This window comes from Diorhabda carinulata, chromosome X, assembly GCF_026250575.1.
Source record: "Diorhabda carinulata isolate Delta chromosome X, icDioCari1.1, whole genome shotgun sequence".
Classification (NCBI taxonomy): Eukaryota; Metazoa; Arthropoda; class Insecta; order Coleoptera; family Chrysomelidae; genus Diorhabda; species Diorhabda carinulata.
In genome coordinates this window covers 12986827-13131005 of record NC_079472.1, presented here as the reverse complement: position 1 = coordinate 13131005, position 144179 = coordinate 12986827, and the positions used below count along the sequence as shown (strand labels likewise).

The following is a 144179-nucleotide window of genomic DNA, read 5'->3' as shown; positions in this document are numbered from 1 at the left end:
ACACACGAACAATATAAATAGACAGATCCGGACTAATATATAATATTATATTTGTTATACTTTGAACAAAAAGTTTTGGACGTATTCTAGAGATTAGCTGATTCGACAAACGTTGTTTTCGAAAGCGTTGTAGAAAATGTATAATTCTTGACAGATATCTAAACATTGTAAATGCTCGAAGAACTTGTTGGCCAATTCCTCTACGTCTGTTGATCATGAATCTGCGCGTTTCTCTTCGTTCTTATTGTCTCTTTTTATTTCGCTCATCTCGTGCATCTTGCGCTTATGATCCACGTAACTGCGCCTTGCTCTGGATTAACAGTCTCATAAAAAAATTGTCCAATTATTTGTCCGCCTAGAATCCCGCACCACACATCCACAGACCTGATTCTGAATCTCCTGCATCCAACGAGGATTGTTAAGCCGGTGCTGCACGATACGTCCAACGTGTGGACACCCAACGAAGATTGTTAAGCCGATACTACACGATACGTCCAACGTGCGTGCATCCAACGAGGATTGTTAAGCCGGTACTACATGATACGTCCAACGTGTGGGCACCCAACGAGGATTGTTAAGCCGGTACTACACGGTACGTCCAACGTGTGGACACCCAACGAAGATTGTTAAGCCGTTACTACGCGATACGTCTAACGTGTGTGCATCCAACGAAGATTGTTAAGCCGGTACTACACGATACGTCCAACGTGTATGCATCCAACAAGGATTGTTAAGCCGGTACTACATGATACGTCCAACGTGTGGGCACCCAACGAGGATTGTTAAGCCGGTACTACACGGTACGTCCAACGTGTGGACACCCAACGAAGATTGTTAAGCCGTTACTACGCGATACGTCTAACGTGTGTGCATCCAACGAAGACTGTTAAGCCGGTACTACACGATACGTCCAACGTGTGGGCACCCAACGAGGATTGTTAAGCCGTTACTACACGATACGTCCAACGTGCGCGCATCCAACGAGGATTTTTAAGCCGGTACTACACGATACGTCCAACGTGCGCGCATCCAACGAGGATTGTTAAGCCGGTACTACACGATACGTCCAACGTGCGCGCATCCAACGAGGATTGTTAAGCCAGTACTGCACGATACGTCCAACCTGTGTTTTTATCTCTCAAAGTTGGTTGATTGGGCGAATCAGAAAAAAGATATCGGCATGCGGTTTTTGCTGTTTTGATGCAATACAACTAATTCATATTAGTTTAAACTCGTCCATATTTATTAATAAACATCTATTTCGCGATATCTGACCTTAACCTTGATATTTTTGAACCACTCATACGAATTTTGTGGTATTAGGTGAAGTAAAGTGAAAGTCTTGTATAGGTAAATTAACGATAATGGAAAAAAATGCATGAAACCGTTTTTGAATATGTAAATATTCATTTGATGAACAATGTGGTGTCGGGAAAGTGTTAACAAACACAATTTATTCATTCTTTAATGGAAAGTTGGTGGTAAATTCTTGTTAAAAAGTTGTTGATGTTCATTTTATATTTCTCCGATCACAATTCTATTAAAATAACTTGAAAAAGTACAGTTTTTGTGAGATTATGTGATGTTTTAAAATACAAACATTTAATAAATCATCTCACATCAAATTGACAGTTTTTTTGTATAAGAGTTTGTACGTTTGCAATGGGTGATTCTCAAAAAAATTTCCAGCTTGTTTCTTTGAAAGTTAACAAATAAAAATGACTTTTATCTTTATTAGATAAAAAAAAACGCTCATATGAGAGTACGCCCCTAGTATCATTCAAAAACCAAAAACTTATTACGTAATTTCTATAGATGAGTTGGGAGAGGAGACCTTATGGCTCCGCAAGATTCCACGATTTAAGTCACCTTGATTTTTTTTGGTGAGGATATTTTAGGGAGAAAATTTATGAAACGGTCGGTTATTGGAAAATGTGAGAGCAAGAAAACTCATACCAGATCATCAAACATTCTTTCAAGTCAACATAAACTAATCCCACTCTGAAATACTACTACTATCTGCTGGAGTACCATCCTGAGGCCAACTTTATACTTCTTTCTTACTACTGATCTACCACTAAGTCCTCTTCAGTAACAACTTAGACTGATGATTTAGGAGGAAAGTCCTAGAAGTACCTGGTCTGACATAGAGATGTTTAGTATTTGTTTGGCAGCCATCAATAGTGAACGTTTTCATGTAAATATGTAAACAATTGATTATTGAATGAGGCTGTACAATCTGGGGGAAGACCAGCATCGCAGAGGTCGACCAAATGAGGTGAAAACTACAGAAATGCTGAAGAAAATCCCCTGGATGATCGTCGACTGAAAGTGCACGAGCTAGGCATTTCAAAAAGTTGAGTACATCGCATATTAACTGAAAATATGGACATGAGAAAGCTGTGCGCAAAATAGGAGCCGTGTTTTTGCTCACAATGAAACAAAAACAAAAAAAATAATACTTGATATGTTTCAATTTAGATACAATAAGACGTTGGGCTACGTTAGTTAAATCAGGAGTCGAAAAATGTTATTTGGGTATTTAGTTTTGGTGTTGAGACCTTGGTTTTGCAGAAAAAGCAAGACCAAGATAAAGATCACGTATGCAAAACCAACACAAACCTGGTCTAGATCTTCATCTAACATTTACCCATGATTAAATAGAAGTCGATGGAGATCTAAACACCTCCAATTAATATTACCAATATGTAGATTGTGTCGCCCACTCAGCTACTCGCCTTTTCGAAAATATGATTGCCCAAATCAGTCGCAGTATTTTTCGAATCATTAATATGAAAAATAAAATCTCTTATGACCCAATTTACCATGCATTAATACCATAGATTTCATTTATATTTACATAAATGTTATATCACCGAATTTACTTTTATCATAATTACAGTTTATTCATAGTAGAGGATTAATGATGTACGTGTTTTCGTTTAAAAATTATAATAATTAGATTCGTTTATTAATTATTAATTAAATGTTAGTTTCCTTTCATTTTAACGTATCGTATACGGTGGTATCGATTACTAAATTTGATCAGAAACCAACAAAATTCAATAGACGTTTCGATGAAGTTGATTTAGAATGGTAAAATCCAATACAAGGTTAGAATTTTGAATTCCCGCCGCGTACGATTCAGAACTTCAGTTTCGTTTTTATATCACGCACGCTAAGGCATCCGGTGGGCTAAAAAGATCGTCAGCTAGCATATAGATAGCGCCACTAATATCAAACTAAATGACTTTTAGTATGCGATAATCAAATGTCACGTGTATTAATTTGACAGCTGTCAGTTTGAGTTATAGCATAGCTTTGGCCTGAAAATTATTGGGACTTCGCTTCAGGATAGTCATCGACCATCTCGAAATAAGAAAGAAACTATAAAAGACGAAAAACGGCCTCAGTTGAAATGAAGACAGTGCTGTTGCATAAAGATAATACACCGTGTCACAAATCAATTAGAACCATGGTTAAAATTGAATTAATCGCTTCCGCATCCAGAGTATTACCCAGATCTGGCCCTCGGTGACTTTTTCCTGTTCTCAGATTTTGAGAGTATGCTCGCAGAATAGAAATTTTACACCGATGAAGATGTTATACATCCAGTGGTTCTGTATAAGAGATTCTAAAATAAATTACGAGGGTTGTTTTCTATCAACCTCCGATGGGCTGTAAAAAAAGACAGGTGAATATAATATTATATAAACACCTTGATGATTAAGGTATTTTACATAACTAAGAACAATCTTGAGTTAGTGAGTTATGACGGTTTATTTGAGCTCCACTTTAGTTTGGCAGCGCCACTTCTTCAGAAAGATGAAAATCACTCGGTGTTAGGTCCGAACTGTACGGTGGGTGCTCCAAAATGTCCGATAGAACTTGCCGAAGGGGTCGTTGGGCTGTAGGGACGGTCGTTCTCGTGGATCAGAACAATTCCAGAAGTCAGTTTGTTTTGAATAGCTCCCGTAAGGGTCGCGAAGGCAGATTTGTATTCTCGACCCCCTTCATCATGACAGAATGGGGGAGGAATGGCGAAACAAGGATTCAAGGCGAAGCCAACCACCAGAAGATTAGCAGGCTGCTCCCAAAGAGATGGACCGAATCATGGACATCGACATTAAGATCGAGACTGGAGAAATTGAAGAATACAGGGCAAGCACTAAAATAAGTGGAAGAAGAAGGTTCTTAGGCCTCATTTTTTGTTCAAATTTTATTTTATAATCAACATAAATCGCCGGTTCCAGAATACAGTTGACACAATCTTACCCGCGGACCTGGTTGTCTTCGCTTTGATTATAGTTGATATATTTATTTGTTATTTATATCTTCAGTTACACCAAAGATTCTTCTGTAAGCGAAACGAAAGATTGTTTATTACGGTTTGGTGTAAAAACTAAGATTTACTGCGCTTTTTATTTACAAAATATCCATCAATGAAATGGCTTGCGTCAAACACCGTAAACTAAAGGAAACAATGGATTTTATTAATAGTTTACGGTAGGTTAAGCTTTGAGTAATAATCGTATTTAAAATTATAACATTGTGTATTACGGTCTGGTAATCATAAACCAATAATTCATCCAAATCAAAGCACATTTGTTCTACATTATGAATCATTGTTTACAAAACGATACGGAAATGAAAAATTTGAAGTTTGCGAATTGGTTACTTAACCTAACATTATACTCACATTAAGATTGAACAAAAATGTGTAAAGAGAAGATGTATCATATCATCCATTCCTATAATCGATTCCTCAGACTAAATAAATCGATTTTTCAAATCTATATATTGTACTGAATCGATTCAGTAGATCGAAATTTCACCTTTGAAAATCGACATTAGATTTCTCAGTAATCGATCTTTCAGAAAATTCGAATCGATCTAAAAATCGCTTTTTTAAAAAAGAATCGCCATTTCTAATATAACTGAATTCATTAATTCTTCTTGGTTTGATTTGATTTATAACCTCAAAAAAAATGTAATACAAGTCGAATTTTAGAAAGATGAGGACAAAACAGGCTTGGTAACTCATATTTTTTCTAGGTTATGGTTTTAAGTTTTAAAATAAAAGAAACTAATAGAGGAGAGTTAAGTGAGGAACATTTAATATTAGCAATTCAAGAAGTTTTGAATGGGAAGAAAGGTTATATCTCCACCTGTCAGTAAGGCTTATAATTCCCTTCAAATGACACTTAACCAAGAGAAAATAATGTATTTATAGATGTAATCCTCCTATATGGATAGTTGGTGTGGGTAAAAACGTCTCTACGTTACGGTGCAGACAATATTCATTATCTCTCTCGTTCGAGACACTTTATTTATACTGCGCATGCTTGAGAATGCGCAGAACCGAGCTGGAACCTCGGAGGATAGAGACATCGTTGCTATTCTGTCTTCCCTAGTCGGAGCAGCTTCCACTTGAAGAACCTGACCATATAGAATGCGTTAAAAAAGAAGAATTTTGTCCATGAAATACTTTAACATCTTGTCTTACCTAACCATCACTTCAAGTTAAAATTTGAGGTTTTTTATTAATATTTATGAAGATAGAACCGAAAATATGTTGTATAAAAACTATGCATGAAGCATGAAACCTGTCTGAGTGCTATGCAATTCATCTCTTCTGATTTTAAAAAATTTGTTATACCGTATTATTTATCTATGGCCACGCACTCACAGAGAATGTTGGTTGTTTCTTTTAGATTTATGACTCTATGCTCCACCGATGATACTGCAGCAGTTGTATAAACCAATTCGAACCTTATGACTTACTGCTTGAAGGTGTTGTTTCTGACTCAAGGTCTAGTTCGACTTCTTATGATGAGTTTTGGAACATACTAATTTATACTCAGACTTTCATCTCTGAAAAATTACATTTGCACATCCGTAGACTTCATATTTTGCGTTGATTGGCGATTGGCAGTCTCCCGTTTCTCTCGTTATTGCTTCATCCCCGATTTCACAGGTGCTTGATGGATGGAATATCTTGGAATGTTGGAGAAAGTACCTTTTCAGAAAATTAAAATTTTAAGGTTATGCAAAATCATCGAAGTGAAACTATCAGTTGTCAAAATCATCGAAGTGAAACTGTCAATTGTCAACATTGAAGTGGCTAGAGTCACTCCAGAGCGTTCCGAAGTACGGAACTGTCAGTTTCACTACATGGAACACTCAAAACGCAACTTTCGGTATGTAAATGAATACACAATGAACAACTTTCAGATGGCGTCGTCTAAAATAGTTTTTTTTTATCGTTTTATAAAAGGAGGGTTGATATATCAGTTTCGGGGCTAAGTCTTTTTTCTACTAACTCTAAAGTTTCTTTAAGACTCAGAGATGTGATTCCATGTGAAGCTAGCACGAAAAAAAAACGATAAGTCTTCTAATAAATACTGTTATTCTTTTTTATAGTAATATCGGGTATAATTCGTTTTTATTTGGAGATTTATACGATTTTAAAAATTCAAAAAGAAGAACATCCTCGACATTATAAATAAATTATACGTCGATATTTATGTTAAATTCTTAACAACATTTTTGCTTTTTATTGAAATATAAGCAGTAAAAGTGTTTTATTATCTATTTATTATTGTCGTAAAGAAAAAGTTTGAGGCACCAGTTTGTTTTATTATACATTATAGTAATCAAATGTTTATATGCATAAATTTTTTATAACAATCCTCGAGCATAGTTTAGGTATGATAAAAACATTCAACGTAATCTCCTTTTATCTTCATACACTCTTCCCAGCGATATTCAATAAGTTCGATAATAATATTTTATAATGAGAATCGTCAAGCTTGTCTAAGAACAGTAAATCATCCGAGGAAGCTAAATCTGGTGAATAGGGGGCACGATCTGTGATCTGTGGGAATAAGAAGAAACCATCATCAATCAAACAAGGACTGGACTTATCAATTCGATGTTTTGACTGTTCAAAAACGTTTTTGTTTGAGCCAAAATACTCGTACGTGACTTTATCGACAATATTTTAAGCGATTAAAAAGATTTTATACATAATTTTGTAACTTCAGATTAAACATCATGGTTCTGAATCAAAACAATGGGTCCTGGAGATTGTGGGTACCCGTTACTTCGTTTCCAAAGCGAGTTAAGGTCCAATTAGCAGACGAGAAGGTGTTTTTTGAGATGCAAAAGGAAGTTTGCTTGTGGATATCCCCAATAACCAAATAAAAAACAAATATTTATAATTGGATATGGCTTTATTGTTTTCCAAAATATTTTGGCGAATTGAAGGCATCAACCACGTCTTCAGGTGTAGAGAAACTTTTGATCAATCAAACAAGGACTGGAATTATCAATTGGATGTTTTGACTGTTCAAAAACGTTTTTGTTTGAGCCAAAATACTCGTACGTGACTTTATCGACAATATTTTAAGCGATTAAAAAGATTTTATACATAATTTTGTAACTTCAGATTAAACATCATGATCCTGAATCAAAACAATGGGTCCTGGAGATTGTGGGTATCCGGTACTTCGTTTCCAAGGCGAGTTGAGGTCCAATTAGCAGACAAGGAAGTTTGGATATGGCTTTATTGTTTTCAAAAATATTTTGGCGAATTGGAGGCATCAACCACGTCTTCAGGTGTAGAAAAACTTTTGATCAATCAAACAATGACTGGACTTATCAATTCCATGTTTTGACTGTTCCAAAACATTTTTGTTTGAACTGATGTGAGAGAGCTCGCATTGTCTTGGTGGAGAATGAGTCGTCTTCTTCGATTGGTTTTTTCGAACATTTGACCGTTCTATATAGATCTAACGGTGATTTCTGACTGTTTTCAAAAAATTCATGACTAGAAAATGATTTCTATCGAACAAAGAGGCAAAAGAAACCATGGAAGTGTATTCTGACTTTAGAAATGGAGCTCATAGAGTAGATCATTGTTGAAATAGTTCAAGGGATGCGAAATCTATGAAATATATTTCAAATACAAAAATTAGTTGAACAGAAATAAATTTTTCTGAATTGTATATAGTATTTTAGATGCAATGATACAAAATTTGTGGCATCTAAATATTTATTTGAATTCAATGAAAATTATCTTTAAATAAACTTTGAAAATGATAAATTTTACTTACAAAAAATTAAATACGAATAAATTCATGACCGAATAGGAATAAATTAGAGTTTAATGTTGTTTGGAATCCATACAATTATCTACTGAAAGAATTATTTTCCTATCGCGTTCTCAATAAAAACATTAAAAGGGTAAAACACTGTTACCTCTTTCGCATCCACTGTTTTGAACCAAATTAGTCCTTATCGTGAATTAGTAAAAGTAATTTTTCTTATTGGTAAAGTGAAGGTAAAAGCCGGTGTGAATCTTCATGAAATCTAGTGGGAGAAAAACGTATTTAAATCAATTGGGATGTACATTCTGCATCATATGATCATTTTAGTTAGTGATTTTACATCATGAGACCATTTGTGGTACGTACAAATTTTTTTTTTATATACACAGAAAGTGATAGTGAGTGAAACTTATTGGATACTTTATTGATTCGACAGATTCCGTGATAAAAATTTTTGATTTACATCAAATTCATTTCAAAACATCGAAAATTGTAAACTATGATAAAACTATTTTTTCAAACGATATTTTCATATAATATAATAATTTAAAATATTTTTTTTTCAGAAGAAAAAAATTTAGTAACTATAAAAAATTGAAAATTATTTTTGTGAATGATAAATGATTATAAAAATTATTAATTTATTGAAAAATAATTATTTCCACTTTTATTACTGTAATATAAATAAGAAAAAAATTATAAAAACTATAGAAAAACCTACGAATAAATTTTTTATCTCAAAAACTTGAGAATAATTTTCCTTCACTATTTTTCGAATCAAATTATGTATTTTCAACTTACGTACTGAATCCTGATGCTTTTCTACCTTTTCAGGTATAAGTATTTGATTTAAGTCATTCCTTAACCTCCTTTTTTACATCTGTTTCTTCTGATTTATTTCCTGTCATGTTTTTCTTCGTTTTCCCCTGTCATTTCTCTATTGTCATAACCTGGTGAAACCACCTTAATTGTCTTGGTTTTAAATTCGAATTTTCTCTCCTAATGTTGTCGTATCTTCTCGAATGCTTTTTCGAGATCTATAAAGCAAAGACATTTCTTTCCGTTTTCTGATTGCTTTTTTGGTTTCAAACTAACAAAATGTTGTTAATACTATTATAGAAGTTGTTAACAATGAAGAAAATAATGGAACAAGTACAAACAGGTTTATAAGATGCATTATTTTCTAGTATTTTCAATTTTTATAAAATTCTATGTTCAAAATTTTATTTTTTTCAAGTGCAATGGTGCAAAAATACAAAAATAACAAAAAAATTTTGATTCTAACGATAAAGTTAGCAAAATGTATAAATTTTATGACTTTCGAGTGATTTTGTCCAATTTTGAGTTAATTCTTTTCAATAATTTGATTTTTGAAGATTTTTATATTAGATGATTGTTTTATAACCTAAAAAATATCGTTTAAATGAGGCTTAGCTTAGTTTGAAAAGTATAATGGTGACAGGGTAATCGAATATCTTGAGCTCCAGATTCAATTGGAAAAAAGTCCTAAAAGTTGCGATTACAACCACAATGTATTGCGTATCTTCAATAATATCTAGATTAAGCTGTCTACATACCTCAAAAACGGTACAGAAATTTCAAGAAAAAAACCTTCGTGGTATTGCAAAAAAGAAAGGTATAGAGGAAATTATGAGGAAAGGGGATTTCCCAAAAATCGTCATTTTGAACGAATGATTTGCAGAGTTTTTCTGCAGATTACAATCGAATAAATAGAAAAAAGGGTACAAGAAACACACCGAGGAAGCTATAAGGGAAAGAGATTTCCCAAAAATCGTCATTTTGAACGAATGATTTGCAGAATTCACTTCAAAAATCAAAGACACATTTTTGAGCAGAGTTTTTCTGCAGATTACAATCGAATAAATAGAAAAAAGTATACAAGAAAGACACCGAGGAAGCTATAAGGAAAAGAGATTTCCCAAAAATCGTCATTTTGAACGAATGATTTGCAGAATTCACTTTAAAAAACAAAGACACATTTTTGAGTAGAGTTTTTCTGCAGATTACAATCGAATAAATAGAAAAATGTATATAAAAAAGACACCGAGGAAGCTATAAGGAAAAGAGATTTCCCTAAAATCGTCATTTTGAACGAATGATTTGCAGAATTCACTTTAAAAAACAAAGACACATTTTTGAGCAAAGTTTTTCTGCAGATTACAATCGAATAAATAAAAAAAAGGATAGAAGAAAGACACTGAGGAAGCTATAACGGAAAGAGATTTCCCTAAAATCGTCATTTTGAACGAATGATTTGCAGAATTCACTCAAAGACAAATTTTGGAGCAGAGCTTTTCTGCAGATTACAATCGAATAAATAAAAAAAAAGGATAGAAGAAAGACACCGAGGAAGCTATAAAGGAAAGAGATTTCCCAAAAATCGTCATTTTGAACGAATGATTTGCAGAATTCACTTCAAAAATCAAAGACACATTTTTGAGCAGAGTTTTTCTGCAGATTACAATCGAATAAATAAAAAAAAGTATACAAGATAGACACCGAGGAAGCTATAAGGAAAAGAGATTTCCCAAAAATCGTCATTTTGAACGAATGATTTGCAGAATTCACTTTAAAAAACAAAGACACATTTTTGAGCAGAGTTTTTCTGCAGATTACAATCGAATAAATAGAAAAAAGTATACAAGAAAGACACCGAGGAAGCTATAAGGAAAAGAGATTTCCCAAAAATCGTCATTTTGAACGAATGATTTGCAGAATTCACTTTAAAAAACAAAGACACATTTTTGAGCAAAGCTTTTCTGCAGATTACAATCGAATAAATAAAAAAAAGGATAGAAGAAAGACACCGAGGAAGCTATAAAGGAAAGAGATTTCCCTAAAATCGTCATTTTGAACGAATGATTTGCAGAATTCACTCAAAGACAAATTTTGGAGCAGAGCTTTTCTGCAGATTACAATCGAATAAATAAAAAAAAGGATAGAAGAAAGACACCGAGGAAGCTATAAAGGAAAGAGATTTCCCTAAAATCGTCATTTTGAACGAATGATTTGCAGAATTCACTTTAAAAAACAAAGACACATTTTTTAACAAAGTTTTTCTGCAGATTACAATCGAATAAATAAAAAAAAAGGATAGAAGAAAGACACCGAGGAAGCTATAAAGGAAAGAGATTTCCCTAAAATCGTTATTTTGAACGAATGATTTGCAGAATTCACTTTAAAAAACAAAGACACATTTTTGAGCAAAGCTTTTCTGCAGATTACAATCGAATAAATAAAAAAAAAAGGATAGAAGAAAGACACCGAGGAAGCTATAAAGGAAAGAGATTTCCCAAAAATCGTCATTTTGAACGAATGATTTGCAGAATTCACTTAAAAAACAAACACACATTTTTGAGCAGATTACAATCTACAAATAATGAAAAGATATCTTACAGTAAACGAAGATTACTGTGAACGAGTTGCTAGCAAAAAGTTTATCTAAACCTGACTCAATCATTATTGTTGATTAATGATTTTTTTTTATATCATTATAAACGCAACTTTCTTATAACTGTACTCACATCAATTTTTGTTTATCTTTCTATTCAACATATGTGTTTTTTATTTAATAATAAATGTAGGTGAAGATGAATCAGCAATAAATATTCGCGAATTTCATTGCTGTCCCACATTTTCGAAATAAAATCTCACGTAAATCAAATATATTGTCAGTATATATCAAATTGAAACTCATTGCTCCAATTAAACAGAAATTCCTTGTTTATTTTGTGAAATTTTCCATATAACAAACAATTTTCACAAACAAAAGTTATTCGTTAGTTAATATTTATTATATTATGTGTAAAATTATTTATTTATATTTTATTTGAGACTTTCACAACCTGATTAAGATAATTTTATATTATGAAGTATATCAAAAAATTTCATCTTTGTTACAAATTACTATAATTACTATAATTTTGTGTACTAAGACAAAAATATGAAGTAACGGATAATTTAACAATAATTAATGGTCCTGCGGCAGGATCATTTGGTATATGGAACTATACCGGATGTAATCTCTTCAGGAATATCGCACGTTTTTGATTTTAAGACTTAGATCTTTAAGAAAATTGGATTTGTGTACAAAGAAATAACCCTCAGGTCAATAATTTGTCATGATTGACTGGTCTATTTAGAATGGTTTTTGCAGGATTTCATGCTATACCACAAGGTTTGAATCAACAGATGATCTGAATTATTCTACATCCATTTTACAACCAAAATTTCGTTACCTATTAACCATTTTTAGCCGTATGTCTAAAATTCAACAGAAACAGCAATTGAACTGATTTTGAACTGAATAACCATAGAAATTATACCATATTGTTTTGTAACTTGAATTTTTTACACAATATTGAGCTGGACCATAATATGCAGCATTAGAACCGGTCACCTTTGAGATCAGACTTCACTGGAATATTGTTTGAGTTGAAATATCAAATAAATTAATTTTTCTAAAAAATACGTCAAAAAATTGTGCTATATTATCGAATACAGATTTAAAAAAATGTATCTATAAGAATAGGGGTTGAAATATCAAATAAATGATATTTTTTAAATTTATTTTTATTTACAGTTATTGTCCACCTTAGTGGCATTGGCCAGTGCCAGACCTGAAGCCGGTTACAGCTACAGCCCCCCTTCTAGCTCTTACGGAGCTCCATCTGGTGGCGGTGGAGGCTTTGGAGGTGGACTAGGGGGCGGACACGGAGGAGGTAAATTATAAACCACTGATTTTTAAAGTTTACTTAAAGTTATTTATATTTCTAGTCAAATTTTTGAATTCGACTTTCTAAATATTTCTAAAATAGTCGTTTAGAACTTTGAGTAATGAAATCATTGACCACGTTGTTTTTGTTTATGTTTTACGGGAACAAAAGCAAGTCAAAGGGTAACAAATCAAGACTGTATGGTGGATCAAATCGATATTTTCTTCTTCTCGGAGAACTTTTATTGAATTTGGTTCATTTTGATTTATTTCTGGATCATATGCGTAGATTCATTTTTGGTTTCTTTATACGGAGCATTAATTTGAAAAAAATGTTATAGTTGAGGTTATGTAAAGATATTTAAAACAGTCAGTCAGCTAAAAATATAAATATCGCAACCCTCGTAAATCACATTATAATATAAAACTATGTTGAAGGACTTGGAGGAGGTTTCGGAGGTAGCAGTGGAGGAGGCGGTGGATTCGGTGGTGGCGGATTCGGAGGAGGTAGTGGATTCGGAGGCGGATCTGGAGGAGGTAATTTTTCTCAATTAATCTGTATAATTATCATGAATAAAAGTAAAAAACAATGGATTTAATACTTATTTTATTAGGTTTTGGAGGTGGATTCGGTGGTGGAATCGGAGGAGGTGGTGGTAGCGGATTCGGCGGTGGATTCGGAGGTGGATTCGGAGGTGGTACTACTACCATCCAAAAACACATTTACGTACATGTACCACCACCAGAACCTGAAGAATTCAGACCACAAAGACCTATCTCTGTTGGACAAGCACAAAAACACTACAAAATCATCTTCATCAAGGTGAGTTTGTTGGAATTTCAATTTGAATCATATTAATAATGTTTCTACTTTATTCTAGGCACCAAGTGCACCTGCTCCAACTGCTCCAGTAATTCCAGTCCAACCACAAAACGAAGAAAAGACTTTGGTCTACGTTTTGGTTAAGAAACCAGAAGAAGCTCCAGAAATTACCATCCCAACTGCAGCACCAACTCAACCCAGCAAACCAGAAGTATACTTCATCAGATACAAGACACAAGTAAGTTTATTCATATTTTTGATATTTATTCAGATATAATTAATATATAAAATATTATTTTGCATAAAGTACTTCAAATTTTAAACGAAAATAGTTAATTTTTCATTTACGTTTACATTCTTTTATGATCTATTAGGAGAAAATTAATGACGTTATTGACAATGTCGATACAAAGAATGTAGAAGCAACTTCTTCATTAGCAGTGTCAATAAAATCGAATCGACCTACAATAAACATTTTCATCTTTTTCTACGTTTGACCCAGGTAGCGATGAAGACCGTGACCCATACCTATCAAATAATCTTGTGCATTCACCTTCGAGATAAGTATCGAAGAGAAACTCGTTTAAGTTCACTCTCGACTAGTTCTTTCCACTTATATTGAATGCAAATACGATAAGTAATAATAGATCTCATTAGAATTTTTCGAATGACATGGATTTGCGGTTCAAATATAGATAAGATAGGTAACAAACCCGAAAAGAAAAGATATCGAATATTAGATGAAGAGAACAGGAGAAAAAAGGAAGTTAACGACGATCAGACTTCATGTTAAAGTGAATGCTGATGGATGTAGAAGGATGAGGACTCTCATATAGATCTATAGACGATCTCAATGTTAGTTAGCTTTTCGTTGATGTTTTCCTAGTAAATAAAGTGAGATGTTTGGATCAAGATTCACAGAGTTGCACACAACGATGATTTGAATTACTAAAACGAAAAATGGAATCAATAAAACTGTCGATATTACAAGCTTTTATACAGATGTTGATTCCACGAGGTTTCATTTCATGCAAAAATGCTTCTAATTCTTATTCAAAACGAGTTGGATGAAATTCTATTTGGAGAAAATTACACAGCGTCCTAATCTTCAAGTTTTTTATATAAAAAATCATCAAATTTCATGAGACTCATGAAAAAATTACGCTTGGCAATGCCGCAACTGTATGTCATCAATTTTTATATTCACCAAATCATGGTTTTTCGTTAGATCTAGGATAAAAATTAGCATCTCTACTTTTTTTGTGTTTTTTTTTATATAAAAAAAGAAATTTCTCTAGAACTAGAGAAAAATTACATTTGGCAACAGATTTAGGGAACTTGACGTTAAAAATTGGTAAGAGGTCGAGGAAAACTGTGCTTAGCAACACCTCATTATGTTTTCGTATAACCAACATTCAAATTTCACGAAATTCAGAAAAAAATTACGCTTGACAGTACCGCAAGTATGCGTTTCTGTAAAAAATGTCCTCAACGAAAACTAAATAATGGATAAAAAGTATATTTGACAACATAAATCTTCATGTTCACCAATTTATCGATTTTTGTTAGATCTGGGATAAAAATTTACATTCGGCAACACTGTCATTTCTACTTTTCTGTGAAATACGTCGAAATTTCCCAGATTTAGAGAACATTACGCAACATAACGTCTTTATCTTCACTTTTTTTGTAAAAAATCATGAAATTTCATTAAAACTAGAGAAAAACTACAACTTTAGTAAACATGACGGTAAAAGTTGGCAAATTTGTTTGGCGACATCTCAATATGCTTCTGTGCAACAAATCATCAAATTACATAGAACCCAAAAAATTATTATCTACCGCAACTGTAGTTTTCGGTATAAAATGTCCTCAAAGTTGACGAAATATTGGATAAAAAGTATATTAGACAACATGTCAATTTTCATGTTTACCAAATTATCAATTTTAATAAAGTCTGAGAGAAAAATATACGTTTAGCAACACTGTAATTTCTATGTACACAATGTCATCAACACATGTCGAAAAAACTACGTAAATATCCACGATTTGTATCGCAAATTATCAAATTCCTTTAGATTAGGTTTCATTTTATGCAAAAATGCTTCCAATTCTTATTCAAAACGAGTTCGATGAAATTGAATGCTTGGTCATCATCCAGCAACCTTGGAACCCAACGTACTTTGAGAAGCCCAACTTTTTAATCATTGAATGAATACAATCGTAGTTTAAACCGGAATTTAAAGCATTCTGAAGTCTAGTTTATCATGAAAGAGTAACTTCCTCGAACTAGACAAGCAATCTGAGGTAAATTTGCGATTAGAAAACATCTTCACATTCTTCAGGATAAGAGCCCCAATACACAAAAATAACCTTAACTATTCTCATCTTATGTTATTAAACTACAACTTTCCTGATTGTTTAAATTATTTATTTGTACAGATTCATAGTTTTGGAAGCTGTATTGACATCCGCCTCCTTTTGTGGTAATTCCTTTCTTTGCATATTGAAATTTTGAAGAAACTTCGTTTAATAACAATCTATATTTTCACTTATTCTAATTTTATATTCTAATAGATTTCAGTATATAATTTATGCAGATGTTGCGATTTCTTTATTAAAATTATCTCCTTCATATTATTTTTATAACTATCTTTTTGGTATAATTAGAATTCACAAAATTTTATATTAGTCATCCCAGTCGTCTGTTTAATACTCATATATACAAGGTGAAAGTAAACACTTTCTCACGTACGTTTACCGTCTACCTACGATTGTTTATATCGAGAATTCTCCGCAGATCTTCACGCGGAAGCCAGAGGTCACGAATGGAATGAAAGTAGTCAGCGACTGGGTTGCCGGTAGTTGTTTATTTTAGGTCAAGTCGCGTACATATTTTTGATTTATTCATGAGAAAAAACATTCGAAATATATATATATATATATATATATATATATATATATATATATATATAACTATATATAACGTAAATTTAATATCCTTCAAGAGCAAAACAATCATTCCAACGGTTCTATAACTTCTCGAGTCCGTGCTTGTAGAAGAATTTGTCTTTTGCTTCATAATAAGCTTCAGTATAAGCAATTATTTCTTCATTTGAGCTGAATTTCTTCCTGACGACCATTTTTTTTAAATCATTGAATAGCTAGTGGTCAGATCTGGTCTATAAGGTGGTTGAGGAAGCAATTCGAAGTGTAATTCGTTCAATTTGAACATCGTTGCCATAGACTTGTGAATCCGCGCATTGTCTTGGTGGTTTTTTCGACATATGAGGCCGTTTTTTCTGCATTTTCACATCCAATAACTCTATGTAATATTCGCTATTGATTGTTTTTCCTTTTGGAAATAGTTTTGATCCATGTTTCATTCATTGTCACATATCGATGCAAAACATCTGATTTATTACGTGTGACCATGTCCAAACACTTCTCTGAATCATCAACGCGTTGTTTTTGATCGACTGTAAGTAAACGCGGCACCCACAGCTTTCTCATGGTCAAATGTTCATGCATAATTGTAAATACATTGCCTTCTGGTGTCTTTATGGCCTCAACTATCTCAACTTACGATTAGATACAACCAATTCGTGGACTTTCTTTGATATTTTCTGGAGTAACCACTTCAATTGGACTACCAGAACATTCACCATCATCGTTGTCTGTACGACAGTATTTTTTATTTTCAACAAAAAGCGATGAGAGAGTTATGTTATAAAGATTGTTTGCTATTCGAAAAACAAATATATAGGGTGTCTTTTAAATAATATAATAATGTATTCTAAAGTTCAGCTAGCATTGATTAAACCATTCTTTGGGATTGGATGTAAAGCATTGTCGCTTTGTATTGTCAACATCTTCTTGGGATTGAATAATTTCACCAGGGATCTGAATAAATAGTAATCTGACGGTGCAAGGTGCGGATTAAATGCTGGATATTGTAGAAGTTCGATACCACCAGTGTTGTTGTAAAAGAATCTGATTTAAGTAATTAAATCTCGATATTTCTCTGATAAAACTGTCGAATCAAATGTCTGAAATTGTTTTACTAAACTACTGATTTTTCTTGTTGGAATTATTTAGATAAATTAATGTTTCATCACAATCAACAATTCGTGTAATAAAACGATCATCCTTCAGCAGGACAAAAAGCTGTTACACACCTACACCTTTTTGTACAATTCGAATATTTTTGGAGACATTTCTTCATCTTCATCATCATTTTCAAAATTCTCCCATGTCTTTTCAAAATTTTCTTGAGAAAAATTAGTTTTTAATGATCTCTATTTGTGTTTGCAGAAAGCAGCAGGAGGTGGTTCTGGATTCGGAGGTGGTATTGGCGGTGGCATCGGAGGTGGAATCGGAGGAGGAATTGGAGGAGGTAAATATAAATTTTTATTATAAATTGACTGCTGAAAAATAAAAATCCTCATAGGACGAATTCAGTAATTGCGTCCACGTCCCCATAGATTCAATCGTAATAATTACGAATTGTTTCAGGTGATGGACTCGGAGGAGGTATCGGAGGTGGTATCGGCGGAGGAATCGGCGGTGGTATTGGAGGAGGTTCCGGAGGTGGACATGGAGGTGGAATCGGAGGAGGTATCGGAGGCGGATCAGGTGGTGGCGTATCGTCAAGCTACGGTCCACCTGGTAAATCCGGACCGTACTAATTACCATACTAAGATACCTCCGCAACGGTTGACGATGTCCAATCGTTGCACCATAGTTTATTACAAATCATTCCTGTATTTGAAATCAAATGTTGACGTGTAGTTAAGAAGACTGATGCTGTCAAAGCTGAACATCCACCCCCCACAAACGGCAAACGGTCTTCGAACTACTATCCAGAAAATCGTGGAATGGAATGTTCTTTTAATAAACTATGGGTTTTACTCAAAAAAAAAAAAAAATGAATGGTGATGCTGGTACGTTTGCGTTTCGTTTCAAAAATTCCAATTCATATTTTTTTTTGAATTTGGTTTTTGAACGAACTGCTGACGCTATTTTTTCAATTTGTTTTATGGGACAGGTTGATTTTATGGGACTAATTTTGTTAAAGTTTTAAAATCCTTACAAAAAGTTTTAAATGTTCGCCGTATTATTTCAAAGAATTTTGTAACTTTAATGGAAATGGTTCCGTTTTGTAAATACGTGCAATATAAATATGTTATATATATATTTTATATATTTTGTATATTTTTTTATGAATACGGTGACAAATAAATGTATTTTTTTAATAATTTCACATGTTTATTTATTACTACACATATTCTTTCCATACACAGGGTTATGTATAATAAAACAGAAAGAGTGTCAAAGAAAGAAAAAGAAAAACTTGCTAAAGCCTAAACAATTACTTAATTACACTATAAAGAAATATAAAACAAAATTGTGAATCAACATGAATGAAAAAAAAACTAGAATAGAGGGAGAGAGAGAAATGCTTTATTGTCAAAAAATTGTTCACAATTTGTAGACAAAAGCTTGTAAGAAAACATACAAATAACTGAATAAAGACACAAACAATATGAAATCTAATATAAGGTATACACTAGAAAATGGATAACGGAATTACCTTTCAAAATTTTTATATATAAATTACAATATACCTTCCAGTAAATATGCCTTCAAATTAATAGGGAAATGCCGGAATGTATAGATTTGATTTCAATGGGAAAATGATTGTGCAGGGCATTCTAATTGCTTCGAAAAAACCTCTTACTTAGATAAATACGAGGACTTTTTTTTTTTATTCAACCTCCGATCGCTTCGTGCAGACGCTACGCGGACAGAAGAAAGCGGACGCGCGTTTTAGTCGACTGCGAAGCTCTTGCACTACACACTCCGCTTTTGTTGACATTCAGTCGGCGTTATGCTACAGCCATGTACATGTCCGCCATTTCTGATGATGTGAAGTGTGAATTGCGAAGTATGATTCGTTTTCTATAGGCTGAAGGTCATATTTCTGCAAAAATCCATAGGAAAATTAGTCGTATGTATGGGGAACATTTCATGAGTGATGGTGTGCATGATTAAGGCGGCTAAAGACGCAAATCTATCGTTTCAGATGACCTGGTTAGGTTAGGTTAGGTTTTATATGAGCTTGTCTCTTATTTATAGTCTAAAAAAACTGCACTTGTGATAAAAATGAATTTTAGTGCTGTTTCGTAACATAAATGAAACGTGGGTCCAAAACAAAGATCGTTCAATCTGCAGCAAGGCCATGGCGTTGGTTTTTGGGATGCACGTGGAATAATTTTCATTATCACAATATTTGAACGAAGATATCAAGCATAAACGGCCGCATTTGGCTAAGAAGAAAGACAATGCACCAGCTCAATGACCAAAATTCATGAATTAAGGTTTGAATTGTTACATATTGCACCCTATTCGCCAGATTTAACTCTCTCAGATTATTTTCTGTTCCCAAACTTGAAAAAATGGCGCGGTGATCAAAGATTTTCCAATAATGACGGCAGTTAATGACTATTTTGACGATTCTTATTATAACAAGGGTATCGAACTTATTGTACATCGCTGGAAAAAAGCGAATGGAGATAAAATGAGATTACGTTGAAATATAAATATATTTTTTTCCAAAATTTTTGTGTTTTATTTCTTGTGCCAGGTACTTCTGGGACTATCCTCAAATGGTGATAACGAAATTTAGAACTCAAAGTTAGAGTCCGATTATTAAGTAAATGGGCGGCGTTCGCTTGTCGTCTCTGTTTGAGGCAGGGCCGAACTCTGTAGCAGGGCCGTACGTATCGTCATTGCCATTTAAAATAAACGAATAGATGGAAGGAAAAAATATTATTTCAAAGCCGTTACTTTGAATTTTGTTAGTTGATGTGTTGTTGAGTTGTCAAATTGATATTATGAATATTTATTCTTTTTTTTGTTTTTAAATAAATTCAAGGAATTTTGAGACGATCTCTCTCCCTTGACTATGAAAAATATGACATATTAGTAATTTACACAGACCTATGCAAATTGATTTCTCACAAAATTTTATTACTACCTTAAAAAAACATCTGACAACAACTGAGCAGCTTTTGTTTTTAAATATTGTTTGGTTTTTATTATTAACAGCAATAAGATGAGTGCAAAATGTGCAATATCTCGTTTAGAGCAACCAACCTGGGTTCAAAGTGATTTTTTCATCTCCCTAACAGAACACTTTATAGTAAAACAAAATCGATTTGGCGTGTTTTTTGATGAATTCATGAAATTTTAAACGGCCCCTGCATAGGTTATAAGTTATAAGTATGGACCGTCGACAACTACGACGAAAATTTTCAGAACGGAGCGCTAGTGACTCTACTTTTGGATGAGATAAAAAAAGTTTCAAATTTTCGAAAAAATTCAAGTTTTTTTTAGATATACGGCGATTTGGACACCGTTTGATATGACACTTTTGACATATATGTGAAATTTGACATTTTTCTTGACAATTTTTCACCTTTTTTTGTTCAAGCATTTGGACTATTCAAGTGATCGGATCACACCTATTTTGTCCTTCACCATTTTAAAATTTCCCGACTTTTTTCTGTCTGTTTTCCAGATTTTGCCTGATCCGTTTGAACCCTCTATCGATATATTTTTTAAATGCTATTCAACATAATGGAAAAATACAATGTTACGAAAGTTGATGACCCATAAATTCAATGTTTTGATTGTTCAAAAACTTGTTGTAGTGATGGATAATGATTCGTCTTCTGTTAACTGATTTTTTCGAACATTTCTGGCAAACAAATATTTGTGTAGGTTTCAGAATTGACTGAAATGCTCTAATAGAACTGTGGTGACATCTCTGATTAGTCTGAAAAAACGGGCAACCATTTGCTTCGCTTCGAAGTGCTTCGTGTGCGAACTACTTTTGTTTGTGATTTGACTCATATTGAAGGACCCATACAGTCTATTGTTTCGGGTTCATATGCATTGATCTATGAATCGACGCCTAACACGATCTAATGAAGCATCGGCGTACTGCTGTTGGTTTAAACCAAGTCGAAAGTCATAGAAAATCGTCACGATTTAATTCTATTTTTAACCAAGATATATTTTTGAAATTAGAAATAAAAATGCTACTTGACAATTGAAATTTGACATTTGGAATGAATTTGCAAAATTTTCCAAAAATTTGATGAAAATTATTGAAATTTCAGACGAAAATTTGTATCTACGCACATTCCTCAGATGACCCATTCTCTTCTTACCAAAACTCTACTGGATATTTTTACTAGTTTCATTCAAATACAGAGTCAGTTCAAAAATTTCATAGAAAGCACCCCAATCTTTTATAATAAAGACAAGTTTCATTATAGGTGAAAACAAGTTATTATTTTTACACTGTATTTTAAATTTTTTACCATTTTTAAACCTATACTTAACATGTACAGATGTATTGATATTTGCATATCATCATGCAATCATACGTAGTTCACTCACTAGCTTTGTCTTTCTTAATTTCATCCATACGATACAAAGAAAACTTATGGTTCCTAGCGAATCTAGAAAGAAAATCAGATATTTTGATCGAATCATTGCATTATCCTTAGTTATTGACAAGTGGGCAATGTTTAAACTAAATCTGATCGATCAAAATAAGGCAAAATCGAGACCAAACTCATATCTTACCCCAAACGCAATCAAATGTCTCCAAAATCCTGTTAATAGTATGAAGATTGCTTCAATAGAAGATTTTGTGTGAATAATTTGGTTCAGAATCTAAGTTATTGACAAGTGTCCAATGTTTAAACTAAATCTGATCGATCAAAATAAGGCAAAATCGAGACCAAACTCATGTCTTACCCCAAACGCAATCAAATGTCTCCATAATCCTGTTAATAGTATGAAGATTGCTTCAATAGAAGATTTTGTGTGAATAATTTGGTTCAGAATCTAAGTTATTGACAAGTGGGCAATGTTTAAACTAAATCTGATCGATCAAAATAAGGCAAAATCGAGACCAAACTCATGTCTTACCCCAAACGCAATCAAATGTCTCCAAAATCCTGTTAATAGTATGAAGATTGCTTCGATAGAAGATTTTGTGTGAATAATTTGGTTCAGAATCTAAGTTATTGACAAGTGGGCAATGTTTAAACTAAATCTGATCGATCAAAATAAGGCAAAATCGAGATCAAACTCATGTCTTACCCCAAAAGCAATCCAATGTCTTTAAAATCCTGTTAATAGTATAAAGATTGCTTCAATAGAAGATTTTGTGTGAATAATTTGGTTCAGAATCTAAGTTATTGACAAGTGGGCAATGTTTAAACTAAATCTGATCGATCAAAATAAGGCAAAATCGAGACCAAACTCATATCTTACCCCAAAAGCAATCCAATGTCTTTAAAATCCTGTTAATAGTATAAAGATTGCTTCAATAGAAGATTTTGTGTGAATAATTTGGTTCAGAATCTAAGTTATTGACAAGTGTCCAATGTTTAAACTAAATCTGATCGATCCAAATAAGTCAAAATCGAGACCAAATTCATATCTTACCCCAAACGCAATCAAATGTCTCCAAAATCCTGTTAATAGTATGAAGATTGCTTCAATAGAAGATTTTGTGTGAATAATTTGGTTCAGAATCTAAGTTATTGACAAGTGTCCAATGTTTAAACTAAATCTAATCGATTAAAAAAAGGCAAAATCGAGACCAAACTCATATCTTACCCGAAACGCAATCCAATGTCTTCAAAATCCTGTTAATAGTATGAAGATTGCTTCAATAGAAGATTTCATGAGAATTATTTGGTTCAAAATCCAAGTTATTCTATCTAATAATTAATATTTTTTTGCTCTATTCACAAGAAACGATCGACATTTATTTCCAAATATATTGAATAGATTATTCGAAAATAATGTATAAGGATCGCATCTTGTTTAAAATCCTGTTCGCGTATTTGGTTATGTAGATTTTAATTGTTTTAACACTTGATCCTACGTAAAAACTAAAATCAACTTACGACATTGAAAGGGATAAAGCACTTTTACTACTTTTAGAATCAACATCGTAAACCGAATTAGTTTTTAACATCAAATTAGTAAAAGTAATTTTTCGTAATTGTGAGGTGAAGGTAAAAACCAGTGTGAATCTTTTTAGGAATCTAGTGGGAGACAAACGTATTTAAATCAATCGGGATGTACATTCTGCATCATATGATCATTTTAGTTAGTGATTTTACATCATGAGACCTTTTGTGGTACGTACATAATTTTTTGTTATTGTTTATTGGTTACGTAGTGACAGTGAGATGTGATTCGGATACCCAAAGTTACATCAAATTTTTTACGTTATCAAGGACTGTATCTTCTCGGGGTACATTACCAGTTATTAAGTGGTTACATTGTTTGTTAACAAATTTTTCAAGTGAAAAACGAATTTTATAATATTTTATGATTTTTTCGTCATCTTCATCATTTTCTTCTACCAAATATCGTTCAATATCAATTGAACTACATTCTATTACATACTCGGGATTCTTCCAAGTTTTTCGTTGAAAATCCGACGTTTTTCTTTATCTTGCAATAACTTAAGAATCATAATCGTTCTAAAATTAAATCCAATCAATGTCGTTTCAATAGTAAATCTTCGTTCTGCAATCGTATAATGTTTGGATAATGATGATCATCATTTAGATATATAAATATCTTAATGAAAATTGAAAATTTCACACGTATCTGCATAATTGAGCCACGTGTTGTACACAATATTTTTCCTACAACTACTAGAAACGTAGTTTTATTTTTAATTAAAGTTTATGGTGAAGTTTGGCAACAACCAGTTGACCATTTTATGTTCCTCAATTAATACAAGATGTCGGATTTGATGCATATCAGACTAACGATTTCTTTCTGGTGCTGCAATTGTAGTTACACTTCTGATTGATCGAATCGTTTACTTAACCTTCAGTAGTTACTTCGGATTGCCATCCACCTTGGCACTTAAGAGGCAGGGGATTACCAGTTTTGTCGCTAATTGGAAGTTTCTAGGTAGCTTCAAAAATTTAGCGATGTCTTGAACCAATCTACCAAATTCATTGATGCCTTCACGTGAATTCTCTTTCTGCATTTTCTATTTTGGTAGTTTGACAAAGAAAAAGTTCAGAAAGATGACAAGCCAGACAAGGAAGCAGTCTTAAGCTATTACTATTAACAGCTATAATTGATGAATTAGATGAAAGGGCAGAGAAGCCGCTTCAAATTGGATTTCGATAACAGGATCTACAAGTAAATTTGAACTATTGGAACCAAAAATTGAATAAAAATGATCGAAAAGAAAATCAAACTTATGGTAGTGGAAAAAATTGAAATCAGAGTTGAGAAGGAACAAGAATCATGCTGGAAGAAACAGGAAGACAGGATTTGAACAATAGAAAAGAGAGAAGGATAATAAAATATATTATGCATTAAGCAAGGGGTTCATAAACTGCAGATGACAGAACAAGTGAAAAAGGAGATCAAGAAGCTACTAAAGCACTTGGTGCAAATAGAAATATATGGTACAGTAAACAAATAAACTCAAAATTCAAAATATACAAATCAATAATAAGCCTTGTCAAGACTTATACTACAGAGATATAGAAAGAGGTCAAAAATATGCTGAAGAATTCTTATGGGAACGAAAACAAATGACGTGTACAGAAGAACTGCTTGTGAGAGAGAGAATGTGATAAATATAATGAAAAAAACAAGAATAAGATGATTGGAACATGGAGAGCTGGATCACTAGGTTGGAGAAAAAAATCAAGATCTAGATGGTTTAATGAGGAGGAAATTAAATTGAGAAGAATAAGGGTGAGGATTTGAGAGAAAATAGAAATGGAAAAAGCAAAAGAACAAATTGAAGGTGTAAGAAAATGGAAAATGAGTCTCCGTAAAGCTTAGATGGTGGTGCGAATAGAAAAATAATGAAAAGCATACAAAAAAACAAAATTAAAAATATAGAAATCAACAATAAACCTAAGAGATAAAAAGAAGCCGAAAATATGATGAAAAAGAATGTCTAAGGATTAAGATCGAGAGGGTGTGATGTGGTAGAAAGAATGGGGGCGGTGAATTGAAAAACAATAGAAAAAGTAAGGGTTGGTGAACAAACTGAAGATGTAAAAAAGCCTCCCCTTAAAAGGGTTTCATAAAGGTCCGGCACGTGCCATAAAAGGGATGTCGTGTCATTATATATAATAGTTTACATATTTCCAATATTTTTCATTTATAACAAGAAACAATATCTTTACTTGATTCTAAAACAAAAATTAAAAAAAAGTCATATCCTTATAGCTTAAAATACGAATTCAACAACAAATAAACGAGTCAAAATAAATTAATTCAATTAATTAATGTAAATTTTGGTGATAATTGTTTATAAGGCGACTCTCGAAAGTTTCTAATTAATTCACTCAAATTTCTCGTATATTCGACGTAATTTTTGATTATTTTAAACAAAATGAAATTTTTTTCGACAATCATTACGCAAATTTTGTTGTTAAATATACTTCCGTCCGATTTCTATTCCATATTATTTATATAATCAACAGTATAAATAAATCAGCTCGAATAGCGTTTATAGACATTCTCCTTTGTGAGATACAAGTCCGCATATTAATAAAATTGATTAATTAATACAGGGTATACGAAAAATTAATGAAATATGAAATATTTTTTATGACTTAATTTGGTCAGAAGACATCTATGATTTTGTGTTTTTCTTCAAGAAATTGAAGCTATTGATAGAAAAGTTGTTGTTTAATTGTGACTATCTATTTATTTAATCATACAACAATTTTTTTAACGGAGATCATCGTTTTTTCATGGTCGATAATTTCGGACACATCCCGAATTCATTCTGAATATATCCTGAACGTGTCTTCAAAATATGTTCTGAACTGAACCTTCTTCCACTAACGATTTATAAACTTTTAAATTTATAATTGGAATTAAAACCAGCTAATAGAATAAAATAATTAACTAGCCGGAGATTTATTCTCGATATTTGTAGGTAAAAAGTCTATTACGACGTTTTTTAAATACAATTACGTACCTTCTTCCACTAATTGTATTTTTAAATACAATTACGTAAAAAAAACAAATGGGCTAGAGGTTATTTCGTGGTAAAAATCCTCACCCATGTCCGAGGATACATCGGACGCATTCATAACCGGTTCGGAGGTCTGTACTCCACAAACACGTGATTTCAAATCCTGGACATTTCAAACTGCGCATGAATCTAGCGACAGAACATCTTCAGGATTTCTACTTTTTGTAAATTTTCTTCTTTCGTTCTTGGTCAAACTCTGCGAATATCTTTTTTATATTCATCGTTTGTAGTACTAATAAATCGTTTTTCAGTTATTGTCTACTTTAGTGGCACTGGCCAGTGCCAGACCTGAAGCAGGATACAGCTACAGCGCCCCATCTAACTCATACGGAGCTCCATCTGGTAGCGGTGGAGGCATCGGAGGTGGATTAGGAGGAGGACACGGTGGAGGTAATTATCATTATTTATATAAACAAAATTATATTACTAGCAATAAAAAAATTTCAGGTAGTTTTGGAGGTAGCGCAGGTCTCATTGAAGCAGGTGGTCACGGCGGCAGTATTGGAGGAGGCAGTGGATTAGGAGGTGGATTCAGTAGCGGATTCGGAGGTGGTATCGGCGGTGGATCTGGAAGTGGTAATTCAAAACCATAAGTCCTATTTGAATGAATGAAATATTATATAAAAAATTCGTTGTAGGATTCGGAGGTGGTTTCGGCGATGGTGCTGGTAGCGGATTCGGTGGTGGATTCGGAGGTGGTACTACTACCATCCAAAAACACATTTACGTTCACGTACCCCCACCAGAACCTGAAGAATTCAAACCACAAAGACCAATCCCTGTTGCTCAAGCTCAAAAACACTACAAAATCATCTTCATCAAGGTGAGTTTGTTGGAATTTCAAATTCAATCATATTAATAATTTTTCTACTTTATTATAGGCACCAAGTGCACCTGCTCCAACTGCTCCAGTAATTCCAGTCCAACCACAAAACGAAGAAAAGACTTTGGTCTACGTTTTGGTTAAAAAACCAGAAGAAGCTCCAGAAATTACCATCCCAACTGCAGCACCAACTCAACCCAGCAAACCTGAAGTATACTTCATCAAATACAAGACTCAAGTAAGTTTAGTTTAATTTTTATACAGTATGTTCTAAAAACATAATCCATTAACCATTTAATAATGAAGTTTTTATGAACATTCGAATTTTTATTTACAGAAAACAGCTGATGGTGGTTCTGGATTCGGAGGTGGTATTGGAGGAGGAATCGGAGGTGGTATTGAAGGAGGAATCGGAGGTGGTATTGGAGGAGGAATCGGAGGTGGTATTGGAGGAGGAATCGGAGGTGGTATTGGAGGTGATCTTGGAAGCGGTATCGGAGGAGGTAGATAAATATTTATATAAGTTACAAATGTATTTGATTATAATGATGTTAATCTACTAGGAGATGGACTCGGAGGTGGTCATGGTTCCGGTATTGGAGGTGGTCTTGGATCAGGAATCGGAGGTGGTATCGGAAGTGGACATGGAAGTATTGGTGGATCAAGTGGTGGTGTTTCTACCAGCTATGGACCACCTGGTAAATCCGGATCTTACTAAATATTCTAAGACGGCGTCAATCAATCGTTGTACCAAAATTTATCCCAAACAATTCTACTGCTTCCTTCATATTTACAAACTTATAATCAAGATGGATAAGTTCGATGGTCGTTGCTGTTATAGCTGAACATCCACCCCCCCTTTAAACAGCTAATGGTTATCGGAAATATCTTTTAACGTACAGTTTGTTTATGGATAGAAGAAGTTAAGTTTTGATTAAACTTTGGTCTTATTTGATAACGGTGATGAAGGTTTTGTTCGATTTGTGGACGCCGTTTTTTGCAATTTGTTCATTTGGACTTGTTGATTTGTTTGAAATTATTTTTGAGGCAATTTTTATAATTTTATCGACAATAATTTCATTATGTAAATATTGTATTATTAGTGTATGTTTTTATATAATATATTTCATATATTTTTGTATATTTTTTTTAAAATACGGTGACAAATAAATGTATTTTTTTTAATATTTCTTTTCTTTCATGCAAATTCAACGCTTAACCACTCACCACCATAAGACATATGTCTTTCTATATTAGTTTTATGTTTTTAAATGTTCTTGATTTTAGGTTTCTTTTGATTTAAAATCAATTTTTCTATTAAGTTTTAAAAAATAGATAAAAATTGACGTTTCGACTAATTTTATGTCTTTTCAAAATTAGTCGAAACGTCAATTTTTATCTATCTTTTAAAAATGAATAAAAGAACTAATTTTGAAACAGAAAAGACTTAAAATCAGGTATATTTAGAAGCGTAAACATATCGAAATGAGAAATTAAAGAAATTTCTATATTACTATACCAAAATATTGAAGAAAACTGAGAGGAAAGTTGAATTGCTTGCCTCTAGATTGATTGATTAAATATACTGTTAAATATTTTTCATCTGATAAATTAGTTTGGTATTGAAAAGCATGGTTTTCATTAAAAAGTGACCAGTAATGTGACACTGTTGTAGTTCACAAGAGTTTTCAATATAAAAATATAAAGTTTTCTAGGGAAAAATGAAAAGATTTTACAAAAAAAAATTTTTCACTTGATTCTTGATTTAAAAACGTATTTTTCCCTAGATATTCCTTGTACAAACTCTATTGATAATGTTTTTGCTAGTAAAATAATTAGAAATTCAAGATGTGCTATATAAAAAGCGATATGAATATATATCTCGATCTAAATGGCAAAAAAAATATGTTTTTTCACTTAATTTTCATTACAAAAACGTGTTATTATCTAAAGAACCCTTTTATATTTGATATTTCATCATTTTTAGAACAAATGCTGTTTAGTGTACGAAATAAATAAAGGGTATGTTAAAATATGCGTAGCAGTTAGATTAGAAAAATTTTCGTGGGAAAAATGAAAAGATGCTACATAAAAAACTTGCTTTTTCACTTTATTTTTGATTTAAAAACGTATTATTCCTTAGATATTCCGTGTACAAACTCGTTTGATAATGTTTTTGCTGGAAAAATAATTAGAAATTCAAGATATGTGATATAAAAAGCGACATGGGCATATATCTCGATCTAAATGGCAAAAAAATATGTTTTTTCACTTAATTTTCATTACAAAAACGTGTTATTATCTAAAGAACCCTTTTATATTTGATATTTCATCATTTTTAGAACAAATGCTGTTTAGTGTACGAAATAAATAAAGGGTATGTTAAAATATGCGTAGCAGTTAGATTAGAAAAATTTTCGTGGGAAAAATGAAAAGATGCTACATAAAAAACTTGCTTTTTCACTTTATTTTTGATTTAAAAACGTATTATTCCTTAGATATTCCGTGTACAAACTCGTTTGATAATGTTTTTGCTGGAAAAATAATTAGAAATTCAAGATATGTGATATAAAAAGCGACATGGGCATATATCTCGATCTAAATGGCAAAAAAATATGTTTTTTCACTTAATTTTCATTACAAAAACGTGTTATTATCTAAAGAACCCTTTTATATTTGATATTTCATCATTTTTAGAACAAATGCTGTTTAGTGTACGAAATAAATAAAGGGTATGTTAAAATATGCGTAGCAGTTAGATTAGAAAAATTTTCGTGGGAAAAATGAAAAGATGCTACATAAAAAACTTGCTTTTTCACTTTATTTTTGATTTAAAAACGTATTATTCCTTAGATATTCCTTGTACAAACTCTTTTGATAATGTTTTTGCTAGTAAAATAATTAGAAATTCAAGATGTGCTATATAAAAAGCGATATGAATATATATCTCGATCTAAATGGCAAAAAAAATATGTTTTTTCACTTAATTTTCATTACAAAAACGTGTTATTATCTAAAGAACCCTTTTATATTTGATATTTCATCATTTTTAGAACAAATGCTGTTTAGTGTACAAAATAAATAAAGGATGTGTTAAACTATGCGTAGCAGTTAGATTAGAAAAGTTTTAGTGGGAAAAATGAGAAGATGCTACATAAAAAGCTTGCTTTTTCACTTGAAACTTGATTTAAAAATCATTTGCGTTTGTTTCAGAATAAAATTATAGTCTCTATGAGTGATTATTTGGATCTGAATCCGCTTGGTATCTCTCTGAACGAGTTATTCAAAACAAGAAAAAAAACTGGAGTGTTTTCATGCAATTATTGCTTTAGTATATAAGTTTTTATTCTCACGATTTGGTGTGTGGACTCCTAGCACAACAACATATTAAGTTAAGCCCTTTGAAGGCTTTAATTAAATTTGAATCATGTTTTAAGTAGCTTTGCTAAAAGTTACAACTCCTCGTAGAAGCTAAATCAAAATTCTCGTTTTTGTTAGACTTATTATTAGAAAAATGGTTTTAAATGATGTTAAATGAGAAATAAAAGGATATATATCTTTCTTGGGACAATAAAACCACCCAAAATATTTTGGAAAACTAGTAATGGGTGTCCCAAAATTAACGCAATATTTGAATTAAATATAAAACACAATAATTTATAGAATAATACATCGATTAAATCGCCTCCGCGGCTCTAGATCCAAGTGGCTGAAATTCGTTGAAGCAACGTTGAATCTCTTTCTTTAACACACTCGTAGTTGTGAGTTTGTTGACGTAGTCAAACAACCCCATAAACAGAAATCTAATGGTATTAGATCACACGATCTAGAGGGCCAATTCTGATCACCGAAACGAGATAGTACACGACCTGGCCATGTTTCATGCTGTTATTGAAGTTTCACCACATTAATATCATCCAATTTCGGCAAAAACAGCTGTGTCATCATTTTCAAGTCCAAATGCACACCTAACAGTCACACGTTGTGAATGCATTTGTTTTTCGACAATCACATATGACACAGAACTCTAAAAGCAGCAATTTCGGCAAGCAAGGGTTGTTAAACCACTCTGATTAGACGTAATAACGTCGAAACTAGTCAGTGGTTACAAGCGAGTTATTGGGGATGTTAACATCTCCAGAAAGGTCGATTTATATCACGCACCTCAGAGGAGATGTAATTGACTATTAATCGAAGGATTAGCCAGGAAAGTAGTTGTTTTCTCTTTTGAAGAATGGCAAAATATATTTTCGAAATAATAAATTTCGGAATTATTTCAGTAGGAATCGTTTATTTTAATCTGAGATCCGATTAATAAACAAATTTATTCAAATTAAATCAAAATGATATTGAATTAAACGATGCAAATCAAATAAATAACAATTAATTCTTATATTACAGTCTATTTCAATAATTTGATGATAATTATTTCGTTCATTAATCTATTTTTTCTACTTTTTCCACGAGAGCTCGACAATAGTCCTGTCAATTATTATATCGTAACTTTCTTTTAATAATTCTTATATTAGCGACTATGTCAAGGTATCTTTTTATAACAAATTACAGTTAAATTTTTCGCAACACCATCTCTTTACATAATAATAAAGCGTACCTAGATGAATCAGCATTAAAACTTATTTTACGAAACAATTTTTTTATAATAAATAGTACGAGCAGTACGTTCGAAGGTTCGAAGGTTTTTTGTTCTTGTAGACGTGCAATATTTGGACGTTACAAATATATTAATAAAAATAAAATCCAAAGAAGAGATACAATAAACCCACATAGAGGTAAAGCTGATAGAAGCGTAATGAAAAAAAACCAAAGCTCTCTCTCCAAAGCATAGGCCTGCAATTTGTCGCATAGAAATCCGACAAACCGTTAATATCAAATTTTTTATCCAAAATTTTATATAAAAATGATGAAATAATCCCAAGCAGAGTTTATACAAGGAATATTTAGGGAATAATACGTTTTTAAATCAAAAATAAAGTGAAAAAGCAAGTTTTTTATGTAGCATCTTTTCATTTTTCCCACGAAAATTTTTCTAATCTAACTGCTACGCATATTTTAACATACCCTTTATTTATTTCGTACACTAAACAGCATTTGTTCTAAAAATGATGAAATATCAAATATAAAAGGGTTCTTTAGATAATAACACGTTTTTGTAATGAAAATTAAGTGAAAAAACATATTTTTTTTGCCATTTAGATCGAGATATATATTCATATCGCTTTTTATATAGCACATCTTGAATTTCTAATTATTTTACTAGCAAAAACATTATCAAAAGAGTTTATACAAGGAATATTTAGGGAATAATACGTTTTTAAATCAAAAATAAAGTGAAAAAGCAAGTTTTTTATGTAGCATCTTTTCATTTTTCCCACGAAAATTTTTCTAATCTAACTGCTACGCATATTTTAACATACCCTTTATTTATTTCGTACACTAAACAGCATTTGTTCTAAAAATGATGAAATATCAAATATAAAAGGGTTCTTTAGATAATAACACGTTTTTGTAATGAAAATTAAGTGAAAAAACATATTTTTTTTGCCATTTAGATCGAGATATATATTCATATCGCTTTTTATATAGCACATCTTGAATTTCTAATTATTTTACTAGCAAAAACATTATCAAACGAGTTTGTACAAGGAATATCTAAGGAATTATACGTTTTTAAATCAAAAATAAAGTGAAAAAGAAAGTTTTTTATGTAGCATCTTTTCATTTGTCTCACGAAAACTTTTCTAATCTAACTGCTACGTATAGTTTAACACATCCTTTATTTATTTTGTACACTAAACATCATTTGTTCTAAAAATGATGAAATATCAAATATAAAAGGGCTCTTTAGATAATAACACGTTTTTTAATGAAAATTAAGTGAAAAAACATATTTTTTTTGCCATTTAGATCGAGATATATGCCCATGTCGCTTTTTATATCACATATCTTGAATTTCTAATTATTTTTCCAGCAAAAACATTATCAAACGAGTTTGTACACGGAATATCTAAGGAATAATACGTTTTTAAATCAAAAATAAAGTGAAAAAGCAAGTTTTTTATGTAGCATCTTTTCATTTTTCCCACGAAAACTTTTCTAATCTAACTGCTACGCATTATTTTAACACACCCTCTATTTATTTCGTACACTAAGCAGCATTTGTTCTAAAAATGTTGAAATATCAAATATAAAAGGGCTTTTTGGATAATAACACGTTTTTTTAATGAAAATTAAGTGAAAAAACATAAGTTTTTGCCATTTAGATCGAGGTATATGTTCATGTCGCTTTTTATATCGCATATCTTGAATTTCTGATTATTTTACTAGCAAAAACATTATCAAACGAGTTTGTACACGGAATATCTAAGGAATAATACGTTTTTAAATCAAAAATAAAGTGAAAAAGCAAGTTTTTTATGTAGCATCTTTTCATTTTTCCCACGAAAACTTTTCTAATCTAACTGCTACGCATATTTTAACATACCCTTTATTTATTTCGTACACTAAGCAGCATTTGTTCTAAAAATGACGAAATATCAAATATAAAAGGGCTTTTTAGATAATAACACGTTTTTTTTTTAATGAAAATTAGATGAAAAAACATATGTTTTTGCCATTTAGATCGAGATATATGTTCACATCGTTTTTTATATATCATATCTTGATTTCTAATTATTTTACTGGTAAAAACATTATTAAACGAGTTTGTACACGGAATATCTAAGGAATAATACGTTTTTAAATCAAAAATAAAGTGAAAAAGCAAGTTTTTGATGTAGCATCTTTTCATTTTACCCACGAAAACTTTTCTAATCTAACTGCTACGCATATTTTAACAAACCCTTTATTTATTTCTTACAATAAACAGAATTTGTTCTAAAAATGATGAAATATCAAATATAAAAGGGCTTTTTAGATAATAACACGTTTTTTTAATGAAAATTAAGTGAAAAAACATAAGTTTTTGCCATTTAGATCGAGATATATGTTCATGTCGCTTTTTATATCGCAAATCTTGAATTTCTAATTATTTTTCCAGCAAAAACATTATCAATTCTACAATTTCATTGCTATGTACATTTTAACATTTTAACACACTATATATATATATATATATATATATATATATATATATATATATACATATATATTTTTGACACACTAAACTGCATTAAAACCTGTATAAAAAGTATTGTATATGTATACGTTGATACTTTTATCTAAATACTCTAAATTACACTATTGAAAAAGTGTTATACTTTTAATTTAACTGAGTATACTACAAAGATTTTAAAAAATTTGAGGTTATGTAACGAATGAAAGTGATTAGTGGCAGTTAAACTAACTTTGTTTACCGGCACTAACTGTTTTTAGGTCAACTACTTCACTTGATAATGATTTATGTATTGGAAAAGTAGATTGCCGCTAGCTGAAACGAAGGCTTATATAAATCATTTTTACGATCGTAATGAGACTACCGTTTGTAAAAACATTTTTATTGCTTCAATTTTATGATGACTCGTAATATTCGGTATTATAAAATGAAATTCATTCAAATGAAGTGGATAAGATGATTATACAAAGCAATTCACTTGCGGCGTTTGTTGTTAAAATTATTATTAACGCACTGTATATACATTTTAAATCATTAATCAATTTTATATGAACTAAATCAAACATAAGTCCTATTCCATTAATATAAAACGATATACTTGAGTTAGATTTTATAGTGCATAGTTCTAAAATTTCAAGTAAAAATTATGAATTTCCGATCTTCTTCTTTCTTTAATGTAAGCAAAACGCTTGTTTTTCCTCGTATCCGCTTCCTTTTAATTATTAGAGAGGTTGTTGCTTCAACTCTGATGGGTCTTCCAACGCTTCGGCGCCCTAAGGGCTAAGGACTTGTCTAGATTCGGGATTTGGTCTCGATTCCGATATATTTGTTTCGGAAGATTGTATCGTTTAGATAAGCTGAAGTTCGTGCTGCTTGGTTTCATCATCTACAACCAGTTTGCATCTTATATGTGTTTTTGAGGTGGTCATGCATTTCGTTTTTGCTGCAGATACCTTCATTTTTAAACCTGTTGTGTTTAATTTGAGTAGTAATCTCTGTAGGTCATCGTCACCACAAGAAGTTTGAATCTCGCGCGTGGTTCACGGTTGCTTCATCCTCCATATTCAAGCGACGCTTAGATTGATTTATGTCTATACTATGAAGGGGGCGTCTTAACTGTGCTCGGGTTAAAGACCAATCATGTCTGTTCAAATGAAGCAGGTGATTAGTTAGAAAGACAGACCATCTAAGTGTGCCTATGCCTTTCCTTTCATCTTAGCAAAGACTATCTTGCAAGGATAGTTTACACTATATCTAGGCCAGTATCAGCCGACTATATCCTTTCATAGCTAATACTTTGACTTGATAGACAGTAGTGTGTTCCACAAGCGAGAATATTTGGTTTATTTTGGGAGTGTCCTCTGCAGAATTCTATTTTGACAAAGCTTATCATCCTAGACTCATCTGTGTATCAAAATATTCAACTGCCTGCAAACAGATTGTCGCATGGCCAGTTGTTAACAATCTTACATGACATTCTGAAAACCTTAAGTTGTATCGCAAGGTCTTAAGAGTCCTTGAGACAGATTCAATTGTTTTAAGCAGCCTTGTTGGATGGATGGATGGATCCAAAAGGATTAAATAAAGTTGACATAGTAGATGAAATATTTGAGTTGGAAGTGAATTTATATATAGACTAGCTGATTCGGCAGACTTCATACTGCTTGAATCGGTAACTAAAAGACCTAAACTTTTGTATATAAAAAACTTGAAACAAACTAAAATAATCCTTTTTTTATTAAAACAAATAAAAAAAATGCTCGGTATGAATAAAGTTTTATTATTATCTTCGATTAATTACACATGATGTTGCTTATTTATAAAACAGAGTTTTCCTAAAATGACGGCTATTTATAAGGTTTTAATTTGATATTGATAGACGCACACAGCTATGATACAGACTGTTAATCAATTTAAAGCTTTCTGATAAATTTTTTATTTTGTTTTGTGCTGCGTAAATTAACAAAGAACACGCGACGTTTAATTGTCCATTCGCGAAACAGGGGAAACTCCAAGTTGATTCCGCGAACTTCCAATGACTGCCTTGTGATTTATTTATGGTCATCGCAAAGGCCAGACGTACCGGAAATTGCTTAAAATCGAATGGTAAATCTTTTGGAATCATCGGTATACGCGGGATCAAGACATCCTCTTCTTTATATTCGTACTTTATGATTGTTCGTATTTCTGAGATAGCGAATATTTTCTTTATCTGTCTCTCACTGGTTTTCAGTGCGTTTAGAACGTGAGGTAGCTGCGACGATCTAAGTCTTCTCCTTGGCATCGTAAATTGTAATTAATCGAAGTGAGAAAAGTTCTCACGCACTTAGTGTCATTATCACAAAAGATCAACAAAAAAAAAGAGTTCATAAATTGAAATGTCACCATCACAAAGGATCACCGAAGTCATCATTACCTACAAAGATAGAAGGATGCACTCTTTGTCTGAGGTATTGATCGACATAGAGGATGGATCGACATATTTGTTTTTGTTGTCAAATGTCAAATATGCGTTCAGAAATTTTATTTGTGACGAAACTTGAAATTTATCAATCTACATATAGTTGGTTGTCAAATGTCAAATATTATGGTGCGTTCAGAAATTTAATTTGTGACGAAACTTGAACTTTATCAATCTACATATAGTTGGCTGTCAAATGTCAAATATTATGGTGCGTTCCGAACGTTAATTTGTAACAAAACTTAAAATTATCCAATATTAAACTGAAAATGTATTATATACTAAACATAATTATCATCAACATCAAGTCGTGGTACTAGCTTTTGGATGGTGTTCGCGCATGAAGCACTTTGAAGCAAATGGTCGCTGTTGTCTCGGAATAACTGACATCGTTCCATTAGATCAACGTAGAATGGTCAATTCTGAATGGTACACCAGCAACTTCAAATGAAAACGTTTTTAAACAGTCAAAACATCCAATTGACATACCGCTTCTTCTTCGAATTTCCACTTTTTGTGTACAGTCTTCATTTATGACTAGTTCGTCTAGATTGATCACTATTCCCGCATATTTACTACATCTATTTCACGTTTACCATAAAAATAAAATAACTTCTTTAATCACGTGTTCTTGTATAACGAAAAATTTCCCATTCATACTTTTCTGATCGAGTTGATGTAAGAAACAACCATCCGTATTTGGTATTGAAATAATCGATGGTACAAGTTCGAAAGATGTAATTTATCATTAAATTAATTAAAACTTCGTACCCACGCTTGTTTATTGACCAGTTTGTCCTTATTTAATTTTAAGAAGAGCAGTTTTATTTAGTGAAATCACAGATTCGATTTTTTGGGGAAAGTAACGAATTGCAGACACACGAGATGTTTGTTAATTTTTTTTTGTTTGTGCTACTTATAATGAACGAGGACATAATTTTTTATTTAAGTCGTGGCGGGAATCGGGTCTATATAGTACTGCATAAATTCATCGTATACCAGGGCTGCTACTCAAGTTTTAAAATAGACAAATAAAAACAAATATTTATAATTGGATATGGCTTGATTGTTTTTCAAAATATTCTCCATCATTATCATGTATTTGAACCAATTCTCTAGCTTTTTTCATTCCGATTGGAGTACCTCCAGATTTGAATGTATCAAGTGTAGAAAAACTTTGACCGCGTAATTAATTTTTGATCTGCGGGAATAATAAGAAATCATTTGGTACCAAACAAGGATTATATGGCGGATGACTCTTCAATTCGAAGTTTTGACTGTTCAAAAACGTTTTTGTTTAAACTGATGTTACCAGCGACCATTTGCTTTAAAGTTTTCTTGCTTGAAATGGTATTTCATCACCAAAAGTTGAAGCGAGTTAATCGGCACATTGTTGTTGGTTTAATCGCAGGATTTCATTTAATCTTTTATTCATTCATTCATTAAAAATGTCAAACTTGTCAGATTTGACATATTTACATCAGTGTTGCCAAAACTTAAGTAAGTAAGTCGATAATATTAGATTTGTCTTTATCCTCTAAATAGGCTTCAGTTTCGGCAATTTCCTCGTTGCCAAATGTTTTTTCAACGAGCGTCCTTTTCAAAATCGTCAAAATCATATAGATTTAATACTAGTAGCGTCATCTATGTGTCAGCCTACGAACTTTTCAGCTCTTTTTCAATATATATTTCAAAATATCTGTAAACTGAATAATACAACTTAATTGTAATATTTTATTATTTTTTACAAAAAAAGAATATAAAATAGATATTTCTCTACAATCTATATGAAATATTAAAATATTATTATGTTCTATCGAATATTAAGGGGATCATGATACTCATATAAAGCTTTTGTTTATAAACTATAAAATTTAAAAATAGGAACCACGAAAGTGGGAAAACATATAATGAAAATAATAATTTTGACAACGAAATTCACTATAAAATCAATAAATTATGTTAGAAAATTATTTTTATGGAAAAAATTGGTGAAATATTTTCAGTTAACTCAGTTAACCCTATAACTAGTTCCTGTCTTTCATTACTCAATACGTAGGGGGTTAATTTTTGAATATCACTATACATTTTCTTTAATATTCATACTGCTGTCGTAAGATATTCACTAATAACAGTTTCAAGTTGTTTCCAGTAGATTTCGTGCCTGTTGAAATTTTTTTTGATGGTGTTATCTTGGGGAGCTGACAAACTCCGTCAGGTATCGAAAAATATAATTAAATAACTAAACTACAAATAGGAAATTCTAATAAAAAAAAAGGATTAAAGGATCTGCTGATCTCTATAAAAAACCATAAAAAGTCTGCTAAGAATTTCTATTTTCTAGAGGCTGTGAAACGCGAGAATGTACAGGGAAAACAAAAGGATTAAAGTAGATGAAAAATAGAAAATGACTGAAGAATTTTTTGGACGTGTCTATACCCAAATCCATCAGTATTTAAATTATTCACGCATTTTTGACCATTTTTTGTTTGTGTTTTATTTAAATGATATCAAATTTCGACCTTATACGTTGTCATATATAACATTATATGTTTAATAAATGAACAGGAGATCATCTAATCTACAATCGGTTACGTAAACGCATTTTTTTATATATAATCTATACTAAATTCACCGTAAAAAATCACATTGTATAAAAAAAGTATATAACTGCATCTACTAACTATATTTACAAATTTACAGCTCTTCTTCGTTAATAAGTTTGAATTAGAACGTCCTTGGAGCGCCGTATTCGCTAGAAGGACCAGCAGATGGAGCTCCATAGGAGGTATCTGGGGTTCCGCTAGCAGGATAACCGCCTTCTTCCTTCTAAAAAATAAATCGAATGCATGAATACATGGATATCCATACTGCCAGCTACCTGGTACTGACGAAAGATTTTGGAGGGATATAAAGGGGACTGAAGCCCCGGCCCCTAGCCGGTGGGGGCCTCGCAAGGGCACCGCAAAATAACTAATTTAATCATTCACTTTAAAAGCAATATTGGATCCGTAGCAAAACTTTGCAATTTCGAGTCGATTTTGATTTCCTCAAGTGCGATCTGAGTCGATTTGAACCCCAGGTCCCACTACATCTTAATCCGACGCTGCCTGATACACAGACGGCTTCAGAAGGAATGGCTTGACAGCAGAGATGCCATACATATCATATCGATCGAAAAGATGTGCTTTCTACTAGTGCTGGACCGTAAGAAAGACGTACAAAATCTGGTGAGTGGTGAGTCCGGTCACTCGAACAACAAACGAGACAGAAGACTTGGATCTACGAACTCACCGATGTACTCAAAGCCCATCTTTGATGTTGCTAAAAGTGTTGCTATCGCTTCTGTTAAGTGTCTGCCGGCAAGGCGGGTTCGGCGGAGATGGATAGTGACACCTTAAGACAAGCAAAGACATACATAGATGGGCGTCTCACTAGGAAGATGAAATGTAGATCACGTCATCTGTGAATGCCCAGCACTCTCACGAACGCGCTTTAAACACTTGGACAAGCATGACAGCTAATTAGATCGAAGGGTTGAAGCCTAAGAGCCTGATCGGTAACGTCAAGTGGGGTAATTCTGTGTGGTTGATAGTGGGCCTATCTGTAGGCATACGTGCTCAACGCCATCTTGGCCACAATGATACTTTACCGTTAAGTAGACAAGAAGCATTTTACACAAAAAGTTATCGAAAAAAAAGTTAAAAACTAATACGAAGTTTAAAAAGCAGTACACTTAGTTCATTTTGCCACTTTGCAAAATTTTCTGCGCTGACGTGCTTGTGAACGATATTAGGGAGTTACAGATGCGAATTTTTGCACCCGTACTGTTTCGGGTGATCTTTCGCGTACAAATTTTCGATAAATTATTCGAAATTAACGAAAAAATAAAAAACAGAGACGCTACGATGTTTTCGCTTCCAATGTCGAAGACAGATTCAAACAGGGTCTGTGCACTGGAATAGGAGAGGTTCAGGACGATTTTCAACGCCATCTCTGTGACAGGCTCACATCTAAAAGTTTACTTTTTAGTTTTTTATTTTTGAATGTTTGTCAATCTGGATTCTGAAACTAAGTTGCAATCATGTATCGAGAAACAACCTAAGATTATTGAATGAACAACGTCCATCTTGCAAAGGTGTTTGATATTGTTCCGTGTATATAATCTTTGGATTCAAATAACCGTTGCAAAATCGATAAAAGATTAAGAAGGGATCCTATTCAAAGGTTTTTGAGCATTGAAGGCTCTGTATACCCGCGTCAGACGCGCTGAGACCTTTCGGAATCCAGGTAGCTGGACGCCTCGCTGAGACGGTTAGAGCGTGCTGACGGTGTCACCTGTATGTCTCATCCTCTGGAGATTCAGTTCAATTTTCCACATAATGTTTGTCTTTTCTATTATTTTATGTTTGTAAATAAACGGAGAAAAATTCAAGAATGAATGAGAATGTCAATATAAGTGAAAACGCTGTCAGTATCAAAATCTTAGAAATAAAACTATACCTGGGTCTTGTATCTGATGAAGTATACTTCAGGTTTGCTGGGTTGAGTCGGTGCTGGTGTCGGGATGACTATTTCAGGTTCGGGTTCTGGTTTTTTGACCAAAACGTAGACCAAAGTTTTTTCTTCGTTTTGTGGTTGAGCGGGAATTATCGGTGCTGTGGGAGTCGGTGGTGTTGGAGCCTGAATAAAAACAAATTTCATAAATAAATCATTTCCATATTTAGAAAACAGTACGAAAACGGATAAATTAGTAAATATACAGAGTGTTTCTTAAGTAATATAAAATATTGTAGTGATAAGTTTTGTCGTTAATGAGATACAGGGTGTTGAATTTCTTGTAATAAATGACGTAATACTAAAGAAGATGATTATTCTAATTGGCATTTGAAATAATGTTGTCAATTACTGTGTCGCACCCAAAAACGAATAAGCAATTTTCCAAAGTCCAAAAGGACCGTATGGGTTGCGGTGTTGGCGCGTAAAATTATGAAACCTTTGAAGAAGAAAGAGGACGCTCAGTTGCAGTGAAATTAGGGCGTTATATTTAGATTTTAAACGACTTTTTCGTGCCTAAACTCCAAATATTTCATGATTATAACCAAAGATTATAGTTCCAGCAGGACTGAGCAACTTCACACACGTCCAGTACGTCAGATGTCACGAGTTCGTGAAATTTTTCCTGGCAATTTGATCTCCAGAAAAGGTGTCTCAAGTTGACCTCCCAATGTAACGAATATTTTTTCAGTAAACTGCTTTTTTGTTTCTTTTCAGTACCGTCTTCTACCTAAGGTTGAGAACCATTATTTGATAGACTTGGAGCCATTCGCGTAGATTTTTCAGCCAGGATTTTTTCTTTCTATATAACCTATCTTCTACCTAACTATAGCCTTCCACGATAAGCTGTATATATGGCCTAGGAAGGACGCTTTTCTTTTCTTAATTTACAAGCAATTCTAGATCTTCAGCCATTCTTCTCAGTACCTCCGTTTTGGTAACTCTATCAGTCCAAGATATTCTGTACAACCATATTTTAAAAGCTTCTAATTTTTGCATTGTTGCTACTTTTAGTGTCCACCCTTTCACATCGTAAAGCAGATTGGCTCGCCATAGGATATCAATGCTCAGGTTGCGGTTGATCAAGAGCTTTCTCATTTTTATGACCGTGGATCTTGCCATTTCAATTCTAATCTTAATTTCTAAATCAAGATTCTATTCATCCAATTAGATCCGTTTCTATATAAAGGTCTACATTTTGTACTTTTCTCTTACTAATCACCATAAATTTGGTTTTCTTTCTGTTGATCTTAAGACAGTATTATCCGCATAGCGGAGATTGTTGATTGGTACACCGTTAATTTTGATGCCCTTATCACATTCTTCGAGTGCCCCTACAAATATTTGCTCAGAGTACAAGTCGAACAGCAATGGCGATAGAATGCAACTGCCTAACTCCCTTACCAATGCCTATGTCCTGACTTTTCATGTCTCCATATTGGATATGTGCTGTTTGATTCCAATACAATTTTTTTATAATATGAATATACTTGGTGTCGAGTCCTGAACGATATAATAGTTTTATAAGTTTGTCAGAGCAAGACCAGAATCTATAAAACGTGTGTGAGACCTCAGAAACCAGAGCCGAGACATCAACAACAAAAATAATAATGAGAACCACAGAGATGGAAATACTGCGAACCATCAAGGAAGTCACCCTCAGGGACCGAATAAGGAGTGATGACATAAGAGAAGAATTGGGCGTACAGGATGTGGTGAGATAGGTCAGGGCACGCAAAATATTCTGGAGGGATCACGTAGAAAGAATTCCAGAAGACAGATGGGCTAAAACTCAGAGACCTGTGGGTAGACCACCAAAGAGGTGGTACGAGAGCTTGAGCTCAGCTTTTCGGGAAGATCCAAGAAGAGGACCAAACGTACAGGATTGAACAGGACCCGGTTCTTTTGAAAGAGAAAGAAGAAGTTTGTCGTGGTTGATAGAGGGGCTCCTGTGTCCCATAACCGCATCTGATCTCATCTTCTTCTTAACCTGAAATGAATAATTCATAAGAATACCTTCAGGATGTGGCTCATTAAGCTAATCATGCGATATTCGTTGCACTTTTTGGAGTTTGCTTTTTTGGGGAGTAGATTTCAACCAGTCGGATGGAATTTGACCGGTATCGAAGATTGTCATTGATAAGTTTCTTCCGCGCTATTTCGTATAGAGTCACGTAAATAAATCCGGTCCTTTTGAATATAACTGGACCCCTATCTAATAATTTGTTAGTGAGTTTTTTTATTAGAATTTTTAGTCGGACCTGTAGTTGTGTTATAACTGAGACGTGATTGGCTCCTGAACATGATTTGACCGCTATTATGGCCTTACGGAATCGTTTGTAAAGTAAACTGCTTACTTTTCTTAATTTTTTTCAATGTAAACTTACTTTCGAGACATCCTGTAGTATATAGAATAGTAAAAACGCAAAATAGAACATTTTGATTCATAGAAAAACAAATTTATGCGATATTATGAAATGTTCCTTTCACAAATTGTCTTATTGAATCGAAAAACCCGGTGACTTCACCTTTTTTAAAAAAATTTGCATTTTCCACTAATGGAAAATACATTGTGTTTTCCCCCAATAAAAATGGTAAACTCAAAACAAGAGTAATTGGAGAAAACTTTTGATAAAGTAGATAATTTTATAACGGATCCAAATATTTCTAATTAATGCAAAATAAAGACAAAGAACGAATCTTACCTTAATGAAAATGATTTTGTAATGTTTTTGTGGCGGAGCTACAGTAATTGGCTTCCTGGGAGCTGGTATATCGGTTTCCGGTGGAGGTACGTGAACGTACACGTGTTTTTGTACAACGGGCGCGGTTTGTGGAGGTCCGTATTGCGGTGATGGTCCAGAAGGATATCCACCTCCAGAAGCACTAGGACCACTAGGAGCGCTATAACTGTATCCGGCTTCAGGTCTCGCTGTAGCTACCGCTACCAAACTCCAAATTGCCTTGAATAGTAAATATGTGATATCACTTTTTTTCAATATATCAGTTCAAAAACAACTAAAAGTATTAAAAATATAATCTGATAAAAAAACTTCTCATGGGTCGTTGTTTTTTTCTTAAATAGGTGTCCAATATGTCATACTTGTGATTAAGCGATCAATTTTAATAAAAATTCACGATCAAAATATTTTTTTTCACCTAATACTGTTACTCATACAAACACATGTGCTGTTTCACAGAAATACCATTAAAAATAGTTTATATGAATCATAAATCATCATCATCATTTAGCAGCCCGAATATAAGCTTCTCCTAGACCATTATGCTGAGTCGTGGACATCTTGGGTCCATTTGGAAGATATTTTTCACAAATCATCCATCACTCGCGTCGGTGGTCGTCCCTTCTTCATTCCTGGCACGCCATTCTATTATTTTCTTCGTCCACCTAATGTCTGACATGAGACATGGCTAGCGCTGTTTCATTTTAAATGTGACTTTTTCATTTGCCTCCTCAATTTTGGTTTTTTATTGCGGATTTTATCTCGTAATGTCACTCCTAACATGGACATTTCCTTGTTGAGTTGTTGATATTTTATTTGCAGTTTCCGAGCCATAAGTCAATACAGAGAAGATGCATTTCGTTTGAGGCATTCAAACAATCAAACATTTAGTTCAAATATTTGATTATCTTTTCCCATCCGGATCTCATGTCCCAGATATTTGTATGATGCTACGTTTTCGATTCCTTTTCCTTCTAGCATTAGGCTAAGACGGAACCAAATTTGTCATAAATTGGATCTTGATAATGCTGCTGCTACTGCCTCTTCTAGTAACTTTGAGATCAACATAATCGTCGGCAAAATGAACCAAGGAAGCAGAGACCAAGGACAACGAACAGAGAAAAGCTATCTGGGAACTTATATGCAGATGAAAGACCTCAATTAGAAAATACCGTAGAAGATGATTTGTATGGGCTGTCAATTACAACAGAGGAGATCCCTAGAGCTAGAAATATCTCAAAAGATAAAAAAATGGATGGGCCAGATCTAGTGCCTCTTGAACTGCTCAAACTATTAGACATAAAAGGTATCAACAGGTTTTTAACTAAATTTACAACACAGGAAACTTCCCAACTAAATGATTTACATCTCTTTCCATCTCATTGCCAAAAAGGAAAATGCACCATGCTGCGAAGACCACAGATTAATTAGCTTGATGCGTCATACTCTGAAATGCCATAAAATGTGAAAGCTCTATTGGTTCGTCCCAATTCAGATTTGGAAGGGATCTTGGTTACGAACAAAGCACCAAGTACTGCTACGACCAGAGGAAAAGATGTAGTTATATTTTTATAGATTATGAAAAAGCCTTTGAAACAGTGTAACAACCAATCATTGACAGTTACTATTGACAATGAACTTTAAAAGGCCCAGAAAATCTTCAGAGGTCTTGGGTAGGGATATGTCCTCCCCCTACTCCTGTTTAACATTTATACAGAAAACTTAGAGGTTCAACAATTAGGTATCAAAATAAATGAAGCATGGATCAACAATATATGACGAAGCTCTGATAGCAAATGACTTGAATGACCTCCAAAGCCTCCCGGACATAATTGGAATACACAGAAAGATAAAAGTGATTGAATTGGTAACAAAGTTTAACTATCTGGGAGCTTGGTTATGCTATCAGATGTAGAGATCAAGTATAGGATACAAACTTTGACCTCAACCTTAGACTAAAACTACAAAATGCTACGTATGGTCAGTATGAACAGATTAGAGGCATTTGAGTTATGGATCTTCCGAAGAATTTTGAGAGTTTTATGGATGACAGGAAAAATTAACGAAGAAATTCTGAGGAGAATAGAAAGAAAACGTGAATTTCTGGTCACGCTAAAACGTTACTTCAACTTTTGATAGAAGGAAAGATAAAGGGAAAGAGGATTGGGCAGGAAGAGAATGTCGTGGCTCCACAATATCAAAAACTGATTAGGATTCAAAGAGATTTGTGAAAAATTTGGGAGAAATTGTGTCACTAAGATGGTGATTCGTTCCATATCCAGTTAGAAAGCCTGCTTGTTCTCTAGGCTGATATAAGTCAAGTTTATTAGTCAGCTGTGCAGTGATGATTTTAGTGAATAATTTATATAGATGCGTCAGCAGACTCATCAGTCTATAATTGCTCCTTCCTTCAAGAATTTACTGAAGAGTTTGGTTATTGCTTTGAGGAGTTCATTCCCTCCCAGTTTGATAACTTCTGCAATCAGTGCACAGGTAATAAATTCGACTGTATCTTACACGCAGAACAAAAATATTACCTGAAAATCAATTAAAACGAATCCATAAGTTCTTTATTTTATATTGGGCTCTTTTTTTCTTTTCTCGTATTCATCATATTCTTTTTGTAGTTTAATTTTATCTTTAGCGCCGTTTGTTCTATCATACTTAGGATATTGAGAATTTTTTGAGTCTATTTAAAACTCTCATGGTATAAAATGAAATTGTCTTTTTCTGTTTAGTTTTACCGTATATTGCACCCATTTATATATCAAACCATCGATATGGTTCTCGATATTTATTAACTAACTGTAACTAATTATAACTTTCCCATAGGTTTTAATATTTTCACTTTGTTAACGTAAAAATTGATACAAATAATTAACAACAACATTATATATAATAATTATTAGAAAGTTGAAAAAACAATTATCAAAATCTATTAATAATTTCGTTATACTTTGTTTAGTTAATTATTGTTATTACACGGTTTTTTGAATTTGATATATAAAGGATAAAGTGGGAAAGGAAATGTAGAAACTGCAACCACTTCAGTTGGAATCGAAAACGATAATAATAAACTTAAAAAAAATAAACAATTCTGGGTAGTTGTGTTCTAATAAATAGCAAATATGATGGAAAAAGAAAAAAAGGTTTAAGACCTATTAAAAACAACAAATGCGGTGGAGAATTCAGTAAAATTTTTAAGAGAAACGAAGAAAAAAAAACAACAATCTTAACTCCAAATCTGGTAGAAAAAGATAGTGCAAAATATATAAAGCATAAACTAGATAAGGGAGTATTAATAGTTGAGGCGAGACGCTTCTTAAATGAGATAAGAGTCTCTGCATGATCTGGTGTGCGTCTTGACGGAAGAAGAGGTTTAACTGCTGTTAGATATATCGAGGAGACTTTAGCAATTCATTTGGTACCTTACGTCGACTAAATTGGAGACGAATTTACCTTTGTGCTTGAATTGGGCAAGCTTACATCGCGAAGACTCTAGATCTAGCAGATAAAGCAGAAATTTCGATCCACATCCTTTCGAAGTGTGAAAAACTACCAGAGTACTACACCTGGGTGGGCTAAGAAACTCCAGAGCAGTACACTTGAAATAAAAGACGAAGATCTCTGGCAATTAAAGCCATCCCACATTCTAGACTTTTTGAAAGGAGTGAAATTAACGGATCAGCTGTAAACACTGGGTTCTCCAGCATCGCATCAAGTCGGTTTTCGACTTATGCTGTGGCCAGTATACATTCCTGACCTAAATCCGATAGAACAGTTATGAGATGAGCTAAAAACAAAATTTGAGCTAGACTAAACAGTCTATTCATAGCTGATGAATAATTTAAAAGAAATATATAGTTTACAGTTTCTATGGACGCAAGTATATTATGAAAAACTGAAAGTCAAATAAAATAAAGATTTCGAAATCATCTAGGATTTTGTTAAATGTAAAATACAAATGTTTATAAACTTATTCTAGCAGAAAATTTTTCTTAAAAAACAAAAATGATGTAATGAAATTTATTTTGAAAGTACCAAATGAATTCTGTCAAATTGATTACGATTTATTTCTAATCAAACAGTTTTTTCGATGAATAATGAATGAAATTCCTACCTGATTAAAGTTAGATTTAAAAGCCTCAACTGAAAAATATTTATTACAATTTAATAGCCAAATTTGTAATGAATTTAGCTAAATTTTGAATCACTATACAGTAACTTGATTCGGTTGTCTAATTATATTTCGATACAGTCCGAAATAGATCGAATTGTTTAAAAAAATAATTTTAAATTGACAGAAAACTGAAATGAAGACAATTTATCGACAAAAGAAATCAATTACGTCCTTAATTAAATCAGAGAATCATCGATGAATCAATCCATTTCTCTAAATCACTTTCACTATCACTATCACTATATTTTCGCAATTAAACAACAACCCTTTGAATACCTACCACAAAAATAATCATCTTCAAGCTGAGGAGGCTGTAAACTACCACCAAAGTGTACTGAACTACTAAATGAAAATTCGGACGATTTTCTTTTTATATAATCTACACAAAAGGGCACCCGATCTATTCATTATAAAAGTAAGAGACTATTGGTTACGTTTCACCCCACTCTGGTACATAAAAAAGCGTTAAAGGAAGATGTTCTATAAGTGCAGGTAAAAGTAATTGTTACAGACCTTGCCGTTGGCTTCAATTATAAATTTTAAGTCGGCCGATGCGTGAAGTATGCAGTAGACAGAGACGAACTCGGATGTACACATTGAATTTCATTTATTTTCATCAAGAACTTACATTTACCTAATCTATCTACCCTTTAGGGTGTGGTGGTTTCTTCCTTCAGTTCTCAGTCGCTTTGTTTTCGTTCTTCCTGTTCTGGATTCTGGTATTCTTCTTGTAATTATTTCCTCAGTTATCTTTTTCACATATTCGAACAATCTTAGTAGATTCTCCCTTATATATTATAGTTTTGGTGTGTCCTGACCGAGACTTTTCCCAATTTCTCATATCTGTTGTTTTTCTTATGTCTTTAGATCCCTTTTCACAGTTTTGAACCAAATGCTAGTATGGGTACAACTACTCTTATGTAAATTCCAACTCTCATTTCTTTGGGTATTTAATTGCTTCCTAGAAATTATATTTTGAACGCTTTAAATCTTTTTCCTGCTTTGGCTAATGCTTCTTATTAAATTTTGATTTATTCCTGTTGAAATTTCTTACATTTGTCTTCTCTATCTCGTTCTTAAGTCCTCTTTTCTTGTATCGCCTCCTCCAAGTTTGTCTCAGTATTGAACTCTCATTAGGACATTCATTAGATGTTTCTTTTATCATTTCATTTGTCACATTATCGTATCTTTATGCCTTCACCTTTTTGTCTTCATTTATCCATTTGCATCTTCTCTTTTTTTCCTCACTTTCATCTTAACCAGGAGCCCTTCAAAGTTTTCTCGTCACCTATCCATAACTTAGTCTTTTGTCTTTTGTATTCTTTAGTCTCTAAGAAAGACTGATCTAACCACAAAAAAAGACCCAGAAATAGACCCAAGATGGGACTATGATATAAAGAAGATAAAAGGATAAACTTGGACCCGACTAACTGATAATATAAATCAAAAACTCGTAAGATTGTATGTATATGATGATGATACAGAAGAGTGCAAAATAATTGGGGTTTGTTCAAATTTTATGTTCGTCATTTTTACGAAAAAACACAAAAAAACAGCTTGTATACAAACGAAGGAAACGGATACACTGATTTGTCTACAGACACAGTAGGTATCACATTCGAAAGAGTAGATTTCAGGCTAAACAGCTGCGTGTTTTTTTGTAGTAATAGTAATCTCGTTTTTTAATACCAACACCTCCTAATTCAATTCCTAATATTCAATAACGATATGATTGATTTAAAAATAACTGAAAAATGACTTTTTCTACTACCGTACTATAGACACATCTTCGAGTGCGTAGAACTTTATTTTACGCACTAGGACGCGAAGAAATATATTTTAAGCGGTAGTGCGTAAAAAACGTATTATTAAGGTCTTCGTAGTGTACGAGGCTCACATGCGGGAGGTCCCAGGTTCAAGTCGCGTTGATGTAACTTTGTTCTAATCTTGATTAAAATGTTAATAAATATATAATGTATTTTATAACGAAAATTGTATACAATTCGTGTGTAAACGTATTCACAATCTTGGAAAAAAGGCTATTTTACGCGCTTGTTATATAAATAACTATTATCTAATGATTGTTTAGTCAAAATATGTATTTCAAATAACAAAAATCATCAGCGAGATAAATTTTTGAGGAGACTTTGGGTTTACCATTAAAAAAATTCTTTTGATTCCATGTGTGCTAAATTAATTTAACTTTGAGGTAACTTCACCCTCGTAACTATACGAAATTTCTCTTTTGTTTCCTTCAGTAAATAAAAAATGGTGTAAATATGATATTCCAACTGAAATACTACATTTTGTATTTAATTAAAATGTTTCCTAGAGATATTAGTGACAATAATTATTGTTTGAATAATTTAAACTTACAATCTTGAAAAACTACGAAAAGAAAGTTCATTGTTAATTAAATATTTTGATGCTTATGAAATAAATTAAAAGAAGAACAATAAAAAGTGTTTAAAAAACAATTATTTCAGGAAAGGAAGCTACCATACATCCGGATTTTTCTTTCAAATGTGAGATGATGAATTTAAGTTATTTAGAGCGAATACGTTTTGTTTTTATTTTGTTTGTATGTAACATTTAATTTGCATATGAAATAGAAAGGGTTTGCAATATTCTACACTATTAAAAAATAATCTATTTGCTTGCAGTTGTTATATAATATACACATTTTTGTATTCACTTAATTATGATGATTTGGTAAAAGTAATAAAAGAAACTTCTACAATTTATCAAAGATGATGACATAACAAACAAGATCGTGTTGCCATTTTGTTAATATATCATAGAAGATTTAGAGATAAATTTCAAATTGAGATTTTGATATAAATTAATATTAATATTTTTGTTGTTCGGACAAATATTAGCAAATGAATTATACAGGGTGATTGATTACTGTGATAAAGTTCAGTGCCTCCTTTGTCCTTTGAGATATCAATTTCAAAATTTGAGGAATTAGTCTTTATATTTCAAAATGTGTTAATTATTAGATATAAGTACATATAACATTATTCAATAACTCGTGTGACTCATACACAGATGGCGACGTCTTTGTCAAATCAATATGACGTTTCTAAAGACATTTCGATTAGTCAGAAAAAAGTGGCAGCTAGTTTTGTTATTTACAAAACAATGAATTGCGTAATTTAAACGTGGATGATAAGCGTTCTGTTCGTCTAATTGAGGTTAGAAAACATCAAAAATTGGTTATTTCTAATCGTAAATTGAAACTGTTTGATATAGCTGAGGCCTTAAAGATATCAGAAGACAGTGTGTTTACAATTATGCATAAAAATTTGTCTATGAGAAAGCGTTTACTCACAGTCGATCAAAAACAAAAATGTGTTGATAAATCAGAGCAGTGTTTGGGCATGTTTAAACGTAAAAAATCAAATTTTTTGCGACGATATGTAACAATGGATAAAACATGGATCCCTCACTTCACTCTGGAATCAAAACGATCATCATCTGAGTGGACTCCAGCCGGCGAACCACGTTCGAAGACACAACAATCAGCTGGAAAGGTTATGGCTTCAGTAATTTGGGAATATTATTCATCGACTATCTCCAAAAGTGAGAGAATATCAATAGCTAATACTGAATAGAATTTTTGAATCGTTTGAATGCAAAAAATAAAAAAAAACCGCCTCGTATATCGAAGAAAAAACTACTGTTCCACCAAGACAATATACCGATTTACAATTCGATGGCAACGACGATAAAATTTTACGAATTACACTTCGAATTGCTTCCTCATCCACAGTATAGTACAGATCTGGCCTCCAGTGACTACTAGCTATTCGCTGATCTCAAAAAATGCTCATGGATAAGAAAATCAGTTCAAATGAAGAAGCAATTTCTGAAATTGAAGCCTATTTTGAAGTAAAAGACAAATCCTTCTACAAGCACGGCATCGATAAGTTATGAAAGCGTTGGAATGATCGTATAGCTCTTGAAGGACATTACATTTACGATTTTTATATATATATATCGATTGTTTTTTCTCATGAATAAATCAAAAATATGCACGCGACTCGACCTAACATAAACAACGGATGAATAAAATCGATTTTTGGAAAAAAATGTTCAGATAAATCAAAATATCTCAAGAACTAATAAAATGCTTGATAGAAAAAGAAGTATGTTGGTAGTACTTTTTGCTAGACACATAAAATATAGGATGATTCATTTTAAAGAACCGAGAAAATAATATATTATTGGTTCGATTCACCCTGTATCAGATTCAATAAATATTAACGAAATAAATAATTTTCTAAAATTTTTACTACTATTCGAATGCTTTGACCAAAGCAAATCTTCATTCTTGATTTTCGCTTACATTGTACAGGGTATTGAACTTATTATGATTTTTATAGAAAATTGGTTATAACTTTTAAAATACCCCGTATAACATATCACAACTCTATATCTTCGACACGGGGAAGTCAAGCTGATTCCAAATATGCAATTTTAATATTTGTAAATAATTTTAAAATGTGAAGATCCATTCCTCAAAAGAGGCATTGAATTTGATTTGTTCCCCAATCTTTGCACTCTTTTATTATTGAAATAAACTTCAAGATCGATCTCTGAAGATGATCGAAACGTACTTCAGATAGTTTTATGACGAGTGTCGATTTACAGTATGTTCTGTATCAATCACTAAGTGTAGTTAACCTTTGATAGGTTTGATATAACAGCTCTGGGTATCTTCGATTGCTATGTCTTTTAACTGATCGTAGCAATCACCAAAATTTGTATCGTGATCGGATTTATAACTACATTTCACTTTCGCTGTAGATATTTTCACGTTCGGTACTTGGACATCAAAAAAGGTTAAACATCCAATGCGAAATACATAATTGGGTTTATTTGACTTACGTGATGTGTGGTAGGTACAAAATAGACTACGGGAAATTTTAATAAAGCAAATTCGTAGTATTACAATAGCTTATAAATAAGAGAAAGTGTTTAGTAGATCCGTTATTGATTTATAATGTAAATATTTCATAAATAATTATTGAGTCATAAAAAAACGTTAATCGTATATTTTATCTTTGATTGAACGTTTGTTAAATAACTTTGGTGTATTAAAGTAATTTTTATATTAACATATTTAGATTTCCGTTGTGGGATTGTGGCAAAACTAAACTCCGAAGTGTACTAACTCTAATATATTCGGAGCTTTCGAATACATATATCATCATAATACGTTTATTATAAATACTATTTATTAAATAATTTATAATGTATAAAATGGAATAAATTATTAACGTTTACTACCGGCCCCCCGAGAATTTATGAGCCTCTCCAACGTCATCAGTTGATCTTCCGTATCCTTATCCATCTCTATCTCATTATTTCTCGAACTTTGGCTCGAATATTCGTTCGGTAGATTCTGCTCGGGAAAGATCGCTGATAACAATCTCGCCCCACCTTCATTAGTATTATCAGGAACCACACTATAGATCCAGCTACCGAATCTTAACATCAAGTTCACATACTTTTTGAACAATTGCAAATTATCGTCTGTGTACAAAGAAGCGATAAACCTTATAGTGCGCAGCTTTAAATCAAAAATCTCGTAAATGTATTGGACGAATCTGGTGATTATTTGCACTATTGTAGATGTTATAGAACCAATTAAGTTGGTGGCGTCAGATTCTTCGACGTCGGTATCTCCGGATACGTATTCTGTTGATCGAGCCGCTTGAATGATCGAAGACGATATCACCAAAAAGAGAATCTGTAAAGAAAGGAAACGTTTTGAACCTAAACTAACGGATCTACCTAACCTAACCTAACCTAATCTAACCTAACCTAACCTAACCTAACCTATCCAAAAAGAGAATCTGTTAAGAACTACACTAATGGATCTATCCAACCTGACCTAACCTAACCTAACCAAAAAGAGAATCTGTTAAGAAACGAAACGTTTCGAACCTAAACTAACGGATCTATCCCACCTGACCTAACCTAACCTAACCTAACCAAAAAGAGAATCTGTAAAGAAACGAAACGTTTCGAACCTAAACTAACGGATCTATCTCACCTGACCTAACCTAACCTAACCTAACCAAAAAGAGAATTTGTAAAGAAACGAAACATTTCGAACCTACACTAACGGATCTATCCAACCTGACCTAACCTAACCTAACCAAAAAGAGAATCTGTTAAGAAACGAAACGTTTCGAACCTACACTAACGGATCCATCCAACCTGACCTAACCTAACCTAACCTAACCAAAAAGAGAATCTGTTAAGAAACGAAACATTTCGAACCTACACTAACGGATCTATCCAACCTGACCTAACCTAACCTAACCTAACCAAAAAGAGAATCTGTTAAGAAACTAAACGTTTCGAACCTACACTAACGGATCTATCCAACCTGACCTAACCTAACCTAACCTAACCAAAAAGAGAATCTGTTAAGAAACGAAACATTTCGAACCTACACTAACGGATCTATCCAACCTGACCTAACCTAACCTAACCAAAAAGAGAATCTGTTAAGAAACGAAACGTTTCGAACCTACACTAACGGATCTATCCAACCTGACCTAACCTAACCTAAACTAACCTAACCTAACCAAAAAGAGAATCTGTAAAGAAACGAAACGTTGAAGATATTCATACATTCTTTTTTATTTGTGATTTAAAAAACAAAAGACTTTAGGAAAAGTTGAAAAAAAGCACAGATTTATTTTCATTTTAACTAGATTTTGAGAAAAACAATCGCTACTCTGGTTATATACCATGAGGAGCGTTGAATTATCCCAGAGAAAAAATGACAGACTGCACCATTTCTTAACAACGAGTTGTAGTGAATTGTTTGCTTTGATTGAGAAAGTAATAGAAAAAACCACAAGTTTTTGATAAAATCATACAAATACAAAGAACATAAAATATTCAAGGAAACATATATAAGAAAATTGGTTAAGTGTAAGGTATATCACCAATACTTTTTGAAATATACATTCAGGAAGCTCTGAGTTGTTATAGCTTGCGACGAGGTCGATGCAGATTATATACTGAGAAAATTGGATGACAAAAATACAAAATGGGTTTTGACTATGGATATGTCAAAAATAGGAAGCATAATTTTGGAAGATAAAACAACAAAAGAAGAAATAAGAACTAGAGTGCAACTAAAATCTGAACTCGTTGCTTTGGTCAGAAAAAATTGAATTTAACACAAAAATAACAATATACAAAGTCATAGTAGAACCCATTCGAACTTATGGATGCGAGTGCTGGAAAGTATTGATGTATCAACCACAGAATAGAAGAAGACGAGGAAGACCCTCAAAGACCTGAAAGGAAGGAAGCATAGATGTTGAAGAGAAGCTGCGAGAAAAAGAAATGAAATGTTTTTTTCTTTTCACTCTTTTTTTTTTATTGAACGAAGGAGCATTCGAAATATTTGAACGAAAACCTAACCTAACAATCCGAATGGCATATAATTCAATTATATCTTTTAGAATGAATTTTTTTGTGCGTTATCCTTAAGATATGATCCTGAATTTTATATATATCGAAATAACTTATTATGAGACAAAATATAGATAATATGACATATACTAACCAAAGATAAATGGAAAATCTTCATTTTGAATAACTATGATACAACACGAACTTCTTGTCTCTTCTCAATCAACACTGGGTTTGAAATTTCCAAAATTTTACACATCATTTATATTTTAAATTCCTGTCATTAACGCAAATGATTATTTCAAAAGTCATTAACATTATTCAATTTAAGCTAACTCGCAAATCGTTTAAAGAATTTCCGATAATGGAAAATCAATTATTGAAAACTTGCGTGCACTTAGCGTTAACTGCAGGTATTTCATTCATTCTAAAAACAATTTTCCGCTTCTAACTTTAAATCTGAAACAGCCATAATTACTAGATTTGATTTGCGAAGCTCTTAGACGCTCAGTTCCTGAATAAAGTAAATAAAATAATAATTCTTCTTGCTATGAAGCAATATGTCTAACTTCAGTATTCTACAAGATATAGGATAATGGAACGAAGACTAAGGAAAGAAGTAGACAAGAATAAGAAGCAGCAAAAATGGAAGACAAACAATTAGATAATATTTTCATACCAAGAAATGGCGATTAACTTTACGTTCATAGATCTGAGAGCAGCATTCGACACTATCCAAAGAAGCGTATTTGAGAGAGTAAAATGGAACGTAAAACTGATTGAACAAAGATCAGGAAGGTTTAAGGTGGAAAAAGGGATAAAACAAGGATAGAGCTTAAGCCTACTTATTGTTCATACTAACAATGGATGAAATAATTTGTGAAGAAACGGACAAGACAACTACAAATGAACAAAGGATACCTCAACATGTTTCTAATAAATTTAGAAGGCTCACTATATGTTTGTAATTACACGTGGATGGCTATTTACGTTTTAATGGTGAACGTACTCAGTACGTTATTTGAGTTTTTGGCAGATACTTCGTCCCATCGTGGTTTTTCTGGATTCAATCGTGGTCGCACTGCCAGAAAACATCGATGCTATTAGTAAATTGGTATTGCAAGATCGTCGTGTGACATACCGTGAGTTTGAGGCGTTATTAGTTCGACGATGTGCTCGCATAATTTGGACAATCGCTCAAAAAAAACTCGTATCGATTGGTTGCAAAGAAATACTGAAAAAAAAAAAATCAATCGCGGTGCTTTATAAAAGGTCTATAAGATTGTGACAGAAGAATAATCGTGGTTCTATGCATATGAACCCGAAACTAAATGAGAATCGACTGTATGGGTCTTCGAAGTAAATGGTAGCCTGTTTTTTCGAAATAACTGTTGCATTAAAGCAACTAAGAGCAGTCAATTCTGAATGGTACACCAGGTTTGCCGGAATTGTTCGAAAAAATCATGGAAACCAATCGCGCAAGACGAATCATTGTCCACCACCACAACAATGCTAGTTGTCACACATCAGAAACGTTTTTGAACAGTCAAAACATCACCAATTGATGGGAGATCCGCTGTACAGTCCTTAATTGGCTTTTATTCTCGCAAATAAAAAATCAAATTTTGAGATCAACGTTTTTCTACACCTGAAAAAGCGTTTAAGCGTTCAAATAAAATGCAAGAGCTGTAGAAAAGAAAGAAAACAAAAGAGTGATACTAGATGCTGTACATCCTGTTTGTCTTATTATTTCGTATCTTATCCTTTATAGTACAGTGAACCAAGTAAATCACCTCGTAAGACCTACATGGATTAGTTTGAAATTTTGACAGAAGCTCAAAATTGATACAAATTACAAACCTGACTTGGTGCCAATGTATGCTTCTACTCCAGGGATGGATGCCACCCTTACTCGGGGGTGGAAATTGAAAATTTCTAAATAACACCGGAAATCGATAGAGAATTGAATTTTATGAAGAAAATGTTGGATGAAGTTTTTTATTTAACTCAATAATTTCCGAGTTATTCGCGATTTAAAAAAAAAACACGTTTTTCAATATTTTTTCACGAAAAACTCAAAAATTACGCATTTTCTGGAAAAAATTATTCCCACCAAAAATGAAGCTTATAAAAAAACAAAGAAATTAGTCAGCTTGAATTAATTTTTTTAAATAATATTCAGCAACTTATGAGTTACTGAAAGCCAATTTTTTCCTTTTTCGTAAATTTATGCAGAGGTTTGAGCTCAAATAACGGAAAATGATCAATTTTTTATAAAAAGTTGTAAAAAACATTTTTAAAGAACTTTTTCAGACCTTTGAAATGAGCTTTTATAAAACCGTCTAGCATGCAAATTAAGCGAGTTATGACGAAAATAAGTTAAGTAACTCGAATTTGAAACAAAAAATGTCGCTAAAATTGATACCATGTGCAAAAAATTAAAATTAATCGTAACCCATGTAAAATTATCCTCATTTAATCCCTAACAACACGTTCCAAAAGTTTGAATGGTTTGGTACACGTATATTTTGAAAAAAGTTGTTTAATGTGAAATTTTTTTTTGTATTTTAAAAAAAGTTTTTTTCAGAATATCTCAAAAACTATTGGATCAACGAAAAAATTTTTTTGTAACTAAAATTCACCTTTTTTTATTATTTTATTCAACATTTTGCATTCAACTCACGTAGGTTAAAAATTAAACAAGATATAAGCGTTTAAAGTATTGATTTCAATACTAATGGAATTGACATCAAAATTCTCTGAAGAAAAGGGCCTAGAAGGGTTACAACTCTCATGGTTTTATAGCTTATGAAATTCCCTACAAAATGATGTATGGATGAAAGCAAAAAGCTTAAAGGGAAGCAGAGTTATTATTAAAAAACATTTTTCTAGAGATAATGTTGGAAAATCACGAGACGACTAAGTTTTGATCTTTTTGGAGTATTTATTCTTTTATAGCACGTTGACGGACAGTAGGAACAAGCGAAGTTCGAAAATTGACACTATATGTTTTTGTGATTTTTAGAATGTTAGAAGTATAGTTTTACTCTTTCTGCTTAAATAAACTTAATTTTGATTAATTTAGTACCTTTAATTAGGTTGCGGCTATAACCGTCATGGCGCCAGCGGACTCTATACACTAAGTGATAGGACGATGGCGGCTATAACAGCAAAAATTTAAAAACGTAAATGACAGGTTTAATGGTTCAAACAAGCAATTTTTGTATGCAACAAAGTATTTTTGGGAGTTTTACACGAAATGTTAGTTCTTAAATCAAACAAAAATAAATAAATGACAAAAAAATTTATTATAATTTTATAATTATTATACATTATTTTCGGTATGCCATGTTTCAAAGCATGGTGCAGGACACAGTGCAGGTTTTGACATGCAATTCTTGCAGCAATATGATGTTTCCTTCCTTATTCCCTGTTTATAACATTGTTTACAACGCTGAAAATATGTTTTTCGCTGATAATTTTCAGGAGGTGAAATTTTCTCAGGAAAATGCTGTGTTCCATAGTTGTTGATTTCATTGGTTTGGATTTGTGCACGTTTAAATTGAACCAAAATTCTTCCATCCCGTTTATTATCTATACCAGTTAGAGATCGTATGATTGCTTCCCTGTACTCTATATACTTCATTTGAGAACCTGTCTTTTCTTTAAAGATGTAGAAAGAATTCCATACTGCTACATCCAGTAGATGAAAGATTACCTTTTTATACCATCTAATTGTCTTCCGTGGACAGGAATAATAGGACATCATCTGATCTGCTCTGTCTACACCTGACATATTCTGATTATAATTCACTATTTCAATTGGTTTTCTCTTTTCCTGTTGTCGCCGGTTAGCTGTGTTTATCATGCTTGGGTGGTAAGCTGTTGTTAGACATAGCACATCCCGTTTATCTTTCCATTTGGACACATAAGTCTGATTTTGGCGTCGCCATACATGTTCTCCTTTTCTAAGCTTACGACGTGTTATTTCTTGTGGCAGACCCTTCCTATTTACACGAAGAGTTCCTGTCACATGTGTCTTTTTGCTAAGTAATTTGTTAGACAATGGTAGACTGTTGTAATAATTATCCATGAACAAATGATGGCCTTTGTTTAAGTATGACTGCATCAATCGCATCACAAGACTTTCAATAGTTGTCATGTTTTCATCGTTTTCTCGATGGCCTTTGTATACTTCTATATTCAAAACGTAACCTTGGGCTGAACAAAGTTCATAGAATTTAATTCCGTATTTTGCCTTTTTGCCTTTCATGTACGTGCGAAAATAAAGCCTTCCTCGAAATAATAACAACGATTCATCTAATGATAATGCTTCATTTGGTGCATATGCATTCGCAAACTTTTGTATGAGCAAATCAAGAAATATTTTTATTTTCCTCAAAGGGTCGTTTGAATTTTCTTCCTCAACACAAAAACACCTCAATATTTGCTCAAACCTCCTTCCAGACATTTGTGACGGAAATGCTGGAGAATTTTAGCTGGGACTGAAGCAAACACAAACCTAAAAACTTTCTCATTTCGATCATATCAGTATTTTTGAAATTTGCCTTTCTACTATGCCTTGTATGTGGCCGTGCTTGATGGCAAAGTTTTATGCCGTAATCATTCGTAGATTTTATAATCATTTCCATTACTTGGTCATCCCATATTTTTTCAAAAACCTGAATTGGAGAAACATTTTCTTCTATATCCAAAAGAATCCCAGCGGCATCTGCATCAAAAGAAAAGTTTCTTATAGATGTTGTATTGGTATGCCATGTCTCATCATTTTCTGGTTCTTCTGGTGCTTCATATTCCTCATCTGTAGTTGATTCATCATCTTCACTATCCGAATTGTTATTTTCAGCACTGTCAGCATCAGATTCAGACTCACTGTTGCTTGATCCACTATTCATTTCCTCAACAATCTTCAGCAGCCTAGCCTGATCTTTTTCCCAACGGCCCATTTTCTGTAAATATTGAATAAAACATTTTATTTTGTATTATTATTTATTGTATATTATATATATAATATATATTTATCATTTACATTATCATTATTTATTTATATTTCAAATGTAAAACCAAAAAAAAAGTAAATAGTATAACCTATAGTATCGTTAACCTAACATAAAATGCTAAATTTTGTTTTTTTATTTCTGTTTAAAGTATAAAATGAATAATAAACAAATACATACCAGTATAGTTATATAAATAATAATAAATATCGTTAAACGTATCAATAAGAACTATAAATTCAATAGAAAACACGATCGCACTACTCCCTTCACAACCACGTGCATACTGAATCTGCAACTCGTATAACAGGTGAAATATGAACTTCAACCTAAAAAGATGTTTTCAAAACACGACACTATGCTTCTACGTATACGCCAGTAAGTGCACATTTGTGCTGCTATAGTCATAGTGTCTAAAAACGACCGTTTCGTTTTGGACGGCTATAGCAGTCATGCCACATTGTGAACTTCGCTTTGACGGCTATAGCCGCAATTGTCCGTCAACGTGATAGAAAATAAAGGTGCGTTTCTTCCGTCGTAATTCTTAGAGAGAGTTTTTAAGTTTTTAAAATAACTGTATTAGGGTAGTTTTTAAGGGTAGTTACATATAAAAAATAGAAATATTACTTACATTGTAAAAAAACAATCATTTCACATGTTTGAACATAATAAGCCCTACAACTGTTTTCATTTATTAATTTGCAATTTTTTCCATTCTGAGGGGTGGTTTTTGGTGGTTGCATTATTAAATATATTGAGGGTCAGATTTCTTATACTTGAAGAAAAAAAATTCTCGGTAATTATACACTTTCACGGTAACCTGGTTTTTTGGCTCTAGAAAATCGAAAACTGGTTGGATTTTAATGATCTTGGTCTCAAAATGTTCCATTTTACGGCGGATTTATAGAAAAAATTAGTAGAAATAGCTAGAATGAAAATTTCTCATAGTTTTACTGTTTTGCAAAATAATCCTTTACAAAAAATTATGGTAATTATACACTTTCGCGGTCACCTGGTTTTTTGGTTAGGTTAGGTTAGGTTAGGTTAGGTTGGCTCTAGAAAATCGAAAAATGGATGGATTTTAATGATCTTGGTCTCAAAATGTTTTTCTACTATTTAAGGTTTAAAACTATTAAAAACCGCAAATTCAGCCACTACCCCCGTGTTTTTCATAAATTCGTTGTAAAATGGAACATTTTGAGACCAAAATTATAAAATTTATCAATTTTTCGATTTTTAATGGTCCAAAAACTATTAACATTGAAGAATATAGTACGAAACTATTCACGAAAATTAATTGTTTTTCATCGATTTCATTTTAAGCTATAAAAACTGAAAAAATCATTCTTTTTGGATTTTTTTTTAAATTGTTTATCAATTTATGTAGAATACAAAAAAAATATACGGACTTTATCTGATAATGAGATAATTTTTTGTAAAGGATTATTTTGCAAAACCGTTTTTTTTACGATTTAAAACAGTAAAACTATGAGAAATTTTCATTCCAGCTATTTCTACTAATTTTTTTTATAAATCCGCGGTGAAATGGAACAAAATAAAAAAAATTTCATGTTTTTTACCACATTTTTCAAATAATCTTTATATGTGGGGTTGTTTTTAAGGGTAGGTGAGCTGTAAAGTATCAAAATATTAAAGTCATGATACAAAACAATCAATATTTACGAGGGTGAACCAAATATAAACAAGACTTATTTTTTAAAACATTTATTTTGATTTTAAACGCACAAACAATCATAGTTTATTTTTCTACATAATCTCCTGATTTAGAAACACATTTTTCCCAGCGTATAGGTAATTTTTTAATTCCTTCCAGGTAAAAAGAGTCAGGTCGTGTTTGTAGCCAATTGCGCACATATGCTTCAACCTCAATATCGCTGTGGAATTTTTGCCCTCCCAAAGCTTCCTTGAGAGGACCAAAGACATGGAAGTCGCAGGGAGACAGGTCTGGACTGTATGGAGGGTGTTCCAGTGTCTCCCAACCCAGTTGCTCCAATTTTTGTACTGTCAGGGCTGCCGTATGGGGGCGAGCATTGTCATGGAGGAGAATCACTTTTCTCATTGGAAGGTGTCGTCTTTTGCGGCGATATGCAAGTCTGACCTCAGTCAAAATTTTGCAGTAGTACGCCGCATTAATTGTTCTGCGCTCATGCAAAAAATCAAGGTGCAGCAGGCCACACTGGTCAAAAAAACGGTAGCCAAAACCCTGCCAGCCGATAATCGTGACTTGGCTTTCACTGGTCCGGTTTCTCCTTTCTTCCTCCACTCCATACTCGCTTGTTTCGACTCAGGGGTGTAGTGATGCACCCACGTTTCATCACAGGTGACAATGTGAGAAAGAAATGGGTCTCCTTCTTCCCTAAATCGAGCAAGAAGACGCTCACACACTTGAAAACGATTCAGTTTCTGGTCAACTGTCAGAAGACGAGGAACCCACCTGGCACACACCTTGCGATACCCTAGCTCCTCTGAGAGTATAGAGTAAGTGCTCCCATAACTTATTCCAACCTTAATTGCAATATCCGAAGTTGTTAGACGCCTATCACCTTCAACAAGTTGACGAACACTGTCGATGTTGCCCGCTGTAATGCTGGTGCGGGGTCTGCGGTCATGGCTCTCATTTTCAACACGTTCACGGCCCTCCACGAACTGTTTATGCCAAGCAAACACTCTAGCTCGCGACAGCGTCTTTTCCCCGAACTGTGCAGTCAATCTTCTCAAGATTTCGGCCGGTTTTACACCTTCTGCAGCTAAAAACTTTATAACAATACATTGCGCAATAGAGGGAGGTACCTCCTGCTCGGACATCGTAACGATGGACACTGAGCGAGTCTATGATGATGAGTCACATGCTTCCCACACTCCTGACAAACCAACCTAACAGCCAATAACAGCGGAACGTTCTTCCATCACTATTGCGCGCACAGGTCCAAAAGTCTCGTTTATATTTGATTCACCCTCGTATTATATTCGAATATAATAGCTCATTACCGCTTTAATTCAGTAGTTATCAATTTATTGGAGTAAGGGGTGATTTCCACCCCTTAAAAATAAAAAGTATACTCCGCGACCAAGTCAGGTTTGAAGAGGTTTGAAGATCGATGAAGGTCTTTAAAATTGCGAGGCTTCGGTCGATTTTAAGCTTGAATGGCTGTACTATTAATTAATTAATTAATTAACTACTTATATTATTATCATTTACATATTTTTGTTTCGATTCGTACGTTTATTATGAAGAGCCTCCTTTTTGCAATCGAATATTGTTTTGTTTTAATAATAGTTCCATTCGAGATACTGTACAAATTACACATGAAAGAAGAAACCGAACTGATACAATCGATAAAAAAAATACCAGTGAATTGTAAACAGCTTCAGGTTTATCAAATTATTTTCTTGTTACGCAAGGAAATGTATCAAAGGAATTTAAGAAGCGTATACGTGATTTAATAACATGTTTTCTTCTTTTCAGTTGATTTCGATTCGACGTATAATTTTCCGTAAAATTAATATTTTAAGTATAGGTTCATTCACTTGCGTGTTTTGGTATTTTATATATTAAATTTTCTATATTTCGGTTCATCTTGTATTTATGTGTTGGATACGATGGTAATGCAATTAAAAATCAATTTATGACAACTATTAAATTAATATTATCGAGATAATTACATTAATCATAGACGCGGTTTCAAGTTCAACAACTATTATTTCTTTTAACTGAAGACGTGGAGCGTTTGCCACGTACTACAATAGCAAAAATGCCCGTCAGAATCGCCATTTAGATGGTTAAACTTCTAAATAACAAAACGAATAGATTGTTCAAGTTTTTTTATTGAATCGAAATTAAAACTAAAAGTTTATTTTATATTATATCACATCGAACTACATTTCTAAAGAATTTTCTTTGGTGTTTACGACTATACATCTGATTAACGCAAAAAAGATTTATGAACTTCTGAGAAAAGGTATTGAGGATCAGAAATACTTATTAAGTCAACAATAGAATCGTTAGTAAGTCCTAATAACACCCAAAAAGGAAGTGAAGCTTGTGTTTTACTAATCAGATCTGGTAACATAATATTTAGAAGTCTATCATTGTTCTAGGTTACAGATATCTCTTCATACATGAGAATTTTCTTCTCCGCTATAATTTTTTTCTGATAATGACAGTTTTGGCCACACACACGCCATCTAGACCCATAGCCTAGCAATAATTCCAGTTCCGAAATCATCATTTTCTTTGCCTTTGTTGTTTCCGGCATTCTTTCTAAATGTCACAACCATTTTAGTCTTTTGGATTTTATAATTTCGCTAATAAAAATTTATCACACCGTAATTCTTAATTAATCAATTTTCAAACGATGAATAAATCATAAGTATTTATAAACTCGAAATATATTAGAATTAGTACACTTTGGTGTTTAATTTTGCCACAATCCCGCCAAGAAAACGCTCAAGACCATAAGTGGTTGTGATAAACATATTAATTTTTATATTTATTTTAATCATTTTATTTATTTGTTTCAGCTTTTCATTTCCTCATGGAATTCCTAGGAGTAGGCAGATTGGGGCCTTGAAATCAACCAATAAAAAAGGGTGATTCTTTGTGTGGCGTAGACAGATTAAGAGCACGGAATCGGATCATTTTTTACCAATAAACGAATAACCAACCCTCTATTGATAATGGTTTCAAAGTGGAAGCCGAAACGTCGAAAATTTTCAAAATCCCAGCGCGGTTTAATCCATGGACTTTTGTTCATAATCCTAACCGCGGAAACCTTTCCTTCATATATATAATGAAACGTAGTCCGTGCCAGCTAGATTATGAGCGTTTTAGTAGTGGGAATGTGGCAAAACTAAACACCAAAATTATGATCTATTAGAGTTCCTACACTTACTTACTTAATTTTTTATGTCTGTCTTTGGGAAACATGAAAACAATGGATTTAGTTAGGTTAGGTTAGGTTAGGTTGTAATATAGAAACTAGAAATTTTAGAATCAAATTTAATTTTACAAATAAAAACATATAAAACATTAAAAAATATAATACTCCGCCGTCAGTCAGATCATATTATAAAAATATTACGAGACCTTTATAAATATTTGGATCTCTCAGTATTTGAATATAATTTTGAATTCTGTACTGAGATTTGTGTTTACATGTTCATTGGCATTGATAATTTTCATTGGATATCAAAAATACAGTTTGCTTGTAATATTTTCAAAATTGGAAGCTCTAGAAGTAGTTTAAATATTATCGATAAGATTGGATTTTCTTTAATTTTGCCAGCGATGTTCTATTTCAACTTATTTCGTTTTCTCTTTTTTTATCATCAAAATTTTATCCAAATACGAGGTCGTCAGGAACATTTGAACCGTGTTTATATTTTGTTTCAAATTTATTTGATTTCAAAGTGTAGTCATTTATTTTACTGTTACGAACTCGTCCACGACATGCACCGTGAAGCCGGTCCTGTTTGATTATGTCAATAGAATTTGATGGACGCGGTGACTAAAAATTTCATGAAAATAAAGCGGAAACCTTTAATATTCCTCTTCATAACTCATTTGTTTATATGATTTTAGTGAAATCAATTTCTAGAAAGGACCTTTTACTTGTTTGTTTAGTTTGTAGAACCGAACGATCGAGAAATTCTTTTTGTATAAATAATAGCTTGGCTATCAGCGAGAATAAATTATATAAGTTAGTGATTAGTCAACTATTAGTGGATAGTTATTATAAATAGCGAGTAATTCAGTGTTTAGTGCATAGTTTATTAATAGAGTTAGAAACGCACAGTAAGAAGAATGAATTAGTAGGAAGACTCAAAGTGAAACTGGTCAATTTCTAAAATGAAGGACGACATTTCATTTTCAAATTCGACAATTTCATCCCTTAAATTGGAGATCAGGAATAAGATGACAACGATGAATTAGAAAAAACAATTTCAAAGGCTATTTCCACGAAATTTGTACACAGCGCGTCCTCCAAATTTTTGATTCTATTGGAACTATCAATGTCTTGAAAAATTTGATAACATTACTTTAAAATTTGGTTTAAATACTGAAAATAAGTTGTAATTATTTAAATCTTTATTGTTTTTAATAACTGTTTTGCTATTCTTTATTAATTTACTATTTTTTATATCAAATTTTTCAAATTTTGGAACGGAACTGCATCTTAAATTTATTTTATTATAAAAATTACGATTGAACATTGATTATCAATATTGACATCTGTAATATTGTCATTTTTGATAACAGCTACACTATTTTTTATTTCGTTATTGTTTCTTATATCAAATTATTAAACGTTTTGAAGGGAACCATGTGTTCCATTCATTTTATTATAAAAATTACCATCGAAAATTGATAAAAATCTATTATGAATATCCAAATTTGTGGTATTTGTTTTTGTAACATTTTCACTATTATTTATTCCGTCACCATTTTGTATATCGAATTTTTCAAATTTTGGAACAGGGCTATGTGTTCCATCTATTTTATTGTTATAACCATCATCAAATATAGCTAAAAATTTATTATTTATATCGAAATTAGTACTATTATCATTTTTAGTAACATCTACAATATTATTTGTTTCATTACTTTTTTTTATATCAAATTTTATAAATTCTGGAACGGAGCTATGTGTTCCATCTATTTTATTCTGATAATCACGATCAAATATTGATAATAATTTATTATTTATATCGAAATTAGAACTATTATCATTTTTAGTAACATCTACAATATTATTTGTTTTATTACTTTTTTTTATATCAAATTTTATAAACTCTGGAACGGAGCTATGTGATCCATCTATTTTATTCTGATAATTACGATCAAATATTGATAATAATTTATTATTTATATCGAAATTAGTACTATTATCATTTTTACTAACATCTACAATATTATTTGTTTCATTACTTTTTTTTATATCAAATTTTATAAATTCTGGAACGGAGTTATGTGTTCCATCTATTTTATTCTGATAATTACGATCAAATATTGATAATAATTTATTATTTATATCGAAATTAGAACTATTATCATTTTTAGTAACATCTACAATATTATTTGTTTCATTACTTTTTTTGATATCAAATTTTATAAATTCTGGAACGGAGCTGTGTGTTCCATCAATTTTATTCTGATAATCACGATCAAATATTGATAATAATTTATTATTTATATCGAAATTAGTACTATTATCATTTTTACTAACATCTACAATATTATTTGTTTCATTACTTTTTTTTATATCAAATTTTATAAACTCTGGAACGGAGCTATGTGATCCATCTATTTTATTCTGATAATTACGATCAAATATTGATAATAATTTATTATTTATATCGAAATTAGTACTATTATCATTTTTACTAACATCTACAATATTATTTGTTTCATTACTTTTTTTTATATCAAATTTTATAAATTCTGGAACGGAGTTATGTGTTCCATCTATTTTATTCTGATAATTACGATCAAATATTGATAATAATTTATTATTTATATCGAAATTAGTACTATTATCATTTTTACTAACATCTACAATATTATTTGTTTTATTACTTTTTTTTATATCAAATTTTATAAATTCTGGAACGGAGTTATGTGTTCCATCTATTTTATTCTGATAATTACGATCAAATATTGATAATAATTTATTATTTATATCGAAATTAGTACTATTATCATTTTTACTAACATCTACAATATTATTTGTTTTATTACTTTTTTTTATATCAAATTTTATAAATTCTGGAACAGAGTTATGTGTTCCATCTATTTTATTCTGATAATTACGATCAAATATTGATAATAATTTATTATTTATATCGAAATTAGTACTATTATCATTTTTACTAACATCTACAATATTATTTGTTTCATTACTTTTTTTTATATCAAATTTTATAAATTCTGGAACGGAGTTATGTGTTCCATCAATTTTATTCTGATAATCACGATCAAATATTGATAATAATTTATTATTTATATCGAAATTAGTACTATTATCATTTTTACTAACATCTACAATATTATTTGTTTTATTACTTTTTTTTATATCAAATTTTATAAATTCTGGAACGGAGTTATGTGTTCCATCTATTTTATTCTGATAATTACGATCAAATATTGATAATAATTTATTATTTATATCGAAATTAGTACTATTATCATTTTTACTAACATCTACAATATTATTTGTTTTATTACTTTTTTTTATATCAAATTTTATAAATTCTGGAACAGAGTTATGTGTTCCATCTATTTTATTCTGATAATTACGATCAAATATTGATAATAATTTATTATTTATATCGAAATTAGTACTATTATCATTTTTACTAACATCTACAATATTATTTGTTTCATTACTTTTTTTTATATCAAATTTTATAAACTCTGGAACGGAGCTATGTGATCCATCTATTTTATTCTGATAATCACGATCAAATATTGATAATAATTTATTATTTATATCGAAATTAGAACTATTATCATTTTTAGTAACATTTACAATATTATTTGTTTCATTACTTTTTTTTATATCAAATTTTATAAATTCTGGAACGGAGTTATGTGTTCCATCTATTTTATTCTGATAATCACGATCAAATATTGATAATAATTTATTATTTATATCGAAATTAGAACTATTATCATTTTTAGTAACATTTACAATATTATTTGTTTCATTACTTTTTTTTATATCAAATTTTATAAATTCTGGAACGGAGTTATGTGTTCCATCTATTTTATTCTGATAATCACGATCAAATATTGATAATAATTTATTATTTATATCGAAATTAGAACTATTATCATTTTTAGTAACATTTACAATATTATTTGTTTCATTACTTTTTTTTATATCAAATTTTATAAATTCTGGAACGGAGTTATGTGTTCCATCTATTTTATTCTGATAATCACGATCAAATATTGATAATAATTTATTATTTATATCGAAATTAGAACTATTATCATTTTTAGTAACATTTACAATATTATTTGTTTCATTACTTTTTTTTATATCAAATTTTATAAATTCTGGAACGGAGTTATTTGTTCCATCTATTTTATTCTGATAATCACGATCAAATATTGATAATAATTTATTATTTATATCGAAATTAGAACTATTATCATTTTTAGTAACATCTACAATATTATTTGTTTCATTACTTTTTTTGATATCAAATTTTATAAATTCTGGAACGGAGCTGTGTGTTCCATCAATTTTATTCTGATAATCACGATCAAATATTGATAATAATTTATTATTTATATCGAAATTAGAACTTTTATCCTTTTTAGTAACATCTACAGTATCATTTCTATCATTACTATCTTTAATATCAAGTTTTCCAAATTCTGGAATGGAGGTGTGTGTTCCATTTATTTTGTTTTTGTAATTATATTCAAATAATTCATTACGTATATCGGAATTTGTGGTATTACCATTTTTATTAACTTCTACGCTATTATTTCTTTCATTATTTTCATTAACATCAAATATTTCAATGCTATGCGTTCCATTCGATTTTTTATTAAAATTACCATCAAATATTGAAAGTGAGCCCTTATGAACATCTAAATTCGTTGTATTCTTATTTTTAGTACTTTCTATACTATTATTATTATTTTTATGTCCACATTCCCTGTGCGTTCCATTTATTATATTATTGAAATTAAGATTAAATATTGAAAGTAAGTTGTAAATATTAAAACTTGTTATATTTTTGTTTCTGATTCTATCAGTATTATTCTTTTTATAATTATTAAAAGCAGAATTGTGTGTTCCACTTTTTTTGTTATTGAAATTTTTGTTAAATACTTCAAGTAAATCGGTTGGTATATTTATATTCATTATTTTTATTTTACGATCTTTTTTGGGATTTAAATCATTAGATTTGTTTGTTATATTTTTCTTATTGTTAAAATTTCTGTCAAATATTGAAAGTAAGTTGGTGGGAATATTGAAATTTGAAATATACTTATTTCTAACAGCTTTTTCGTGTTTATTCCGCGGTCGAAATTTTCTATTTCGAAGACTTTCATTTTTATTGACATCCGAAGAATTACCAATATTCAAATTCTTATTAATAATCTGTTTATTTTCCTGATCAAGTATTGGTAATAAATCGGCAGAGATCGTTGAATTTTCAGTATCATTATTACTATTCGTGGATGTGTCCAATAATTTTTGTTTTGAAACGTTTTGATTCAAATACTTGGATACTTTCAAATTATTTCCACTCAAATCATCGTCTACAAGTTCAACGTCAACTTTATCTGTACCATTATCTTTTCCTTCTACCAAATAAACATCTTTCAATGATTTATAACCTATTTCATCATCAGGGTATTTAGCGATTGCTTTACTATTTTCGTATACTTTTTTTCTATCTTCCGGGCTAAGTTTATCATACATTTTCTTGCTTAAATCTAACCAGTCGTCTATAAGCAAAGTATTCGGTTGTTGATTCAAAGAAGCCGGAGAAATATCTGGATCAGGTTCGCTCAAAAAATTCGTTCTGTAAGATAAAGTATTTGGTACTGATTTAAGATCTGCTTTTTCAACCAATCCTGTTAGAACGGTTGTTGTCGTATTTGGTTTTATTTGATTCAATAAATATTCCAGGTTATCAAAATTTGGTGAAATTATTACACTTTTGTTATCAGGTGATACAAACAATGGACGTTTTATATCAAGCTCAGTTCCATCTATAGGATTCGTTGTAGTTTCAACTGCTATTAAATCTTCTGAAATCGCAAAAATGATTAAATATAGTAATATTATATTTAAGAAGTTTTTTTAGAGTGCATGCACTCTTTACATTTCTAATTGACGTATAAACATGGCTTCAATTATTTCAAAAATCTTTGAAATACACTAGAGGTCAAAAAATTTGGTCAATACACTTCAAAAAATGCATCTTTCATATTGTCGAGGGAACGTCGAAACGGTGATTTACTCACCAAAAGTAACAGTGTCCGTTATTTATTTACTTTATACGAAGGCTGTTACTTAAATTTTGAGATATGGCAACACTGATGTGATTATGTCAAATCTGTCATCATAAAGTTAGACAGTTCGTTTATTTTTTCTAAAGGTTTGACAGAGGAGATAGACGTGACATTTGAGACGACATAGAACTAATGGTAACATATAAAAAAGCACTAAAAGAAGCGACTTTTAGGATCAAAGAAACAGTAGAAAATAAAGATAATAAATAAACGAAAGAAATGCTAAATTTAGGTTAAGAACAAGATGAAAAATGAATGAAACCACCATAAACATAGAAAAGCTCAAATTTAAAAAGTTAAGAGCCTCAAGTACTTAATAAATTAAAGGAATGATAGATCAGAAGAGATAGAGGATCACATACAATCCTTTAATACTCGTAAGCGCTCATATTTAAATTTTGTCGATGTTTGTGCTTGCAAGTACCGACTGTGAATAATTTCTTCGGTGTTTATGATTGTAGTTTAGTTCCAGTTAAGCAAAAACGTGATTGATTTATACTTTCTAGAACAAACCATCTTTTTGTGAAGTTCGTATACGAATTGTTCTCGCAAATTCAGACTTGTAAGTTTTAAAATGGATGAAACCAAGAAACTATCGGTTGAAACTCGTACATTAATCGCAAGTCTTCATAATCTAGGCCAAAGTAACAGCACCATTACAATGTGAAAAAATATGTATCCACCAGGAGCTAATAGAGCGATAGAAAACGTTCAGGGTGGCCACGAAACACCACAACCGAGCCTTGAGATAGTAGCTTAGATCAATGAATCTAGAGATCTGCCTTTGGATACTTTTTGGAGGGTGCTGGTGTAGAAATCTCTTTTGAGACGTCAAAATAAAATTAAAAGGTTGCAATGGACTAAATTACATAAAAATTAGACGTATGAAGTATGAGAGAGAGTTTTATAAAGCGATAGAAGGAAGATCGGATGCTAGATCCATGTGTAATCCCGATTGAAAAACACGGCGGAGGTTCGAAGATGATTTGGGGATGTTCTGGAGGAAAGGCGACTAAAAACCTGGATAGATCGAAGGGATTTTGCAAAAAGAAGGTTGTAAGAAATATTAGAGATCGTGAAAAATTGATCTTCCAGCATGATAACGATCCCAAGTATAATCTGGATGTGGTAACAATAATAGAGGTGCTCTAGACCCCTGGACATAAGAGAAGAGTCATTCAATCACCATCAAAATCGGTGGCCGAAGTGAGATAAAGCAGTTGGACTTGTTTTAAAGTGACCAAGAGGACCGCAAATATATTCCCAGATAAAAAAGGACCGACAAAACGTAATGAGTTGAAAAATAATCTTACCAACAATATTGTCATCAATAGTTTGATTTATTTCGTTTGCAGGAAGGGTGTTTTCAAGATATCCATTCTGGCTACCTACAACTGGAATTATTGGAAATACTTGCTCTATATCTTCATTTTTTTCGAATCCCGTGATCGGTTTTGTTTCTAAATCCCCGGAAATTTTAGAATCATCATCATCTTTGATTTGTTTTGTGGTATTCGCTAAAGTATTGATCAATATTTTATCTTTTTCATTCGAAAACTTTGAGCCAGTTGTAGATATTGGTGGACTAGGACTATTTTCAGCTGGAGATAATTCATAAAAAGGCTGTGGATCAGTCTCAGATGGTCCAGAAGGCTTCATTATTATCGGTAATGAATCCAAGGGTGAGTTATCCTCATATTTATTAACATCTAAATCTTTGTGAGGCGTTACTGTATAATGAAACACCATTTCACCATTTCGAAAATGGCGATAATCTGTTTGGTGAGTCATTGGAAGAAATATTCTAATCAAATTAGAGTCTGTGTGATCTCTTTGAAAGAAGCGCCTCATCGGGGAATGTTTGAATGTATCTATTAGATGTAGTAAGTGTCTGGAATGATCTGAATATCCATTGATCGAAATGATCCAGCATAGCCATATTAAAATTTGGGGCAATATCATTTTTTCCTGAAAAAAAAAAGGAAGTCCATTGATTTGATTTTGTTCAATTTTAAATAGAGAACCGATAAAATAGAAATTTTCTACTTAGAATCGAATTAGTGAAAAACGAGTTTTCTAATGTCTCTAAATCACGTACTTTTAGATAATTTTTCAATTTAGGTAATAAGAAAAGTCAAAAGAATACAAAATAACGTAAATAGGGAGTTTGAGGTGCTCCAGGAAGCTTTTTAATATCAAAACCTCATTTATTGATGTTGCACTTATCTTTGTTATATTCTTCTTCTTATATACGAGGTCTGGCTATTAAATAACGAGACTGGTTACGAAAAAGTGTCTACATTCGAACGCTCCCCTTCAATATACTCCCCTCCCCACGCAACACACCTTTCCATACGTTTTTTCCATTAATCGAAGCAGTGATGGAAGTCTTCTTTGGTGAGGGCCTTTAGGAGTTCTGCCATTTTTTGCTTTACCGCTTCCATCGACTCAAATCAGGTTTCTTTCAAAGCAGATCTTTTTCTAATTTTTCAAGGAAATCTGAGCAGATCCATTGACGCAAGAGTTTTTGGTCAGTTTTCTTGGCACCAACTTCGTCATGTGCAATTCCTGGTGTAAAAATTTTCAACAGTTTCTTTATCGAAGTGTACAGCCTCGGCTATCATCCGGGTGCTCATTCGACGATCTGCATGTACAATTTGGTTGATTTTGTCACAGTCACAGGGCATCCCGGGCGCTGATCATCCTCAGTGCTCTCTCGGTCATCACTAAGGCGCTTGCACCTCTCAAAAGCTAGCCCACTAGATAGATAATTGTCCCCATAGGCCTCTTGCAGCAATTCATAGCACTCAATCGAAGTTTTTTTCAATTTAACAAGAATATTGAGATTGAAAAAAAACACGTTCGTTTCAAGCCGCTTGTGCTCTAATATTATAATAGTGACGGAAACAAGATATCTAGATACCCAACGCACTACTTGTTTTTTACCCCATCTAGGGTGCCCTCTGGGCGGGCAGTCTCGTTATTTAATATACAGACCTCGTATTCATTAATCACAATCTGATCAACGACGATATGGAAAAAATTCAAACATTCTGATGGTCAAAGATCAGTTACAGTTAAATTCCTAGAGGAAATTTTGTTTTAAAGGAAAATCTAACTTCGAAAACCTTGTTTTAATCAGGATATCTTTTGAAATAGAATCTCTTGAAGACGATAATGATTATAAATGTAAATAGATTCAGATTATATATGAAATAATGTTGATGTTCTTCTTCATATTGTGCCTTATCATTGGTAATCAAAATAGCAGGCTGCTCCTTGTTTTCTGCCATCCTAAGCAATTGCTCGAGGCTATATATGTTCCTAAACCATAGTTTTTCTTTATAAGCCCCTCTATTTTGCCTCTTATTATAAGTTGTAGAAATGGGCAACGATTTCCTTTGAAGAGATCAAAGTATGACAATTTTCGGCACCCCCACTGGTATTTTTAACATTCGTAACCTTATTTCAAACACTTGGTTGATTCTTGTTGCCTTTTGTATCCACATTTCAGCACTGTACAACAGCGCTGATCAAATATAACATTCAATCATTCTTTGTTTTTAGTCATATTGTTGTTACAAAACATCGATTTCATCTTCTGAACAGTTGCACAGTTCTATTCAATACTACACCTAATTTTCTCATTCTGGTCCAGTTGCTTGGTGATGTATCATCCTATGTATTTAAAATTGGAGACTCTCTTAATGATGAATGGCTTCTAAAGACAATAAACTTTGTATTAGCAGCATTTGTCTTAATCTCTATTACTTCCAGAATAATCTTGGTATACGAGGATAGTAGGAAAACAATTCAGGTATGTATTCAAAAGTCGATAAATTGATTTGAACGTTCCCACAATTTAATGGACCCTGATCTGAGTTATGTGAAACTTGTGTTGTAGAAAAATAAAAACTTACCGTTATTAACATATTCACAACATTTAAAATCCACTTTGTCACTTAGAAATTGTTTTCAAAATTCATTAGTTTGAGTTTTAGTTTCGTTACAAATTTCGATTCTTTCGCCACCTTCATAATTTCATATTAACAACATTTTAATGGGTTGTTTATTTGATAATTTGATTCTGAAATACTTTTCTAGGTATTTCCAAAAATGTATTAAAATTTTCCTTTGCCACATCAACTAAATATACGAGAATAGTCTCAATGAAGTTGTGTAAAGCATTGACGACTCAAATTCTATGGAAATGAAGGTGAAGAAGATTTCAACGGAGCTCTTATCGTCAATATACCTGTCACAAAAACAAAGATATCCACATCTTTTACCGTGCTAGATAAATGTTACGAAATTCGTGGAAAATATCCTCCACTGCGACCCCCTTAGGCTACATTAAACTCTTTGTTGTTAAATTATCCCGCCTTCTTCATATTTTTACAACTACTCAACTACTCAACTACTCAATGCAAATTGCTCAACATCCTTCAGGAAGCGAATACAAGCTGGATTCGGCGCAAATTTGATTCTGCTGAAGAACAAACCGCATTACCAAAATATAGATCTACAAAAGTTTTATTCTTTGATAAATGGACGCTGATGGAGTGCGACGAAAAAGATTAAGAAGCTTTGAAAGAGAAGTATCAGGAAAATTTTGGAGGCAAGAAAAAGAAAAGAGACATTCAACAAAACCAAGACATTGATTTTCATCAATGCTCGAAGAATGCATGGGAAACTTCCCGAATGTCAAAAAAACATCTGAACGTGCTAAGGAACTACTTAACATTATTAAAACGCAAATAAAATTTGGTCCAAAAGCTCATTTTCTAGCCAATCAGGTTATTATAGTGGTAGAAATCCAATGAAATCAACTGATTTGAAGTCATCTGATTGAGGACAACCAATCAGTACAACATTATACTGAAAGCGGATCCAATGGGCTGTTTTCACTCTACCAAACTCTACAACGTTGCCATGAGTACATGATTTATTTCGATTTTGACGTTTTAAATATCTGATATTTCAAAATGCCACGATTTGGTTCTATTCTATTCAAAATTGGACAAAATCATTTGGCGATTGGCTTGAATACCAAAGAAACAAAAATACTAATCACTCCAATAGATCGACCTCGCTTAGTCGATTGGCCAAAAATGGTGTACAAGAGCAAGAATTAAGTGTCACAACTGTGCTAACTCAGCTAGTTGAACATTGAAGAAGAATTATTTTTGCTGCGTATTTTTTCTATAATTAGCAAAAAATCTTTTATTCGAATAACCCTCCAACATTGATAAATGCTCAAAAATTTTATAACTTTCGAAATTTTCAACGTCCTTGTGTTATTACTATCACCATAAAATAAAAAAAAACAATACAAAAACACCGAACTACCTGGAATAATCAAGAAAGTCTACCACGGGTACATATTATTATTATTTACCCCACAGCCTTCATTTTGACGTAGATCAGCTGTTTTCTTTTATTGTTTGATGATGAGGTGAGGGTTATCTGATTAACACATGAACAAAGGATTTGTTTCTAAATAAAACACATTTTAACTTCATAAATTTTTTTTCATGCATTTTTTTTTTACTTTAAGACACATCAATATTGAATCACATTCATTATTTTTAAACATCTGTTGTTTTTTAAAATATTGCTTTACATAAATTGCATGGAACTTATTTTTGTTATCAATCTTTTGGCACACTGCAAGACTAAGTTCTATTGTTACTACTTTTTTTGCAAATATGTCAAAATTGATTTGAAACTGTTTTCAATGTAGTTTTCTAATTATTTGTTCGATTAAAACACAGTTGAAATATATATTATTAACAATTTAAAATGATGTGTAATTGACATTTATGCTTCTTATTGTCAATTTATATAAACAAAATATATCTCAGTCATTTCTTAGGATTAGTTGATCTTGTTTTTTACTTAAATAATGCGAATTTAGCAAAAAATATATTAAAATGTCTAAAAATCTCCTTATCAGAGATTCGTGTTTTTCATTTTTCTATGATACGCTACAAGACATTAGTTGATTTAGAAAAAAAGAAGAACGACCTAACCGAGAAAGAAAAAAGCGCGGCACGGATAGAAAGAATGATTTATTTTGTTTATAAACAAATAATTAACTTAAAATCGGTATTATTTATTATCAAACTAATAATCTAATGAATTGTTAGTGAAAGAATCCAAAACGAGTTTTGTTGAAATCTCAACAATATTATTTATAAAAATGTCGGAATTTTTTTCGAGAAAATATAAAGACAATATACAAGATGTTACCTTAACAATTGTGGATATAATAACTCGAAAAATGTTAGCAAAGTACACGTAGATTCAACCCAAACCATTTGGAGAATCATCCAAGATATAAAATGTTTTATTAAGAATATTATAAAATGGTTTCAGTCCATTGGTTTGTTCAAATTTCACATTCACAGTGGTGTAGATTCTACCACTGATTGCCTGTTACACAGCAATTTGTATATTGGTAATGAGAAATGTTTTTTTTACAATTTGTGCTACAATTTTTCTAGTTACTATCAGGTAATTAAACAAATGTGTAAAAAAATATACAGAGCATTAGATTGTGACATTTTCGCGTAATAATTTTTTATTTCCCCATGGCACTATCCTAATACCTATAATATTATGAATATATTTATTTTAAATATTACACAAATTCAATCAAAAAATAATTTTTATATTTACAACAAATACTCTGCACATTTTTTGTTTGAAATTTAACATTCATCTTATAGTCTGCCAAAATTTCATTCATAAAAATATCTAAAATTTATATTAACGACTATTTTATTTACAATTACCAAAAATCATTTCCGTTTCCTTTGCGTTTGTCGTCTTCATCCGGGTATTAATCTTTTTGTTTTTTGAGTGATGGTTTGGTTTCTGTAGGCGCTTCCCTTTTGTAGAAAAGTTTGCTTTCCGGATGCCATCTTGGTGCTTCGCCCATTTCCTCTTTCTCTATCTCACTTTCCAATAACTAAAACACATAAAATCCATAGTGCCTCCAAAAAAAACCGCGAGTTTCTATGTTTTTTTTCAACATTTTCTTTCTGTTTAAATTAACAAGGATTTAATTTGCTTTGAAACTTCTCCGATCGCTAAACTTATTTAGATCGTCTTTAGTATGAGATATTAACAAAAAAAAGTTTGGACAGGTCAAAAGCTTTTTATATCAAAGATTACTTCAGAAAGCCACGTAAACACCGAAAAATTACTTGGACAATATTACTGATGAAATGATCAAACCACTCATTGCAAATATTAGTTGCGACAGATCATCATCTGATTCCAATTCTAATTTGGATTCGTAAGAAATAGAAATACTGATTATTTATGAACATAACGTTGTTTAAATGTTTGAACTCTGATACTATATAACCAGTATCTCGTTCCAATAAGTTCGTATAATACTCGACGTTGATAGTTTTTCGTTTTTCAAGATAGTTAATGAAAATTATTCCATGCGCATTCCAAAAAACCGACGCCATGACCTTGCCTGCAAATGGAACGGTCTTTGCCTTATTTGGAACCGGTTCTCCCTTTTCAGACCATTGTTTTGATTGTCCTTTTGTTTTGGGTGTGAAGTGATGGATCCCCCCTTCCCCAGCGCTTCATTTCTATGAAAAATCACCAAACACTCGATGAAAACATTTTCACGAGGCTCATTTGGTCGCCCACTGCGTTGCTAGGCTTCGCAGATCTTACGGTCTCGTCTAAACTTTGCTACCTAATATTTTACTGTTGACAACAAGGAAGGAGTAAAATCTAGTTCAGCTTTTTTTATTCGTTGGACTAACGGCTTAGTATTGTATTACATACATACAATTTTTTCCATGTTTACAAATTCACTGAAAACGTTCACTATGTTGTATAGATTGTGTACTTTCTAATACAATATGTAGTATGTTTGAAACAGCTACCGCCTTCTAGGTCAGATTAGGTGGTTTTAGGACCATTCTCGTATGAATACGTTTTAAATCTAATTAATACAAATATGTATTCTTCATTTTGTAATAATTTGTTCTAAATTCGTCAAATAATGTGCTCGTATTAACTCAGAAGTTCCCAATTAATTCTTATATTATTTAACAGTTTATTTTTTGGCAGAGAGTAGAAGAAAAACTTTTGTTTTTTGATTGATTATTTACTTAAAATAATTTTAGAGACCTGAAAGTTTTTTTCCACTTTATTCAACTAATTTGGAACAAACTACATTTCTGAACGTAAGTTTTCGTTTCGAAAAATTTGCCTTATTTAAATCCACTTAGTATCACAATCGTGGACACCCTATATATTGAGAATATCAAAATAACATTACAAATATTGTGAGACATATTTTTCGAATACCTTTTAGATAAATATTCGTCTAGTGAAAGTTTTAGATGATGGTTAAACCTGATAAAATCGTAACTCTAATATAATTACGTTATGCAAAGATGACGGACTTTTAAAGTTATAATTATAGTCCTCCAAACAGAATGACCTTGTCTCTTTCGACTGGACACCAAAAGAATTTAGAAAGCGATAAAAAGTCCATCATTTAGACGGTTGTCGAACAGTAACAAAAAAAAACTTGTTTCTTAATGAACGGTTTTATTTCGGATTTGTCTGAAAATTCAATCTTGAACTCGCCATAAAAAATTAGCTCAAGAATAATCAAGCCCTTAGGGTTAGTTAATACGAGGGTGTTGAGATAATTATTTAATACAAGTCATAAACAAAAAAGAAAAAGTGACGCGGGTGCAATTTCGATTGTAATCGATTCTAAAGTTTTTGAGTGTCGCATGGCAACAACAGTGTTGCCGCGTCTCAAAGTCAAAACTAACAAACTACGTCCTTTCTACCAGGATTTCTCTACGGAATATTTTGAAAATATTGTAATTGTTCTTTATTATTGAATTAAAATTTATCTTACATTTTTGAGCATTCATAAATATAATCTTTTAATAAATGAGAGAGTATTAAAATAATAAAACATGAGTGTAGACTTATATTTTCATCTAATTAACCTCCATTATTAATTACTATTATACAGTATCGAGGAAGATCTATAATTTGTTCGGACCATTCTTTAAAGACATCAGCAATCATGTCATCATGGTAGACGGTGCGAGTAGATCCGAAAGTAAATAAACTACAAAACCATTTAAACCGCCCATGTGTACTATTATCCGCCTCCTCCCCTTTTCTGATGCTGGACAAGTATCGTGATCGTTTTGGTTAAGTTAGGTTAGGTTAGGTTAGGTTCAACTTCATTGAATTGTTTCGCAAAAGAGTTTATCAAGATATATTTTGAAATAAGCTGCCATAAGCAGAAAGAAAATTGTTTCGGTTTTTTATAAGTGTTGTAAGTACAATATTAAGCGAGATATTAAATATCGAAACCGTTTTTTACTTTGTCTGAAATTTAATCGATGTATTCAATGCCATCTACCGGCGAGCAGATACATTTTATGCATTCTAATAAAATAGGGTTTTGTAGTGCTTGAAATAAGCTTTAAAATTAGTACTGTTAAAAGTCTTTTGCACGTAAAATCAGTGAGCTGTGATGCAAATAAAAGGAACATCTAATGGTTTTTTCTTTTAAATCAATGGGTTTCATAAGTGCCATTTCCACCAAAATTAATCGTATTCCGTATAAAATTAACTTTAATATAAAGAGTTTGATGAAATGTAGCAGTTTGGTTGCTTTATGACACACATTTTTCCAAAAAATCACGAGTTTAAGAAGAAAAATTTCGAATTTTTAAAAAAGGTTAGGTTAGGTTAGTTTCAACTTCATTAAATTGTTTCGAAGAAGAGTTTATTAACATACAATTTGAAATATACTGTCATAAGAAGAAAGGAAACTGTTTAGATGTACGTTTAATATAGCTAATGTACCCAGAGATGGCGCCGAAGCTGGTTATCAAAAGTAGGTGGTTGATATGAGGTACCAGAGCAACTATATAAAATTAGACGTTTCATGTATTGTTTCAAAACAAATTGAAGACGATGTTTTATCCACGAAAGTATTCACCTGATAATACAGATGAATTCTTCGTTAATAAATATTTGAATAACTTATTGGAGCTGAAATAAGCAACAAAATAAAATTTTAAGCTGTCACATAACATTAACACCCTATTTATTTCCAATTTTTCACAAATTTTGTAGGCAATTAGGTTGGAAAGTAAATTAATGTCATTTATTGGATTTTAGATACGAGGTGAACTGAAAAATCAAATTTTTAGCATAAATCTTGCTTTTTTATAGAAGCAGTCGTATTCCGATTCCTCCAAAATTTGCAAAAATCAAATGCTATTATACAGGGTTTCTCTAATTTAATAAATGAATACCAAACTCTCGTTTCAGTCCACCATTTCATGATTCTAGCATACCCTGTATAAAAAACATGGTAATATTGGACAGCGAGGAAATAAAGGATGTGAATTTCATGTGACTTACCGAATAAACTTTACTCACTTCTTTGAGCATTTCTCTTAATTTTTCTACCCTATCTCCATTGGATCTCGTTGGTAGATACCTAGCATCCACTTTAGATGATTCTAAGGCTATTGTGACGAAAATGAGTACGAGAGCACTTAATAAAACCGCTTTTGACATCTTGACTGGAAAAAAAACGAAACTACAGTTAATTATAAGGAAAATTGAAGCAGTAATTGCACAGGGGAGATGTTAAAAATTGCGTCGCAAACTCAAGAGAGTCCCTAGCTTTCGTGTGATGATGATCGCATCTCTCCCATGCTCAGAAAGGTCGGAGTGAGGCAGATCGGGTGAATATGCTGGAGGATGGGCATTATCGTAATCAAATATGAAAATTGAAATGACTTACCAACGTTTGACAGAGAAGATGGACTATCTAAGAACATAAGTAGAGCCCCTCGTAAAACATATTTATAAGAGGCAAGAATTGAAGTTTAAAATCTGCAAAGTAGCCATTGAACTTGTTGTCACATACAGCAGAGAAACTATGTGTTTCATTACGCGAAAAAAAAAAAGAAAACTTCAGAATATTCGAAACATTAGGTCCAAAGAAAATAGATGAGTATCATTATAGGCTAGGGAATGAGGAATTAAAAGAAATAATGGCTAAAAACAGTTTTCTTTTTGTTAAAATTTGACTGTAGATATAGAAAACATGACGGAAACTAACGATATACCATATTAGTGCAGTCATTGAAGCGTTATTTTTTACTGTGAACCGATTTGCATGAAATTTTGGAATTAGGCTCATCTTACCCTTAACTTTGAAAGTGAAAATGATCTTCATCCACCCTAGGGATGGTTGCCTAATTTTGAGAAAAAAATGTTTTTCAAAAAACCCAATACTTTTCAAGTTATTGGCAATTGAAAATTCGGAATTTTTTTCACGTTTTTCATCGGTTTTTTGTAAAAATCTCCAAAAATATGCATTTTAACGAAAATGTTATGATGGAAAAATTGTAACAGGTAAAAAACTAAACAAATCGCTTTTTTATAAAATGTTTTAAGTGCAATATTAAGCGATATATTAAAGATCAATTTTATATTGTGTCTGAAATTTAATCTATGTGTTCAATGCCATCTACCGGCGAGCAGATACATTTTATGCATTCTAATGAAATATGATTTTGTAGTGCTTGAAATAAGCTTTAAAATGAGTACTGTTAAAAGTCTTTAGCACGTAAAATGAGTGGGCTGTTATGCAAATAAGAGGAATATCTAATGGTTTTTTCTTTTAAATCAATGGTTTTCATAAGTGCCATTTCCACCAATATTAATCGTATTCCGTATAAAATTAACTTTAATATAAAGAGTTTGATTAAATCTAGCAGTTTGGTTGCTTTAGGACACACATTTTTCCAAAAAATCACGAGTTTAAGAAGAAAAATTTCGAATTTTTAAAAAAGGTTAGGTTAGGTTAGTTTCAACTTCATTAAATTGTTTCGAAGAAGAGTTTATTAACATACAATTTGAAATATACTGTCATAAGAAAAAAGGAAACTGTTTAGATGTACATTTAATATAGCTAATGTACCCAGAGATGGCGCCGAAGCTAGTTATCAAAAGTAGGTGGTTGATCTGAGGTACCAGAGCAACTATATAAAATTAGACGTTTGATTTATCGTTTCAAAACAAATTTAAGACAATCACAGTCTCCCTCGAGCCCTTCGACCCTTCACCGTTTTAAAATAAAAGGTTTTTCACTATATATTATAATGAAAAAAGTTGTAGCTCTTTCAATTACCTTTAAAATAGATTTTTCATTTTCACTTTTAAAGTTGAGGGTAGGATAAGCCTAATTCCAAAATTTCATGCAAATCGCTTCACAGTAATAAAACTCGGAGGCAAAACCTTATTTTTCGATTTAATTACTGCGCTATATATCAATATATTAAATTTCTGAATTATGTTATGACGTATTTGGTTCTATTTCCACCATCCCCTGACCTCAATTCCATGGGATCAGTTCCAAAGTATCTTACAGACAATCTAAGAGCTTTTTATCTAAATCTTCGATCAAGCCTACTTCAACGACCTTATTGAAAAGTGTATGATTGAATTTTTAATAAAAAAAAATTCATTCGCTGTAAATTACAAACTATTGAATAAATAGTAAGCAAATACGACAATAATGTATAACATATTATAACCCATTGAATTTTTTGAAGAAGTGTATTTGTATTTAATTATTTTATACTCACAATTAAAATGATTTTCCGAGGTATTAGAATGAACGAAATATTTAATGGACTTTCAACTCAAAACTAAGCGAAATTTCGGGAAACTTTTCTCTTTATAGTTTCCTAGAAGAGGCGTGGGAGACGCGCAGAAGCTTCAACTAAGGATACAGCTATAAATCTCCCGATGATGTAACTCCTCGTGGAAAACCCTTTGCACCGATGGTCAAAAATTTAATATTTCATTCACTCAAAGGACATTCGTCACAACGAGAGATAATCCTGTATACAAAAAGTCTACCTCCAGTATTGTGCTCAAGATTAAAGTATGTTCCTCGAAATCACCATTACGATACCTGTTCATGAAAATCTAAATCGTTTTGTTTTGTTGGACCATTACATACGCATCTGTTGCTTTAACTGTTCATTTAGTTTTTTATCGTTGTTCTAGAAGTCTCTTCTTCATTTCCACTATTAATTATTTTCACTCAATTGTTTTCCCGGTGGTTATACCGCTGCATATCCCACAAGAATCTTCAATAAACATCTACAGAAAATTTTGTAACCAAAATTAGTTTTCTGGTTAAAGAGGATCCTTAGTAAATTTTGTTTTTTAGAACATGATTAATATCAATTTGGAACAAGGTTACTAATATTGAAAAAATAACAAACTTAAGGACGTTGCGTTTAGTTTTCAAACCCCTCAAATTCCCCAGGATAATAGAAGCGCCGTAGTGTCTAGTCAACAGGACGTCGAAACAGAAACATTGAAATCGACTTTTCAGTAAAGTTATAAAGTCTACGACTTTTTTTGTATTTATATTTGGTAGTTGAGGTTTATTTTGTGAGAACAAAATTGATAAACATAACGTCAATTGAGGATTCCCACGGGAATTATGGATTTGTATTTAAAATATAGGTTGTAAATACATAAATAGCGAGGGCTTCTATATAATATCTATATTATCGAATTAAAATTGTTAATTGTATTAATCATTTAATTAATAAAGTGATATTCAATGTGGCCATACAAGTTACGGAGAATTTTCTCGTAGATGACGATCGATAAATGATAACAAAGAGTCACATTGTTTAATAATGTGGCGACGTAGCTATTTATTGGTCATAAAAAAGTATAGAAATGAAAATCGATCTATTTTGAAGAGACATCGTATGATACTTATGATAATTGAATAAAGATAGGGGTAGATTCTTCGTCCCGATGAAATATAGGGGAGACGGGAAACGGCTAGCTAACCAATCTACTTCAAATAGTTGCAAACATTATGAACACTCTGAATCCTCTTCAAAATCTAAATCTGAATAATCAGATTTTTTTTTCAATTGAAATATTTTCTTTTTTGACAATGTCTCTATTTCTCTGTTCTTTGAATTCTTTTTATTCATTGTGATTTTTTCTTTTTACTCTCTTCACTTTCTTGGCTTCTTTAATGGCGCCATTTTTAGGTTATAACTCATCTAAATATGGTGATGAACTGACAATTGCGGCTTTTCCTTTTCTTTTGGACTTTCTTTACATGTTCTATTCAACTTTCGAAATGTACAAAACATTTTTTTGAGACACTGTTGGATATGTTGTGCTTGGTACCTACTGCTACAAATTGTAATTTTTTATTGAAATGGGTATCAAAACACAATCGAACATTTCTAATTGAACTTCATTTTGTCGAACATCGTGTTACTGACTTAAGGAAAAAATTGAAATGTAGAAAAATCAATTTGGTTAGCCTACAACTTGTTTATTGAAGTTGATTATGTAAATAGCAGCAAATGAAGTACTTGTAACAACTTTGTCACAGTCACCATGTATTGAAAGCAAATAATGTATACATGGATATTCGACTTATTTTTTTACCCCTGAATGCATTAAAATACAAAAAACCGGATGGTTCTATTTAAAAAAAATAAAGAAATTTTATATTCATGAAGTTAAACTTTGAACACTTTTTATACATACCCTGTATAAAATGTAAAAATTTTCAACATAGATTCAAATAGATCTGACTTTACTAAAAGCAACCGAATAGAAACCATTTTCATATCTTTAAGGGTATCCTCGTAAAAAAATAATTTATAAGGGTCTGCAACGGTCAATTTTTTTACAAAAAAATTAATAAATCAAAAAGTATGCATTTTTCAGAAAAAGCTTTTAAACAAAAGTATATAAAATTTTACGTAGATTTCAAAAATGTTTTAATATACAGGGTGTTCCATGTAAAATAACAATGTAAACGGTAGAACCGGAAGTTGGTAATCTTTGAAAATATTTTAGTTAAAAAGATCGTATGGGAGTTTTAACTCGTCGTATGACACCCTGTATATATAAATTATTACAATTTTTAGGGTTAGGTTTGATTATAATTATTATTTGATTCTTTAAACTAAAAAAAAAGTACCTAAAGAGATAGTTTCCCCGCCCTAAATATAAATTATAGCAATTTTTAGGTTAGGCTATTATCATTATCATCTAATTCTTTAAACGAAAAAAAGTACCTGAAGGGATGGTTTCCTCACCTATTAATAAATTATTACAATTTTTGGGTTTGGTTAGGTTATTATCAGTCTTTAAACGAAAAAAGTACCTGGAGGGATGGATTCCTCGCCCTATTAATAAATTATTACAATTTTTGGGTTAGGTAGGGTTATTATCATTATTATCCCAGTCTTTAAACGAAAAAAAGTACCTGAAGGGATGGTTTCCTCGCCCTATTAATAAATTATTACAATTTTTGGGTTTGGTTAGGTTATTATCATTATTATCCGAGTCTTTAAACGAAAAAAAGTACCTGGAGGGATGGATTCCTCGCCCTATTAATAAATTATTACAATTTTTGGGTTAGGTAGGGTTATTATCATTATTATCCCAGTCTTTAAATGAAAAAAAGTACCTGAAAGGATGGTTTCCTCGCCCTATTAATAAATTATTACAATTTTTGGGTTTGGTTAGGTTATTATCATTATTATCAGAGTCTTTAAACGAAAAAAAGTACCTCAAGGGTGGTTGCCTCGCCCTATTAATAAATTATTACAATTTTTGGGTTTGGTTAGGTTATTATCAGTCTTTAAACGAAAAAAAGTACCTGGAGGGATGGATTCCTCGCCCTATTAATAAATTATTACAATTTTTGGGTTTGGTTAGGTTATTATCATTATCCCAGTCTTTAAACGAAAAAATGTACCTGAGGGGTGGTTTTCGCGCCCTATATATATATATATATATATATATATATATATATATATATATATATATTCTTTACCAGAGGGGTGTAATCTAACCCTTTCTTCATGTAAGGTTTTTAAAAAATAAAAACAAAAAAATTCATCACGTGTTTTATTCAACTACAACATTTATACAAAGCGTGACGACCCTTTTCCAATAATCAAAATTTCAAATCACAATTCATTAATCGATCAAATATTAACGTCCTTTATTAATAAAAATATACAACAAAAAAACTAAAAATCTAGAAAATGCTTCTTAAAATACTTATCGACAGATTCGTCGTAATTATACTCGTTATTAGTTTCACTTTTTTCAACTTCGGTTTCTTTAACACTTTCGTTATTATCTACATCGTCTTCTACCACCAGGAAATCATCCACGTTTATAGGCATCTGACTCGATTGGCTATTCAGGATCTCGGATAGATCCTTCGACGTCAAATCGTTCAAAATATCTTGCAACATATCGATTTCCTCTTGAGTATTATCCACATAGGTGCTCAAATGTTCTTTAGGATTCGCTAAAATATTGAAAGTGGAACTTTCTTTTTTTATATTTTTGTCTGTATTTGATATCGGCTGTTGGGATTGCGGTCGAATATCAATGACAGGATCTTTCTCAGACGTATCGGCATCTGAAGCAGCATAATGTTTTTTAAAATGTAATATGTCACATTAAATAAAAACAACATGGTATAAAGAACGAAATCGGTCTTTAAACTACAAGGTCGAAGCTTTCTTAGCAATATTGTTCCATTGGATGTGATAGTTCACTACAACGTTATAAAGAAAGAAAAAGAAAACTTAATAATAGTGGAGAAGAAGATAATAATATCATGACTCATCAAGATTGATAATAAGAAATTCAGTAAGAAGATGGATTACAACAAAAGAAAGAAATGAAGATAATGATAACGATATTATTAATATTAAACAAAATTGATAATAAAGAATACAGAGAGAATATGAATTAAGATAAAAGAGAGGAAATTGAAGGGAAACAACAGAAGAAATCTTGATAATAGTGGAGAAGAGAATAATAGTAATGGAGAACAACCGAAGAAAACTTGATAACAGTGGAGAAGATAATAATATCATGACTGATAATAAGGAATACAGAGAGAAGATGAATTACAACAAGAGGAAATTAAACAGTAACAACCAAAGAAAACTTGATAATAGTGGAGAAGAAGATAATAATGATAATTTTAATACTAAACAAAATTGAAAATAAGGAATAAAGAGAAAAGATGATTTACGATTTAAGAGAGAAATTCTAAGGGTCTTACATAAAAACTGAAACAGGGCAAAGGCGTATAGGGGTGCATAATATATAATAATTTGGGGGTGATTTATCTATATACCAAGTTGCAAGTCTGACGAATTATAGGGTCTCAAAATATCAAAAAAAAAAATTTCTTTGCAAAATTTCAACTTGAAAATTCCAAATTTAATACACTGTATGATAGGGGCTTTAAATAATGGGAAGTAGAAGCCGATCTAACCCTTCTGGAGGGTATCATATACACCGTGACCCAAAAAATCTATTGTGTCCCCCTGACTTGATGCGATCCTTGATAAAGCAAGGAGCCAGAACAGGGGAAGACCTGGATGGAGAAACTACATGAGGTACTACCACAAACAAAAGACCGAACGATATAGAGAGAATTTTGAAAGGTAGACATAAGTATTAAATAAGTAATTTCCATGAACTTACCATCTGGATAGAAATTTTCAAAAGCCTCGCCCATTTGTACGTCGTTAATTAAATTTTCCAAATTACTTTTCTGTACATTCATATCTGATGACTGTATGTTCAATTCATCATTTTTAAGCTTTTCGTTTTCCTTCAGTATTTCCAATAGAGTTCCTTCAGCGTTTACCATATTATTAGATTGCGGTGATGCTGCCATTTTCATAGCTTTTGGTTTACCACTTTTTTGAGGAACTTTCAATATTTTTTTATTCTTTCCTAGCGTGGTATTCGCTACATTGACATTCTTCACTGGTAATTTCGGTACAGTTTGGACCATCTGCTGGTTATTATTCGGTACCAAAACGTGATCGACAATATTAATAGGTTGTTTTATCACTTTCTGATCGAAATTTTCCAAATTTGGATGTGTAATTGTATAGTTAGTTAGATTAGATCCCAATTTAATTGGTACTTTCTTCATAAGAATTTTCGGATTGTCATATTTAGATTCTTGTTCATTTATATCAACATATTCTTGTGGGCTTTCTGGTATTGGTTCTTCAGCAGCAGAAACTTGGGTGTACAGTTCATCTGGGTTTTCATTAGGATAACTGACAGTGTATCCAGGTGAACCTTCAGCAGTAATTTCGTCAGCGGTATCATACATTACATCTTGCATTTCTTCTTGCTCATCTAAATGATCATATTCAGAATCCAGCTCTGTGATCACATCATTGTTATCTTCTTCACACAATTGTTCATTTTCCTTCAATATGTTAAGAAGAGACCTTAAAAAAATAAAAATTAATTGAAATAAAATACATTGTTTACTTAAGAAATGTTATATGTGCCCCCATAATAACTGACCTACATCTATGGAAAGTCCACTTCGGTTCTATAAAAGACAATTTTTTTAATTTAATTTTTGAAATAGTATAGGAGATATTTTGAAAAAAATGAGGACCTATCAAAACAATGATGAATTTATTACAAACTTACCCTTGACAATGAAAAAAAATGAATTTGTACTTGGAAGTCGATGTCCTAACCCAATAAAAAAAATTTAAAATTACTTTTGGGAAAAAGTGTCTATTATACATTTTCAGGTGCAGATATAAATATTAAATTATCTGAAAAACTACTAGATGAAATAAATATCCTCAATGTACAGATTAGTAAGAGGGTCAAGATCAAAAGTACTTGTCTTCAATAGCTTAAAAAACTTCTGAGTAATCATAACATTGTAATCTTTTAAAAAATTCGTCAAGAATTAAATATTTTAATGAAACAGAATTATTATATAAATAGATAGATACAATTAGGAGTTACTTTAAGTTGCTACCTTAAGACTCGTTGCACCATGTGCGGTGCAAACTTCTTGGAGATTTGGAAACTCAAAACAGAAAAGTTGAAAATAAGATAAATCAGTATAATAAAAAAATAATTATATTTATAGGTACATAAATACCTTTGGATATCTGATTGATTAAGCTGATCGTTTTGTCCAGGTAATTTTATTGAATATGTTATTCCAGGTCTCTGTGATTTTTTCATCCTATTCATACTTGATAATCCTACTTGATCTTCGACTGAAAGCATTTTATTTATATCTGGACCAGTGGTTCTTTGTCTTTTAATGTCAGGTCCACAATTTTTAGGTAGTTTTAATGAATATGTTACAGAATTACTTGTTCCTGGTTGTAAAATGGAATAATTTTTAGATGTGGTTTTTCTAGGATTTTTGTAACCTATTTCTAATAACGTGGGTCGCGGTCTGATATTACCGCTGCGTTGATCCGCGGAAACTTGAATATTTTGTTTGGAAAAAGCGCTCTGATGTGAATGGATATAAGTTATTAAAAAATGTATCAGCATGTTGATAATAGTGGATTGTTTGGTGTATTTAACTCTTAACGAGTTAAGTTCTCTCCATAGAGCGACATTTTCACGTTTCAGCATAGCTAATTCTTTATCAACCAAACTGTGTTTGCCTTTGAGATTTTTAACATCTCTAAGAAGTTCTTCGACTTCTTTACCTTTGTACGTAGTTTCCGGTTTTGATTTTATGATTGGGATTTTTCTTCTTATATATGGTAACAATTCGGGCATATCTCTTAAGAAACATTCGTGTGAAAACTCTATGTCATTTTTAGTACTTGGTACTTTGTGAAAATTATAAAAATTTAATTGTCTTACAAAACTAGCCATGTTATTGTGTTTAAAAAAATATGGTAATAATTTGGTAATAAACTCAAGTTGATCATGTATGATGAAACCGTCTCCTTTATCATTCCAACTTATTATATTTTCGGCATCAAGATCGTTCACCATTTTCCAAAGTTTCTTGATAAATAAGGGAATAGTTGTAGAAATTTGCGGCACCCCTTCTTCCGATCTTTCTTGTTTTATATCGGCCCCAGAAAAGGGTACCTCCGATACATTTTCCTCCATCGCAACGTTCACCTGGAAATGTTTAGATGGAAAGAAATGTTAAAGTAGGTCACTACTTCGATTTATTATATTCTTACGTTTTTTGTAAAAAAAAATAATCAAGGGAAGTATTTGAATAAAAACTGTTTAATCATCTATATATACTATAGATTAGAAATGTTATATTCATAAACAACTAGTTTTAATGGTTGACAAATTGTCAATTTATGTCATTTTATTCTTCGTTTTTATTATTTTTTCTCTTTTCACCTACAGAATAGGACAGCGGTGTACCATTCTATACTTTACTATATTGAATATAGTAAATATAAACGTATTGTATTCAACTGTATATTCGCTAGTATAAATGATAAATACATAAATAATGGGCTTTTGATGGATAAATTACTTATAATTTTATATTATACCATAGATACGGATTATTATGCAACTGTATAGCTTATATAAAGTAAGTCGATATTCTAAAATCTTCCACATTTTGCTTACAACTTACAACTTCATTCGAGTCTAGACAATATGAGAGAAATGGTATTTTTGGAAAAATTCAATGGCTAATACGTTTTTCAATTTTGATACTAGTTTAAATGTAAGTTATTATTCATATTAGTTTCAATAAATACTGTTTTTCATTCAAATTATATGGCTTTTTATTATCTCCCAAGAAAAAAATTACAGGGTTTTATTGCCAAAATAAACTTTTTGTTTGTTTTTATAAACTTTTTAATAATGCTTATATATTATTTCAACTTTCACTATTTACGACCTACGTGTCTTCGATAAAATTCTATCAAAATATTGGAATTTTTTAACCATACTAATATTCCTTTTTGACAATTTTCTTTTTGTTTTGCGCAACAATTTTAAGAATACAAATCATCAATTTATAATAACTTTAAATTTGGGACACTTTTTGTACCGAATCGGTTGACTAGTTCGATTTAACCATCTGTTTTAGGGTGATGATCATTTGCTTGCACCTGATGATGATGATTGCTTAGAAAATGAGGAAGAATATGATGCACTTAATGATGAAACATTCGGGGAAGATGTCTCTAGTTTGGATGACTGGGAACAGCAGCACGAACAATTCGCAGAAATTGCAAAAAATTCTATACATGGAGATAACATAGGTTAGTATTCACAATTTTCTATTAAATTAAATCATTTTTAGAAATTGATTGAATTTACAGTCATCTTACTTTAAAATTCTTCTCTATAGCTATTAAGACAAAAAATAACCCACAATTTTATACTGGTAATGTTTTGGTTTCTTTGTGTTGTTATATTGTAGTATGAATAGATAACTAATTGTTTTAATTTCTATATTTACTTTAGATAAAAATTCAATTTGATTTTATTTGAATTAAACTTGAACAAATTTGGAACATATTTTAATAGTGCAATCCAATCTAGAATTAGTCTTAGCAAATTTTCTATACATCTCTGAAAACAAAACAGCTTTAGATTATGTTCAGGGAAATATTTAAGGATGCTTAACAGATCTTTATTTAGGTGTATAACTGCTGCTTCTGGATCTGCAGAAATAAAGTCGTGCAGGACCTTAGTGTCATCAGCATATGAATGAATGTGAAAGTGAGAGACAATGTCATATATATCAAAAATATATACGAGGAATAAAAGTGGGCCAAGTATTAAACCTTGTGGTTTGCCAGTTACTATTTAGCCAGCCTCACATGAACTCTACCTTCTTATTTTTAAGTAAGACCTAAAGAAATTACAAGATATCATCAAATCTCAGATATTCCAGCTTTGCACAAAGAAGATCATGATCCAACACATCAAACACCTTGGAGTAATCCAAAGTGATGACAGCCTTCTTCTGATCCAGTGCTCTTATTATATTACCAGTTGATATTATATTGATATTCATTTGGTCCACAAAATATTTTGAATATTGTATTTTCTTGTTTTCAATGAAATATCAATCAGAATTTGTTTATTGTAATATTTCTTCTTTTTCCAGAAAAATCTGTATCGCAGTTGGTTCTTCATGAGCATGAAGACCGTGTATCATTGTCTAGCTCTGTTTGGTCATATACTCCTTCAGCTAAAAATGGAGACGTCTATAATGGCTCAGTTTTATCTTCTTCTAAAACATTTGTAAGTTTATATATGTAAAAAATGATATTTTGATTTTTGTTTTCGTGCAATAATTGTAGTTTGCTGAAATATTTTTTGACCAATTTGCCTGTTTTATAGATTGATTCTCGTGACAATATACCCAGCAACCTCGATAGTGTATTGCCGACGCCAATATTGCCTGCGCAACCCAAGAAAATTTGTACTGTCGAAGAACTGGAAAAAAGTCTTATCAACTCAAGTAAGAATGCTGCAAAAACTCCAACTCCAGCTCATACCTTACCTCACCCGGCGAATCATCCTCAGCAATTACCCAGGCCACTATTACCTGTACCTAACCAGCATCAGACACATGGTTTTCATCCGATATTGCAAGTATGTTAAAAAATGATGTATTTTATCTCAATGTTTATATTTAATTTAATTTATTTAAATGTTCTAAAATATATAGACACTGATTATTTAAATGATCATCAATCATCACTTTATTATGACAAATATTTTGGTATTACAGCATCCCCTTCCAAATACTAGACTTCCACCTCCTGGTTTACCTCCAATGGGTATCCCACCACCGGGACTGCGACCCCCTTTGAACGCACATCCAGCAATGCTACCACCTGGAATGTTACGGATGATACCACCTCATCCTCAGTTTATGCAAAATGGTCTACATCGACCACCTGGATTTTTATATCCACCCCATAATCAATATCCTGTAAGTATTATGAGATATTATTTTTTTATAACCAAGACCAATTTTTACCCCAACAGCAATTTATTTTTAGATTGCTTATGAATATAAATTAGCAGTACCTACAATTATTTTCTTCCTTATACCCTTTAGAGAGGACAGTTTTTTTCAGTTGTTTCCTTTGTCTTCTCCCTTGGTACTTGTTTTCCTGGTTTTTTCTTTCATTCTTTTCTTATATGTTTTAAGTTTCAAATATCTTTTTATCCGATTATTTCTTAGAACATTTGGCAACATAGGAAGGTTTATATGTTCGTTGTTTACACATTTTTTGTAATCTGCTTTGTAGGAATACAAAAAATTTTTAGTTTAATGCAAATAAAATAATTTCAGTATTTTATGTAATTCTGTAGATGTTGTATCAATTTATATTTTGGGTTTGTTTGTGAATTAATTTAGTTTTTAATAAGAAAACAGAATTTTTGTGTTATTTTTTGAATCAATCAATTTAATTTACTTTTTTATGAAGACACTTTCTTTTATATATATATATATATATATATATATATATATATATATATATAATATAAAGATTAATTTTGTAAACAATAATATTATTGAAAATTTATTTCATTTATTAGAAAGTCTTGTTCAAACTAGGACATTCAAAGAATTTTAGTTATATATCAATAAGTGAGTATTTGGATCAATATACGAGGTGTGATTATAAAAAAAGATGAGTTATTTGATTTAAATCAAAGTTAAAATATTGCATCCATAATTGGAAGCATTTCTTTTAAAGAAATGGCTATCAATGATATGCCGTCGTCTTCTTAATGTCAGGAATGATGTTATAATTTATAACTTTTGTTATTTTGGAAAAAAAAACACAAAATAAGCAGCTACATTTAGTAAAGCAGATCTTAAAGCAACTTAATTGTGGTTTATCCAATTTCTTATTACTCTCAAATTTGTTGTGCAAGTTATTTAAAGGGCTTTACATCTGGGAGGCATCAAGATGATTCATGATATTACCATCAAAGACTCCATTTCCTACAGCACTGTTGAGATGTAGGCATTTTGCTAAATGCTTCTGTAGCGTTGTATAGAATACTCATTTTTGTGAACTCTGTTCAATTATTCTATATATCTCTGTATATGAGTAAAGTAAATTTGAAGACATGGTGGATTTTGTAACATTTCTCTGTATCTTTGGTGTTCCGCTAACTATAATAGCTATTGAAATGAGTATGGTGAATCTACAAGTATAAATACATTCATTAAATTTTCTTTTTTTTATGAAAATTCTTCTTTAAAGTATATATAAACGATCTGTATGTTACAGATTGGTCCTCCGTTTACTTTTCCACCACCACCACGTAATATGACCAATATGAATCCCCAACAACAAGTCCGATTACACCATAACATCGGTCAGCATCAACATCCTCCACATCAATTAAAAGAAAGGTAAGTAATTTCCAGTTTTAATAAATTATAGTATTAGAAACTGACTAGAAATCCGAAAGAAACACTAAGAAGTCACTACAAAATATTGTAGGAATAAATTGGTAAAGGTTTGATAATTCAATTCTCAATATCTTTTAAGTCAGTTTCTGTTAAACATGGATTCCATGTTTGATTAATTTCTTTTTGGGATAAAAATTTGAGTAGCAGTCCACATATATTTTTCTATTTTCTGATACTTATGATATATAATGTCTTCTTCTCAATAAAATATAAACAGATTTATTCAAATGTTGGAAAGTAGTAGATGACTTGGTATCAAACAGCAATTAGTTTTTTCTTGACTGACCTTCTGACCTCTTTAATCATATTTCAAATCTAGTATCCGGTTTATTTCACTTTTATTTGGAATTATGTGGTTTTAGACCAAATTAGAAAGAACATTGCTTCATTTGTCACAATTATAATTTATTTTTTCAACTTTTCTCTGTGGGGATCTGCAGATTCACATAACTCCATACAAATCTATCTGATATTATTCTATATTCTATTTTTTTTTATTTTAATACTAATTATAGTAAATATTTTGATATGTCTGATTTAAGATCTAGAATCGACAGTGGTAATTATCGACATCCGCATAAAGATCAAGAACCTAAAGATGAATATGCTGGTTTAATGTCCATGAAGGAAAAACAGTGGTTGCTGAATATTCAAATGCTACAATTAAATACAGGGACACCATATTTTGACGATTATTATTATACAGTGAGTAGATTCGGGTTTTGGTAAAATATATTATACATAGAGTCAAAAAAGTATTGGGAATTTATCATTTAAAAACTGTGATATTATGTATCATTGAAAAACCATCTGTTGTTTAATTTTTTCAACTCTGTTCTGTGTTTTTTACAATGGATAACAAAAATCCAGTTTTTGTCTCTCTTGTTGAAAGAAAGTTTTTTTCACAAAATACCAGTTTGATATTCTTCAAAAATAAGATACGATTACCACCTAGATGGTAATTTTTAATAACATTTTCCAACAGATGATACAAACATTCTAATCACTTATTTCACATTGATAAATGGTTCAATAATCAATTTGTGGAGATCTCTCCCTATCATTTTCATTGATTCGTCTGTCCAATTTGTGATTCTTTTTTTTATAATCTCATAGTATCCCCCAAATATTGTATCCCCTTTGCTAGACATGCCACTGAGTATAATCAATATTTACTAATGCTCTATTAATACCATTCCCTTTAAAAAGTTCGAGATACTACTCTAGCTGTCAGAGATCTTCATTTTGAGAAGCTGTATGTCCATAATTCTTTTGCCCTCAAAGGCAATTTTTTGAGACTACAACTTTTATAGGCTGCAGGATTGCTGATTGTGCAGTACTTCTTGTGGATCCAGTGATTCCCAGTAGATTATCTCTACTATCTTCAGGTGCTCTTACAAGACTCCTTATAAATTATTTTATTTTGACTGGTGCATTGTTTGGTTATAGGCTCCTACGAATATGCTTCTTTCAATCCCTGTAGATTATCTCAGTAACTAATTTTTTCTATCTGCTTTTCTAGAATTTTGTTATTATCTTCTAATTAATTCAACATGGTTCAGGTTCTATAAAGGGTTTATCCACCCCTACTTTAGCAAGTTTTTCTTTTGCTCCGGTAGTCCAGGAATTCTTTTTGCTTATCTTTGATGCAATACCAAATTGCCTGTTACTTTGGTAGTATTTCTTATCTATTATCCTTTTTGGATAATTTTTTTTTGTACAAAGACTCCTTTCTTTAAATCTAACATTTTTTTCCAGATAATCTGCCCTTATCACTTGTGGTCTTAGTCTTTTATAATTTCACGATTTCCAGTGATTTATTTGTTTGTTCTCTATATTGTCAGTGATCTAAAATTACTAATATCTGAATTAAGGGGTATCTAATATTCACAGCATAATTTCTGACATGTTTCCACATTGATGAATGCCTCTTCTATATTCCCACTTCCTCTATTGTATTATCCTTTTCTTTTGTCTGATATTTTGTCTTAAAAGTTTTCTTTTTATCATTTTGCTTATACTAGGTTGTTTGTTTTTTATGTTTCTACTACCCTCTTTCCTTTTTTATCATATTATGCTTTGGCAATTTTATCTGTTCCTTTTAGTATACATTCAGGAGTCATAAAAGTACACACTGGTTGAATATTAGGTTTTTTGATGTCAAAAAAGGATTTTAGCTATTCAAATACATTGTTTTATATTTATTTTTCTCTATGGTTTGATTTTCCTAGTTCATTTTCATCAAATTATCCTAACAGTTTCCTAATTTATTAACTCACATGTTGTTTTTAATCTACATAGATATTTAAAGAAAGGAAAGCTAAAAATAACAAAGAAAATGAGCGCATTTCCCACCACATAAAGAGAATACATAGAAATAGCGATAGACAGGAAAATCAAAATACGTTAACACCAAAAGTTTACACGCCGCTACAATTTGAAAATTCTCTAGGAAAGTTACAGGTAAGTATCGATTACAATTTTCGTTTTTCGATCGGATCAAAAATTTGTATCTTTAGTGCGGTTCAGTGACAGCACCAAGGAAGATTATAGATATGGATATTGTAACTCCAGACAAAGATACCGATAATCCTCAAGTATCTAGAGATACAAGAAAGACCAAGCAATTATTGTTAGAATTGGAAGTGTTATATTCATTGCTTCTTAAAGCAGAAGATATCAATAATCCTTTGTATATAAGCAATATGGACAAATTAAGGGAAATCAAGCAAAAACAAAGGTAAATATATATTTTTATTATCACTTTCAACACCTACAACTGTTAAAATTTTCTGATACTGAATTTTTTAATTCAATTTTTTACCTGTACTATACTCTACAGTTTAACTATGAAATCGAATCTGTTATTGAGATGCTGTACTAAACAGTTGGTGGCTTGCATAAAGGACAGATATAATACGAATAAATATTAACACAAATGTGATAAGAAAAATAAAACTTTTAGACAACTGAAAATGGTCTGAAAATAATGTTATCAGATATAACAAACCCATGTTGTTTAATTATCAATTTTTTAAATTATTATCTATATGTTTGTCTTTTAGACTTAGAGAATTAGATTTAGCACCTACTCCGGAACAAAAAAGGGAAGTTTTGAGATTGTTCAAGTTGGAAAGCGAAATTGTTATTGAACACCAATATGACTATATCATGAAAATTACTCAAGGTCTTTTACAGGAAGATAAAATAAGCAGTTATCTCAATATTAGGAAAGGAAAGGTAAGTTGTAGTTCATTTGGCCCCTTTCCATTTTTCCTAGTCATCAGTAATTTTGTTGTATTTGTTTATAACTTCCACAAGCTTTTGTATTTCTTTTAGTAGTTCATTTGATCTTTTGCCAATTTCAAATATTTTCCTAGTTATCAATCCGCTTTTAGTGTCACAATCTTTTAGTAGAAGGAATGGTGCAACATTCTTACTTTTATTTTTTTTTTCTGGTCATAAATATTGTTGTGAAAGTTAGTATCTTCTATAAACTTTATAATTTCTTTGGAAATTAGTTCATTTGGTTCCTTTCAAAATTTCATTTTTTCCCTATTAATTCGTCTCTTTTTAGTAATTTATTCGGTCTATTTTTTCCTTCCTTAAAAAATTATTTTATGAAAATTGTAGTTATATTATTTCTTTTAGTATTTCATTTGTCTCTTCTCAGATTCATATATGCTGTTTTTCTTATATAATCTACCCATTTGCCTTCTTTTCATCTCTTATGGTCTTGTTTCTGTCAATCTCTTTCAATTCTGCCTGACTTCATTTATGGTTAGAAAATATTTCTATTTGTACACCTCCTAAACACTAGATGGTAGATTTAGTCCTAAATACTATTTTTTTCTAGATGTTGCTCTTGAGACTTTTGCCTCATCTTTCAATAGATATGTTTGGTACACAATTGTTAGAATTGTGGAGTAAAGTTCTCCTCACTTTACCAGTAACTGGAAGAAGGGACACTGCTGGTGATAATATTTTACCTAAATTTTATCCGTTTCTCAAAAGGTAAACCTACTGCATATTAATGGTTAACTATTATTGTAATGATATTTTTTTAGGTACATACAGTCTAGTAATATGTCTGATATCTTAGATATTGTTACTGGTTTAGTGGAGGTAGTTAGACAAGAAAATAATAGGAGTACACCTTTAAGTCACGTGGGAAAATCACCCTTGTATTTTGTGTTGTTAAATAAGGTAAGAAATTTTTTTCCCAACATTTTGAATTTGGTTTGACCCAAAATGGAGAATTTTTTTATCTATTTATCTAAATAAAACTAATTTAATAAGTAGTGCGTTAATTTTTGAAAAATTGTATATTTAAAAAATATTTTTTAGTTTGGCGTGTCAGCGTTAGTAGTATTACTAATAAGAGTTGAATGCCTCCTATCATCAGATTCCGTAACGGAAAAACAGCAAAATACATGGTCGAATTTCTTGGTCAGCTGGGCGCAACAAATAGAAACTGTTAACAAGATACCTACTCCCATAGATACTATACCAGCGCCGATATTTGACAAGCACTGCAATCGTTTTAATATTTTAAAATTTGACAAGAGATCATTGTTGGAAAAATATTTTGTTGATTGTAATTCCACCATTTAAATAAATATATTAGCAATTTATCTCCCATATTTCACTTTTAACTTCGAGTTAAGTGAGATATGAGTGATTAATGAAAAATGTGTAAAAAAAATTAAGAGAAAAATGATTTCTTCAATTTTGTATGCTTGTAATTTAACTTATTATCAATTTTTTTTATATTCTTACTTTAAAGAGATCTATGTACAATACTTGAAAAGTGTAAGGTGAGTCTTTTTTGTATTAATTGTTTTTACAAAAAAAAAACTAGATTTATTATCGAAAATTGATATTTGTTGATAAATGGATTAGTATGTTAATACTAATATAGGTAGCCTAATGTACATGTCAATTTTTATTATGTGGATTTGTTTGTTTCGAATAATTTTTATTGCATGCATAGTCGGCACTTAGATATTCATTTCTCCACCATATCCTGGTAATCAACTTCAACTAACAAATGACGTTTCTGAGCAAATAAATTTCTCAACAAGTTATTAATCGTTTTCAAAATTTGATCTCGATATCTTAGATCATGTTTAAACTAGTTTACGAATCCAATAATATTGAACCTCTTTGTATTCTGTTTTGTTATAAAAGTGATTAGTTTCACATCCTATTGTAGAATTTTTAAAAACAATCTTCACAATAATAAATTTTACAAAGAAAATCTATATCTTTGGATATTTTTAAAACCTCTTGTAATCTTGAAATAATTAGCAATATCGGTTAGTAGTTCATTTGACCCATTTCAATTTCATTTTTTTCCTAGTAATCCATGTGATTTTTTTAGTGGCAGTTTAAGTTGTCCTTATATTGATTGTAATGTAGAGTCATTTGGACCTTAACAGAATTTCGTTTGGTAGTTCGTTTATTCCATTTTCAGTGTTTTCTTGGTCATCCTACTTCTTTTATTGACAGTCTTGATTATATGTAATTTAGCACAAAATATTTTATTTTTAGTTTGACTTGATTTGGAAATTGGCAGATCTTTCCACAAACATCAACTAAATGTGTAAATTTGTATCTTCAATGAGCTTTAGGATTCCTATTAGTAGTTCATTTGTTCCTTTTTCATTGTTTTCCTGGTCATTCTTTTATTTCTGTTGGTAACAGTCAAATTAAGATTATGTGTACTTTGGTGCATAATTATTTTGTTTTTGATTCGGAATGGAAATTGGCAGATTTTTCAACAAATATAAACTAAAAGTGTAAATCTTCTAAAAGTTTTAGGCATTTTATTGGTAGTTTATTTGTTTGTTTATCAGCTTTAATTTGATGCCTGTTGGGTTGAATACGATACTTTTTGACTTGATTCAGAATAGAACTCATTGATTTTTTCATAGTTTGTTTCGGTTGAAATGATAGTGATAGCAAAGATTTTTTTGTCTTTGGTAGCTGTATTATTATTATTATTTTGTATATCTTAATCTGCAGTTTTGCAGTCTTCATTTTAGAATTCTTTTAGGTTGACGATCAAGCATTTTGAGTAGCACGAATAAGCCTCATTTGTACTAATATTTTTTATACTAATTATGTGAGTGGATGAAATTTTCCATGATATCGTTGAGAAAATTTCATGATTATCTTATTTGCTGATGGATAATTAAGTAGGTCAGATATAAAAAAAAATATGACAGATTATGTAAATAAAATGCAAATTTTTATTAAAGCATGGTTAGAAAAGTTTCCATTTTAATACGTTTTTATTAAAAGTAAAATAGTTTTTATGGTAGTGACATTCACTTTTTGGGTATTTGTAACGTTTGTTATATGTTTAGAAAATGTTGAAAGCTTCATTAATTAGTGTAACTTCTAAATTCTTTGATAAATAAATATGTGAGAATTTCTAGTTTCAACGTGTATTTTCTTATAAAACCGTTACAAGTAGATTAGAAAAGTAAATGAAAAATTTTTAGCTTTTTCTGAAAGTATGTTATTTTTTTCCCTTCACTTTCATTTCGGGAAAGACTGAATTTAACTTGCAAACGGTACTGAAATTTTTTTTAACTTATGTATTGTATTTTTAATTTTATTGATTTTCAGATCACAAATATAAGAAAAGTCATAAAATAATTTTAAAAAGCATATCTCGTTGTGAATTTTAATTTAATAATAGGTGTAATGGAATTATTTGTTGATCTTTTTCATGTTTTGATGTCTAAGATGGGCTACCATTCTGGTTATTGTAATTTTTTGATTATTCACTAATCTCAATACACCTATACCCAAAGTGTCTTAATATTATTGCACTTCTATTTTAGTCCATTGGAACAACTGTTCCATAATAACTTCCGTAGTTCGTATTCATGTCTCGTAAAGAAGCACTGATGATATTCCGAAACTTGTGCAATAATCTTTTGATGATTTCCTCAATATACTTCTTTTCAGGTTTTGTCCCTTTTTGACCATCGGTTACTTTATATTGGTAGGTGTCTAAACCCTTATGCTTTTATTTTCTCATATAGCTTGTCTTACATCTTCATTTTTTCTTTTCTTTAAATAGGATTTTTCACTACCAATATTTTTGGTTTTCATTGTGTTCTTATTGGATCATGTTTAGCGTAGAAAGTGAAAACCTTTCACAAATACCAAGTATTCTATTAATTGAACTGAAATAACTGAATTTATTTTTAAACGCGTCCTAGTCTAAATCCAGATAAACAAATTATTTCCAGTATATAGCCAGAATAATAGTCGATCTTATTAAAAAAAATATAGTTTTAAGTAACAACAAATACAATTACATCTATTATAGTGTTTGATATTAATTGTTGTGGTACATATAAATTGAAATAATTGGTGAAAATTTAAATAAAATGTAGTTACATTAATTTAAAAAACAAATTCAGTTATTTTTATCAAAAGTTGTTTTTAATCGTATTACTAGTTTTTAGAAGTTTATTTGACCCACTTCCATTTTAGTAATCAATAATTTTGTTGTACGCTTTTTTAACTTCTTTCGATCTTCCTCGATTGTGTTTCTTTGGTCCTTATCGTATCTAAAACAAATTATATGGAATGTAGCACAGAACAATTTTGTGTTGTACATAAGCTTTAAAATTTCTGTTAGTAATTAATTTGGTCTCTGTCCGGTTTTTCTGGCCATCAATAATTTTGTTGTATGCGTTTACAACTTCTTTTAGTAGTTCATTTGGTCCCTTTCATCATTTAATTTTCATCCTGGTTATCCATCTGCTTTTTGTAGTATCACAAGTGTACTATAACCTTTATAATTTCTTTTAGTAGTTCATTTGTTCTGTTTCCAATTTTCATGGTACCAACTGGTAATTAATTTGCTTCTTTTGGTGCTACAGTCAAAAGTAATGCAAAATGATCTTAGTATAAGTTTTGAAACTTATTTTAATAGTTCATTTGGCCCCTTGCTTGATTTAGTTTTTTTCCTTTTAGTGTCTTAAAAAACCAAGTCATTATTACTTGAAATGTAGAAAATGATTTTGTTGTAAAGTTTTGCAATTTCTTTTAGTAGTTAATTTGTTCATCATATATTGTATTATTTTTTTTCATCAATTATTTTGTTGTTAAAGCAAGTTTCTTCAGTAAACTGTAATTTCTTTTAGTGGTTCATTTGTTCCCTGTCCAATTTTCATTTTTTCCAAGTTATCCATCTGCTTCCTCAAGTTCTTAAAAAAGTTTTTGGGCTAAATTAAAAACTCTGATACTAATTTTGAATTGTGTGATTAGTTTTTCACCTATTAACAAAATAATTTTCCAGTTAATCGTGTATGGACTAAAAATTGTTTCAATTTACTTTTTTATTGTTACAAGAAATTCTTGTTTCTTTATTATAATATGTTAATTTTTGTTCAGAAGTTGTTTCCTTTATTTTTCACTAAAGTTTTAGACTTTTGTCAACTAATGTACATTTTCACCACGTTATGCAACATAATTCTAGTTTTATGCAAAATATATAAAAACAAAAAGTACATTTTAAATATTTGATATTTTTGTATTGTTTTATTTTTATCATTTATTAATCTCCAATTATTCATAAAAATAGTGTGTCTAAAGCGGACTTTTCCCGAAGTAAGATATTTGTTTATGATTACATCGGGAAATAACACAAGTAAATATGATGTTTATCCGTTTTTAATATTTTTAGTTTTAAATCAGATATCGGGAATATGTTTGAATGATATCGTTTATATGATAACTATGAAGCTTCTTTCAAATAGATAGAAACTGTCGAACGTATATTAATAAATTGTTTGACTCTTTAGTAGCATTTTTATTTCCCCCTTTCCACACCTCCACATCATTTTAAAACACCAATCATATTCTCCCATCGTTCCTTCAATTTGCTGGTTCGATACTATTCGAGTGTTACAGATTTATCCTAAAACAGATCTAGATTAAAATTATTTATATATAAGACGTTTATGATGGGCAGTTCACTAGAGCCATGTTCTTGAAGCTCTTGAAATTAGTTGTGTTCTCCTTGATGATTCGAAGATTGGCTTTTTAATGTTACCGTCTAAGATTTACTTTTTACATTCTAAAATTGAGTTTTTAGTAGAAAAAATGAACCAAAAATAACTTTCTTGTAGTATGTTGTCTTTTTCGGCAAGATTAAAATAAAGAAAGTACAAAATGAGTTTCCAATACCTTCATTGGAACATTTTTCTCATATTTGATGACTTTTTTGCTATATTTTGTCTTATTAACAAGATTAAAATAAAAAAGGCATAGAAGGAGTTTCCTCTACCTTCATAGGAACATTCAGAGTCAAATATCGAAATTTTCATGAGCCACTTTAGTTTTTGACTAATTTTTACATGTTAGGGAAATAATCGAAAACAGAAGTTTATTGTTATATATATTTTAAATAGTTTTATTTAATACTGTTTCAACATATACAGTGCACAAGTTTTAAAACTGTATAAAACTAAAGCTTTATGTAAATACAAAAGGCATATAATATTAATTGATATAAAGGGGTTCTACCCCAATAGTGGTCTGAACTTACATTTGAACACAGACGTCTCAGAAAACAAAATTAGACCAATCTGTTCAAATGTAAACTAGTTTAGGACATATTTTTAATAAATAAAAAAAATTTACAAAAATAATTACAAAAAATATTCCACGATTGTTATAACTCATTGGTAATTAAGTTGATTATTGATCTCGAGGTCTAGTTTTAGGAATAACCAATAATAATAAATTGAGAAAGGGGAAATTTTGCTCAAAAAAGACAAAAAGGCCTCAAACAGGTTGCTCTTTGACTCACCCAGTACATAACAAAATATTTAAATAAAAAGATCACATTCGAAGAGAAAAAAAGTAAGACGATGGGAATATTGTGTGTACTGTAAACAAATCAAATCGGTATTTTAATTTGTTTTCGAATACACCAAGTAAAAATGCGCATTTTTTTGTTTTTTTTTTATAAATTTTAGCAATTGTGAAAATATGTAATATTTGTGATGTAAATAGCGACAAAATTCGATATGTGAATCCTGCAACTAGACCCGGAAGTTAATTTTATCCTTATAAACTAATAATGACGAATATAAAAAATATTTAATTGAGATCCTACTGAACAAATAGAATATCTGGATACTTTATCAAAATTTATAAAGCTACTTGGCAAACTGTAGGTATTTGCAACAAAAAATTCATATTGCCCTAAAATATTACTCATCAGTTTTATTAGAGAACTTTTCATATTGGTATTATTACAACTCAAATAACTGCCGATCAAATATTAGCAAAATATGTGACAAAAAAATGTAGATATAGATATGAAAATGGAAAAATAAACATATGTTATAGTAAATTTGACAATTAGGGGGCAAATTGAGACAAAAATAGAAATAACAGAATGAAATACCTAAGAATACAAAAAATAAGTGGAACTGGATAAAGAATACAGAAGTAACAGAACAAGAAGCAATAATACAAAAAAATCAACAAGAAATAACTGAATTGGTGAGGAGACTGAAAAAATCATTAAATATGAAGTAGACAACAAACTTAAAAAGGACTAAAGATTAAATAGGTACAATAGGAAGTTATAGGTAAAAATGGTACAACACAGACCAAAGTCTGCCAAGGTTAAACGAAAATGGAAGGCCATAAAAGTTATTTTAATTTTGGAGAAAATAAGATGTTACACATTCGAATTATCCACTTAATTATGTATTCAAAAGTTCAAGAGAAAGATTGTAAATTTCCCTTCATAAGTTTGGAAAAAATGAGTACCTGCTTATAATAAAATATGTTCGGGGATAATTTCTTATATTGGATGCTTCTAATTATGTTAATAATAATTTTTAAACGTTGATATTGAAATATTGAATATTTTATTATGGTTATGACAGACATTTTCATATTAGATCGGCAGTAATCCATTATCAATTAAAAAGAAACCACTACAAAAACACCCTAATCAACGCCTTTCAAACAATTTACAGAATACTTAATTACTTATTATTAAACACTAAGCTATCACAAAAGTCAAACGTATTTATCGAAAAAATTATGATACATCGTTGAATTATAACATAGGCCGAACGAAATATATATACAGGGTGTACAAAAAAACTCTCCAGTCAAACGTAAAATACAAATAGTATTTTACTATGTCCATCTAACTTTATTAATAAATACTGGGGTTTGAAGGCCAGTTTATTGAGCAGTTTTTGAAAAAAATTTACTGTAAAGTTATTGGAAAAATATTTTCTGATTTTTTCCTCTAGAATGAACTTTCGGATAAAATTATACATCTAGAAACTATAGTTTGCATTTGGTACGAGATTTTTCGGACACTCTGTATATGAATAGTAGTCATATACAAAATTTTTCAAAATTTGAAGTTGAATTAAAGAAAAATTGAACTAATTCAACAGTTTAAGGTTCAAAGTTATTGTGCTTGTTTTATTTTTTCCAGTTAGATCTATAGGGTGATTCAAAAGTAAGTATACAGTTACATATACATAATTTATTGTGCCCTTTTATTTCTAGCGTAAACCATAGCAAGTAGCACCAACAATGGATCTTTAAGATCAACTGGAAGTAAGAAAATGCAAAAACTGTTCACAGGATATGGAAAAATCAAGTCTAACGATTTACCATATAATTTTGAGAGCACGAGAGTAGTCCAACAATCCAAACAAGAATCACGGGTGCTGGGTATCCCAAAGATATCATTACCAGCACCATCTAAACCTATTAAACATTACCACTCCAGATTATTTCATGGCTTTTGTTATTGGAGTACAAGTAAATAATATTTTGAAAAATCTTGTATAAAAAAATAGAAAAGGTAAACATAAAAAACTTATTGTAAAATTAATCACTATTAAAAATTATTTCTTTGATATATTTAAGACTAGGTGAGTGTTGTTATACGTTAGCATTGTTCATTTTATTTTTAAAGTCGATTTTAAAACCTACGACAAAAAAAAAATTATTAAGTAATTACAAATTAACTATTATTGATTGAAGAATCCAGATTTTGAAGGTTTAAGTCCAAACAACAATCTTCTTTAAGATGTAATAAAGAAAAATATATTTTCAAGTATGGGAAATGAATCATGAATGAATGTGTTCGGTACATGAGGCACAAATAACAAAATTTGCTACGATATAGAGATTCCTTCGAAATATTAATATGGAAAAATATTTTTCTAAGAATAGAAAGGTCCACAAGGGGTGGATATAGCTTTTAAGACCGAATTAGATAGAAAAGTTTCATTAAATAACAGTACAAAACAATTAAAACAAGAAACGTTGATATCTGAGCAATACCTGGTGTTCCAGATGTAGTAATATGAACCTGGACTGCCTGCAGAAGCCTGTGGTAGTGGTTACATATCCAACAGTTACCGTGAATTCTTAAAAAAAAAGAAAGATGGGCTTGGACTCGGAAAAGAGTCATTTTTATGAGATGGACGATGTTAAAATGATAAAGGAAGAGACCGAATACCAGTAGAACTTAGGGAAGACCATATTGAATGAAAAATTGTATAAGAACAAGTTATGGTAATCTGAAACAAGAATTAGAAACAATAACAACAATATCTGCTATAATATTGAGGTTCCTGTTAATTCCACAAGGACAAGACTACTAAACAGCTTTTAATAAAGAAATTAACTTAAAAATTTATAACCAATGACTGTACAAAACAGTTAAAACAAGGGATGATGATATCAAAACAATATCTAATATGCCAAATATAGCAAAATTGACATGGATTCGAAAAAGAGCACTTAATGATTCTTTTCACAAGATGGGCGATGATAGAGTTGTGAAAATGACAAAAGAAGACATATGGAATACCAGTAGACTTGAAGGAAGACCATCTTATATAAACAAGACAACATATGAAAATTAGAAGAAGAAGCCATGGGAATCTGAAATTAGAAGTAAAAGCACCTTCAGTAGCATCTGCTATTATATTGAGATTCGTCCGAGACATAATATGGAAAAATTTACTTTTAAGGGACGAAACCCTATTAAAAATATAAATAAAACTTATGTTAGATTCACAAGGACAGAGTTACCGGCTACTAGACAGTAGTAATTAATCGACAATTTGATGAAAACATTATGTTCAATGAAACAGCACTCAAAGATCATTTTTATCAAATAGTCTGTAAAAATGACAAAAAAAGTGTGTCCAAATACGAGTAGACTGCAGGAGAGACCGTGAGAGTTTGTAGTTAAAGCCACAACTTTTTTGAAAAAACAAAACATAGTCTTCTAATAAGAGAAAGAACAAGCATTGAAAATGATAGTAGACTTCAAAGAAGACTATTCAAATTGGTATCAAAATTGCAATTTATTATGCTTCTTCCCATTCAATTTGAACATCAATCAAGCACCTTTTTGATATTGTCAGGCAAACTGTGAGTGTTTGAACTGTACTTGTTCGAGTACTGATGCATCTTAGATGACTGTGTCCAGTTAAATGGCAGTCACTACTCGAATTTCGCGCCTGTTTAATTGAAGTAGTTGTTTGGTAATAGAGGCAGAAAATCCATCTATGTGTGTCTTATCTTGTTTCATATTAAGTGTGTCTTAGCAACTCCAAGAATGGGTTATGGACGCCAATTGGACATTGACCATGATCGTTTCATGGTGTAATACTTACCGTTATATATTGACTAGTTGTTGGCGCATTAAATCCTTTTGTTTTCTACAAAGGTGTCTCCTTGCGCCAATGGAAACTGTTCGTCTTGGAAGCGGGATTAGCTCCCGATGTGGATTTTCGTAAATTCGCCGCCGCGGTATCGATTCCGTTTTTCACGTTGGCGACGAGTCTTAAAGCTGGATTAGTTACTATTCCGTTCCTTTTTGGTTTGTGATTACTAAAAAAACATGTGAAATTATATTTCAATTGTGGTTTAATTTCATATTCGATTACCTTGATTTGGAATTTGGAGCTTCCTGTACAGGTTCCGGTTTTTTGTCTTTGCTAAAAGGCGAACTACTCGTATTTCCCAAAATGATTCTCATGTGAGTATCGCGAGCGAAATGAGTATCAGGAGCCTTAGCGAAATTATTGTGCCTCAAAACCGGTTGGTATATATTCATTGCGCCTAAGAAGGAATCTGTAAATTTGTTCTGTTTATTGAATGAAACTGTTTATTGTTCATAATTAATTGGAGGGCCTAAACTTACCGAAAACATTGGGAGTATCATTAACAGGACTTAAAGGAGGTGACGCATAAATAGGACTCTGAGGTTCACTTTGTAAAGGCGACAGCAGTTTACTTAGAGGTCTGGTTTTACCACCTCTGGTACACTGTTGAAGTTGTTGCGTAAACGACATGGGCTACAAAAAATATTCTTAAATTATCGAAATTAATTTACTCCATAATTAATTACCTGAGTATTTTGTACGGTTTCTCTTTGTCTATCTCCGTGTCTACTTGACTGACTCGATCCAGTCAAATTGGAACTAGACTTTGAATTAGAACTGTGATTTCCTAACGATACCATCGATCTCCTCTGCTGATCAGACCAGTCTCCTGTACTTCCGGAAGGATATAGAATAGCGCAGGATGGTTTAGTTTCTGCAGTTGAAGCTGAAAATAATAAATAATTAGTAACAAAAAAAGATATATACAACTACCAGAGATCTTTTTGATATCTACAGCTCTCGACTTTAATCCAGTACATGTACTGGTTTCAAGGATGTTAGATATGTACTACAACAGGTATCTTGTCCAAAACATTTTAACGATGCATTCCGACCAATGCTTTCTGATGCTAAAGTGTTCTGGAAGGAGTGATCCAGCTCGGGAAAGCAGCGTCAGAGAACTTCTCCTATTTCGGAAACTTTTCATCGGGAATGATACCCAAGGAACCCAAATTAAAAAGAATCTGTTATTCCTTATATCCTGTTATTCGTTAGTTTTGGTACCAGTCCCAAAAACCTTAGTACCACCTTTTGGGTTATTTTTTTGAGACATCTGAGTTTTAATTCGGTGCTGTATCCCTATCTGTCATGATTCTTAATTAGTATCGTCGTAAAGTCCTTTTTGATGCCTATTTTATCTATATCCTGCTATAAAAAGTGACTAGTCAGAGAGGACCAAGTTTCTTAATTTTAGCCAAGCTCATGGTATACGACTTCCCATAATAATCGTAGCAACAATATCAAAATATCTTAGATTAGAATAGTTTGGGAAGTCGTTTTTGTCTTCCAGCTGCTCTGCAATTATACCAAAAAAGGATATTTTGTATATGACTTTGCTTGTTACTGTTCTGTCTCCAAAATACGTAGACTCCTCCCAAAGAAATCCATCCATTAATCGCTCTACTGTCTCTTTGGCTTGCTCCCAGTATCTACAGGTGTAGCCCTCTGCTGTAACCATCATCTTAAGATGTAATGTCGTTTCTGAACAATTCGAGAAAAAGTTATGACTCCTTTAGATTATCTTATGCCTGGAGTGTCTCTCCAGTAAATCTGATCTTTTAACCACATGTTCAGTTCAATAGAATTCTAGTCCAAAATATGGAATCGTTGCTCCTCTTTGGCAAAGCTGTCGGCTTCTTCATTATTTGGTACAGCCAACTTGGTCTTACAATTTGTTTTCAAAAAGTTAATGTATATACATCATAAGAAACTGTTATCGATGACTCTTACCCGAGGTAATAGAATTGGCACTACTACTTGTATGCGCCACTTTGTGTGATCTAGCGTTGTACTCTTCCAGCAGTCTTACTACTCCCCTATGCCCCGATTTGGCGGCAACTCTCAATGCATTCCTCCCACATGCATCCGAATGATTTGGATCTGCACCATGTTCCAGTAATGCCACCACACACAGTTCGTGACCTTCTTGAGCCGCTATACCTATAAGTATTTGATGAATAAACATTTTTTTAATGAACGAAGCAACAATATTGGTATGTGGAAAGATTTTCCATAATTCAGTTAAGTGACAAAAATGAATAACGATACCACCATATGATGCTTTTCGGGTCGAATCTACTAGATATTAGAAGAATTCAATTTAACTGAAAAAATCTTTCAATGCAGTTAAGTTTGTCTTTTAATCCATCCAGTTTTGTACCAGCGGATGGTAATAATGGGAATATGGCAAAATATTTGGAACCAGATCAATGGGAGATGATTCTCCAAGGAAAATGGCAACATACATGGATATGGAATATAAATAAAAAAAAATCATTGGTGAAGCCGCCAGTAGATGAGTGAAGAAGAGAAGGAAAATGTTTATAAGGAACGAAAGAAATTTTAAATAACTTACCTAAAGCTGTGGCTCCTTGGTTGCAAGTATGATCGGGCATCGCTCCATGTTCTAAAAGCATTTTAACAATATCGCTGTGACCCTGCCAACTGGCAGAATGTAATGCCGTTCTATTTTCTAAATCGCAAGCGTCTACTTGTGCTTTACCGTAAGTTAATAAAAGTGATACCATTTCCGTGTGTCCTTGCCAAGATGACACATGTAAAGGCGTCCGACCCTAAAAATATAAAAGATTAAATCCAATATAAAATATACAGTATGTTCAGAATGACATAGAGTATAGTAGATCAAATGACCCAATGAATTCGATATCAAACGAGATTCTAGATTCTTAATTTGCAGTACATAAGCTTATAAAACAGTGGAAAAAAAGAATATATATGGAAGAATTAAGACAGAAGAATGGAGAAACTCAATTCATTGATATAGAACTGTAAAAAGTTGAAATGTATAGACAGGAGCCATATAGAGAAAACACGTAAAGGTTGATCAAGGCATGAGAGGAAAAACCAAACTTTGGAAAATTTAACAACCATAAATGTCACTAAATGGAAAGGTGGAATGAGAAATAAAAACGAATGGAGAATAATAGTCAAAATAAGTGGAGAAAAATAGTGGAAAAAGTGAATTCTAAATCAAACGAGGTCCTAAACAGGGTGATACTTTATTCACGGTACTTCCGGGATCAAAACATGGAAAAGTGGAACGAGAAATAGAGAAGAATAGTAAAAGACAAATATTTAATAATTATGTTCAAAAATAAAAAAAATTCATTGATATTTTCCATTATTTATCCATTTGCTGAAGTTATTTTTTCTACATAATTTAATTTAACAAAAATTAAATTAATAAAATCTGCTTTTATTTAATATTTTACCTCCAAATCTCTGGTTTCTACATCGGCACCTTGTTGTACAAAATATTTTGCCATTGCCAATCTATTATCCAGAGCTAATACATACAAGGTACTTCTACCATCGGCATCTTTGGAGTCCATATCAGCACCATTGGAAACCAGTATTTGGACTATATCATAATGGCCTTCTAAAGCAGCCAATCTGTAATATAATTAATGTAATATAATTAATTTGAAATTACCCTTTGACATGGTCTTTGATAAAAAAGAGGAAAAACTGTAGTATAAGTTGAGGAAGAGAGAAAAAATTGAGGATACGGTGGAAGAATTAGGTGACTGGAACCCTTATACAATATCTGATGAAGGTAACAGGATGTTGGAAGTAGAACAAAAAAAACCAAAAGATAAGAGATTATATTGAGAAAATATAATATGGAAAACCAGTAGAAACTTGAAAATAATTAAGAAGGTTAATAAGCATTAAAACTTAATTAGTAAATGAAATATTAAAAGAAAAGTAGCTCAAGAAGGATAATTATTGAAAAAGAGGACTGAAAAAATGGAAAAAAGAACTAGAAACATATGGAAGGAAAGTGTAGATGTAACAATACAAATTTAACACTGAAAAGTACAAGTTACGGGATTAAATAAATCTTCATCGATAATAATTTGAGTTTTAATCTTGTTAGTACTTACCTTAGAGCAGTCTTTCCATCGTGAGGTCTTTGATCGACAGGTGCGTTATATTTGTCTATGAATAAATTAACTAAGGCCGTGTGTCCCCCTTGCGATGCCAGCGCTAAAGGAGCTTTTCCTTCGTTATCAGTCTCATCTACTCTAGCTCCTGCTTCCAATAGAGCTTCGCAAACATCAAGATGTCCTGAATGATGAGAAAAAAAAATGGTTCATAATGTTCCTTACGTTTCCTTTTATAGATAATGCGATTTCTATAATAATCGTTAACTGTATGATCATATGGACAAAAGCAAAGTTACATGGGAAAATGGAATAACCCGTATAGCTTCAAAAAACATCAGAATTGACGTTTAAGGAAATTGGAGGATATTATTTTTGTTCAAAATGGGGATTGAATCATTTGATTTTCATTCTCCATGTTTTGAACCATTCTTCATTGCCGAAGAAGGTTCACTACTGAGGTAAATAAGTATTTGGTACAGTATTGGTCCCAAAAGAGTATTTTGAAGGACTCCAGCTTATATAAACTAGTAGTTGAATGTTTCCTAGTTAATATGTAGAAAAATTTTAACAACAATTAATGTCGGTTATTTTTGAATCGAAAAATGTTAACGAACAACCAAATTTTGATATTTTAAAACTTTCTGGATGTTATTTGAGAATTTTTCCATTAACAATTGTTGAAATGGTGTCATGGGGGTTAAAAAAATACATTTTATATTTCAACGTATTCCACTTGGACTCTTTATACCGTTTGTCTAAACCCAAAAAAATAATATTTGATGATGACATCAAAATAGTTATTTAAAAACCATTTCTTCAGGTTCAAAAACAAGAAATAACCACTCGAGACTAAATCCAGAGATTATGGTGGATAAGGAAGCTAGCAGTAGACTATTTCATGGGTTTTTGTCATAAAAGCTACACCGTTGTCATATTTTAATGCGAAAAGCCTCTGGTTTTGGTATTTTCAAATTTCTTAAAAGTTATTTAACTTTTTTTCAATAATGTATCGACAAATTTTGATTTTGCACTCTAAATATCAATTTCATTAATAATAGTTACAATAGTATTACGAGGGAGAGTCAACAAGTTTTCTTTATATATAAAAAACATTTTATATTTCCCTAAGACTCTTTATACTAATCATCCAACGTTTTTCGTGTGCCACTTCTTCAGATCAGAAACAAGAAATAATCACTTGAGACTAAATCCTGAGAATATGGTAGATGAGGATACCAGAAGTAGCCTAATACATAGATTTTTGGCATGGAAATTACACCGATGCATTGTCCTCATACAAAAGTAGTTTCTTTTTGTCAAACAAAATCGTTTTTGTTTCAAATTCTTATTAAATTGACACAATGAACTCAAAAACCCAACTTGATCTTCTTTGGTATCGAATAACTCCAAGAAACTCATACCTGAGATATTTCTGAACCATACCTTCAGGTTAAGAAACAACAAATAACCACTAGAGAGTAAATACTTAGAATATGGTGGATGAGGATGATATAAGTAGCCTAATACATAGATTTTTAGCACGGAAACTTCACAATTGCCTTGTCCTGATGCTAAAGCACATTTTCTTTATCAAAAAAGGTCTTTTTTGTTTTAAATTCTCATTCAATTAATTTAAAAGTTTTAGTTTAAGGCGGGAAATTCAAAAAGTCATACCGTATAACATACAATTTTGGTAAAAAGAAAACAAAAAAATAGTAAATCATCATTAAATCACTTCAAAATCAATGCGTTGGTCAATGTTTTTCAATAATAAGGGCATTAAAACTATATTTTTATTATTAAATGTACAAAATTCACCCTCAAATGCTGCATAATGTAATGGCGTCCATCCGGAATTGTCGCGGTGTTGTTCGTCCAAACCTCTGTCCAGCAGTTGTCTGACGACTTCAACGCAGCCTAAATAAAAAAACAAAAGATATTAACGGATAAATAGAGAATAGAGATATTAGAGCGTCTCTACCTTGAGCGGCTGCCACTGACAATACAGTTCGCCCCTCGGAATCCATGGAATCTATACAACAACCCCAAAACAATAGTAGAGCAACAACAGGAGCGTGCCCCATACTAGCCGCCGCCCATAAAGGACTTCTACCACCGTGGTCGCAATGATCTACGTCCGCTTCGTTTTCCAAAAGAAGTTCGCAGACGTCCCTGTAAAAATTGAAAATTAAAAAAAAATCGATCATAACCACATGTTAATAGTACCTGTGACCTTCGAAGGACGCCACCAATAACGGCGTCATCCCTTCCTTATCCTTATAATCGACGGTAGCGTTCCTTTCCAATAACGTCGCGACGACATTAGCCCCTGGTGTTCTCGGAGCGCACAAAGCTGCTACCGATAGAGCCGTTCTTCCATCAGCATCGGCGTGATTAATATCGGCTCCGAAATTTAGTAAATGTTCTACAATATCGGCGTGTCCCATATAAGCGGCAGCTATAAGGGCTGTTCGACCTTCGTGGTCGGTTAAATTGACATTAGCTCCATTTTGAAGAAGGATTTTTACTATTTCTTCGTGACCGGACCAAGCGGCGGCTCGTAAGGCGGTTCGATTCTCGGCGTCGACGCTATCAAGACTACAACCATGTTTCACCAACAATTCGACAACCTAAGAAATTAAAATATCATATTTTTGAGATAAAATCGTCCTTTTTCTTATTCCAATTATTTCATATTACGAATTCGTCTATTGACCTAGATCGTGAGGATGGTTTTGTTCTATTATATTAATAGAATGTAAAATTTGGTAGACGCGCCGGGAAAACATTTTCCGAGAACGGCAAAAACTTGTTTTTATAACTTAATTACAATATATTATGGCCGTTTATATAGAAACCATTTGTTTACATTCTAGAACCTAATTAATAATTTTTGTATAAAGTGAATCGATCGAAATAGTGAAAGAAATTTAAATAAATTATAAAGTTAGTGAATAGTTACGTATTAGTGAATAATTTAATGAATAGTTTAGTGCATAGTGTAAAAAATAAATAGTAAGTAAAATAAATTCACCCAATTGTTAAAAACAGTTTAAATTTTATAAGATTTTCTCATTTGTATATTAGATTGTGGACTTTACCTCTGTATGTCCTCCCCAAGCCGCCGCTCTAAGAGGAGTCCAACCATCGACATCTGCTTGATCGGCGTTAGCGCCTGCTTCTAAAAGTACCTGAAACATTTGAAATTCCACAAGTCGACTGTATATAATTATGGATCATATTTAAACTGTAAGATAAGTCACTTCGATATCCAGAATCGAGTCAATGTGATTTTTAACTTACCTTTACTACTTGGGCCTGTCCCAATCTCGCTGCAACGTGAAGCGCAGCTTGACCATGCATATCGTGTATATCGAATAATGGTTCCGGACTCGGCTCACTAGACGTACTAGCCAGTGACAACTATAATTTTAATTAATTTTTATTATCATACAACAAGAAGTTAGATCAAGGGAAGGACGGGATTATATATAAAAAAATCTATTAAATACCCTTCTAAATAGATGCGTTGAGGAAGCTGAATTCCTATGGAAATCATGAGATTTTTTTAATACGAGCGAGCTTTTGATCGGCATTAATCAATCGCCGATACCACCCAGCAGGTAATTGTACCGTAATTTTCGTGTACGTGAGATAGATGAATATAAATTATTGAATGGTCATTGAGATTAAGACACAAGAAATAACCACTAGAGACTAAATCTTGAGAATATGGTGGATGAGGATGCGAAAAGTAGCCTGATACATGGATTTTTAGCATGGAAACATCACAATTGCCTTGTTCTGATGCTATAGAACATTTTTTTTTATCAAAAAAGGTCGTTTTTGTTTTATTTTCTCATTCAATTAACTCAATAAGTTGAAAATCTCAACTTTAGAAACGATTAACCCAAAGAAATGATTGCGGTGTCAGTTCTGGAAGATGTGGTGGATACACGGTTACAAATCTGTACAAATTTCGACACAAATGAAATGGCAGATTCCTGTTAACAAGAAAATTGTTTTGATTTTAGTTAAGTCATATCGTTGAACATACAATTTTGGTAATAGAATGTAAGATTTCAATCCTTTGAAGTATTTATTTATACAAAATTACTGAACCTCTTCGTATATCTGTCTTAGTTAGTCTCTGGTTCTGTATGAACTTAACCTCACATTTAATAATACGAATGAATTATAATTTATGAAAACGACTTACATGATAATATTCACGTCATGGATTAATTAATGCACTATACACAGCCGGCTACCTGACACTTAATATATCGCAAATGTTTGTAAAATACCATGTTAATGATGTTTACGAGGAAAGGAATTTAGAAAATGCGTAACTTGTTAACACCAAATAAAATGACACATAGAATTCCCGAAAACGGTATTCATGTCACTGTTTAAATTAGTCGTGTACAAATATTGAAAAATATCACAAAATTGAGTTAATTTCCAAAGAAATAATTAGCGGATTCGTTAAATAAAAAGGTAATTAACTTTATTTGCATAATATACCGGTTGATTCACTACATCATATTAATTTAGTTGAAGAACTAATTTTTTATTATTATTATTTAAAAATAATTGAGACTTTCCAATACTTTTTACTTTGATTGTAAAATAACTAATAGTTTGGCACATCCACTGACAAGATGAAATAAACACTAATTTTAGGGAAAACTTTGTCTTTTATTAGATGAAAAATCTCCGAATTTACTATATCATTTTCATCGGCAATGTCATCATCATCATCAAGATTAATAATTTGATATATTGCTATATCTTGTAGCTTGTTAAGTTTTTCTTCAACCATTTCGAGTATTCCTTTGTTTTCGAACTCCCACTCCATTCGAATAATTCAATAAAACCCCAGATTCGTTGCTAAATCGTCCTCTATCTATCTACACTCTAAAAGTGTTTAAATCAGAGTAAATTTAGGCTTTTTAATCTTTTAAAAACGTCCCTGCAGTTAACTCTGCTGTTTACGACTGTGGTTCAACAAAGAAAACACCAAAAGTTTGGAAAAAAATTTATTTATTTTTCAGCGTTATCTCCTTTTAGCTCCATACACTTCTCACAGCGATGTCAATAAGTTCAATACCCTTTTTATAATAAGAACTGTCAAGGACCGCCTAGGAACAGAAAGTAATCCGAGGGTGCTAAATCTGACGAATAGGGTGGATGGGGTAGCAATTCATACTTTAATTCATCAATTTTGGCCATTGCAATATCAGATATGTTAGCTGGCGCATTGTCTTGATGAAACAACACTTTCTTCTTAGCCAAATTCGGCCGTTTTTGCTTAATTGCTTCCCTGAAACGTTGCATACATGCCATAACATGATTTAGTGAAACAGTCTTTCAGAAACTGGTGAATGATGGCTGCTCTTAGCAGTGCCCGGTCACTCGAAATAGAAGAAACCAAAACCTAGTTGCAACACTTTCTTCTTAGTTAAAAGCGAGTGTATTTGCTTAATTTCTTCGCTTGCAATAAGTTCGTATAATACTCGACGTTGATAGTTTTTCCATTTTCAAGCTAGTCAATGAAAATTATCTCGCGCGCATCCCCAAACAACCGCCGCCATGACGTTGCCTTCAGATGGAACGGTTTTTGACTTCTTTGGAGCCGGTTCTTCCTTTTCAATCGATTACTTTGATTTTGCGCAAACGCGGCACCCATCTTGAAATGCCTACTATGTCTGCTAGCTCGCGAACTTTCATTCCGATTTAAAAAATCATTTTCGCATTTAAGAGCAACTTTGCCATTCCAACAATGAAAAATTATCTAAAAATTTTCTACATTTGACAATCTAAATGTGGAGTTTTTTATTTGGAACGTATTGCTTAAGAGACGATTTAACGAGTTCAATGGAATCGAGATCGGGGTAATAAGGTGGCGATATCAAAGTATTGTTACCATGTTTTTAAAATTATGTCCGCTAATATAATTACTTACCATTATTTTATTTCGTGTTTCAAGGATGAGGATATGTTAAGACATTTTTAGTACTTCAAAAAGTCATGAAAATGTCGGTTTTTTTATCTGATCAGAATTCGATAATTCAAAGTGTTTTGATATCGATCAAGTCATCTTTCCAATACAATCTGACGTGCGAATCTTCCCCGAAATACTCAGGTGATTTCGAAAATATATATTTTCAAAATCGTCGAGACATAATAGACGCGGTATTACCAAAATGGCTGACCACTTGGGACAGCATCTTTTTTTTTATTTTCGTTATTAATTATGTCATTAAATCGATGTATTATTCAATTTATGAAGTCGTTGAGACATTTCAGAAAATTACAATTAAATAAAACGAGGGGCGGTACCGAGATGCAAATTATTAAAATTATCTGTCGGATCTAAACGACTGGGTTAATTGAATACAATTATTGTATAATTAAATCAATTAAACATAAAAAGACACACACACGCAGGCGAATATTTGTTATTGTTTAATAAATATTAATAAAAATTAACCTTCGCACATTTATGCACAACGACCTTCGATTTAAATATTATTATGGACTTGTAAATCTTAAAATTACGAGCTGCGAATAAAGATTTATCACACAAAAATATAAAAAAAAAAAAAAGAAATAAGAGATTGGTCTGTTGACAGGAAACGCAATAAACAGACAGATAGAATACTGATAAGTAGCAATGACATTGATATTGAGTTCAAATGAAACAATAATATTTTGAAACGAAATGTTTGGATACGATTTTAGAAATTGGAAGATCCAATAATCCAGCTGGAATCAAACTTTGTTAATGAAACAAGAATAATGTTGAAAATATTAAAAATACTAGGATTGCTACTTAAATATTGAGATATGGCAACATTGATTTCAATATGTCAAATGTGACATTGTCATTATAAAGTGACAACCGGAGCGTAACGTCACAGAAGTCATATTATTACCCTACTTTCAAAACAAAGTTTTTGAGGTAAGCACGTATAGTGTTTTTGTACCAGAAGGTTTTTTATCAAAATTTGTCAAAGAAGTTACAAATAAATCGTCAACGCAGTTAAAACTTTGTTTGGAAAGGGATCCCTGTCTTGCGCTAACAATGGCGGTGTGTGTGACGTCAGCACTCCTGTGTTTTAAATGTGGAACGTATTCAGAACGTGTTGTCATACGACTTTGAACATTTTCGTCCAATGTTTTTCTATGACTTTCGAATAGAAGTGCCATCTTCTGCAGACAAAAACTTCAAAATAAGTAATTTTTTTGGCTTGAGGAACATACTACCAAGCCGAAGTAAATAAGTAGATGTTTGATAATCAATCCATGTCATAGAAACACAGTAATCTCAATCTACTCACACAGTAGAACTGTCATACAAGCCATAACGTGCTTTAGGTTTGTACTAGACTGTAAAACAGTCCTTTCAAAAACTACTCGCGAAAGAAGAAACCAAAACCTAGTTGCAACACTTCCTTCTTAGCCAAATTCGGCCGTTTTTGCTTGATTTCATCGCTGAAACGTCGCATACAAGCCATAACGTGATTTAGTGAAACAGTCTTTCAAAAACTGCTGATTGAAGGCTGCTCGATGCAGTGCGCGGTCACTCGAAAAAGAAGAAACCAAAACCTAGTTGCAACACTTCCTTCTTAGCCAAATTCGGCCGTATTTGGTTGATTTCATCGCTGAAACGTCGCATACAAGCCATAACGTGATTTAGTGAAACAGTCTTTCAAAAACTGCTGATTGAAGGCTGCTCGATGCAGTGCGCGGTCACTCGAAAAAGAAGAAACCAAAACCTAGTTGCAACACTTCCTTGTTAGCCAAATTCGGCCGTATTTGGTTGATTTCATCGCTGAAACATCGCATACAAGCCATAACGTGATTTAGTGAAACAGTCTTTCAAAAACTGCTGATTGAAGGCTGCGCGTTTCAGTACTCGGTCACTCGCGAAAGAAGAAACCAAAACCTAGTTGCAACACTTCCTTCTTAGCCAAATTCGGCCGTATTTGGTTGATTTCATCGCTGAAACGTCGCAATAAGATCGCATACTACTCGTCGTTGATAGATTTTTCTTTTTCAATGAGAATTATCCCGCGCGCATTCCATAAAACCGACGCCATGACGTTGTCTTCAGATGAAACGGTTTTTTACTTCTGTTGAACTGGTTCTTCCTTTTCAGTCGATTGTTTTGATTGTTCTTTCATCCATGGTTAGGAAACGGTTAATATGCGATATACCCCACTAATAAGTCTGCTATTTTTTTTCAACATTTCTGGAGTATTTGGTGAACCACTGCGATGCTGTTCTTCATAGATCGTACGGCCTCGTTTAAACTCTTCTATCCAACGTGGCGTCTTCTAACTTGAAACATATGCTGTACAGATTGTGTATTTTCTAATACAGTGGTATTTTTGAAGCAACTACCTCCATCTCTAGGTCAGCCAGGTACTTGGATCTCGTATTTTGATATACAGAAATTGAGACGAAATGTATATTTAAAAAGTTATCAATAATTTAACAAGAAAAACATGTGAAGATTTAAGGAATTGTCTTGATTTTAGGTCTCTTTGCTGTAAAATAATTTGAAACCTCCCAAATAGGTTGAAATTAAATTTTTTACATGTTTTAAAAAATAATTACTAATCAGAAGACAATTTATCAAAAATAAAACAGATTTTAAAGAAATTTTTGATGTTATATTCACCTGACTTTCGTAATCGCAGCCATCAACATCGGCCTGTTCCACCGCCCCCGCTTCCAGTAGTAACTTCAACACTTTTTGATCGGTAGGTAAAAAAGCGCCGAAATTAACACCGGCCATTTCGTTACCTTCCAAAAGACATTCTTCCACGTTACATCCACTGTTAATTAACCAAAGAACCGTCAAAGTATGAACGTCCAAACTAATTTTATTCGAATCTTGCGAAGGATTTATATTCAAATCGTTGTTTTCCACTTTAACTTGCTGTTTACTCTTTCTGTGTTTCTTTATTTCGGCGTAAATGGGATTCTTATCGGAAACCGGACTTTTGACGTTAATATTCTCGTATTGTTGTTCCAATTTAGTCAAACTCAAATCAAACTGACAATCGTCGAGATTGTTCTGACTAGTCTCAGTTTCAACGAAACTGGTCTCCAAATTATCGACATCGAGACTTAATTCCCTTTCGTAATTTTTCGTTAATTCTTGTAGGGCTTTCAAATCCGAATAAATTTCCGTCGACGTTTTCTCTAAACTATTTTCGCCTTGTGACAACGCAACGTTCTTCTCTTGGGTCAATTTACACATCAGCGTAGGACATTTTTGATTTTGTTTGTCCGATAAATATTGTTCGGTTCTAGTTAAATGGAAAGCGTAATCGTATATCTCCTGATTATTCAATACTTTAGCGTGTAAAGTATAGTACATAGCAAGGATACAATGTCCTTGGAAAATGTTACACAGATATTTTTGAGTACAATGTTTTATATCTAATAACCATTCGGCGAACGAGTGATGGAATAATCTTATTGTACCCCCTTTCGAAACCACCACCACTCTCCTTAACAGCTGATATCTTTTTTTAAAATCCTCCGCGGTTATCTTAGGATTATAAACTTTGATGATGTCGTATAAAAGAGCGTCGTTTAGAGCGCATTTAGCCGCCAATATGACGTTCAATAGCGGTTGGACTTTAGCGAATTGTCTTCGGTTGAATAACCTCTGACATAACCACAAATATAAACCGTTCAAAGTACCAGGTATTTCTCGCACTTCTCTAAGCACTATGAAATTATCCGACACGCCGTCCAACACTTTTTCTAAATATAAAAAGCAACCGTTGCTTTTTATGTGTAGTTGATTGAGCATCTCGGCCGTGTCTCTACTTATGTGTTGTCGCAGACTGTTCTCTTGGTCTAACCGAGCTAGAATGTACTGCTGCACGTCGCGCACCACTTGAGATTTACGTAAATCGTCCAAACTCAATTTCCTAAAACCGGTAAACATTTTCGCGATGCTTTTAGATTGTTTCCTAGCCGTACAAACTAATAACAACCATTGGGGGAACAGGTGATGGTGATTCGCTAATAATTCCGCTATAGTTTTACTTTGCGACGTCCTTTCGCGTGGTTTGCACCTAGTGAGCGTCGAATTCGAATAAACGAATGAATGTTCGTCGATGGAATCGATGATGATGAATAGAGAAGTCTTCGGAGGGTCTATTTCGAGTAGAGGAAATAGTAGAGCTCTCTTAAGGCAATCGTCCGGATTTAGTTCTATGTTTTTAGCTCTAAGAGCTATCTGGATTTCGGGATCCGATTTTAGTTTTTCCAAATAAGCGTCCGCTATAACGGTGCGTGGGTTTATCGGTAAACTTGGTATAGGAGGAGTTTCTTGGATTTTCTTCGATTCTAAACACGGCGATACGAGATTTTCCGAATAGACGTTACAGTATAAATTTTCTTGAGGTAAATTGCAATTTTCCGAAAGGTTTTGTTCGTACGAAATATTTTTAACGAATTTAGGGTCTTCCGATTTTTGTACGTCTTGAGCTAATTTTCGTCTTATGCTGCGCTCTTTGTGACTTTCGGTGGAATGATTCAAAATCTGTGTTACTAGAGATCTCACGAACTCGCTTAAAGACAAACTCTTTTCGTTATGACCTTGAAGGAAATGATAACATAATAGGCGTCTATTTAAGGCCCTCTGTTGTCTACTAGCCGGTCCTTGGGAAGGCCAACATAATTCGGAGCAAAAGGTCGTTTTACCACATCCTGGACCCCCTAATAATAATGCACCGCAAGTTTTCGAAACTGGTCTCTGGTCCAAACAGTGCGCCAATTTCTGGAACGCCCATTCCCTGCAGTAAAACTTCTTCTTGTCTTCTTGGACCGCCATATTCGAATGTAGTACCACAAAAAAAATATATGTACAATACTTATTTGTCTTTAAAAGGACGTTGAATTCAATCTTCTTCTTTTTTTATACAGTCTTAATGTTTCTGTTACGTATTTCATATAAACTAACAGATTAGATCCTGAGAAACTACATTGTTAGAGGACTATTTCACCTACTGATGCAAGCTCTGTAGTATTTTTTAATTTGACTTAGGTGCCGATGACGTTTTGCCATGGTATATACCGTGATGTAATAGATCTGTAAAAAATTAGATTACATAGCATCATATCGTCCTCATTCCGTGGATTGCAAAAGAAAATTCTTTCAAAAATTAAAAAGAAAACTAAGAATATCAAAATTTTAAAAACCTTTCATTTGGTGAACAAAACCGACCATGTAGTTACCTCTAAACCTTATAAGTCATATTTTTAAGCAAACTAAGGTCAGTCACTGACACACTGTATAGCTTGGTCATAATAACTCCTTCAGCGAATTGCAAAAAAAAACTCTTCTAAAAGCTTCCAGCAAATGACTAAGCATTATAAAATGGTGAAAACCTTCCATTTTGTAAACAAAACCAACCATATTGTTATTTTTAAACCTTAGAAGTCACAATTTTAAGCAAACTCTGGACAAGATTTGTTATATTTCAGTGACACACTGTATAGCTTGGTCATAATGACTCCTTCGACGAATTGCAAAAGAAAACTCTTCTAAAAACTGCCTAATGCCAAATGACTAAGCAATACAAAATGGTAAAAACCTTCCGTTTGTTAAACAAAACCGACCATATTGTTATCTATAAACCTTATAAGTCACAATATTAAGGAAACTATAGATTTGGTTGCTCATTTTTTAGTGATACACTGTATAGAATATATAATATAGCATCATATTGACTAATCCAGTGGATTGCAAAAGAAAACTCTTCTAAAATCTGTCAGAAAATGACTAAACATTACAAAATGGTAAAAACCTTCCATTTGACATATAAAACCGACCATATTGTTATTTATAAACCTTATAAGTCACAATATTAAGAAACCTATCGAGTTTTTGGTCATTTTTTAGGGACACACTGTATAGCATATATAATATAACATCATATTGACTAATTTAGTGGATTGCAAAAGAAAACTCTTCTGAAATCTGTCAGAAAATAAGATTACAAAATAGTGAAAACCTTCCATTTGGTAAACAAAACTGACCATATTGTTACCTCTAAACCTTAGAAGTCACAATTTTAAGAAAACTCTGGACACCGTTGGTCATATTTCAATGACACACTGTATAATTTTGTCATAATGACTCCTTCAGTGAATATTTCAATCCTATAAGTGAAAGTTATACTTGAAGACAGAAGAAATGTTAGACCAAGAAAGAATTAGTTATTGAATTTGATTTGTGGCAGTCTCGCATCAAGAATTAAACGATTTGCAGAAAAATATGTACCAAAAAAAAATTATATTGTATTTGGTAGCTCCATAGCTGAATACATTCCAGTATTACCTAGATATTGACAAAAGGAAGTTGTAGCCTGCTTTTGGCACCTTGTTTCAAGCTACTACAGTCTGCAGAGGGAAATCCAAATTAGTGAGTCTCTTCCCCATCATGCAATGGCTACAAAGTCAGCTACTGTTGACGGGTAATCTTTGATTTAAAATAAATCTTTACATATCTACCATAATATACAAGATCACCATCATAGTTTAACCAACAATCCAGCTTTTACACTGGCTTCAGTGGTCTCCCCTGAGGTTTACTGATAACCAGTCTTTCTTCCTTTGCTATTCAATCATTGTATGACTGTTTTTCCTTCCCCAAAATCGGAAACTTCGTTGAACGATTGAGTATATCCAAATAACTATGATGAGGGAGTTGTTGTAAATTCCAGTCAAAGACTTGCTGCACTGCTTGAAAAAACTGCTGGGTCACTTTGACTTTTTCACCGAATAATTTTATAAAAAGGAATTTGTAAGCACCATTACTTAATTATTAGATCTCTTATAACAGAAAAACATATATTCCAATGTTCATCATGGCATATAGTCAGTGGAATTGTTTTTTTTTCTCTTTAGTTAGAAGTTTTAATGTCTATCGTCTTTGATGATATGTTACATTTATTATACTACTGGTAACCAATCTTTCTTCATTTGCTATTTAATCATCATACAGTCTATTAACATGATTTTTTCCCATATTTTTCTTCTAGTTCTAGTCCATGTGATTCAATTTGGAACATAACGTGTCATTATGATATGATTATTGCTAAGAAACTTTGTTTTTCGCAAAGTTTACAGACTAAATTTGATTTGATTTTTTTTTATAAAAATTGATCATTTTGTTCATATTTTACATACCTAAATATTCAATTTTCACACTATCTAAGGTAGAACTGTGATTAAATAAGAATTAACTACATAAAAATTTCTAAAAATTGCATACAATTAACAAATATCTTTATAGACACTTCAATTTAGATATTCACCGAGTCAAGCTAACAACTATGAATAACTGGAAAGATTATTTATCATTCATAAATAAATTTTAATCATTATTTAACTCCTGTGAAACATAACCATGATAATAGTGAGAGTGAATTTCTATTGTGCTTAAATTGTAGTCATTGTGAACTGTTTTGTGTATTTTTCACTTTTTATAATGATAATTACTTTCACCCTTAATTTGATCGAATATTTTTGCTAGTCTCACACTTTCGTGGATTTAAATACATTTTGATTTAAAATCGGGATATTTAAAAAAAAACTCCCTGATTTGGACAAATAAAATAAAGTACCAAGCCATAGATGAATTAAAGTTAATTAGTATTTTTAAATTTCAAGTTCTATCTAATTAGACAGGTAATATAAATATATATTACGTTATCTTTCAGAAATCGATTATATACTGCTCAGTATGCTACAAAAATTATTTATAACTTCATATATTATATTATCTAACTTATAGATTAAATATTTACAATAATATGTATGATTTATTAATAATTAGAAGCTATTGTAAAAATATAATACCAGCGATAATCTGCTTTCATTAATAAAAAATTAATGAAACACTGAAACATTTTCAATGAAAAAACAACACAAGATATGAAATTTGAATATTTTTAGGTCAATATGACTCATCACGTAAGGAAAAGGTTACTTTGCGGCAAATAAAAACATTCGTGTTAATTAATATGTTTCCCAAAACAGTAAGCTTACTTAAACTGGTAACCACTGAAGGACTGGAAATCTAAACTAAAAGATTTACGCTACCCAGCTCGAGAAGAAAAACAAAACTAAAACTCACACTCAGCTATTTTTGCAGAACTTCCGTGACGATAACAGATTTCAGTGCTCGGTGTTTTCATTGTAAATAGAATAAGTAAATAAATTCTGTCCATTTAACGTAAATATAATCTAAAAATAACTTCGACTTGTCTTGCAGTTGTAGGTGAAGATACACAACACCCACACCAAGCGAATGCAATCAAATAAACTTAATCGAAGTATCTAAGACTTACCTAAATAACATATATATAGGTCATGTGAACACAAAAAAACACCAATAAATCACAGTATTTTTAGGAAAATTAGTACTTTTACTTTAGATTGTTTTATTATTTCATGGTTATGACAAAATTCACTGTCAATGTTTACTAGTCAAGTTCACCGCTAGATGCCGCTTTGGACGTAATATTTTGACAAGATCAGCGGGACTTTTAATTTTGTCATATTAGTTAATCAAAATTTCAAGTAAAGTGACTTAAATTTTGGAAATATTCACGGAAATTCTAATAATTAATATCTGATTAAAATGACTTGTGCGAGATGTGGTTGTGGTGTTTATAGAGCCGAGGATCAAATTATTATGACCAAAGTGTGGCACAAATGTTGTTTTCGATGCGGTGAGTTTATCAATAACATTTATTTAAAAATTATATTCAATAATCTTGTGAAATTAGCAATAACTAAATCAATATATTATGATAACTTTTCACCTTTATCAAAATATGTAGACAAAATAAATCCATTAAACGAATACAAAAGAAGTATTCTTCATTATATTGAATGATAGTAATCTTATTGTCTACTAGATGTCAGGAAGACCTATGTATGAAAATTTATTAATTTGAAATTTAGTTTAAGCATGAGCTATTTATTAAAAATTGTTACAATTTTTGAATTTTTACAATTATATGGTTATTGTATTTAAATGATTTGTTAACACTAGTTATTTTTATTGTAATATATATGAATCAACAGGTTATTTCATAATTTAATTTACAATAATTTTAATTTATTTTTAAGACATCTTTTGAGAGAAATTGTAACTACATTCTGTCAAATATTGTTGATGTAAATAGATTTCAAAAATAGTTGTCAATATTCCGTTTTATTTCAAAATTTTGTAGTAAACTTTTTCAGGTAATTGTAATTGTTTATTGAATAAATATTCGGCTAGACTTTTTCAAGGAGATATATTTTGTGACCGCTGTTATGGTATGATAATTGATGATTTAGAATCATTTTCTCAGCCAGTACACAAAACTTGTCGAGTAGTTTCTTCGCCAAATTGTATTTGTGCAAAAGAAGATACCGGGCATTTAAAAAATACGGTTCCCGCACCAACTTTCAATTATTGTAAAAAATACGATATACATATACCATCGGATTTAAAGGTGATTTAAGTATTAAAGTTTTGTGATTTGTGTCGAATTTGTTTTTTTTTAATTGTGTTTCCAGAATATTTCATCAAAGGCTATTAAATCTTGTAGTTGTTTACCCGATCTCAATAAAGACAAGTCGTATTGTTTTGCTTTCCCAATTCCAAGAGAGGTAGCAAATTACTACAACAGAATTAATATGAGAAGGAGACAGGGGTAAGTTTGATATTAATTATGAAATATTATTATTTAATTACTTTTTTGAATTATTTTTCTTATTAATATGATAATTTGGGATAAATTTATTAGTTTCGATTACGGAAAATGTTAGTACTGGAAAATTTCATTTTTGTTTAAGTTTGAATTGAAGCAAACATGACGTCATAAACATAACCTCAAAATGCAAAACTTCTCTCTTTGTTTCACACTGTACCGATTGATTTTAATTTTATAGACGGTTTACGTAAATGAGTCAAGATTGAAGCGATACTAGATTTTCAATTTAAAGCACTAGATGGGTCTGGTAACATAAATAGATATCAATTCGGTAAAAATGACGCGATTTTTTTGCAAAAAATATTGTTAAATATAAATAAAAACTGGAGTTTTTGAAAAAAATCACAAACTACAAAAAATGTAAAAAAACACAGCAAGAAGCAGCAAAATAAAAAAGAATTAATTAAAATTGAAGTATACAATACAATTTATATACAAGGTGATGTCATAAACATAACTTCGAAATGGGAAACATTTCTCTATGTTTCAAGCTCTGACATAAATAGATATCAATTCGGTAAAAATGACGCGATTTTGTTGTAAAAAATATTGTTAATTATAAATAAAAACAAGAATTTTTTTTTAAAAAATCCCAAAACTACAATAGAGACTTTAAGATATCAAAAAATGTAAAAAATGCACAGTAAGAAGCAGCAAAATAAAAAAGAATTAATTAAAATGAAGTGTACAATTCAATTCTCTATGTTTCAAGCTGTCGGATGATTTTTATTTTATAGACGGTTTACGTGAATGAGACAAGATTGTATTTTCAGTTTAAAGCACTAAATGGGTCTGGTAGCATAAATAGATATCGATTCGGTAAAAATGACGCGATTTTTTTGCAAAAAATATTGTTAATTATAAATAAAAAATGGAATTTTTGAAAAAAATCACAAACTACAAAAAATGTAAAAAAAACACAGTAAGAAGTAGCAAAATAAAAAAGAATGAATTAAAATTGAAGTATACAATTCAATTTATATACAAGGTAATGTCATAAACATAACCTCGAAATGGGAAACATTTCTCTATGTTTCAAGCTCTGTCGGCTGATATTTATTTTATAGACGGTTTACGTAAATGAGACAAGATTGTATTTTCAGTTTAAAGCACTAAATGGGCCTGGTAACATAAATATAGATATCAATTCGGTAAAAATGACGCGTTTTTGTCGTAAAAAATATTGTTAATTATAAATAAAAACAAGAATTTTAAAAAAAAATCACAAAACTACAATAGAGACTTTAAAATATCAAAAAATGTAAAAAAAACACAGTAAGAAGCAGCAAAATAAAAAAGAATTAATTAAAATTGAAGTATACAATTCAATTTATATACAAGGTGATGTCATAAACATAAACTCGAAATGGGAAACATTTCTCTATGTTTCAAGCTTTGTCGGCTGATTTTTATTTTATAGACGGTTTACGTAAATGAGACAAGATTGTATTTTCATTTTAAAGCACTAAATGGGTCTGGTAGCATAAATAGATATCGATTTGGTAAAAATGACGAGAAAGTGAATAATTTTTATATTGGTAACGCGATGATTCTGCTTAGAGAAGCTTAATATTTCTCATTTCAGTAATCCCAAACATCTTTATGCCGAAGATAGACCTGAAACGTCTCCCAGACGTACAGAAATGGGTCCTTGCATTACTATACGCACTGTATCTCCTTCAAGAAAACATCGTTCTTCTAAATATCGTGGACATTGCCCTGAAAACAATCAGGATTACATTGCTAGATGTTGTTGCAAACAAACTCCAGAAAATTATTGTTGTTGCGTGAACGACACGTCGCGATTTCCTAAACAGGAGTGTACTTGTTGTCATATACGCGGATGTTCACCAAATAGAAGGTATAATGTTATCATTATCGCGTGTTTATGGCTGAATTTTGTAAAAATGGTGTTTTGATAACGATAATAATCAAGTATTGATACTAAATCGACAGTATACAAAATCTGATTGTTAAATAACGAGAAGGAGTTCGTTCTTCAGTCAATTTTTTAACTTATAGCCACTCTATTCACCGGATCTATCGCCCCATGATTTTTTTTCCTTCCACAAACTGAAAACTTCGTAATTTGAAACGATTAATATTATCCATAGAACTATGAGGGTGCGTGGTTGATTTCAATCGAAGACTTGCTGCAAGGCGAATGTCTTTCAATGTTCATCGTGGCATATAGTCCGTGGAATTGTTTTTTTTTTGCTTATATTTCTTAAGGGATATAAATGCAACATACAGAATAGCCTAGTAGGTAAATCTCAGGAGCTAAATAATTTTCATTTCAAGGACGACGTCTCCTCCAAGAAAAAGTCCACCTGAACATTGTCCCCGTTGTTGTTCTGAATACTCTAAAAATTTCAATCGTCCCCCGATTCATCGTAGACCATCTAGCGATCCCGATTTCACCGATAATAAAATACACATTTGTTATACCGATTGTCCCAAAAACAGGGAATCAAATAAATGTTGTAAATGTCGTTATCATAATCAGGATTACGTAGACAGTTATCATCATTCGGATCATTCGGAAGACGTTAATGATCGCACCGCCCTCGGTCCCATATGTGCTTGTCCCATTCACGATAATAGTAATCGCGAAAAATCTGATAAAGGGATGCAGAACTGCGTTTGCGGCAAACTGAATCCTTGCAATTGCAAAATTAGTCGGATCAGGGACGAATGTACATCTATATGTATCAGATGTAATCGAAAGGTAAGTTTTCAATAATTTTTTCTCAGATTATTTTTGTACTTTATACGTGAACCGCGTTTATATGACGTAATAATTTAATTTACTGGACAGGTGTAAACGATGAAAATTATGAGAGATATTTGTCAAAATTTTCGTTAAGTTTCGATGGTATTATAGAAATTTCTCGAAAATTCTGAATAATTTATGGAATTTTGGATCTTTTTCGAAAAATCCTCGCAATTACACTGTCTGACGCGCGTTTCGTTAACGAAGTTATCGTCTTCAGAGACTCAAGGAAAACTAAAACCTATTAACTTCCTCGCGAAATTTTACATTAATTCCTCAACTAATAAACTATAGAATGGACTATAAGTAATAGCCCTTTGCCTTTATTAAAACTGTTTTTACATTTAACAAACTCATTGCTTTCAAAATCATCCAACAATTTATTATCGGATACCTTCTTTGAAAATTTTACGTCATTTATGACTTTAAACGATTATAAATGAGCTAGTGCTCTTTAAACCGGAATTTGATCGATGTCTTGGTCTGCCCAACATAATTCTTGTCACATTCATTACATTTAATTTCATGTACGAGGATTGCTAGTTTTGAGATATGGCAACACCGATGTGAATATGACAAATCTATGGATCTACGCATTTGAACTCGAAACTGAACAAAAATTGACTGCATTGAAGCATTTCGAACCAAATGGATATAAATGGAAATACCTGGACGTATCGCCGCTGTCCCATTAGATCAACGTATGACGGTGAATTCTGAATGGTACATCAGCATTTTTTTTGCCAGAAGTGTTTGAAAACATCAGGAAAACCAATCACAGAAGGTAAATCATTCTCCATCAATGCGGGCTCCCGCATATCGGTTTCAAACATTCTAAACAGTCAAAATATGGAATTGATGGATCATCCGCCGTACAGGCTTTGTTTGGCACCTAATGATTCCTTCTTATTACCTCAGATTAAAAATAAACTGCGATGTTAACAATTTTCTACACTTGAAGAAGCGGTTGATGCGTTCAAATCACATGATTTGGAAGTAGCTCAATCGGAATGGAAAAAATGGTTCCAAAGCATGCGGATTGATCTTGATGGATAGTATTTTGAAAAACAATAAAATCTTAGACAAACAAAGTAGCAACCCTCGTACCACTCTTTTCCAAATCTTGTATTTCATCCTAATAGATGTTTCGCCACTTTTCTTTTATTAGGTATAACATAACCTCAAACATGGATAAATATTTTCGGAGTACGTTTTCTTTGAGTAATTTTTGTTTGATTATACTGGAACGCATCTTCATATTACCAATCGATGTTTAAGGTGTATGCTGCTGAAAAAATATGTATATCTAGTGGTCCATTTCATACGAGCTGTTTTTCATGTTATTGTTGTCATAAATTGTTGGACGTTAAAAACGTTTACGAGCACAAAGGCGAAATATACTGTAAAAGTAAGTATTGTATCGTACATATTGAGACAAAACAGAAAGTATTTAATTTTTTAGATTGTTATAACAATTTTACGGGCAATCAGTATTACGGATACGGAGTTTCACAATGCTTTTAAATTTCATTGTTTTGTTAGAACCATGATAAATAAAATTATATCAAAAAAAACTTTGTTGTGTTTATTTATTCCATCTACACTTCCGTCGCAACCAGCAGCACTTAGCGACGTACAAAGAAGATTCCAATAGTGTTAAAAAACAGAAGACAACGTGGAAATAGCACGAGAAGAAATAACTGTACCATCAAGACGATCTCACACCAAAAAGTTACATTGAAGCACCACACTACCCACTTAGTGATTGGAACGAGGAGATGACTCGGAGGAATAATTGGAAGACGTTACAAGCGGAAACTGCATCTAAGGCGTGAGGATACAGTACTAAGAGTCGTCAAAAAACCTCCGAGCCCAACAGATATATCAGAAGACATCGCCAGAAGAAGATTCGAGGAGTAACATTCAGATGAGAAAGCTGAGGGTCTATGAGAAAGAGAAAATACCAAGAGAAGCTGTTTTTTCATAGAATATTTTGACAGTAGTAGTCAGCTGAAGAAGCTGAGGGATAACCTTCACCAACAAAACTGCTGGACCAATGAAGACACCAAAAAGATGTAGAGGAATGAACAAGAGGAGCTGTTGTTTAGAAGATTTGGTGAGTAGTAGTCAGCTGAAGAGGCTGAGGGATAAGCTTCACCAACAAAACTGCTGGACCAATGAAGACACCAAGAAGATATAGAGGAATGAACAAGGGGAGCTGTTGTTTAGAAGATTTGGAGAGTAGTAGTCAGCTGAGGGAAAAGCTTCACCAACAAAACTGCTGAACCAATGAAGACACCAAGAAGATATAGAGGAATGAACAAGGGGAGCTGTTGTTTAGAAGATTTGGAGAGTAGTAGTCAGCTGAGGGAAAAGCTTCACCAACAAAACTGCTGAACCAATGAAGACACCAAGAAGATATAGAGGAATGAACAAGGGGAGCTGTTGTTTAGAAGATTTAGAGAGTAGTAGTCAGCTGAGGAAGATGGAGAATACTTGGGCCATTCCCAATTAATAGGATAGCTTTAGAAGGGTATCCACTCATAAAAATGTGGACCATAATCTATAAGTACCCAAAGGAAAAGCTGCAACACACTACTTTAAAGAAAAAAAGAAGGTATCCCGAAATTTCTATCAAATCCAAGAAAGTATTAAGAAGAGGTAAGTTTCAGTCAGTCGGGCTGGGAACAGAGCTAGAGCACGACCTATAAAGACATTAAGACACCAAGAAAAAGTAGCTGCTGTTCAGGATAGTAGGGAGCTCATATTGTATCGTTCTTTGGGGGGATTGATTCTTGAAAGTTCGGGTTATACAGAGAGAGGTGATTCAGAAAGAAGTTTCCAGTCTCGGTCGAGGTTTGCGACCATAGAACATCAAAGTTTTGTTCATCAAGTTTTATTCACACTACGTCAGTTAATTTTCGTTTCAATATTTCTAGTTTTTTCCCGATTTGTAAAATGTTGCATTGACAATCACCCTTCTAGCGTTACCCCTCGTTGTGGCACCTAAAAATTTGTTAGACCCAAATATTCGTTTGATAAAGTGTAGTTGCAATATATTTTATACAATTTCTGGTAAATATGCACGTAATTGTTGTTTTTTTCCCTAACGAGGGTTTTGTATTCGCTCATAATAGTAATTTATCATTTCGAGAAACGCCCTCGATTTGGTTTTTTTTTTCAAAAAAGGGGGAAAAATAACTGATCGCACATGTGTTTAACCCATTCAAATCGACAATAAAATTTATTACAAAAGATCCACGGATAAGTATATATAGAGAATAATGTTGAAATAAAGACTAAGAAGGAAATCTACGGGCGCTCACTGATATTTTTGCATCATCATGATTATATTTAGAGCAAACTATGATAGCAATATCAACATTTCGGCTTCCATCACTTAACACAGCCCAGAATTTTTCTAAAAAATCATTTAGGTGTTTGAGGTTTGCTAAAAAATCATTTGAAAGTGTAGAAATCATTGTAAAATCATCTAGGAGGCTAGGATTTGATGAAAAATCATTACAGAGGCTAGGATTTGTTGAAAATGTATCTGTGGAGGCTAAGATTTTTTGAAAATGTGATTTAGGAGGCTTTAATTCATTGAGAAATATCTACAATAGCTAGGATTTGTCGAAAACTATTTAGGAGCTTGAGGTTTGCTAAGAAATCATTTAAAACTGTAGAAATCATTGTAAAATCATCTAGGAGGCTAGAATTTGATAAAAAAGCAATACAAAGGCTAGGATTTGTTGAAAATGTATATGTGGAGGCTAAGATTTGTCGAAAATGTGATTTAGGAGGTTTTAATTCATTGAGAAATATCTACAATGGCTAGGATTTGTCGAAAACTATTTAGGAGCTTGAGGTTTGCTAAGAAATCATTTAAAACTTTATAAATCATTATAAAATCATTTAGGAGGCTAGGATTTGATGAAAAAGTATTACAAAGGCTAGGATTTGTTGAAAATATATATGTAGAGGCTAAGATTTGTCGAAAATATGATTTAGGAGGCTTTAATTCATTGAGAAATATCTACAGAGGCTAGGATTTATGGAAAAACAATGTAGAGGCTTGAGTTTTGCTAAGAAAACATCTAAAACTCTAGAAATCATTGAGAAATCATCTAGGAGGCTGGAATCTGATGAAAAATCTTCTACAGAGGCTAGGATTTGTTGAAAAATTATCTGTGGAGGGTAAGATTTGTAGAAAAGGTGATGTAGGAGGCTTTAATTCATTGAGAAATAGCTGCAGAGGCTAGGATTTATGGAAAAACAATGTGGAGGCTTGAGTTTTGCTAAGAAAACATCTAAAACTCTAGAAATCATTGAGAAATCATCTAGGAGGCTGAAATCTGATGAAAAATCTTCTACAGAGGCTAGGATTTGTTGAAAAATTATCTGTGGAGGCTAAGATTTGTAGAAAAGGTGATGTAGGAGGCTTTAATTCATTGAGAAATAGCTACAGAGGCTAGGATTTATCGAAAAACCATGCAGAGGCTTGAGTTTTGCTAAGAAATCATCTAAAACTGTAGAATTCATTGAAAAAGCATTCAGGAGGCTGGAATCTGATAAAAAATCTTCTACAGAGGCTAGGATTTGTTGAAAAATTATCTGTGGAGGCTAAGATTTGTAGCAAATATTTTGTCGAAAAACCAACTAGGAGCTTGAGGTTTGCTAAGAAATCATGTAGAATTAATTAAATGTGAAAAAAAAGAGAGAGCAATAAAAAAATGGAGGATGCTAGAAAATATTTCAGAACAGTGGGAGTGAGAGACTGGTGGAATAAGTAAAAAAAACCGAAAAATCTAGAAACAAAGAGTGGAAGATTTTGAAGCCAGATGCCAGATGATCTGAAGGGCTGATTAATATATATAATTAGAAAAAATTATACAGTACTGACAATTTTATCATAATACACACATTATCTGAATCCGGATTCCCCGTCGTGAAACTATGGGCGCGTGTTTTCACATCAGATGCAAGCTTACAAGTTGTGCTCAGTCTGGTACGTTGAAAACGGTGAGATTTTTCCATAGTAAACATCGTTATTAAAACCCAGTCTCAAAAAAAGTTTCAATAGTAAATATAGAGAATCCAATATGTCCAAAATGATTCTAATTATGTTCAATACATCAATACACTTTTATAACCGAAGATTCTGCAACTCAAAAGCTTGACATGATTAATTGCTCCGTCTATCTCATATTCCGTCGTGAAATTAATCTGCAACACTTAACCGATCTTGGAATCATGTTCTCTTCACAAAATCATATTTCAATACCAAGCTGTATATAATTTACTCTGTAATATCAGCCTACAAAAATTTTCCCTCGTATATGAAGAAATTTCATGATTTAGTTACTTTAATCTATTACCTCGGAGAATTTTGTGTTTCGATATTTATACGGTATATGCATAACCGCCCGAGGTAAAGTAATGGAAACATCTCAAAGACATCTAATTGCTCGTTGTAGCTGGTTTGAGACAAATCGAAACTGATTTCAAATTCAGTACCTCGATTCTATTGCAGTATCATTGTTAAGATACCTAAACGCCCTAGGGAAACAATTCCGGAAAGCGTAGTATAGAAATCGGCAAGGAAGAATCATTTGTTAGTCCCTTTTACAAGGGACATCCGTAAAGTAATGCGTCAAGGCCTGGATTTGAAAATTTACAGATCGAAATGGTAGAATTTTTTTCAATATTCTTCGAAATGCATCAATACACTTTTGCTATCGAGATTTCCATGCGTTATAAGCTTCCTAGAAGGAGATGTCCCTCTCAGTGATCTCTTGAAACGAAGGAAAGAAAATAAGTCTGGTGGGGCTAGGCTAGTGCTGTAGGCCGGTTGAAATATGACGCTGATCTGTGATGTCTAAGAATCCCCACATACGAACGAGTACCAAGCTCTAAGCTCTTACATGGTGCACTTTTTTATGAAGTAACTTTATTTTTTGTTGCCCAATAAAAATACCCTCTTTCAGCTGAAAAAAGAGTTTTCTTTGGTATTAGAACCCTTCAGTCTCTTTATGCCTTTGGATCTACAAGATGCACATCCTTAACACTTTGAGATCTTGGTTGAAATTCGTACTTTTCCAGCCAAATTTGCCTCTCATTCACTATACGACTATGTAGTATTATTTTGTAAACTTTTTCTGAGGTCTCCATCATCTATTCCATCATATACAGCTCTTTAACTTTCAATCAGTCAATCTGTAAGGAAGAATCATTTGTAAGTACCTTTTACAAGGGACATCCGTAAAGTAATGCGCCAAGGCCTGGATTTACAGATCGAAATGGTGCAATTTGTCAATATTCTTCGAAATAAAGCCCTCATGCATCAACACACTTTTGCTTTAAGCTTCCTGGAAAGAGATGTCCTTGAGCGGCCCCTCTCAGTGATCTCTTGAAACGAAGGAAAGAAAATAAGTCTGGTGGGGCTAGGTTAGGGCTGTAGGCCGGCTGAAGTATGACGCTGATCTCGTTTTTCATAGTGGTGAAGCTTCCAAGAATCTTTGATCTCGGGTTTACCTCGACCGCGCTCCAGAAGCTCGAAGCTCACAGCGATTTGTATGATAAAAACGCTGCGAATAATAGAAATAAAACAAATTTACTTGGAGTAGCTGTTTATATAGAATAGAACCAATACAATAATCAATTTTAAAAAAGTGTGTACTTGGTTCTTTAACACACCTCGAAATATTCTGTAACTGCATAGTCATATAGACAAAGGCCAAATTTCAGAGAAAAGAAGAATAATTGTTATAAGGTTATATATTAAATAACGTCATCGAGAATCCGACACTGTATTTTAAGCTCTAAAACACATCTCTGATATTTGAGTGAATCGCACTGAGAAAAACTAAAACATATATTCGAATCGTTTCAATTTCTGTTTCTGGCATATTTGAACGTTAACTCTCTATATAATATGAATGCTTTAACTTTAGCGGGGCTTTTCCAGTTGTTCAATTCATTCTTTATCCCGCTAACCGGGATCCGTACAAATCAAGTGCTTTGGACCGCATTATAATGCATATATAATGTTATATTGCAAAAAAAGTTTGAGGCTGTGTTCCGACTCCATCAAGGACATTTAATGGAGTCGAGCATTACAACAGAAGGAGGAAGATTTAATATTACGGATTTGTGGTTGGTTGTGTTGGCAATGCGGACGTCGCATTATTGAAAATGTCATGATTCTATTATCTATGTATATATATATGTAATACAATTAAATACACGATGTGACAATGCTGTCACGTTCATTGTCATCTTATCAAATTTGATTTAAATGAAGTTATGACTTTTTGATTATACGTCATTAGTAAATTTTCCATAAATCAACAGCAAAGAAACATAAAAATATATCTATATGGAGATCAGGATTTGTAGAAAAGTTGATCTAAGAGGCGGCGATTTCTTTAAAAATTATTTGGAGAGGCTACGATTTGTTAAAAAATATCTATGGAGGCTTATACTTGTAGAAAAGTTAATCTAAGAGGCTTCAATTCAATAAAAAATCTTCTACTTAAGCTAGGATTTATTAAAAAACTTCTATGGAGGCTTAGACTTGAAGAAAAGTTAATCTAAGAGGCTTCAATTCAATAAAAAATCGTTTACTTAGGCTAGGATTTGTTAAAAAACATCTATGGAGGCTTAGATTGTAGAAAAGTTAATCTAAGAGGCTTCAATTCAATAAAACATCTTCTACTTAAGCTAGGATTTGTTAAAAAACTTCTATGGAGGCTTAGACTTGCAGAAAAGTTAATCTAAGAGGCTTCAATTCAATAAAAAATCTTCTACTTAAGCTAGGATTTGTTAAAAAACTTCTATGGAGGCTTAGACTTGAAGAAAAGTTAATCTAAGAGGCTTCAATTCAATAAAAAATCGCCTACTTAGGCTAGGATTTGTTAAAAAACATCTATGGAGGCTTAGACTTGCAGAAAAGTTAATCTAAGAAGCTTCAATTCAATAAAAAATCGCCTACTTAGGCTAGGATTTGTTAAAAAACATCTATGGAGGCTTAGACTTGCAGAAAAGTTAATCTAAGAAGCTTCAATTCAATAAAAAATAGTATACTTAGGCTAGGATTTGTTAAAAAATATCTATGGAGGCTTAGACTTGCAGAAAAGTTAATCTAAGAGGCTTCAATTCAATAAAAAATGGTCTACTTAGGGTAGAATTTGTTAAAAAACCATCTATGAGCTTAAGGTTAATTGAAAACTTTCAATAAAGTGTAGAAAATGTCGAAAAACATCTAGAAATTGATGTAGGAACCTATGATTCATTAAAAAGTCACTTATAGAGGCTAAGATTTGTTACAAAATCATCAAGGAGCTTGAAATTTTTAAAGAAATAATCAAAAAGTCTATAAGTTGTTAAAAAATCATCTAGGAGTCTTGAAATTCATGAAAATCATCTAAAGAGGCTAGGATTTGTTGAAAATGTATCTATGGAGGCTAAGATCATCTACAGAGAGTGTGATTTGTTGAAATACCATCTAGGAGCTTGAGGTTTGTTAAGAAATTTTATAGAAAAAATAATTTTAGAAGCTTCAATCAATAACTAAAACATGATTGTTGATAAGATTACCTAGAAGGCTTTGATTTATTGAAATATTTTTCTTAGCTATGGTAGGAATCTACTCGACGAATTATTTGCTATTGTATTGTATTATTAGATAATCATCTTCAGAGGCGAAGATTTGGTGAAAAGGTAATCTAGGAGTCTAGAATTTGTTGAAAAAATGATCTAGGAACTTGATGCTTGTTAAAGTCATTCAAAAGTATAGTATAAATCATCTAAAAAAATCTAGAAAGCTATGTTTGGGTGAAAAATCGTCTAAAGAGGCTAGGACTTATTGAATGATCATCTATAGAGGCTAGGATTCCATCTATAATCATCTATAGAGGCTAGCATTTCTTAAAATATCATATGGCGGTTGGAGATATGTTGAAAGCTTGTTTTAAAGTGTAGAAGTTGTTGAATAATCATCTGGGAGTTGAAGATTTGTTAGAACATCATTCATAGAAGATAAAATTTTTTGAAAAATCATCAACGAAACTAAGAATTATTGAAATGATGAACTATGAGGCTATAATTTGTTAAGAAATCATCTAGGAGGCTAGGATTTGATGATAAATCATCTACAGAGGCTAGGATTAATTCAAAAATTGCTCTAGTAGTTTAAAATTTATTAAAAGTTATTTAAAAGTGTTGATAAATCGTCCAGGAGGCTAGGATTTTGATGAAAAATCATCTAGGCGGCTATGATTCATGGAAAAGTTATATATAGAGGCTGGAATTTGTTAAATAATCATCTTATTATCATTATCAAGAATTGTTAACAAGATGTTCTTGGAGGCTATAATGACTTGAAAAATAATCTGAGAGGTTTAGTTTATAAAAATTATATAGAGGCTGGAATTGATTCACCTATAAGGGTGAGGTTAGTATTGAAAATTCAAGCAAGATATGTTGAGGCATCTTTAAAATTAACCTGTAAGTTAAGAATGTGTAGATTACCAAGGAGGTTAAGCTCCGTTAAAAAAATAATTCAAGAGGCTAGGATTTTTTGATAAATAATCAAAGAGGTTGTAAAAGCATGTAGGAGGTCAAGGATTGTTGAAGGGCGACCTAAAAGGCTAGAATTTCTTACAAAAATCATATAGAAGGCTAGAATTTGGATGGAATAAATGTAGCATTTGATAAAAATTCTTTGTTCGAATAAATAAAATCGAGTGTATTTTTTTAAATAAACCAAAATAGCGTATTAGTACACATCCACGGCGTCCGCCTTACAACGAGTATCATATTAATCTTCAAGCTTCTGCGGTTGATGTATATTATATTGGATATTATAACTAAGGAAAAACCTAAGCCCAGGCTATAGGTATATAGCGCCCTCTTTATCTCGCCCCGCATTTAATTCTGCTTTTCCTTCCTTCCCGCATACATATACATATATATATACAACAAACAAAAGCTCTCTCACTAAGTTTTATTGTGTCTATATTAATTAACGGCTTTGTAATTGGGATTTAGTACGAATTTTTCGACGTACCAAACGAACATGATATTGAAAAAGAATGGTAGTAACACGCTTCCAACAATAGTGAAACTAAAAAGTGAAAAATTTTCGAATGGATCCACGGAAACACATTTTAAGCGACAAAATCGTTATTTGAAAATATCGACAGAGGCTAGGATTAATTGAAAAACCATCTAGTGACTTGAGGTTTGCTAAGAAATCGTTCAAAACTGTAGAATTCATGGAGAAAGCATTTAGGTGGCCGGAATCTGATGAAAAATCATCTACAGAGGCTAGGATTTGTTGAAAATGTATCTGTGGAGGTTAAGATTCAAAAATCATTTAAAACTGTAGAAATCATTGTAAAATCATTTGATTTGATGAAAAATCATCTATAGAGGCTAGGATTTGTTGAAAAATTATCTGTGGAGGCTGAGATTTGTAGAAAAGGCGATGTAGGAGGCTTAATTCATTGAGAAATATCTACAGAGGCTAGGATTTATCGAAAAACCATGTAGAGGCTTGAGTTTTGCTAAGAAATTATCTAAAAATGTAGAATTCATTGAAAAAGCATCTAGAAGGCTGGAATCTGATAAAAAATCTTCTACAGAGGCTAGGATTTGTTGAAAAATTATCTGTGGAGGCCCAGATTTGTAGAGGCTTAATCCATTGAAAATATCTACAGAGACTAGGATTAATTGGAAAACCATTTAGTGGCTAGAGGTTTGCTGCGAAATCATTTAAAACTGTAGAAATCATTGTAAAATCATTTGATTTGTTGAAAAATCATCTATAGAGGCTAGGATTTGTGGAAAAATTATCTGTGGAGGCTCAGATTTGTAGAAAAGGTGATGTAGGAGGCTTAATTCATTGAGAAATATCTACAGAGGCTAGGATTTATCGAAAAACCATGTAGAGGCTTGAGTTTTGCTAAGAAATCATCTAAAACTGTAGAATTCATTGAAAAAGCATCTAGGAGGCTGGAATCTGATAAAAAAATCTTCTACAGAGGCTAGGATTTGTTGAAAAATTATCTGTGGAGGCTGAGATTTGTAGAAAAGGCGATGTAGGAGGCTTAATTCATTG

General features: G+C 31.8%; 7 protein-coding genes across 10 annotated transcripts; 4 read left to right on the top strand and 3 right to left on the bottom strand.

The window, feature by feature from the left end:
• The first annotated feature begins 8433 nt into the window (after positions 1 to 8433).
• LOC130901012 (uncharacterized) lies at positions 8434 to 18597 on the top strand. Its single transcript, XM_057812056.1, has 7 exons — positions 8434 to 8469; positions 12715 to 12853; positions 13285 to 13383; positions 13461 to 13669; positions 13728 to 13907; positions 17984 to 18065; positions 18185 to 18597. The coding sequence occupies exons 1-7, from the start codon at positions 8455 to 8457 to the stop codon at positions 18355 to 18357; spliced, it is 897 nt and encodes a 298-aa protein (XP_057668039.1). The 5' UTR covers positions 8434 to 8454; the 3' UTR covers positions 18358 to 18597.
• Positions 18598 to 23843: 5246 nt separating this feature from the next.
• On the top strand, positions 23844 to 28778 carry LOC130902213 (uncharacterized). Its single transcript, XM_057814151.1, has 7 exons — positions 23844 to 23901; positions 27047 to 27185; positions 27243 to 27371; positions 27434 to 27618; positions 27677 to 27856; positions 27956 to 28121; positions 28182 to 28778. Exons 1-7 carry the CDS (start codon positions 23887 to 23889, stop codon positions 28334 to 28336), a joined length of 969 nt encoding a protein of 322 aa, XP_057670134.1. The 5' UTR covers positions 23844 to 23886; the 3' UTR covers positions 28337 to 28778.
• A 10392-nt stretch (positions 28779 to 39170) lies between these two features.
• LOC130902212 (uncharacterized) lies at positions 39171 to 49131 on the bottom strand. The gene is made up of 4 exons (XM_057814150.1): positions 48970 to 49131; positions 44474 to 44731; positions 41715 to 41894; positions 39171 to 40040 (listed from the first exon to the last, which is right to left on the bottom strand). Exons 1-4 carry the CDS (start codon positions 48982 to 48984, stop codon positions 39939 to 39941), a joined length of 555 nt encoding a protein of 184 aa, XP_057670133.1. The 5' UTR covers positions 48985 to 49131; the 3' UTR covers positions 39171 to 39938.
• A 39080-nt stretch (positions 49132 to 88211) lies between these two features.
• On the bottom strand, positions 88212 to 92562 carry LOC130902211 (heat shock factor protein 1). Of its 2 annotated transcripts, none has more exons than XM_057814148.1 (4): positions 92342 to 92562; positions 91282 to 92276; positions 89835 to 90601; positions 88212 to 88752 (listed from the first exon to the last, which is right to left on the bottom strand). In XM_057814148.1, exons 2-4 carry the CDS (start codon positions 92262 to 92264, stop codon positions 88352 to 88354), a joined length of 2151 nt encoding a protein of 716 aa, XP_057670131.1. In that variant the 5' UTR covers positions 92265 to 92276; positions 92342 to 92562; the 3' UTR covers positions 88212 to 88351. The 2 variants fall into 2 exon arrangements, with proteins under 2 accessions (XP_057670131.1, XP_057670132.1); XM_057814149.1 differs by having other exon boundaries at positions 88212 to 88638; positions 92342 to 92472.
• A 137-nt stretch (positions 92563 to 92699) lies between these two features.
• Positions 92700 to 105413, top strand: LOC130902210 (protein PAT1 homolog 1). Of its 2 annotated transcripts, XR_009060365.1 has the most exons (14): positions 92700 to 92850; positions 93220 to 93394; positions 94249 to 94385; positions 94485 to 94739; positions 94879 to 95082; positions 96401 to 96525; positions 97128 to 97290; positions 98887 to 99048; positions 99105 to 99325; positions 99651 to 99825; positions 100442 to 100599; positions 100653 to 100791; positions 100933 to 102386; positions 102501 to 105413. XR_009060365.1 is itself a non-coding variant. In XM_057814146.1 (13 exons), exons 1-13 carry the CDS (start codon positions 92812 to 92814, stop codon positions 101197 to 101199), a joined length of 2220 nt encoding a protein of 739 aa, XP_057670129.1. In that variant the 5' UTR covers positions 92700 to 92811; the 3' UTR covers positions 101200 to 105413. The 2 variants fall into 2 exon arrangements, 1 of the variants encoding a protein (XP_057670129.1); XM_057814146.1 differs by having other exon boundaries at positions 100933 to 105413.
• Positions 105414 to 105999: 586 nt separating this feature from the next.
• Positions 106000 to 129035, bottom strand: LOC130901256 (ankyrin repeat domain-containing protein 50). 2 transcript variants are annotated; one of them, XM_057812477.1, is made up of 16 exons: positions 128866 to 129035; positions 123168 to 125600; positions 117779 to 117898; positions 117577 to 117666; positions 116702 to 117105; positions 116457 to 116647; positions 116294 to 116392; positions 114473 to 114656; positions 113798 to 113978; positions 112921 to 113137; positions 112296 to 112505; positions 111032 to 111231; positions 110825 to 110978; positions 110568 to 110754; positions 110295 to 110511; positions 106000 to 108590 (listed from the first exon to the last, which is right to left on the bottom strand). In XM_057812477.1, the coding sequence occupies exons 2-15, from the start codon at positions 125340 to 125342 to the stop codon at positions 110340 to 110342; spliced, it is 4584 nt and encodes a 1527-aa protein (XP_057668460.1). In that variant the 5' UTR covers positions 125343 to 125600; positions 128866 to 129035; the 3' UTR covers positions 106000 to 108590; positions 110295 to 110339. The 2 variants fall into 2 exon arrangements, with proteins under 2 accessions (XP_057668460.1, XP_057668461.1); XM_057812478.1 differs by having other exon boundaries at positions 128652 to 128871.
• LOC130901257 (uncharacterized) lies at positions 129015 to 134632 on the top strand. The gene is made up of 7 exons (XM_057812479.1): positions 129015 to 129249; positions 129770 to 130023; positions 130088 to 130224; positions 131870 to 132145; positions 132586 to 133012; positions 134336 to 134465; positions 134520 to 134632. Exons 1-7 carry the CDS (start codon positions 129159 to 129161, stop codon positions 134579 to 134581), a joined length of 1377 nt encoding a protein of 458 aa, XP_057668462.1. The 5' UTR covers positions 129015 to 129158; the 3' UTR covers positions 134582 to 134632.
• The last annotated feature ends 9547 nt before the right edge of the window (positions 134633 to 144179 follow it).

Coding starts and splice junctions, on each gene's coding strand:
- LOC130901012 (XM_057812056.1), top strand. Junction 12,854..13,284: donor AGGGGGCGGACACGGAGGAG/GTAAATTATAAA, acceptor ACTATGTTGAAG/GACTTGGAGGAGGTTTCGGA. Junction 13,384..13,460: donor CGGAGGCGGATCTGGAGGAG/GTAATTTTTCTC, acceptor TTATTTTATTAG/GTTTTGGAGGTGGATTCGGT.
- LOC130902213 (XM_057814151.1), top strand. Junction 27,186..27,242: donor AGGAGGAGGACACGGTGGAG/GTAATTATCATT, acceptor AAAAAATTTCAG/GTAGTTTTGGAGGTAGCGCA. Junction 27,372..27,433: donor CGGCGGTGGATCTGGAAGTG/GTAATTCAAAAC, acceptor AATTCGTTGTAG/GATTCGGAGGTGGTTTCGGC.
- LOC130902212 (XM_057814150.1), bottom strand. Junction 41,895..44,473: donor ACAAAATCATTTTCATTAAG/GTAAGATTCGTT, acceptor GTTTTTATTCAG/GCTCCAACACCACCGACTCC. Junction 40,041..41,714: donor TCATCAGATACAAGACCCAG/GTATAGTTTTAT, acceptor TTTATTTTTTAG/AAGGAAGAAGGCGGTTATCC.
- LOC130902211 (XM_057814148.1), bottom strand. CDS start 92,264: ATGGAGGAAAATGTATCGGAGGTACCCTTTTCTGGGGCCGATATAAAA. Junction 90,602..91,281: donor AATCAATCAGATATCCAAAG/GTATTTATGTAC, acceptor TATTTTTTTAAG/GTCTCTTCTTAACATATTGA. Junction 88,753..89,834: donor TGAAAATTTCTATCCAGATG/GTAAGTTCATGG, acceptor ATGCTGCTTCAG/ATGCCGATACGTCTGAGAAA.
- LOC130902210 (XM_057814146.1), top strand. CDS start 92,812: ATGGCTAATACGTTTTTCAATTTTGATACTAGTTTAAAT. Junction 95,083..96,400: donor CACCCCATAATCAATATCCT/GTAAGTATTATG, acceptor TGTATGTTACAG/ATTGGTCCTCCGTTTACTTT. Junction 99,826..100,441: donor TCAATATTAGGAAAGGAAAG/GTAAGTTGTAGT, acceptor ATTTTTTTCTAG/ATGTTGCTCTTGAGACTTTT.
- LOC130901256 (XM_057812477.1), bottom strand. CDS start 125,342: ATGGCGGTCCAAGAAGACAAGAAGAAGTTTTACTGCAGGGAATGGGCG. Junction 113,979..114,472: donor GATGGAAAGACTGCTCTAAG/GTAAGTACTAAC, acceptor ATTATATTACAG/ATTGGCTGCTTTAGAAGGCC. Junction 112,506..112,920: donor CCAAGGAGCCACAGCTTTAG/GTAAGTTATTTA, acceptor AAATACTTATAG/GTATAGCGGCTCAAGAAGGT.
- LOC130901257 (XM_057812479.1), top strand. CDS start 129,159: ATGACTTGTGCGAGATGTGGTTGTGGTGTTTATAGAGCCGAGGATCAA. Junction 130,225..131,869: donor AATATGAGAAGGAGACAGGG/GTAAGTTTGATA, acceptor TTCTCATTTCAG/TAATCCCAAACATCTTTATG. Junction 132,146..132,585: donor GGATGTTCACCAAATAGAAG/GTATAATGTTAT, acceptor TTTCATTTCAAG/GACGACGTCTCCTCCAAGAA.